Raw genomic sequence first — 109922 nt, 5'->3', positions numbered from 1 at the left:
CTTATGAGATTTCTTCCACCCTGTTAATACATTAAATAACCCCCATACCCTGTTGAATAAAGAAAATCATTGGTTCCATTTATTCATCTACTCAACTGTTAATAACCTCTTACAGCTCGCCCCTACTTTGTGCAATGTCCGCCTGAAAACATACCCAAATATAACAGCCTGTAGCTCAGGCACAGAACCAAGGATATGCATATTATTGGTACCATTTGAAAGAAAACACTCTGAAGTTAGTGTACATGTGAATTGAATATAACACAATATATCTGGTTTAGATAAAACAATGAAAAAAAACATACGTTTTTTATTTTTGTATCATCATCCTTAAAATGAACAAGATAAAACAAACATTCAGATAGGATGATGCGGACAATTTCAGTGAAAAATATAAGAGGGCAACAGTACTTGTGCAATGTTCCAAAATGAGTGTGCTTACATGACATTTATCATGAAGTGACCCAGGTGTCCCACACAAGTAGCACAAATGTATCCAAGTGGCCAAATTGGTGAAGGTATACATTTTGAAACAAATAACTATATACAAAATACCAAAATGGTATTCTAACACACCCCAAAAAATTATATTGATAAAAAAATATGAAAAAATATGTATATACATTTACAAAATAACATGGGTAACTATTTACACACTTTCAATATTTGGAAGACCCTCAGTCCTCTCAAATCAAATCAATTTATATAGCCCCAGCCTAAAATCACAAACAGCAAGCAAAGCAGGTGTAGAAGCACGGTGGCTAGGAAAAACTCCCTAGAAAGGCAATAACCTAGGAAGAAACCTAAATAGGAATCAGGCTATGAGGGGTGGCCAGTCCTCTTCTGGCTGTGCCGGGTGGAGATCACAGTAGTTGTAGAGGGTGCAACAGGACAGCACCTCAAGAGTAAAAATGAACAGTTTAGGGTTCCATAGCCGCAGGCAGAACAGTTGAAACTGGAACAGCGGCAAGGTCAGGTGGACTGGGGACAGCAAGGAGTCATCATGCCAGGTAGTCCTGACGCATGGTCCTCCGAGAGAGAGAGAGAAAGAGAGAATTAGAGAGAGCATACTTAAATTCACACAGGACACCGGATAAGACTCCCATTCGGAGTCAGTGTCACTGTGAAAAAAAATGTTCAGTTCGAATAGTTTCACATATGAGCCCTGGATCAACAGGTATAATAAATTATATATATATATATATATATATATATATATATATATATATATATATATAGAGAGAGAGAGAGTTGAAGGTTGAATATATTAGGTTGAATATATTATTATATTATTATTTCCTGCTAGATCTACTGTCTCTTATATTATGACATTTCAGCTAGATCTACTGTCTTTATTATATTACAACAGACCAGCTGTATCTACTGTCCCCATTTCACTTTGGCCATTGATGTGGTCCTGCCCTCTCCTCAACAGCCTCAAATAGGCTATTTCATGTGGGTTGGGGTGGGGTGGCAGACACACGCATCTCACATTTCATGACATTACATGTTTATATATTGCTTCTAAAATGTTTTTTAAAAAATCACTAATAATATTTTATATTATTAATTTCAAACAAGGGCATTAGCATGATAACTTACCAGTCCAAAATGATGTCCTCTCCCGTTCAAAAAAATATTCCTCCACAATCGCTAAATGAATCGTCCTACAACAATCTCTGTCTCACCTTCCCAATCAATTTATTCAAAAATTGTGTGTACATCTGTATATCTAGACTTAGATTTAGCTTTCCCTGACTTAGTCGCCATAATGATTGATATATAAACAGCTGAATCTGCGCGTTTACCAAACAATGCAGTGCGTAATATGTGTTTCTCCTTCCGGTATGGAACTTCAATAACGAATGACTCACTTTACGCTGGAGCTTACTACATGGGTTGGTCTTGCAACACATAAACATGGCGTATTGCCGTTTACCTCAGCTCATTGGCTATCTACCCAGCTAGATTTCAAGACGATCAGTGGTCATTGGGTTAAAAGACAGTCAATCAACAAAACAGCGGGCAAATCATTGTTGCACAATGATGTCATGACTTGTTGTCTTCAAATCGGTTTCTTTCAGTCAATACGTCCCGCGAAATGGCCCATCAGGTTTGATTGTGTTACAAACAAACCAGTTGATTGCAGTGAAACCAAACATGACTGGAAAAGTCACGTTCTGTGTGGGTTATTTACCTGGAATGTGTCGTCGAAAATGGAATGAGACGGAATTCACGACACATGCGGGTCACAAAATGTTTCGTGTTAGGCTATAAAAACAGATTTTATCAAACAAAAGATCATTCATTGTGTAACAATGAGCATTGGAATTGCAAACAGACGAAGATCGTCAAAGGTAAACAATTTATTTGAATGCAGTTTGTGATTATGTTACGCCTGTGCTGGTTAAATAAAAAATGTATTTTTATGGGGCTCTATGTTCAGATAATTGCATCGTATTCTTTCGCAGTAAATCCTTTTTTAAATCTGACAACGCAGTTGGATTAGCAAGATTCTAGGCTTTCAATACATGTCAGACACTTGTATTTTCATGAATGTCTAATATGACTATTTATGTAGCGATCGCCGTATGTTGTGGAATTTCAGCCCGCTAGCGGGTTCCGTGCGCAGAGAGGTTAACTTGCTAGATAGACTTATTATGGACCATGACATCTACAGGGGACTGATAGACAGTGCCAGCCCAGTGAATACATATATATCCCTCCAAAGCAGGATAATAGACATTTAATGAGTATTGAAGTAGAAAGTGAGAATCCAACAGACATTGGTAATAAGAATATAGATTAACCCTTTGAAGGTATACTAAAATGAAAACAATGCCTTCCAATATGGAGAAAGTTATCATGTTTGTTTTGTTTTAAACCTTGCAATGGGGGAAAAGCAGAATGTGGTTTGAGAGTAATCCGTGTGTATGAGTAGTAGTAGATTGAGAAGGTCTTGCTATTGGAAAGAAGGGAGTCCTGGTTGAAGGAAACAGATATGGAGACTAGTGAAATTAACCAAGTGAATAGTAATTGGCTTTCACATAGCATTCAAATAATGCAATATCTTAGTAATTGTAAGAAGATTAATGTTAAATTAGAGGCTCTTCAAAGCCTGGTCCACTGCTCTCGTGTTTGTCATCTGTTGTTTGGGTTAGATAAGCTTCCTGTGGAACAATAGATAAACGCCAGTACACACTGAACTCAATCAGTGGGGAAATTTGGGACAGAGGTATGAATAATTCAATAAGACTTAATGTATTACTCAATTCCATACTTTGGATAACACCAGGGATTTAATTAAGAAGGTAATGTCATCGAAAATAGTCTGTTTCCATTATATGGAACTGTGTCCAGAATTTAAGTAGATCCAAGTAAATGTTTTTAATACCGATTATTGAGCTGATAAGTCAGCACCGACTTTGAAGGTCCTAGTAGATTTGCTCAACAACAGGTTTTATATTTTGAAGTTTATGTCCCTCGGACAGTTCGTTCAGAATTGTATGTCAATGCAACAGGTCAAAATGACAATGATTACAAGAGGGTCTCTGGGATTGTTTACTTTAGAAGGTGCCTATTCAGCTTGACGGGACACTATCATCTGATGTGTCTGAAATATAATTCTATATACGACTGATGGAATGTCTGCTACCAAGTTTTTTTTCATGTTTATCAATGATTATGTATCTCTCCCTTTGAAAGGCTTTTTAAGCCAAGTGCCTTGGGAGAGCAGCTAAAGGTACCCAGATCCAGCTGTTAAGGGAGCTCCCAAATTAAGTAAGGCCTGGTCATTTTGTTTGTATATCATACACTGCGTTTGAGAGAACAATGGGAAAGTAATTATGCTTTGAAAGTTGATCAACTTGTAAACTTCTGAGAAAACCGTCTTTCAATTTTTTGGTACAACTTTTGGAGAGCCCTTTGTCTTCTGGTGGAATTATTGTCATCAAAAAGGAGCGACTTAGATTTCTTCAAAACAATCAAACTTTATTATTTAATTACTGCAGTAATGGAGCTGGTCGGTAATCACCCCTGGAGGTGATCACTGAGAACTCAGCGAGCGGATTTGAGCCACAGCACTTTATAGCAAGGTCCATCCTTCTGGATGTTCATGACAACCAACAGATGCATGGAATGGGTCACAAGGTTAAGATTTGTATGAAAGATACTTATAATTCACAGCGGACAGTATCTCATTGTGTAAAGACCAGAGTCTGGCCCTGGAGTCATCTCTACCTGGTACCATATAGAATAGAAACATTAAGTCATGCTCTGGAATGCGGTATCCCCAAAGACATTGTAAATCTCCTGTCAGTGTTCTCACAGAGGCCCACTTTCAGTTCACACAGACACAAGAGTTATAAGAACCCTCTATTCGATAATAAAAGTATTATAACAAACTTGCAATTTTGCTCTCAGTCCACACCCATTCAACATTGTTCACACCCTCTTAAGCCTTAGCCCCACCCATCTCTTTAATGGTTGATCCGAGCGTTCTGTACTAATTTGGCAGCTACGTCCAGACATCTGAGAGACAGAACAGCTCACTGAACATTACTCGCCCTAGCAGAGCTGGTTAGGCTGTTATGTTATCCAGAGCATTGCTGACTGCATCTGTGCTGTCTGATTGTCCGCACACTGGACGCTCTGGCCAATAAGAAGGGTTGATCCGAAAGCTCTGACCTCACAACGACAGTCAAGCACCCAAGCTAACTGGCTAACATTGGCTAGCTACTTCCAGACAAATGAGGGAACACCCCACTCTGACCATTTTACTCACCCTAGCAGAGCTGGTTCAGGCTGTGTTCATGTTATCCAGAGCGTTGGTGACTAACTGTGCTGCTGGCAACAAATTAATTATGCTTTGTAGCTGACATTTGCTGACACCGGACATATTCAACAGGTGTTGAACGTTTAAAAACTCAACAGTTATTCTGCGCTCTGGCACACTAAGATGAGTCTCGTTAAGAAATGTAGCTAAATAGCTAGCTAGGTAAAGAATGAATTCCAACGCATAGCCAGCTAGCTCGCTCACAGTACACTAACTTGAAATTAGAAACGCGTAATATCTGAATATGTAGCTAGCTATCTTACCCGTGGTCTGAAATCGGAGTAGATAGCCAGAGCGAATTTACCAGCTAGTACTTCTCAACAATTGCAGTGACATTCCATTGAAATGGATACTTGTGTAGCTTCTGTCCCTCTCCCCGCCCCTACCTGGGCTTGAGCCAGGGACCCTCTGCACACATCAACAACCACAAAGCATCGTTACCCATTGCGCCACAGCCCTCTGCAAGGTGAACAACTACTTCAAGGTCTCAGAGCGAGTGACGTCAGAGCGATTGAAACGCTATTAGAGCACACCCCGCTAACTAGCTAGCCATTTCATATCGGTTACACTTGCATAGTGGACTCTTTTGTTAAGACATATAGCTAGCTAGCTAAACAATGGACCATAATCCCAACTCATGATGTTACTACCCTGCAGGTAGCTAGCCAACCAGATTCAATGGCTATAACTAGTCAAATAAATGTCTGAGATATGAAGATTACGATGATACACATTACGTTAGCTTTCAACCCAGCCAGCTAACAGTACGCTTGAAATGAAACCACTTTGTCAAAATCCAAAACGTGTAATATCTGAAAATGTAGCTAGCTAGACTCTTACCCATATACATCATTGAACACGTCTCCTGTCGGATGCCATGCATGGTTGCCCTTAGTTTGAAGATGTAATCCAGACAGGTGTTTTCTCCATCTCCTTAGCTATCATACTCGAATTCCACTGATTTAAAAACTCGGTTCTCCAGAAAGTGGAGAGCATACACATAATGTTAGCTAGCTACCAGTACACTTTAACTTGACATTAGGTTTATGCAGTTTGACTACACAATACATAAAAAAAGCTGCATTCGACATACTGACCAGCTCCAATACACAGACGCGTGCTATATGGCAGATCAATCCAAACCTTTTTCTAGGCATGTCCAGCCCACTCATTGTCTTAGCCAATCATGGCTAGCGGGAAGGTTGCTGTCCTTTTCTCTGGCTAAACCAACTAGGCACATAATTTAACAATTTTATTCGTATTTACAGATGACATAGAAATTTGATATTAAGGCACATGAAAGTTCACATGTTTGAGAAGGCATTTCTGCCAAAAAGAAAACGCATTTCGATCAAAAAATTTTTTTGTTAACGTTCAAATGGCTCTCCTGTACTAGCTGGTAAGTCATGACTTGCAACATATGCCTAGATTTTTTCTGAATCGGGTCACATTTTGTTACTTCACAGCCTTATTTTAAAATGGATTACATAAAAAATAATCCTCAGCAATCTACACACAATACCCCATAATGACAAAGCGAAAACCGGCTTTTACTTTTTACGCTTTGCTTGTTTGATTGCCTTGTGGAGGGAATAGCTGCACAGTTTGTAATATGTAATGTTTCCAGTCGCCTTGCCATGATTAAAAGCGGTGGTTCGCACTTTCAGTTTTGTGCGAATGCTGCCATCAATCCACAGTTTGTGGTTAGGAAAGGTTTTAATAGTCACAGGTACGACATCGCTGATGCACTTGCTAATGAACTCGCTCACCGAGTCAGCATATACATCAATGTTATTGTGGGGCGGCAGCGTAGCCTAGTGGTTAGAGTGTTGGACTAGTAACCGGAAGGTTGCGAGTTCAAACCCCCGAACTGACAAGGTACAAATCTGTCGTTCTGCCCCTGAACAGGCAGTTAACCCACTGTTCCCAGGCCGTCATTGAAAATAAGAATGTGTTCTTAACTGACTTGCCTGGTTAAATAAAGGTCAAATTAAAAAAAATTAAAATTAAATTGTCTGAGGCTATCCGGAACATATCCCAGTCTACGTGATCGAATCAATCTTGAAGCGTGGAATCCGATTGGTCAGATCAGCATTGGATAGACCTGAGCACAAGCGTTTCCTGTTTTAGTTTCTGTCTATAGGCTGGGAGCAACAAAATTAAGTCATGGCATCACGGAAGTTAGAGTAGCAATGATTCAGAATGCTACCAGCTCGTGTCGCGCATTCGATATGCTGATAGAATTTAGGAAGTCTTGTTCTCAGGTTAGCTTTGTTAAAATCCCCAGCTACAATACATGCAGTCTCCGGCCTGTTGGCTCCGGCCTGTTGGTAACCAGTTTATAATAGCAATAAGGCTCCTCAGGGGTTTGTGATATATGGCCAATATACCACAGCTAAGGGCTGTGTCCAGGCACTCTGCGCACCTCCCCTGGCCTTATTGCTTAATAAGACGTCAAAAGGACGTTGTGTGCCCGTTGGGAGACAACCACTGATAAATATCCAACCAATTGTGCTCAGCCTCAGAGCTCGTGCACAACCTTAGCTGTTTGCATTTCGAAACACCCCTAAATAACCATATATGGTATATATTATCCCTTTAACCTGTGGGGAATATATAACGCCGTACCATAAAATACAACGGATCAACCCAAAAAAGCTATGAAAAAAAATACTTTTCCGAAACTAAAATAGGTGCTAGTGTCAGAGATTGAGTAAAACCAAAACATTTTTTTTGGCTCGCTCTGTTTTGGCTTGCCCAGTAAAAATAAACATAGCTACAAAGAGAGGACCATTAGGACAATTCAAATTGCTTTAGCAATGGAAAATATACTACAGATGAGTAGGCAACACTGACCAATAAGCCATTCATCCTCAATAGCTCCGGCCTGTATAGGTCAACATTGCTGTTCTGCATTCCACCAGGCCACCTTGAAACCACATTCAGCAGCATATTTTACGCATCACAAACTACAGTATCACCTGCACATATGGAGTGAAGCCTTTTCTGTTCACATAGTTGAAATCGTTTTGGGATGGTTATTTTATGGCAATGTGGTTGGTGCTGTCTTTTGCTCCGTTCGTATTTGGGAACCAATTGATGGCTTCATGGCAAAGGAAAAACCCCTCAAGTTCAACCTGTTGCGTGATGGTGTATGGAAATTGTGTTACTGTTCATTTTGCTGATGACTGCATCCACAAAATATTGTCTTATCAAGTGCTGTGAGATGCAGATCGGCAAGCTCCTGCTGAAAAGTGTCCATTGACAAAAACCTGAGAGTGGATAGCACTAAGACGTGCACTGTAATGGCATGCATTTGCCTTTTTAAACTAGGTCTTAAATCCTCACAAAAATACCATACGATTGGTTTTGGGAAATGTTATCTGATGAGCCAATCTGTACTTTCTGCATACAAAGTCCCACCTTTCTCTAAAATCTCACTCTCTGTATAATGCAGCACATGCCAAATCTTCCAACAGAGCAAGATCAGCCATCACTCATTAAATTTCCCATTATCTCAGGCTTTTATAGTATTTCAACAATGGTTTCACCTTCACACTTAGGCCTACCTCAAATTTAACAAATTACCTATACTTTATATGGATTGTTATCGTAAGAAATGCACCAATGTGGTCAATTGCATGAATTCACAATGGAGATAATGAAATTTAAAAATTATTACTCCAACAATTTCATATATTTTCAACATATACGGAGTATTCCCAATATTCCTCGGGGCATGGATTCTACAAGGTGTGGAAAGTGTTCCATGGGAATGCTGGCCTATTTTCACTCTAATGCTTCCCACAGTTGTGTCAAATTGGCTGAATGTCCTTTGGGTGGCGATAAATGAAACTGTTGAGCATGAAAATTCCAGCAGTGTTGCGGTTCCTGACACAAACCGGTGCGCCTGGCACCTACTACCATACCATGTTCCAAGGCATTTAAATCTTTTGTCTTGCCCATTCACCCTCTGAATGGCACACATACACAATCCATGACTCCTACCCTTTATCTACTGATTGAAGTGGATTTAACTGACATCAATAAAGGATCATAGTGTTCACCTGGATTAACCTAGTCAGTCTGTCATGCAAAGAGCAGGTGTTCTTGATGTTTTTTGTTCTGTGTATTTTCCCCATTCTACACTTCACAAGCAGTTCCCTTATTCCACCACTTGGCAGTGTACATACGCATTGTCATGGCTGTGCGTCAATTTATGCACACTCTCAAGCCAACGTTCATAGTGATAAATCTCACAATTAGTTTATGTACAGGTTTGTGCCTAAGCATGATTAATAAATGAGGCTCCAGGTGCGTTACTGCGCAACGGAACAAAGACAGTCAGGCTCGAGATGTAGCCTACAGCCTAAGTCAGAAGCATATACATATTAGCCCATAATTCATAAGGTCAATATTAGGCTTAATACTGCAGTGGATATATCCAGTCAATTTACACAACGAAAGAAAACAAGTTTATCAGATAACAAAATCATAGTTAGCCTACACTGTGCACTCCTGAGGCTGCCCTGAGTGCGTTCCCTACCAATCCCTGGGTACCAGTTCGAAAAGCAACCTTATTGTTTCAGTTTTTTAGGGACAAGAAATGGAGCCTACACCTAGGCTACAACAACAATGTAATGAATGTTATTGTTTTCAAGTGAGTACAAAACTCTCGTATAGGCTGTAAACTGCAGTGAATAACCTATGTCGTTTGAATAACTGCTCAAAAGCCTGGGGTTTTGAATGTATATTCATTTTGAAATAACTGCATCTAGCCTGCCTGATCGGGCAACCATTTACATCAGTTACAGGTTTTTTCTCTGCAATTAAGCGTACAAGGTCCAGGCACATTAGCAGGCCAGTAATATGGTGTGTTTTTTTAGGCTGTATCGGCTATGTCATGTCTACTCCCGCTCCCCCTCTCTGGCGCTCGACGTCGCTGGTTTACTAATCACTGGCTCTGACAACCATCATTATGCACACCTGTCACCATCGTTAAGCACACCTGCGCATCATTATGAGACTCACCTGGACTTCATCACTTTACTGATTAACTACTGTATATTTGTCACTCCATTAGGTTCATTCCCCAGGCAGTATTGATTGTTTCATGTCCAGACGCTACTCTTGTTTTTGTATCGGTCCCTGTTCATTGTATTATTAAACAGCAGGAAATCAGGACATCTCCCAGACGGTCAACGAACAGGGATACCTACTTCGTCAACACCACGACCAGCTGGAGCAACTCGGGACGGCTATGGAAGAGGTTCTTCAGTCTTCAACATCTCAAACATACCCAAGAGGTGTTGCCTTCAACTAGCGGAGGATACTCTGCCACCAGTCGACCCAGCACACCAGTCCATTCAGCAGTCCGCGCAGGTCAGCAATGCCTGTTTTGTCCCTCCAGGATAAATATGACGGAACCCCATCTAAATGCCATGGCTTCCTACTCCAGTGCTCCCTCTATTTTGCACACCAGATGGGAGTCCCCACCACCGAGAGGTACAGAGTTGCTACGGTTATTTCTCTGCTGACTGGGCGGGCGTTGGAGTTGACAGTGGAAGTCTGGGAGAGTAGGAGCTGGCTTCGTATGAGGGGTTCATGGCTCTGTTCAGAGGCATCTTTGATCATCCACTGGAGGGCAGAGGGGGGTGAGCGCCTACTCCAACTACAGCAGGATGACCAGACCACTGACCAGACCACTGCCGAGTACGCGCTCACCTTCCAGACAGTAGCAGCATCCTGCGGATGGAATGAGCCGGCGCTCCGTACACTATGGGCTGGGCGAGGAGGTCCAGACGGAACTGGCATGTCGAGGCGACAACCTCTGTATGGTCGCACACATTGCGGTGGCCATCCGTCTGGATAACCTACTTATGAAGCGTCGGTACCCTCATCGCTTCTTTCCCTCCCTCAGTGAACACTCTGTATCAGAGCCTGAACCCATGGAGGTAGGGGTCACACGCCTCCCCGCGGGGGAGCGAAGCAGATGGAAACAACTGGGTCTCTAATTGTGGTCAAGGAGGGCACCAGCTTCAGCATTGTCTGATACGTGCCAACTCGGGATCCACAAGAGCAGAGGAACGGTCATGTGACCTTACACCTCCTGGGGCAGGTGTGAGTATCCCATCTTCATCACTTTCTGCCGACCCCTTTTTAGTGTCGATCACACTAGCAGACTGTCCTTTGTGTACTGTTTCTACAGCGCTAGTGAATTCTGGTGTCGCGGGGAACTTTATAGACCAGACACTTGCCTCCTCTCTTAACATCACCTCATACCCGCTCTCCTCTCCGTTTCTGGTTCAAGCCCTTGATAATCGGCCACTAGGATCCGGGACCATCACACACATCACCACACCACTCCCCCACAACGTGCAGTCCATCCATCAGGAGAACATTCCCTTCATTAGTGCACCAGCTCACATGATCATCCTCAGCCTCCCATGGCTCCAACTCCCACCATCTCATGGTCGAGGATGAAAATCAGACTGGGCACCCGAATGCCGGAAGACCTGCTTTCCCGTCCCTTGTGGTTCCACGTCAGTTGAGAGTCCTGTGGTTGCTCCTCAGCCCAACATACCGGAGGTATACCTGGACCTGCGGGAGCTATTTTCCAAAACCCTGTCTCCCTCCTCATCGCCCCTGGGACTGTGCCATCGACCTGCTTGCAGGCTCTGCGCCCTGTGCAGATGCATCTACCCTCTGTTGGTGGCGAAACCAATGCCATGGGGGAGTACATCCATGAGGCGCTCCAACAAGGTTTCATCCGCAGGTCCACCTCGCCTGCGTCTGCAGGCTTCTTCTTCGTGGCGAAGGATGGAGGATTACACCTTGTGTATTGATTACAGAGGACTGAATGAGATGACCACCAAGTACCGATACCCTCTTACGTTGGTGCCGGCAGCTATCGAACAGCTCTGCGGGGCCCGATTCTTTACCAAATTGAACCTGCGGTGTACATACAATCTCATCCGCATCCGGGAGGGAGATGACTGGAAGACAGCTTTCAGCATAATGTCAGGTCACTACGAGTACTTGGTGATACCTTTCGGCTTAGCAAATGCTCCGTCAGTGTTCCAGGCATTCGCCAACGAGGTGTTCCGGGACATGCTCGGATGCCAGGTGGTCATGTATATCGATGACATCAGCTAGCTAGTCTACTCAGCTTCCTTGAAGTATTGCATCGCTCATGTCCGAGTAGTCCTGGAACGCCTTCTGGCCAACCAACTATACAGTGGCAAGAAAAGGTATGTGATCCCTTTGGAATTTCTGCATAAATGTTATGATATTCATCTAGGTCACAACAATAGACACAGTCTGCTTAAACTAATAACAAGCAATTATGTGTTCATGTATTTATTGAACACACTGTGTAAACATTCACAGTGTAGGGTGGGAAAAGTATGTGAACCCTTGGATTTAATAACAGGTTGACTCTCCTTTGGCAGCAATAACCTCAACCAAACATTTTCTGTAGTTGCAGATCAGACCTGCACAACAGTCAGGAGAAATTTTGGACCATTCCTCTTTACAAAACTGTTTCAGTTCAGAAATATTCTTGGGATGTCTGGTGTGAACTGCTCTCTTGAGGTCATGTTACAGCATCTCAATCGGGTTGAGGTCAGGACTCCTCCCGGGTCCCTCCAAAGGCGTATTTTCTTCTATTGAAGCCATTCTGTTGTTTTAGTTTTGGGTTGTTGTCCTGTTGCATCACCCAACTTGGGGCGGCAGGGTAGCCTAGTGGTTAGTGTTGGACTAGTAACCGGAAGGTTGCGAGTTCAAACCCCCGAGCTGACAAGGTACAAATCTGTCGTTCTGCCCCTGAACAGGCAGTTCAGGCAAGTCAGTTACTGTTCCTAGGCCGTCATTGAAAATAAGAATTTGTTCTTAACTGACTTGCCTGGTTAAATAAAGGTTAAATAAATAAATAAACTTCTGCTGAACAGCCTTACATTCTGCTGCAAAATGTCTTGATAAACATGGGAATTAATTTTTCTGTTGGTGATAGCAAGCTGTCCAGGCCCTGAGGCAGCAAAACAGCCCCAAACTGTGATGCTCCCTCCACCATACTTTACAGTTGGGATGAGGTTTTGAAGTTGGTGTTCTGTGCCTTTTTTTCTCCACCTACTGTTCCTTCCAAATAACTCAACTGTAATTCCATCTGTCCACAGAATATTTTGCCAGTAGCCCTGTGGAACATCCAGGTGCACTTCTGCAAACTTCAGACATTCAGCAATGGGTTTTATTGGACAGCAGTGGCTTCTTCCGTTGTGTCCTCCCATGAACACCATTCTTGTTTAGTGTTTTACATATCGTAGACTCATCAGAGATGTTAGCATGTTCCAGAGATTTCTGTAAGTCTTTAGCTGACACTAGGCTTCTTCTTAACCTCATTGAGCATTCTGCTCTGTGCTCTTGCAGTCATCTTTGCAGGACGGCCACTCCTGGTGAGAGTAGCAACAGTGCTGAACTTTCTCCATTTATAGACAATTTGTCTTACCGTGGACTGATACTTTTGTAACCCTTTCCAGCTTTATGCAAGTCAACAATTCTTAATCTTAGGTCCTCTGAGATCTCTTTCGTTCACATCACGCAATGCTTCTTCTGAATAGCAAACTCGCATGTTGTTGTTTTTTATAGGGCAAGGAAGCTCTAACCAACATCTCCAACTTCGTATCATTGATTGGACTCCAGGTTTGCTGACTCCAATTAGCTTTGAGAAGTTCACATACTTTTTCCAACCTACACTGTGAATGTTTAAATTATCTATTTAATATAGACAAGACAAATTCAATTTGTGTTTAGTTCAAGTACACCGTCTATTGTTGTGACTTAGATGAAGATTAGATCAAATTTGCTGACAAAGTTATGCAGAAATCAGGGTAATTCCAAAGGGTTAACATAACTTTCAGTACAGTGTAAAAAAGTATGGCAGAAGAATTGGAATTAGTTGTGTAACATAGATCATTAAGATGTCTTATCTGCACTATATAATATACTTTTTATTAGAATGTATCCCTTCGGACTCTGGTGTTGGCAGTTGCACTTCTTCCCTCAGCTGGGTCTCAGAGGGGGGAGGTCAGGCTTGTCTTTCACATGTCCCTGGTGCTATGCAGAATATCAGAAAGGGAAGAGGACAGGAGGGAACATTGTCTTATGGGAATGTCTTTACCTATTCTTTAAATGTGAAGGGATGACGTGATTAATGGGGAACCAATTACTTGTCTCCACAATGTCTGTGTGCCAGTCACTCCCTCCTTTGGCGTTTGGGGAGACAAGGTTTGAGACAACAGATGTGTGTGATAGTGTCTGGAACCATTGTATGTCATCAATGATGTTGCACTTATCCTGGGATAGTGTATGACCTAGATGCTCACTCCCTTCAGTGAGCATGTCCAGGTGTGTGGTCAAGAAGGGTTTTTACTTGAGATGGGAGTATCTGGAGATGACAATAGATTTATGCCAGTGGATGAGTTGGTATTGTTGTGCTATGAAGTAACAGGAACGAGATCGGAACCTTGTCTTAGGGGCCAAACTGAACGATAATTTATAGTGAATGCTATGGGGTACTCCTTTCTCATTTAAAAAGTCTCACCTTGTGACTTGTTCCAAACATCTGGTTTGTTATGTTGACTAGGGGGTGGATCTTTGCTATAAAATATCTCAGTAGCCTTTGTTGTCGCTCTCAACGAATCATCTGAGGGTGATTCTTTGACCAGCCATCGCTATTGCAAAGCTCTCACTAATAAAGATTCAGTAAGTATAACTCTGACTTGTGTGATAAGTTCGCTCCTCATTTGATAAAGAAATTAACCACCACATTGTCAAGGCAGAGAAGTGACAATTTCATCAGGAGGCTGTCTCCTTTCTAGGCTACCAGATCAGCCTGCAAGGAGTGATGATGGCCATTAATAAGGTAGATGCGGTCAGATCATGGCCAGTCCCAACTACCATTAAGGGCTTACAAAGGTTTTTGGGATTTGCCTCTCCTCTCTCATCAAGGGTGGTCCCTGTAGGTTGGGCTGGAGTCCAGCAGCTGACAAGGCCTTCCGCCTACTGAAGGGACGTTTCACCTTTGCCCCAATGCTCAAAACACCCAGATCCTACACTACCCTTTGTGGTGGAGGTGGATTCTTCAGAGGTGGGAGCTGTCCTGTCTCAACGACAAGGTAATCCACAATTTGTATCCTTGTGTGTTTTACTTTAAGAAACTGTCTCCTGCAGAGCAATTATTACATTGGCGATCGAGAGCTCCTGGCAGTGAAGTTGGCATTAGGAGTGGAGACACTGGCTGGAGGGTGCCAAGGACCCATTCGTCATCCTCACCGATCGGAACCTGGAGAATATATGGACAGGAAAGCGAGGTAGCTGAACCCGCGGCAAGCAAGTTTGGCCCTTTTTTCTTTGCTAGATTTGACTTCACGCTGACCTATCGCCCAGGTTGAAAGAACACCAAAGCCGATACCCTGTTCCATCTCTACGAGGAAGAACCTGGATGTGGAGGTCCTGGGCTGCCGTGGTTACACATGGTCTGTGGTTGTGAGGACGGTTGGACGTACTGCCAAATTCTCTTAAACGAGGTTGGAGGCGGCTTATGATAAACATTTACATTAAATTCTCTGGCAACAGCTCTGGTGGGCATTCCTGCAGTAAGCATGACAATTGCACGTTTTGGGTGCTCCCGCTTCTCCAGATCTGACGAAGTTGATGTGTTGGCCTTTGTTGGTGGAAGTTCTTTGTTTTGCTCCAATCCTTCTAGGATGTCAGCCAGTTCCCTCAAAACTTGACTACAGTGGCATTGTGTTGTGTGACAAAACTGCACATTTTAGAGTGGCCTTTTATTGTCCCCAGCACAAGGTGCACCTGTGTAATGATCATGCTGTTTAATCAGCTTATTGATATGCCACACTTGTCAGGTGGATGGATTATCTTGGCAAATTAGAAATGCTCATTAACAGGGGACAATGCTCACAACATATGAGAGAAATAAGCTTTTTGTGCATAGCGAACATTTCTGTGATCTTTTATTTCAGCTCATGAAACATGTGACCAACACTTTACATGTTGCATTTATATTTTTGCTCAGTATAAATAAGACCTAAGTCAGTGTGTCAAGTCAATGGCTGTGTCCGAAATCTTTGCCTACTACTCAAACTGCATACTAGTCGTACTATATACCATTTAGAACATTATGTTTAGTAAAAACTAATGCAGCAAGCAACAAAAATTAGCATACTAGGCTCATCTTTTTGGTACAGCGCGTCCCCTCAGCTGATTATCAGCTGTTGTCAAACACACATGGGTCTCAAGACAATTCTCTTCCTCAATAGTGTGCAGTAATTCTACTAGATGAAAAGACAAAATTAGTATGACACCCTAGCATTTAAAACATACGTTTTAGAAATTTCACACGTACTTTAGTTGTTTGCACAGAACTCAGACCAATGAAGACGCTCAAGTTTTTTTTATCCTCTCGATACAGTCACAAAAATAGTCCTGGCCTCTGAACCGTCCAGCTGTCTACTGGACACTATTCCTACTAAACTACTGAAAGAGCTACTTCCTGTGCTTGGCCAATATTAAACGTTTCCCTATCCTCCGGATGTGTAAAAATTGAAAAAGCCTTTGCTCAGCAACACACTACCTTCCTGAAGACAAATGTATACGGAAAGCTCCAGTCTGGTTATGTACGCCATCATAGTACTGAGACCGCACTCGTGAAGGTGGTAAATTACCTTTTAATGACGTCAGACCAAGGCTCTGCATCCGTCTTCCTGCTCCTAGACCTTAGTGCCACTTGACGCCATCGATTGCCACATTCTTTTGGAGATGGCAAACTCTAAACTGGTCTAGTTTTCTTGCATGGTTTAGATCTGTCGGAAAGATATCAGTTCATCTCTGTGGATGGTTTATCCTCTGACAAATCATTGTTAAGTTTGTGTTCCTCACAGTTTCGTTTTAGGACCACTATTGTTTTCAATATACACTATATGCTACCTCTTGGTTATGTCATTCGGAAACACAATGTAAACTTTTACTGCTATCTAGACGACACACAGCTGTACATTTCTATGGAACATGGTGAAGCCCCAAAATTGCCTATCCTGGAAGCCTATGTTTCAGACAAGGAAGTGGAAGGCGGCAAAGGTTTTTCTTTTAAACTCAGACAAAACAGAGATGCTAGCTCTTGGTCCCAAAAAAACAAAGATCACTGGTCTCAAATAAAACTGTAGGACCTCGGCGTTACTCTGAACCCTGAACTCTTTTGACGAACACATCAAAAATATTTAAAGAGCATTTTTCCCCCCATCTTTGTAACATTGCAAAAATCAGAAACTGTTTGTCAAAAAATTATACAGAAAAGCTTTTGACACTTCAAAAATTAAACTACTGCAATGCTCTACTCTTCGGGTTACCCAGATAAGACACTAAATAAAACTTAAACTAGTGCTAAATAGGGCTGCTAGAATCTTGACTGAAACCTACAAATTTGAACATATTACTCCAGTGCTGGCCTCTCTAAACTGGCTTCCTGTTAAGGGTAGGGCTGATTTCAAGGGTTTACTGCTAACCGACAAAGCATTACATGGCTCCTACCTACAGTAAATCTCCGATTTGGTTCTGCCGTACATACCTACACCTACGCTCATGATGCAGTCCTCTTTATTGTTCTTAGAATTTCTAAGCAAACAGATGGAGGCAGGGCTTTCTACTTTGGAGCTCAATTTTTATGGAATGGTCTGCTGATCCATGTCAGAGACGTAGACTGTCTCAACCTTTTAAGTCTTTACTGAAGACTCATCTCTTCAGTAGGTCCTATGGTTGAGTGTAGTCTGGCCCAGGGGTACGAAGGTGAACAGCAAGGCACTGCAGTGACGAACCACCCTTGCTCTCTCTGCCAGGCCCGCTCCCCTCTCTCCATTGGGATTCTCTGCCTCTGATCCTATTACGAAGGCTGAGTCACAGGCTCGCTCGTGCTCTCCCATGCCGTCTCTAGAAGGGGTGCATCAGATCGTGCCAGGCTTTTTACACAAAACTCGACTTGAATGGGTTGAGTCACTGGCGGGAACTTCTTGTCCGGTTTTGTGGCTCGTGCGGTGGGGGGAGATCTTCGTGGGCTATACTTGGCCATGTCTCAGTAGTAAGTTAGTGGTCTGTTGATATCCCTTTGGTGTGGTGGCTGTGCTTTGGCAAAGTGGGTGGGGTTATATCCTACCTGGTTTGCCCTGTCCGGAGGTAACTTCAGACTGGGCCACAGGAGGGCCCCCCCTCCTCCCAGTCTCCAGTAGACCTATTGCACTCTCTATAACCACTGACACTGGTGGTCATTTATGAACATCTGAACATCTTGAAGAAAAATCTTGGCTTAACGTTCATGTACTCTTATCTCCAACCAGCACAGCCAGAAGAGGACTGGCCACCCTTCAGAACCAGGTTTCTCTCTAGGTTTCATCCTTTCTAGGGAGGTTTTCCTAGGCACTGTGCTTCTACTACTGCATTGCTTGCTCTTACGGTTTTAGGCTGGTTTTCTGTATAAGCACTTTGACAACTACTGATGTAAAAAGGGCTCTATAAATACATTTGATTTGTTGATTGCTAATATACAACTTTTTTTTACATACCAAAAATGCCTACTATTTAGAACGCAAGCACGGGTATTCGGACACAGTGGCAGCCGACTTCAACTGGGTAAACACAGACACTCCATCCCTTTCCTTGCACCTCATTTGCCAGGATTGCATACTTTGCCATCTTGTGCTGGTATACCTCTTCGCACCTGTACTCGCAGCTTTTTCGCCTTCTCTGCCAATATCATGGTGTGGACCGAGAGTAGTGACAATGTCAGGGGGAAGCTTAGCAGTCTGTCCAGGTCAGCACGCATTTCCCACGTCCTGGCTTGTTCTAGGATGCCATCTTTCTTGGCTCTGCCTGCTCCCAGTTCTCCAAGCCTGACGAAGTTGATGTGGTGGCCTTTGTTGGTGGGAGTCATCTTTTTCCTCCTCTCCTTCGAGGATATCAGCCAGTTACCTCAACTTGGTCATGCCTCCATCTGTTTTTTAACCTTTAACTAGGCAAGTGAGTTTAATTTCTTCCATAGCCTGCATAGGAGTTTTGGGTACATTTTATAGACCTTGTATGGAAATCCATTTGGACCAAGTACCGATCTGGCCTTTTTCACCACGACTTCCCTCCATGTTGGAACTCGGGTTGGTCGATTCTCAGGCACGGTCCAAAAGGATAGTTCCTTCCCTGGTAGGAGTATGTTTCTTTGAGGTAGGTACCCTTCTATCTCCACCTTAATTGCCTGAAGACTGCCAGATCTCTCCCCTTCCAGTGTAAATTAAATTAAGTGGAAGTGGTTGGAGATAAACTTGGCCCTCTCCTTTGCGGTCTCCCGTCTCCTTGTTCTTGCCCTTTCCGCATTCAGGAGTGACTTCACGGTTACTCTGTGTCCTGTAGTTCCTTTCGCGCTTTTTCGTTGTGTGGCATCTGCCTCCCTAAAGCACTTTACGAGTGACTGCAGTTCTTTGCAAAGCCTTAAAACCTCCACTTTCTGTCTGTTGGGTTGCCCGTTGCTCTCTTGGCCTCTTCATTGTCAAATCTTTCACTGCACAAGCTTGGACAGGGAAGTGAGTGTCTTCTCCACATTTCCCAAAAGTGTTATTTCGAAGATGTTGTCCATGGTATCATCTAGCTGTTGCCAGACTGCTTTGTTGTTAATCTGTGGCCACTTGACATTCCTTGCTCTGGGTTCCACATCCTCTGGGGTCTCTGACTTTCTCCTCCTCCTCTGAAGGCGTGGCAGCCTCCAAGTTTTTCAGATGCGGAGAGGTCTTCAGCACTGTGGTGCGTTTCCTGACTGGAAACCTCCTGCGTCTCACCAGATACCAAGTCTGTGCACTGCTGCTTTGTTGGCTCAGGTCAGCACTTCGCCTTCGTTTGGTGGATTTGTAGTCCTTTTGTTCCTACAGTTTTATGCAGGGGCATCTTGTTACACTTCCTACAAGCCTTGTCGTTAGTGTTATCCGTCCACCTAAACCCCTCTCGGAAGGCCCTGGGGGTATGGTTCCTTTTGGCTTGCTTGGGGTTGCCGCCTCGCAGAGTTGCTAGCCCAACTCACCCCGCACTAGACTTTCCTATTACTCATCGGTCTCTCCAGCATCACCATTCTCTAAAACGGATTGAATGTTTTTTTTCTCTCAATCGACACACATCACCCCATAACGACAAGGGAAAAAATAGTTTTGAAATATTTGCATTTAAACTGATATCACATTTACTTAAGTATTCAGACCCTTTACGCAGTACTTTGTTGAATTCACCTTCGGCAACGATTACAGCCTAGAGTCTTGGGTATGACTCTACAAGCATGGCACACCTGTATTTGGGGAGCTTCTCCTATTCTTCTCTGCAGAGCCTCTCAAGCTCTGTCAAGTTGGATGGGGAGCGTCGCTGCACAGCTTTTTTCAGGTCTCTCCAGAGGTGATTGATTGGGTTCAAGTCCGGGCCACTCAAGGACATCCAGAGACTTGACCTGTTGGAAGGTGAACCTTCACCCCAGTCTGAGGTCCTGAGCAAGTTTTCATCAAGGATCTCTGTTCTTTGCGCCGTTCATCCATTCCTCGATTCTGACTAGCCTCCCAGTCCCTGCTGCTGAAAAACATCCCCACAGCAGGATGCTGCCACCACGATTCACCGTGGGGATGGTGCAAGATTTCCTCCAGAAAGTGACGCTTGGCATTCAGGCCAGTTCAATCTTGGTTTCGCAGACCAGAGAATTTTGTTTCTCATAGACAGAGTCCTTTAGGTGCCCTTTGGCAAACTCCAAGCGGGCTATCATGTGCCTTTTACTGAGTAGTGGCTTTTGTCTGGCCACTCTACCATAAGGGCATTATTGGTGGAGTGCAGCAGAGATGGGAGAACCTTCCAAAAGGACAACCATCTCCACAGAGGAACTCTGGAGCTCTGTCAGTGACCCTTGGGTTCTTGGTCACCTCTCTGTGCCTCGACACAATCCTGTCTCGGAGCTCTACGGACAATTCCTTTGACCTCATGGCTTGGTTTTTGCTCTGACATGCATTGTCAACTGTGGGACCTTGTATAGACAGGTGTGTGCCTATCCAAATAATTTCCAATCAATTGAATTTACCACAGCTGGACTTCAATCAAGTTGTAGAAACATCTTCAGGATGATCAATTGAAACAGGATGCACCTGAGCTCAATTGAGTCTCATAGCAAAGGGTGTGAATACTTATGTAATTTGTAATACATTTGCAAAAATGTCTAAACCTGTTTTTTTTTTTTAGGTTGAGCAAAAAAACAATTTAATACACGTTAGAATAAGGCTGTAATGTAACAAAATATGGAAAAAGGGAAGGGGTCTGAATACTTTCCAAATGCACTATATGTGTAGAATGTCTCACCCATGTGGAAGCTAAGTGAATATAAAACAACTTACCGCATTTTAGCAACTAGGTAATGTCAGGGCAATTTCTGCCATTGATTCTGCTTGTGAAATAACCACACCTCTGAGTGACACTGATGGAATAGAAAAGAGCGGGAGGCTCATCTGTTGACCTTCAGAGACACAGCCTTTGGAATGAAAAGAACTCAGTTGAGTAAAAAAAAAAAAAACATTTGTCCTCTATTAGCCCATCCATGCTCTTCAATTACTATTATTTTTGTAATTGCACATTTCCATACAGCATTTACCCCAGTGTTTCACCCAAAAAGATTTGTCTGTTTTCAGCTTTGCAGACCGGCATCTGTCTCACTGGCTCCGGTGGACCTGCTCTCACTTAGGGCCAAAGCCAGACCACTTGTTCTTTTCAGATAACAATAGCTAACTGTGAACTAAACACCTTCTCGATTATGCAGAAGTTGTTGATTCTGCTCTTCAAAAGTCCTCACCATCAGCCCTAGCTACGTAAATACAATTTCCCTCGTATAACATAAGGTTGTATATACTAGTGAGGACCTGAGCTCCGCCGTACCCCTTACACTGTAAAGAGCTTTGGTGTCTAGAAAAGTGCCATGTAAGTCTAATTATGAAAGTGTTTTGCCATATTCCATGCCTTTATACAAATGGAAACTGGTACAAAATACCAAAAAAGTGGACTGCAAGGCAACGTTAAGTGACTAAAATAAATGTCAATTTGTTTTGTCTACATGCCATTTTAAAAATACAGATATTGAAGTAAACCTATTTTGGGTTAAGAAAAGTAACCAGGAGTACGAGAACATAAGCTTGCAAGCGGACTTTGAATAAGACATCTGATTACCCTTTTCATTTTGTTGGTTTTATTATAGCTAATAAAAAAAAACGAATCATTGATGGAACACTAGATAAAAGAAATGCATGGCTCTAGTCTCCCCCGCAAGCCGGTTGGCATACGCACACCACCTCATCTGATTGGTCATTGCCCGCGAACCATAAAACGCACAATATCACACTAACTCTGACTTTGTGGCTAAAGTAACTAATGACGACCAATTTTGTATGGGCCTAATTTTTTACATTTTTTATTAAACATTGTTAAACACTCCAATATTACTGCTGATATATTATGGTATTTTTCTGAAATTACAATGCAAAAATATTACATAGCTCATTTTAAAACAATTGTTTCTCAACCGGTTTACAATAAATAGTCCAAATAAGAATAATTTACAGTATTATGTTACAAAAGCGCAGTGAATACTGGAATTGTTATAGATTAAAGTTACACAAAGAGAAAGGACTCCATGCCCCAATTTAAAAGACATCTGCTACAGAAGTCTTTAGACATAATCCACATTTGTAGCTTGAACATTTATTTTAGTGTGTTAAAAAATAAAAATGACATTTAGTATTTGAACATTGTGTCAATGTGATTACTCATATCAAAATGCTTAGCTGACATCTAGGCATTGGGTGTGTCCGAATTGGCAACCTATTCCCTACATAGCATACTCCTTTTGACCTGGGCCTTATAGGCTCTGGTCAAAAGCAGCGCACTATATAGGAAATAGGGTGCCATTTTGGACACAGATAGTCCTGGAAACAAGCTTCATAATTTCTGGCATTTGCTGCAATGTAGTCAGGTAGGAACTCGAGTGTAGTAATCTGATGCCAGACTGCATAGTTGATGATACAAACATTGGTTGATGCAATGCAACATCTCCAATTTAGTCATCCTGGAGCGTGACCATATTTGTGTCAAAAAACCCACATAATATGATTGATCCTTTAGTCAGCTGGGGACCTCAAACACACCCCTCGACTGACAACCAACCAGGCATCATAGGATAGAGTGCCGTGTGGTGTTAAACAAAAGCACACAAGGGTTGCAATTCAGTAGGGAGCAAAGTTACAAAACACTTTGCTACAGAAAACTGAAATGAGCTTTTAGGAAGTTTCAAAGCATTGGTTGAGAAGAAAACACAGGGTGAGTTAGAGTAGATGTTCAAGTGGAGTGTCAAACTTTTTTGCATTGATATGGAGGGAGGGACACGAATGCTTGGCCTGGGATACAAATTCATATCAGTTCCACTCATATGGCTTGTTCAGTTTCAACAGATTAAATTATTAAGTGGTGTTAGTTCACGTGGACGTATTAAACTGACAAGACGGAGAAGGACACGCTACCAGCAGTTCAGAAGTTCATCAGTAGTTATTTTCAAGTTTGTCTGACATTTACATTTTGCATTCAAATGTCTTCGGTTTGATATTTCTCAGAGGGAAGAGGGAGACAAGAGGACAAGGACAGACCCCGTCTTTTGTTCATATATGGCATTGTTTTTTTCTTTACATGAGGTTGTGTTTTGTAAACGGGATTCATATTTTTTTAAATATTTTTTTAAGGGTGGCTCGCTAGGCAGAACAGACAGAATGGTCCAAACAAACAAGCCAGATGGAACCCATCAGAATCGGTTGAAATCGATTCCAAACCAATCAGAACCAGTTAAAACCGGTCCACAGGCCTTCAGAACCCATTAGAAACCATCAAAGAGTTTAAACCTGTTCCAGTTGGACTGTGCCAAGGTAGATCTGAGTGCTTCTTCTGTTCAGGCCAATGGCCTTGGTTATTGCACTTTCTTTCACAAACTATATAGGTGAAGGAGTGTCTCTCCACCCCCAAAATCCTTGCACTTCTGAAGGAGTGGGAGGGGCAACTCTGTGACAGACAGATCCTAAACCCTGCCCCAGATTATTTCAAATTTATGAGGGTGTGAGGTGCGGCTCTGTGACAGCCAGCTCCTGTGCCAAATCGTTGAAGCGGGCGATGTAATCCACGCTGCTCTCACTCATCATGCAGGCCAGCTGGGTGTCTACCTGCAGGGATGAAGATAACCACATATTAGATAGTCACTGAATGGCTGAAGAACATGCTTCCAGAGTATTGACAAGGGAGTGACCAACATCAATGAATTTGTTATAAAAAAAAATACTACAATATAATGGATTCAAACTCTAAACAAGATGCCCAGTGACACAAGCCTACCAGACGAGATAAGTGACTTGCATTCTTTGAGGCAAGCAACAAACACTGAAGCATGCATGAGAGCACCCGCTGTTACGGACGACTGATCACACTCGCCGTAGCCGATGTGAGTAAGACCTTTAAACAGGTCAACATTCGCAAGGCCAGACTGCTTGCAAGGATGTGTACTCCGAGCATTCGCTGACCAACTGGCAAGTGTCTTCACTGACATTTTCAACCTGTGTTTCAAGCAGTCCCTGTGCTCAAGAACACCAAGGTAACCTGCCTAAATGACTACTGACCGTTAGCACTCATGTCAGTAGCCATGAAATGCTATGAAAGGCTGGTCATGGCTCACAACAGAGAACGCTGTTCATTGACTGCAGCTCAGCGTTCAACATCATAGTGCCCTCAAAGCTCATCAATAAGCTAAGAACCCTGGGACTAAACTAGAGGTCGGCCGATTAATCAGGACCGATTTCAAGTTTTCAGATCAATTGGAAATCGGTATTTTTGGACACCGTTTCTTTTTACACCTTTATTTAAATCTTTATTTAACTAGGCAAGTCAGTTAACACATTCTTATTTTCAATGACGGCCTAGTAACGGTGGGTTAACTGCCTCTTTCAGGTGCAGAACGACAGATTTTTACCTTGTCAGCTCGGGGATTCAATCTTGCAACCTTACAGTTAACTAGTCCAACGCACTAACCACCTGCCTCATTGCACTCCACGAGGAGCCTGCCTGTTATGCGAATGTAGTAAGCCAAGGTAAGTTTCTAGCTAGCATTAAACTTATGTTATAAAAAACAATCATAATCACTAGTTAACTACACATGGTTGATGATATTACTAGTTTATCTAGCATGTCCTACGTTGCATATAATCGATGCGGTGCGTATTCACAAAAAAGGACTGTCCTTGCTCCAATGTGTACCTAACCATAAACATCAATGCCTTTCTTAAAATCAATACACAGAAGTATATATTTTTTTACCTGCATATTTAGCTAAAAGAAATCCAGGTTAGGAGGCAATATTAACCAGGTGAAATTGTGTCACTTCTCTTGCGTTCATTGCACGTAGAGTCAGGGTATATGCAACAGTTTGGGCCGCCTAATTTACCAGAATTGTACGTAATTATGACATAACATTGAATGTTGTGCAAGGTAACAGAAATATTAGATAAAATACGGAACGGTTCCGTATTTAATTGAAAAAATAAACGTCTTGTTTTCGAGATGATAGTTTCCGGATTCGACCATATTAATGACCTAAGGCTCGTATTTCTGTGTGTTATTAACTAAGTCTATAATTTGATAGAGCAGTCCGACTGAGCGATGGTAGGCACCAGCAGGTTCGTAAGCATTCATTCAAACAGCACTTTCGTGCGTTTTGTCAGCAGCTCTTTGTTGTGCATCAAGCATTGCGCTGTTTATGACTTCAAGCCTATCAACTCTCAAGATGAGGCTGGTGTAACTGAAGTGAAATGGCTAGTTAGTTAGCGCACGCTAATAGCGTTTTAAACGTCACTCGCTCTGAGCCTTGGAGTGGTTGTTCCCCTTGCTCTGCATGGGTAACGCTGCTTCGAGGGTGGCAGTTGTCGTTGTGTTCCTGTTTTGAGCCCAGGGAGGAGCGAGGAGAGGGACGGAAGCTATACTGTTACACTGGCAATACTAAGTGCCTATAAGAACATCCAATAGTCAAAGGTTAATGAAATACAAAATGGTATAGAGAGAAATTGTCCTATAATAACTACAACCTAAAACTTCTTACCTGGGAATATTGAAGACTCACGTTAAAAGGAACCACCAGCTTTCATATGTTCATGTTCTGAGCAAGGAACTTAAACGTTAGCTTTCTTACAAGGCACATATTGCACTTTTACTTTCTTCTCCAACACTTTGTTTTTGCATTATTTATTTGAGGCTAAATTGATTTTATTTATGTATTATATTAAGTTAAAAAGTGTTCATTCAGTATTGTTGTAATTGTCATTATTACAAATAAAAAATAATTCAAAAAACATCTGATTAAATCAGTATCGCTTTTTTTTTGGGTCCTCCAATAATCGGTATCGGCACTGAAAAATCATAATCGGTCGACCTCTCCACTAAACATCTCCCTCTGGAACTGGATCCTGGACTTCCTGAAGGGCCGTGGTAAGGGTAGGCAACAACATCTGCCATGCCGATCCTTAACATGTGGGCCCCTCAGGGGTGGTGCTTAGTCCCCTCCTGCACTCCCTGTTCACCCATGACTGCGTGGCCAAGCACAACTCCAACACCATCATTAAGCTTGCCTGATCACCGACAATAATGAAACAGCCTATAGGGAGGTGGTCAGAGACCTGGTAGTGTGGCAAAAACCTCTCCCTCAACGTGATCAAAACAAAAGGAGATGATCATGGACTACAGGAAAAGGAGGCCGAGCATGCCCTCATTCTCATCAATGGGGCTGAAGTGGAGCAGGTTGAGAGCTTCTGTCCACATCACCAATAAAACTATCATGGTCCAAACTAGGGCTGGGCAGTATACTGTGTTTTTCTATATACCGTTATTGATGCACAGACCGGTTTGGGTTTTTACTTTAGCGTCTATAACGGTATTGGAATGTTTAGTTTGTTAAATGTGATACGGCGTGTGTAACGTCCATTTGTTTAGGTTTATGCCGCAACTTGAGTCATCCCTCTCCGCTCTCTTTCCATGCCGCTTTCCACACAAACCTAGTCCCAACCAGTCACTCAAAGAGCGCATTTGTTGTCGCTTGACCACGAGACACATTCGTTCAGGCTGCATGGTCAATGCAACACATGCAACAATGTTGTTTTCAATTTAATCTTAATATAAATCCACAAGTGTTCTATAATTCCAATATTAGTTTGTTTTAGCCACTAATGCTAATCGCTAGTTAGCTGGCTAGCTAACGAGCTAAGCTAATAAAAGTACTGAGTCAGAGCAAATGTAGCTGGCTAATACAGCCTGATACCAGTGTTGGTGGAGGCCTAAATCAGCATGTTGTTTGTGTAACAGTATCTTCTAAATCAATGAGGAATAGGCGAAGCATGAATATGTTGGCTACATGAATAAAGATTTAATGTAGCCGAAGATTATAGGGTCCACGGAACATCACTTCGGATCCTACCCTGTCACATAGAATAAACATTCTATTTCCATGATTCCAAAAGTTCACCCAAGCGTTTATCTAAAATTGCAAGATTTGGAAAAAATTAAGGCCTAGTTTTTTTGCCCATATATCATGGCAATGACCTCAATTGAGTGCAAGAAATGCAGAAATTGATGGAAATGCAGGAAATTTTTAGGTTGAATTGAACAGTATAAAACAATCAGAACGGAGAAAGCCCCACTGAAATAAGTGTGTGTGGTCACACTTTTATTAAATCAAAAACATACTGTCAAATTAGAAAAATACCATACACGATATATTTTGGCAATATAGCCCAGCCTTTGTCCAAACACAACAAGACAGTTGTGAAGAGGGCACGACAACACCTATTCCCCCTCAGGAGACTTGAAATATTAGAAATGGGTCCTCAGATCCTCAAAAAGTTATTCAGCTGCATCATTGAGAGCATCCTGACCGGTTGCATCCCCGGTAAGTGCTCGGCCTCTGACCGCAAGGTGCTACAAAGGGTAGTGCGTACGACCCAATACATCTCTGGGGCAAAGTTTCCTGCCATCTAGGATCTCTATACCAGGTGTCGTCAGAGGACGGCCATAAAAATTGCCAAAGACTCCAGCCACCCTAGTCAGACTGTTCTCTCTGCTCCTGCATGGCAAGCGGTACCGGAGCACCAAGTCTGGGTCCAAAAAGCTCCTTAACAGCTTCTACCCCCAAGCCATAAGACTACTGAACAGCTACTCAAATGGTTTCCTGGACTATTTGCATTGACCCCACTTATTTTTTTATGTTGCCACTACTCTATATTTATGATCTATTAACTAGTCACTTTATCCCTACCTACATGTACAGCACCAGTCAAAGGTTTGGACACGCCTACTCGCCTATTCCAGGGTTCTTCTTTATTTTTTACTCTTTTCTACATTGTAGAATAATAGTGAATACATCAAAACTATGACACATATGGAATCATGTAATAACTCAAGTGTTAACAAATCAAAACACATTTTATATTTGAGATTCTTCAAAAACAGCCACCCTTTGTGTGATGACAGCTTTGCACACACTTGGCTTTCTCTCAACCAGCTTTATGAGGTAGTTACCTGGAATGCATTTCAATTAACAGGTGTGCCTTGTTAAAAGTTATTTTGTGGAATTTCTTTACTTCTTAATGTGTTTGAGCCAATCAGTTGTGTTGTGACAGGGTAGGGGTGGTGTATAGAAGATAGCCTATTTGGTAAAAGACCAAGTCCATATTATGGCAAGAACAGCTCAAATATGCAAAGCGAATTGACAGTCCATTATTACTTTAAGACAAAGGTCAGTCAATGTGGAAAAATTCAGGAACTTTGAAAGTTTCTTCAAGTGCAGAAGCAAAAACCATCATGCGCTGAGGAAACTGGCTCTCATGAGGACCACTACATGAAAGGAGCAGCCAGAGTTACCTCTGCTGCAGAGGATAAGTTCATTAGAGATAACCCAGCCTCAGAAATTGCAGTCCAAATAAATGCTTCCGAGTTCAAGTAACAGACATCAACTGTTCAGAGGAGAATGCATGAATCAGGCCTTCATTGTCAAATTCCCAAAGAAACCACTACTGAACAACAGTCAATAAGAATTAGAGACTAGGCTACCACAGCATTCTGCAGCGATACACCATCCCAACTGGTTTGCGCTTAGTGGGACTATCATTTGTTTTTCAACAGGACACTGACGCAACACACCTCCAGGCTGTGTAAGGGCTATTTGACCAAGGAGAGTGATGAGTTCTGCATCAGATGACCTGGCCACCACAATCACCGGACCTCAACGCAACGGAGATTATTTGGGATGAGTTGGACCGCAGAGTGAAGGAAAAGCAGCCAACAAGTGCTCAGCATGTGGGAACTCCTTCAAGATGGTTGGAAAAGCATTCCAGGTGAAGCTGGTTGAAAGAATGCCAAGAGAGTTCAAAGCTGTCATCAAGGCAAAGGGTGGCTATTTGAAGAACCTGAAATATATTTTGATTTGTTTAATACTTTTTTAGTTTCTACATGATTCAATATGTGTTATATCAAGTTGATGTCTTCACTATTATTCTACAATGTAGAAAATAGTAAAAATAAAGAAAAACCCTGGAATGAGTAGGTGTGTCCTGAGTAGGTGTGTTTGACTAACCTGTACCCCCTCACGTTGACTTGGTACCCCTTGTATAAAGCCTCATTCTTGTTATTTTGTTGTTCTTTTATTTTTTTACTTTAGTTTAGTAAATATTTTTCTTAAAACTAGTGTTGGTTAAGGTCTTGTAAGTAAGCATTTCACGATAAGGACACCTGTTGTATTTGGCACGTGACAAATACATTTGATTTAAACAGTAAAGAAACAAAAAGGTTAAAATCGTGCAAGGGAGGGATGTAGTAATATGCTTCCTACTGGGGTGGTCTTACCTCCGCTACGTCTGGCAGGCCGCGGGACTGAAAGGAATCATGGGAGTTGCAGTCCAGAAATCTGGGTCCGAGGAGGGCTGTTCCACTGGAGGGGCCAGAGGGAGTCAGGGAGCTTCGTCTGCCCTTATCAGGGGACACCAGGCTCGCTGTTGGGGAGGGGGGGGGGGGGGGTGAGTTAAAATAGTTTGAAATTGAGACAACACAATTCAAGACAATCTCAGCTGAGCTAATGCTTCTGGGCTCAGAGTAATCCTGCTTCAATTGGCTTCATCATCAGGTTCAGTTCAATAGAAAATCATCATTGCCAGAGACTGGTGATAATGGCTGCGTGTGCGTATATACTGTACGTGTGTTTGGATTCATGCAGTTGAAGTCGAAAGTTTATACATACACCAGCCAAATATATTTAAACTCAGTTTTTCACAATTCCTGAAATTTAATCCTAGTAAAAATTGTCTGTCTTAGGTCAGTTGGGATCACCACTTCATTTTAAGAATGTGAAATGTCAGCATAATAGTAGAGAGAATGATTTATTTCATCACATTCCCAGTGGGTCAGAAGTTTACATAAACTCAATTAGTATTTCCTTTACAATCAAATGCCGACCGCATTATCTACCAAGATAATTCTCTCCGATTATTATCACAGTCCTGTACATCTCCCCCCCAAGCAGACACCTCGACGGCCCAGAAAGAACATTGGACTCTATGTAAACTGGAAACCACCTATCCTGAGGCTGCATTTATTGTAGCTGGGGATTTTAACAAGTTTAATCTGAAAACAAGACTCACTAAATTTTAATCAGCACACTGAATGCACGACCCGGACTGGGAAAATTCTGACCACGACTCCATTTTGTTGCTCCCAGCCTATAGACAGAAACTAAAACAGGAAACGCCCATGCTCAGGTCTGTTCAACGCTGGTCCGACCAATCTGATTCCACGTTTCGATCACGTGGACTGGGGTATGTTCGGGATAGCGTCGAACAACGATGTATACACTGATTCGGTGATTGCACTTGCTAGTAAACTCATCGGTGAGGTTGTACCAACAGCAACTATTAAAACCTTCCCCAACCGGATAGCAGCATTCGCACAAAATTGAAAGAGCGATCCACTGCTTTTAAATTAGGGCAAGATGACCGGAAACATGACCGAATACAAACAGTGTAGCTATTCCCTCTGCAAGGCAATCAAACAAGCTAAGCGTCAGTATAGAGACAAAGTAGTCGCAATTCAACAGCTCAGACACGAGAGGAATGTGGCAAGGTCTACAGTCAATCATGGACTACAAAACGAAAACCAGCCCCGTCGCAGAGCCCGATGTCTTGCTCCCAGACAAACTAAACAACTTCTTCGCTCACTTTGAGGACAATACAGTGTCACTGACATGGCCCATAACCAAAACCTGCGTACTCTCCTTCACCAGAGCAAACATGAGTAAAACATTTAAACGTGTTAACCCTCGCAGGGCAACCAGCCCAGACGGCATCCCTAGCCGTGTCCACAGAGCATGCACAGACCAGCTGGCTGGTGTATTTACGGACATATTCAATCAATCCATATCCCAGTCAGCTGGTCCCACATGCTTCAAGAGGGCCACCATTGTTCCTGTTCCCAAGAAAGCTAAGCTAACTGAGCTAAATGACTACCACCACGTAGCACTCACTTCCGTCACCATGAATTGCTTTGAAAAACTAGTCAAGGATCATATCACCTCCACCCTACCTGACACCCTAGACCCACTCCAATTTAGTTAACGCCCCAATAGGTCCAGACGACGTAAATCACACTGCCCGAACCTATCTGGACAAGAGGAATACCTATGTAAGAATGCTGTTCATCGACTACAGCTCAGCATTTAGTGCCCTCCAAACTTGTCATTATACTTGACACCCTGGGTCTCAACCCGCCCTGTGCAACTGGGTCCTGAACTTTGACGGGCCACACCCAGGTGGTGAGGGTAGGAAACAACATCTACACCCCGCTGATCCTCAACACTGGGGACCCCCAAAAGGGTGCGTTCTCAGCCCGCTCCTGTACTGCCTATTCACCCATGACTGCGTGGCCATGCACACCTCCAACTCAATCATCAAGTGTGCAGACGACACTACAGTGGTAGGCTTGATTACCAACAACAACGAGACGGCCTACAGGGAGGGGTGATGGCCCTCGGAGTGTGGCGTCAGGAAAACAACCTCACACTCAACATCAACAAAACAAAGGAGATGATCGTGGACTTCAGGAAACAGCAGAGGGAGCACCCCCCTATCCACATTGACAGGACAGTAGTGGAGAAGGTGGAAAGTTAAGTTCCTCGGCGTACACATCATGGACAAACTGAAATGGTCCAACCACACTAGGTCCTTTGCTGTTCTGAGATTGATTTGCACTTTTCGCACCAAAGTATATTAATCTTTATGAGACGGAACGTGTCTCCTTCCTGAGCGGTATGATGGCTGCGTGATCCCATGGTGTTTATACTTGCATATTGTTGTTTGTACAGATGAACAAGGTACCTTCAGGAGTCTGGAAATTGCTCCCAAAGATGAACCAGACTTGTGGAGGTCTACAATTTTTTTCTGAGGTCTTGACTGATCTCTTTTGATTTTCCCATGATGTCAAGCAGAGGCAATGAAGGTAGGCCTTGAAATACATCCACAGGTACACCTCCAATTGACTCAAATTATGTTAATTAGCCTATCAGAAGCTTCTAAAGCTATGACATAATTTTCTGTAATGTTCAAGCTGTTTTTTAGTATATATGTAAACTTCTAACCCACTGGAATTGTGATACAGTGAATTATAAGTGAAATTATCTGTCTGTAAACAATTGTTGGGAAAATTACTTATGTCATGCACCGAGCAGATGTCCTAACCGACTTGCCAAAACTATAGTTTGTTATCAAGAAATGTGTGGAGTGGTTGAAAAACTAGTTTTAATGCCTCCAACAGTATGTAAACTTCCGAATTCAACTGTACATTCATATAAATAAACACAACTGTACATATACATATACACATACATACAGTGGGGCAAAAATACATTAAATCAGCCACCAATTGTTTATGTTCTCCCACTGAAAAAGATGAGGCCTGTAATTTTCATCATAGGTACACTTCAACTATGACAGACAAAATGAGCATTTTTTTCTCTCCAGAAAATCATATTGTAGGATTTTTCATAAATTTATTTGCAAATGATGGTGGAAAATAAGTATTTGGTCAATAACTGAAGTTTCTCAATACTTTGTTATATACCCTTTGTTGGCAATGACAGAGGTCAAACGTTTTCTGTAAGTCTTCACAAGGTTTTCACACACTGTTGCTGGTATTTTGGCCCATTCCTCCATGCAGATCTCCTCTAGAGCAGTGATGTTTTGGGGCTGTTGCTGGGCAACACGGACTTTCAACTCCCTCCAAAGATTTTCTATGGGGTTGAGATCTGGAGACTGGCTAGGCCACTCCAGGACCTTGAAATGCTTCTTACGAAGCCACTCCTTCGTTGCCCGGGCAGGGTGTTTGGGATCATTGTCATGCTGAAAGACCCAGCCACGTTTCATCTTCAATGCCCTTGCTGATGGAAGGAGGTTTTCACTCAAAATCTCACGATACATGGCCCCATTCATTCTTTCCTTTACACGGATCAGTCGTCCTGGTCCCTTTGCAGAAAAACAGCCCCAAAGCATGATGTTTCCACCCCCCATGCTTCACAGTAGGAATGGTGTTCTTTGGATGCAACTCCGCATTCTTTGTCCTCCAAACACGACAAGTTGAGTTTTTACCAAAAAGTAATATTTTGGTTTCATCTAACCATATGACATTCTCCCAATCTTCTTCTGGATCATCCAAATGCTCTCTAGCAAACTTCAGACGGGCCTGGACATGTACTGGCTTAAGCAGAGGGACACGTCTGGCACTGCAGGATTTGAGTCCCTGGCGGCGTAGTGTGTTACTGATGGTAGGCTTTGTTACTTTGGTCCCAGCTCTCTGCAGGTCATTCGCTAGGTCCCCCCCGTGTGGTTCTGGGATTTTTGCTCACCGTTCTTGTGATCATTTTGACCCCACGGGGTGAGACCTTGCGTGGAGCCCCAGATCGAGGGAGATTATCAGTGGTCTTGTATGTCTTCAATTTCCTAATAATTGCTCCCACAGTTGATTTCTTCAAACCAAGCTGCTTACCTATCTATTGCAGATTCAGTCTTCCCAGCCTGGTGCAGGTCTACAATATTGTTTCTGGTGTCCTTTGAAAGCTCTTTGGTCTTGGCCATAGTAGAGTTTGGAGTGTGACTGTTTGAAGTTGTGGACAGGTGTCTTTTATACTGATAACATGTTCAAACAAGTGCCATTAACACAGGTAACGAGTGGAGGACAGAGGAGCCTCTGAAAGAAGAAGTTACAGGTCTGTGAGAGCCAGAAATCTTGCTTGTTTGTAGGTGACCAAATACTTATTTTCCACCATAATTTGCAAATAAATTCATTAAAAATCCTACAATGTGATTTTCTGGATTTTTTTCTCTCATTTTGTCTGTCATAGTTGAAGTGTACCTATGATGAAAATTACAGGCCTCTCATCTTTTTAAGTGGGAGAACTTGCACAATTGGTGGCTGACTAAATACTTTTTTGCCCCACTGTACATATAAAAGTATGCGTGTCCGTCTTACAAAGCAGGCAGCCAAATGAAGAGTCAGTGGAGTCGTTGGGGTACCACTGAGGGTCGTGGCTGGGGGAAGGGATCCAGCCTCTGGAGGGGCTGACTGAGGTACAGGGTAGGAGCTTAGAGCACTCACTACCATTCAGCTTGGCAGGAGAGAGGGATGCCTCATCACCTGAGATAGAGCGACAGCACGAGAGAGAGATGTAAACAGATCAGGCTACACTACAAAAACAGTACAATATCTTATTTTAGAAGCACACGCACCTCTAACAACGCCCCCTTCACTTACCGTAGTGTGCAGAGTTGATAGCCAGCTCAATGATTGAGTCACTGATGTGTGTTTGCGGCCCTCCAGGAGCCATCGCTTCCTCTGGGGGTCCCGGGAGAGAGATGTCCAGCAGAGAAGCCACGCTGGGCGGGGAGAGGAGCGAGTCACCTGCTACTCCTGGAGACGGAGGGGGGAGGCCGTTCTGCAGCGAAACCTGGTGGAGGGTTAGGGAAAGAATGATACAGGGTTAGAATTAATGTGTATATATATGAATATATGAAAATCTGTGCTCTTATTGGACAAGTTCCTGTAGCACCTCCCTTGTCCAAAACAGTGTCCGGCCTTTTGAATACGACCCATGTAGAGATAGGGTACATTGTCTTTTAGATCTCGCCATATGACCGTTTCTCTTTCCCTTCTTTCAGCGTTCCACTCACCTCAGAGGCCTGCTGGAGGAGCTGTGGCTGGGGAGGACCAGCATACACCACGCCAGGGTGAGAGGTTGAGATGGGCCTTCCGTCTGGACTGGGAGCCTCCAGCTCTCGACAGGGGCTGCCTGGGATGATGCCTGCTGACTTGGCTGCCAGGTCAATGGCACCTGGATGGAAAAACATAGAATCAATCATCACCCGTTAAATTGTCAAGAGTCTGAGTACGCTAATTTCCAGCATCAGTGGGCCTGGCCTAGGTGGGCCTTAAAATAGAAGATGTACTAAAAAGGTGAAAAACAAGAGAAAAATAAAACATGACCAGGGCCTAAACCGAACACCCACCAAATTAGAGTAGATTTTGGCATTGGCAGGTAAAGAGGTCTATTTCACCAGCCATGTTGGTGGGTGGACAGGGCTCCACAGTGCGAGAATTTCTCTCACATATGTTAATGAAATAACCAAGTATCACATTTATTGCAATATACTCTACATGACCAAAGCATGTGAACACCTGCTCGTCAAACATATCATTCCTAATTCATGGGCATTAATATGGAGTTGGTACCCCCTTTGCGACTATAAAAACCTCCACTCTTCTGGGAAGGCTTTCCACTAGATATTGGAACATTGCTGAGGGGACTTTCTTCCACAAGAGCATTTGTGAGGTTGTAGCGGTATTGTTAGAGACGTGTAAAGATAATGATTTTGTTCGGGCACCAGGCGGGTATTAATCCTCCTGAAAGAGTAGGATCGAGAAAGTACCACTACCAGACCCATACACATCAGCAGAAGAGACTGCCTAGAGTGTAGTCTGTTTGCAGATATCTTTACTCTTCACTGGCTAAGACACACAATAGAAAACCCACGTCACAGCACAGGGGTAACCCCACCAATAATACCTCATAAAATAATAATAATCATCATAATAATAATAAGAGCAATTATTAGAGAGCAATTGAACGGCAACTTCATAGAAACAATTTACAAGAAAGAACCCAGTCATCAACATTTGAGGATTTGCAATAATCTATATTAATTCCCAGTGGATGAGTGCAGAGGCTATGAATGTGGGTGTGTTCATTTACAAAACAAAGGCCTTAAAATGTCAAATCTTCTCGGCCACATATCATTAGTACCACACCACTTCAATACAGTTCAAATAACAACACACAGACTTGCAAGCAACCTCCCCTTTAACTAAAATGTCAACCCAAATACTTCTGGCATGGCAATAATAGTCCGACAATGAACATCAACGGGAAGCGCATGGGAAATATCGAAAGTCTGCTGCAGTGTAAAGCAATGGAACAATAGAGGTAAGAGAATGAGAGAGAGCAGGAGAGATCTTAACTGTTGACTTCAGGCTTGCAGTTGAACCGTCTGATGGTTTGTATGTCAAAGCTTAGCAACAATGTTGCTACTAATCTATGCGATCCATAACCAGTGCGGTCCCAAAGGATAACAACCACGACCTAGAGCGGTCACACCGATGATTGAGTTAACTTCTTATGGCTGGGGGGCAGTAATTGAGTAGCTTGGATGAATAAGGTGCCCAGAGTAAACTGCCTGCTACTCAAGCCCAGAAGCTAATATATGCATATTATTAGTAGATTTGGATAGAAAACACTCTGAAGTATCTAAAACAGTTTGAATGATGTCTGTGAGTAAAACAGAACTCATATGGCAGGCAAAAACCCGGAGAAAAAAATTCAACCAGGAATTGGGAAATCTGAGGTTTGTAGTTTTTCAACTCTTTGCCTATCCAAGATAGTGTACATTTTGTCCGATTGCACTTCCTAAGGCTTCCACTAGATGTCAACAGTATTTAGAACCTTGTTTCAGACTTCTACTGTGAAGGAGGAGAGAATAAGAGCTGATTGAGTAAGGGGTCTGCCAGAAGGGCATCAGCTCAGTCAGGCGTGCTCCCATCAGAGGTAGCTGCGTTCCATTGCATTTCTAAAGATTATAATTATATATTAGAGGTCGACCGATTAATCGGAATGGCCGATTAATTAGGGCCGATTTCAAGTTTTCATAACAATCGGAAATCGGTATTTTTGGGCGCTGATTTGCCGTTTTTTTTTTACACCTTAATTTCATCTTTATTTAACTATGCAAGTGAGTTAAGAACAAATTATTATTTTCAATGACTGCCTAGGAATAGTGGGTTAACTGCCTGTTCAGGGGCAGAACGACAGATTTGTACCTTGTCAGCTCGGGGTTTATAATACATCAATAAAATCAATTTAGCCTCAAGTAAACACCTTGTCAGCTCGGTTACTAGTCCAACGCTCTAACCACTAGGCTACCCTGCCGCCCCAATCATAATCACTAGTTAACTACACATGGTTGATGATATTACTAGATATTATCTAGCGTATCCTGCGTTGCATATATTATGACTGAGCATACAAGTATCTAAGTATCTGACTGAGCAGTGGTAGGCAGAAGCAGGCGCGTAAACATTCATTCAAACAGCACTTTCGTGCGTTTTGTCAGCAGCTCTTCGTTGTGCATCAAGCATTGCGCTGTTTATGACTTCAAACCTATCAACTCCCGAGATGAGGCTGGTGTGACCGAAGTGAAATGGCTGGCTAGTTAGCGTGCGCCAATAGCGTTTCAAACTTCACTCGCTCTGAGCCTTGGGGTGGTTGTTTCCCTTGCTCTGCATGGGTAACGCTGCTTCGGTGTGGTGGCTGTTGTCATTGTGTTGCTGGTTCGAGCCAAGGGAGGAGCGGGACAGAGTCTATACTGTTACACTGGCAATACTAAAGTGCCTATAAGAACATCCAATAGTCAAAGGTTAATAAAATACAAATGGTATAGAGGGAAATAGTCCTATAATAACTACAACAGAAAACTTCTTACCTGGGAATATTGAAGACTCATGTTAAAAGAAACCACCAGCTTTCATATGTTCTCATGTTCTGAGCAAGGAACTGAAACGTTAGCTTTCTTACATTGCACATATTGCACTTTTACGTTATTCTCCAACACTTTGCTTACTTGAGGCTAAATTGATTTTATTGATGTATTATATTAAGTTCAAATAAGTGTTAATTCAGTATTGTTTTAATTGTCATTATTACAAATAAATAATATATATAATTTTAATTGGCCGATTAATCGGTATTGGCTTTTTTGGTCCTCCAATAATCGGTATCGGCGTTGAAAAATCATAATCGGTTCGACCTCTAGTGTGTGTGTGTGTGTGTGTGTGTGTATGTGTATGTGCATACATACATACATACATATTTAAATATATATATATTTAAATATATATATATATATAGTGTAAATGCTGCAGTAGCTGGTTAAGGTATTTCTGCCGTTTTGTTACTTAGCTGGTAAATGAATCGCACAAAGTTAAAGAACTACGAATCCTGTATAGCACAGCTGCGCACAGGCATCAAGGTAGGTCTAAAGTCTACTCAAGTGAGACTTTGTCCTCGTGTGTCTTGGCTATTTAATAGTAATACATTTGTTTTAGAAACATCAAAGCATGCTTATCGGTTTTATTTTATAATTTCTGTGTAATTTTGGAAAGAAATCTGAGTAGCTGGTAGATAAAAAATAAAAAAACTACCTGCCACAGTGGCTGATGGACCAAAAACAAAAACAAAAAAAAGGCCCTGAACAGGTCGAGAAAAGCGGTACGTACTGGAGAGCTGACTGGACATCCCAGGGCCAGAGGTAATAGGCGGAGTTCTGGGGAGGAGGGGACGGGTGGAGGGAGAGAGACGGGGCTGGATTGGCCGGAAGGAGCCTGTTCCTGGGGGGAACAGTAAGAAGAAAAAAGTCAGTCAAGTCCAAACTATGGAGGTGAGTGTGGTTGAGTACTTCTAGCCCTGTTCAGATAGTTGGATAAAACATTTTTGGGCCTGAACAAAATATTACTGCTCCCTAGTGCTTTTTATTCCTGCAGCATAATTACTAAAAAAAATATGTTTCTCCGATACTTCAAACATTCCTACTTCCTTCCTGTGATTAGGTAAGTAAAAGCATGTTTTATAATTAATTTTATAATTTGTAAAACTAGGTGTATGGGTTATGTTGACAGGTGGCATACCTGTGGCAGATGAGTTGGAGAGGATGGAGAAGGAGCAGACGTGTTGAGGAGTGTCTCCAGTGGTGCGGGGGAGCAGAGTTCTCTGAGGAACAAAAACAACAATTTCACATTAAAACATTCTGTTCAGATTTCAAGCTGTCCTAAGAATAACTGTCAATTCAATAGGTGCACCAAACAATGGACTAAGATGAAAGACTTACCTGGACCACGAGGGGCTTTCGGAGTGGCCGGCTTCGGTTTTTTCTTTGTTTCGGCAGGAAAATGTCTGACTGCATCTGTAAGAGGCAGTGATGCAAATTGGTGAGGCCCCAAAAAGGTTAAAAAAACAACAACTAAACTGCAAGAAAAATGGGCCTTTTTCAGAATGAGGTTGTCGCAACACCAACATTTACTAACGATAGGATACCAAACCAAGTATCACGATACCGAGTAGAATCGTGACTGTCGAAATTGGCTGATTTGCACATATCCAAAAGGCCTACCTGTGATTAGGCAGGAGGAATGTAGGAAGGAATATAAAATGTATAATGATCTGCAGTTTCATTGTGGCAGTAAGGGTTACACTCAGGTTTGGCCTAAATGAAACCATCTTTAGCTTACAACTTTACACACATAGCCTACACTCTCACAATCACACCACCCACCTCCCAACAGTTAGGCACCAAAAATAATTTAAGGAACACCAGAAGAAAAACAGATATGATTCAGATTTAGCTTAGAATTACATTGATTAGGCATATGCATCCTACCTTTGAAGCATCTCTTTGAGTAGGCTTCCTGTACCATCCAAACATGTGCATAGCCAAGGTACCATGTTGATATCTAACTAGCCAGGTAACATTACTAAACAAGGTCATTTGATATCAAACCAAACACTTGCAGCCCACAAGTAGTTAAAAAAGGGCCCGCAACATGGTTTATAAAATGATGTAACGTGCACCAATTCGCTGTAGAAAAGGGTTTGGGCTAGAAACTTGTGGCATTAATTGTTGAATACATAAGCGTGAGGGTCAGTGTACTCAGATTTTCCTCTACAGGCAAAATAAAGAATCAGGTCCATAAATATTTGGACATTGACCAAGTTATTATTTTAGCTGTCTACCACAGCATATGAGTTGAAATTCAATTCTGAATATGAGCTGAAAGTGCAGACTTTGACGGTATTTACATCCAAATCGGGTGAATGGTGTAGGGAATTACAGCACTTTTTATATGTGGTCATCCCCTTTTTAAGGGACCAAAAGTAATTGGACAATTGGCTGCTCAGCTGTTCCATGGCCAGGTGTGTGTTATTCCCTCAGTTAATTTACAAGAAGCAGATAACAGGTCTAGAGTTGATTTCAAGTGTGGCATTTGCATTTAGAATCTGTTGCTGTTAATATTGAGATATGTCCAAAGAGCATGCATTGAGAAGTCCAAAGAGCATGCACTGCCAGTGAAACAAGCCATCATTAGGCAACAAAAAAACAAAACAAAAAAATCATTAGGTGTGGCGAAAACTATTTGGTACATTCTTTAAAAGAAAACACTGGTGAGCTCAGGAACACCAAAAGGCCAGGAAGGCCACAGAAAACAACGGGGGTGGATGACAGAATAATTATTTCCCTGGTGAAGAAAAACCACTTCACAGGTGGCCAGATCAAGAACACCCTCTAGATGGTAGGCGTATCTGTGTCAAAGTCAACAACCAAGACTTCACTAGAGTAAATAGAGGGTTTACCACAAGATGTAAACCATTGCTATGCCTCAAAAACAAGAAGACCAGATCAGAGTTTGCCAAGATAAAAAAAAAAAAAAAAACTGATCTTTGAAACATGGTGGAGGCAGTGTTATGGCGTGTGCATGTATGGTTGCCAATGGAACTGGCTACCTTGTATTTATTGATGATGTGACTGCTGGCAAAAGCAGCAGGATGAATTCTGAAGTGTTTAGGGCTATATTATCTGCTCAGATTCAGCCAAATGCATCAAAACTCATTGGACGCACTTCACAGTGCAGATGGAAAATGACCTGAAGCATACTACGAAAGCAACCCAATACCATTTTAAGGCAAGGAAGTGGAATGTTCTGCAATGGCTAAGTCAATCACCTGACCTGAATCCAATTGAGCATGCATTTCACTTGAAGGTAAAACACCTCAAGAACAAGCAGGAACTGAAGACAGCTGCAGTAAAGGCCTGGCAAAGCATCACCAGGGTAGAACCCCAGCATCTGGTGATGTCTATGGGTTCCAGACCTCAGGCAGTCATTGACTGCAAAGGAGTTACAACCAAGTATTAATACACACAATTTAAATGCATGATCATGTTATTTGTCCAATTACTTCTGAGCCCCTATAATTGGTGGGCTACGTAAAAAAAAGGGTTGTAATTCCGATACTTTTTTCTTTTTTACAAAACCATTAAATTAAAGATGAAAGTCTACACTTAAAGCACATCTTGATTGTTTCCTTTCAAATCCATTTTGGGGGTGCACAGAGCCAAAATGATGGAAATTGTGTCACTGTCCAAATACTTATGGACCTGACTGTACGTATGAACTTCACTTATGCAGCGAGCTGCTCCAATGATTGAACAAATGTAACATAAATCCCATCACTGTTTGCTAGCCCCAGCTCGTCATCACAGTAAATAACATTTGAAAACTGATGGAGGTGTGCCGAAAGAACGGATAGAGAGAAGCAGCTGAGTAAGCTAATGGCTGGTTAGGGGATGCAGTTGGCTGCTCACAGCTGTCACACGTGATATTGGAATAACAGTGGGAGAATCTGTTGCATCCTCTCCTCAATACCAATTGGATGAGATAGCCAGATGTCTCTCCTAGGGCTGGGCGGTATACAGTATTTTACTATATTCCGGTATTGATGCACGGATCGGTTTGTGTTTTTAACCTTCTATAACGGTATTTGGATGTTTAGTGTGTTAAATGTGATATGCTGTGTGTAACATCCATTTCATAGTTTACACCGCTTCTTACGTCATCCCTCTCCACATGCCGCGTTCCACACAGACCTAGCCCTGCCCCGTAACTTAAGGAGCGCATTTATTGTTGCATGACCATGAGGCTCTGTCAGGTTGGATGGGGAGCATCGCTGCATAGGTATTTTTAGGTCTCTCCAGAGATGTTCGATCAGACCAGGCACTGGCTGGGCCACTGAAGGACATTCAGAAACATGTCCCGAAGCCACTCCTATGTTGTCTTGGCTGTGTGCTTAGGTTCATTGTCCTGTTGGAAAGTGAACTTTCGCCCCAGTCTTGGGGACATTCAATGCAGCAGACATTTTTTAGTACCCTTCCCCACAATACTGTCTCGGTGCTCTACAGACAACTCCTTCAACCTCATGACTAGGTTTTTTCTCTGACATACACTGTCAACTATGGGAGCTTATATAGACAGGTGTGTGCCTTTCCAAATCATGTCCAATCAATTGAATTTACCACAGGTTGACTCCAATCAAGTTGTCGACACATCAAGGACGATCAATGGAAACAGGACGCACCTGAGCTCAAAAAGCAAACGGTCTGAATAAGGCATTTCTGTTTATTTTTATTTTTAATACATTTGCAAGAATTTCCAAAAGCCTGTTTTTGCTTTGTCATTATGGGGTATTGTGTGTAGATTGATGATTTTAAAAAGTAAATGTATTCCATTTTAGAATAAGGCTGTAACATAATTTGGTAAAAGTCAAGGGGTCTGAATACTTTCCGAATGCACTGTATATCAAAAAATCTACAAAAGTGACGAGTTTGCATCCCTGAAGAGGGAAAATAATAAGATTGGAAGGAATGAAGAGATCTGGATAGAGTCCAGCTAGTTTATTTTTCTGAGACAGACAAAATATGGAGAGAGTATGCAAAACGTCCTTACGTTGATTGAGTCGAGCTGTTGTCGGAAGGCGAGCTCGGCCTCCTTGTTGGGAGAGAACATGCGGGAGTGTCGGGAGCTGTTGGGGGGCAGTGTGGTGGGAACGGCAAACACCCCACCATCTGAGTCCCCCCCAGACACCAGCAGAGACCGCGGGAGGTTACGACCTGAGGGGTTCAAAGCCAAGGTTACAGTTAATTAGTATTGGTGTACATGAGATGTCATACAAAGACACAGGTAAAAGACAAACAATACTTCAAGAATTGGTCCTCTGACCTAAAACTTTGGAGTTACTGGAGAAGATTCGATAAGTGTAGGTTGTGTGTGTTAGAGATCGACCGATTAATCGGAATGGCCGATTAATTATGGCCGATTTCGAGTTTTCGTAACAATCGGAAATCGGTACTTCAGGACACCGATTTGGCAAAAAAAAATGTACACCTTTATTTAACTAGGCAAAACAGTTAAGAACACATTCTTATTTTCAATGACGACCTAGGAACGGTCAGGTTAACTGCCTCGTTCAGGGGCAGAACGAGATTTTCACCTTGTCAGCTCGGGGGATCCATTACTAGATATTACCTAGCTTATCCTGCGTTGCATATATTCTGACTGAGCATACAAGTATTTGACTGAGCGGTGGTAGGTAGAAGCAGGCACGTAAACATTCATTCAAACAGCACTTTCGTGCGTTTTGTCAGCAGCTCTTTGTTGTGCATCAAGCATTGCGCTGTTTATGACTTCAAGCCTATCAACTCCCGAGATGAGGCTGGTGTAACCGAAGTGAAATGGCTAGTTAGTTAGCGCACGCTAATAGCTTTTCAAACGTCACTCGCTCTGAGCCTTGGAGTGGTTGTTCCCCTTGCTCTGCATGGGTAACCCTGCTTCGAGGGTGGCAGTTGTCATTGTGTTCCTGTTTCGAGCCCAGGGAGGAGCGAGGAGAGGGATGGAAGCTATACTGTTACACTGCCAATACTAAAGTGCCTATAAGAACATCCAATAGTCAAAGGTTAATGAAACACAAATGGTATAGAGGGAAATAAGCCTATAATAACTACAACCTAAAACTTCTTACCTGGGAATATTGAAGACTCATGTTAAAAGAAACCACCAGCTTTCATATGTTCTCATGTTCTGAGCAAGGAACTGAAACGTTCTTACATAGCACATATTGCACTTTTACGTTATTCTCCAACACTTTGTTTTTGCATTATTTAAACCAAATTGAACACATTTCATTATTTATTGGAGGCTAAATTGATTATTGATGTATTATATTAAGTTAAAAGTGTTCATTCTGTATTGTTCTAATTGTCATTATTACAAATAAATAATCAAATCTAAAAATAAAAAATATTATATATATACAGTGGGGTAAAAAAGTATTTAGTCAGCCACCAATTGTGCATGTTCTCCCACTTAAAAAGATGAGGCCTGTAATTTGGTTCATAGGTACACTTCAACTATGACAGACAAAATTAGAGAAAAAAAATCCAGACAATTACATTGTAGGAATTTTAATGAATTTATTTGCAAATTATGGTGGAAAATAAGTATTTAGTCAACAACAAAGGTTTGTCAATACTTTGTTATATACCCTTTGTTGGCAATGACAGAGGTCAAACGTTTTCTGTAAGTCTTCACAAGGTTTTCACACACTGTTGCTGGTATTTTGGTCCATTCCTCCATGCAGATCTCCTCTAGAGCAGGGATGTTTTGGGGCTGTTGCTGGGCAACACGGACTTTCAACTCCCTCCAAAGATTTTCTATGGGGTTGAGATCTGGAGACTGGCTAGGCCACTCCAGGACCTTGAAATGCTTCTTACAAAGCCACTCCTTTGTTGCCCGGGCGGTGTGTTTGGAATCATTGTCATGCTGAAAGACCCAGCCACGTTTCATCTTCAATGCCCTTGCTGATGGAAGGAGGTTTTCACTCAAAATCTCACCATACATTCTTTCCTTTACACGGATCAGTCGTCCTGGTCCCTTTGCAGAAAAACAGCCCCAAAGCATGATGTTTCCAGCCCCATGCTTCACAGTAGGTATGGTGTTCTTTGTCCTCCAAACACGACGAGTTGAGTTTTTACCAAAAAGTAATATTTTGGTTTCATCTAACCATATGACATTCTCCCAACCTTCTTCTGGATCATCCAAATGCTCTCTAGCAAACTTCAGACGGGCCTGGACATGTACTGGCTTAAGCAGGGGTACACGTCTGGCACTGCAGGATTTGAGTCCCTGGTGGCGTAGTGTGTTACTGATGGTAGGCTTTGTTACTTTGGTCCCAGCTCTCTGCAGGTCATTCACCAGGTCCCCCCGTGTGGTTCTGGGATTTTTGCTCACCGTTCTTGTGATCATTTTGACCCCACGGGGTGAGATCTTGCGTGGAGCCCCAGATCGAGGGAGATTATCAGTGGTCTTGTATGTCTTCCATGTCCTAATAATTGCTCCCACAGTTGATTTCTTCAAACCAAGCTGCTTACCTATTGCAGATTCAGTCTTCCCAGCCTTGTGCAGGTCTACAATTTTGTTTCTGGTGTCCTTTGACAGCTCTTTGGTCTTGGCCATAGCGGAGTTTGGAGTGTGACTGTTTGAAGTTGTGGACAGGTGTCTTTTATACTGATAACAAGTTCAAACAGGTGCCATTAACACAGGTAACGAGTGGAGGACAGAGGAGCCTCTTAAAGAAGAAGAAGTTACAGGTCTGTGAGAGCCAGAAATCTTGCTTGTTTGTAGGTGACCAAATACTTATTTTCCACCATAATTTGCAAATAAATTCATAAAAAATCCTACAATGTGATTTTCTGGATTTTTTTTCTCATTTTGTCTGTCATAGTTGAAGTGTACCTATGATGAAAATTACAGGCCTCTCATCTTTTTAAGTGGTAGAACTTGCACAATTGGTGGCTGACTAAATACTTTTTTGCCCCCCTGTATGCATGTATGTATGTATAAAAATAATAATAAAATCGGCCGATTAATCGGTTTCGGCTTTTTTGGTCCTCCAATAATCGGTATCGGCATTGAAAAATCATAATCGGTCAACCTCTAGTGTGTGTGTGTGTGTGTATGCATTTGCATGTGATAAGAGTTTGGTAAGCTACCGGAGGACCCAGTGTTTGGTAACATCAGCTTTGTCGCTCGGACCCCCAGGGGCTGTGGTCGTCCACAGTTGGGGCTCCGTACCCCCACAGCAGGGGCCTTGCCTGGGGGGGTGAGGGACTGTTCCTCCTGGGATGGCTTTACCGGAGACGTGGCTGTGGAGCACAGCTCTGGGGCCTGAAGGAGAGGAAAGGAGAGGGGAGAGGGCATTAGAAGAAAACAAAATGACTTAAGGCTATTAAATCCCATAATCTGTTTACAAAGTCTCCTACAAAGTGTCTGCATTCCGATTCTCTACCCTTCTCCAGAAGTGTGCACTCGATCCCTCTACCTCATGCATTTAAATGTTTCGTGTAAGCATGGCTAGAGGGCGTTTGCACCATAATCCTCACACCAAAGACTTAGATGTCGATTATGGCAGCCCCCCACACCTCTCTGATTCAGAGGGGTTGGTTTAAATGCGAAAGACACATTTCAGTTGAATGCATTCAGTTGTACAACTGACTAGGTATCCCCCTTTTCCTTTCCAGTCGATTACTTTTAAATCCATGAGGGAGAGTGCAGGAGTGCATACTTCGGACGAAGTGTAGAGCATTCAAATGTGGCCAGTGGCTATGAAGAATTTGCATCACTAGGCGGTGTTGACTCACAGGTTTGGGATTGACCTCTGATGACACCAGCCGGAGCAGACAGCGCAGGACGCGATGGGTGGAGGGCGGGGGCAGGGGGCGTGGTGACTGTAGCTGTGGGCATGTCTGCCCTGGTCCCTGTAGCCCCTCGTCCCCCATCTCCGGGACTGCAACAGCAGCCGGCTGCCACTCGTACTCCAGCTGCAGTTTCCCAGGTTTCCCCAGCATCAGGTACAGCTCTGCCAGAGTCACGTTGCTGTCTGACCCCCGCGAGCTCCAGCCCTCATCACAGATCCGCTGGGCCGACCGACCACAGGACACCAGGGTTGGTGTGCTGCTTCCTCCTCCACTACCACCAACCCCACCAGACTCTTCCTTTCCTGGGGCTGCTGCGCTCCCCTGCCCCTGCCCCTGGTCTGGAGGGACGTCCTCCACCTGTCGCAGTGCCGGTGGAGGTGTGGTGGGAACCAGGGGGTCCAACAGGGGGAGGGAGTTCCTCTCTGGAGAGGCACCGTCACTGCCATTAACCCCTGTGGTCCGCTCTTCAAGCCTGTACGGAACAGTTGCAGAGCAAGAACTACCCCCCTGGTCCTGAGAAATGGAGTCCCCATCTCCTCCCTTGGCCCCCAAGGACTCCCCTACCCCTGGTCCTTCCCCCAGCCCCTTCTCCTGTTCCACCTGCCCCGCGGCTACACCACCCTCCTGTTTCTGAGTTATAGACAACAGCAGCAAAGACGAAGGAGGAGGAAGTGGAGGTATAGGAGATGTTATCTGGTTCAGATTCTTGTGCTCTGGCCCTGCTCCCCCTCCCAACGTTCCTCCTTCAGGTGTGGATATGGGGGTCTCACCCCCAACACGCCGAGCATCCCCACCACCACGTCCAGGTTTGGCCACGCCCCCCCGGGGGAGGAGGAGCGGGGCCCCCTGGATGCCCAGAATCTGGGCGGTGGGGATCAACTCCTTGGGGCCGGGCCGGGGCTTGCCACTCTCCTGCCAGTGGACAGTGCAGGAGGCCTTGGAGTGAACCACACGGGCTACGCTGGGCAGGGGGGTCAAGGTGCTGGTCTCAGCTGGGTATAGGAACAGGTCCTCCTTGTCTTCTCTACAGGGGAGAGCAGGGCTGCCGCTACCACTGTGCTGCTGGGTTCCCCCTAACGCCTCGCGCTCCTGCAGGCTCTTCAGCTGAACACAGTACAGTCAAGGAGGGTCAGCAGAGATGTCAAACAAAAACAAGAATTGAGCATCAACTTGGCTAAATATTATCTGTTTATCTCTTGAAGTTCTATGGATCAGCTCATTTGAGACTTTTTATTTTTTACCAGCAGGTTGTGTCTGGTGCTAATTTCATGTGATTCTATACTCGACCAGATACAAAATATAATCAGTTAGGTTGTGGTCTAAGTGCTATAAGACGGACATGACATAACTGTTGTGATGTGGAAGGATACGATCCGCTGGTCATGGACGGCCCACTTCTGTTTCAGGAACTCAATCAGGCTGGACACCTTCCTATGTAGCTCCACCACCATCCTACATCATCACACAGAAGAACAAACAATGTTAGAAAATACTACATTTCTCAGCAAAGACAACTCCTGTAGACAACACACACCTCAAACACTGACAGGGGCATGTTCAGCACGACACAACCTAGAAAAACCCAATATGATAATGACAATATGATTCATGTAATGGTCGCTATGTTTAGGGATCCAAACAATCCGGGTTGGGTGTCCCAAAAGCATAAAGATTTTTCTGCCCATCTTGATTTTTTATTAAATCTATTATTTATTCAACGAAACCCATTGAGACCAGGCACTCATTCTCAAGGGTGCCCTGATCACAGTAATACAACAATCAAATGCAATGTGAAAGGAAAAAGCAATCAATACAAATGTAAAATAAAAATATAGCACAACACAAAATTTGGGGGAAAAATTAGATTTAGCGCCATCACGGTAACCGTATTACAGCCACACCAGCGGTCACAGGTCATGACTGTTTAGTCATGGTAATTAGGCTTCTCCAAGCGCTGATGCTGCATTAGTATCCTACCAAACTTGCTAACTGCCTGGTATTCAGCACAGTTGTCCCTCTAATCACTCTGACATCAATGCAAAATCAAAACAAAAAATTTTGTACATCACTTAATGTTGAGTCTATGCTCATATTTCTATAGGCTATGCAATTAAGTGAGAAAACAGTTTTGATAGCCTCTATTAAAAAGAGGATACCATCAACTTTCTATAGGCTAGGCCTACTATATTTATTTAATTGTTCTAATAGTAAGCACATTGCTTCTCTTTACAACAGTATAGCCTACCTCATGGCATGAAAATGAACCACAGGAAAAGCATCCTTCATTCACTATTTAAGTGCATAGATGACATGTATTTTTCCCCCTGCCCCTGTTCCAAGACAGATGCATGATAATAGCAGATTCTAAATCAAAACAAATTTCACACATGTACTAAATTATATGTAAAGACAAGATTAAATTAAGAATAGTCCGATGGGTGTCAATATTATCACTTGTGAATGACACCCAGTGTGTGTGCAGTAAAGCAAGAAACAACACTCCTTAAAAAAAACGTTTTCAACTCATAGTCGCACAAATCATGTAGCCTAGCCCATTAGGCATATATTTTTTGATAAGGTTTGTGTCACAATTTAAGTTGACAAGTAACTTCAAATTAAGAATATTAATCTGCTTTACAACGGGTATTTAGCCTAACTGGCATACATACACACAGCACGTGAGTTTCAGGTTTGGGGAAGATCATTTTAAAAATAAAAATGCACCTTTATACATGTAATGCTTTTATTATAAAATCGCATTTGTGGTGATTTTTCAGAATGTCGTTTACCCGCTAATTGATTGCATTTTGGAACATTCACGCTTATAGCCTACTGCCATATGCACATTGCTGCACTATTAATGTGAAGAAATAGCCTAATAGTTTATCAACATTTTAAGCTAAATGTTCTGATCTGTTGTGTCAGCCTCATTGCTTTTTTGAAGCTAGTAGTTGTATTAATTTGGGATCTATCGCATCCCACAACTGTCCCAGATTGTTTGAAATATTTATTTAAATCGCATAGAATAGGTAAACTTTTGTACTATGGGGCATAGTATATTGACATAGGCTAGTGCTTTTGCTGTTCGTTGGGCCTACTCATCTTGTTGGCTGACGAAAAGTAAATGTGGACAGTTCTTCCAACATCTTCAACATGCGCCTCGGAATTCGATAAGGACACGCACAGTTGCGTCCCCAACGTGTCGGTCTTCACTTGTAGCCTGTGAGAACGACCCGATCAAGTGACTGGCATTGGCTAATTAGAATTTAGATATCCGAGAGGTGCGTTGGCACACGAAGCCGGGAGAAGGGAATTATTATTATTTTTCAGGCCAGGGGCACAACTGGCCAAAAAATGTATTTTTTTAGGGGGCATTACAGCCACAAAAAGGGGATGCCGGCGGGAAATTCGAGGCATTATCAAGTACTTGTCAAAATGTGAATGAGACGGATCAAGCGTATTTAGCCGGCGCAAAAAAACTAAGCAGAGTTCATGCCTTTCATTGCTATTTTTTCCCAAATTATTAGACGCGTCATGCAGCCTTAGAATGTATTAAAAATCTAAACATATAGCAAGACTTGTTTCTTTCTTAACAGTGCAACGCAATAGCTGCATGTACACACCCTCATATCGTTTGGAGAAAATATCCTTTTGATTTTATTTAGCTACGTTAAGCTGTACTCTTCATACTATAAAACAAAACAACGCCATGGATTTCATCAGTATGTTTCTTCAACGTTAAGTGTTGATCAATCCAAATGCCCAGACATTTATAGGCGGGAACCCGATCTATGGGCGAAACACTCAATGAATAAATATGTAGTCCATCTGAAAGAATTAGAGAACATGCATTTAGTCTAGCCCACATTATGTACAAGTTTTAAACCAACCAGTGCTTGTTGTAAGGCAACAAAGTCAGATTGCATCTCACCATCTACAGTTGGGGCAATAGCATGCATAACAGTATCGTCTGCATACAGATTAATACACGTTTCAACACAGTTTTATTTATATAAATATTTTAAGAGAACTGGTCCCAATACTGACCTTGCAGTACACCTTTCGTATACAGGAAGTTATCACGAAAGAAAAATTCAGAAATGATAGTCTTTATAGTTAGTTGACACTGACCTGAGGCGGGGATTATGGGCAAGACTCTGAACACGGGCCCAGGAGTGGTTGCTACGCGGCTGCAGCTCCACGGCAACCTTCAGAGGTAGACGCACAGGCTTCTGGTCTTCTTCATCACTCACTCCTAGAGAGAGTGAGTGAGAGGGAGGTGTAAAGGAAAGAGGGATAACATTTGTAAGATGATCAGCATCATTACAACCACCACTTACTCTCCCCTAATCATCCGCCCCCCTTCCCGAGTATTGCCATGGAAATCCATCCCCCCCTGCCCACATGCATGACTCAACGTCCCCATTCATACACTTCCGCCCTCTCCCTGCTGTGTGAGTGTCTGTCAATGTGTGTTTGTGCATGTGTTTACTCACCATCTGGGTCACATAGCCTCTTGAGCGCACGGCACATGGGAGCTTTGATGCGTAGGTTCCTGCCTTTAGAACGCACCGTGGTGGCCCTGGGAGAATAGAGCAGAAACATGAGATAAACACAAACTACAACAAAAATGACAATTACTAAATATCAACCTACATCAGAGGTCAATACCTAATCTACACTGAACAAAAACTCACCATGTAAAGTGTTGATAATCCATCCACCTGACAGGTGTGAAATATCAAGAAGCTGATTAAACAGCATGATCATTACACATGTGCACCTTGTGCTGGGGACAATAAAAGGCCTCTCTAAAATGTCCAGTTTAGTCACAACAAAATGTCACAGGTGTCTCAAGTTGAGGGAGTGCTGACTGCAGGAATGTCCACCAGAGCGGTTGCCAGAAATGTTCATGTTCATTTCTTTACCATAAGCTACCACAGTCATTAGCGAACTTAACAGTAAGGAAATCAGTTAATTTAAATAAATTAATTTCACAAGAGGCCTACAGACAGAAATACTCCTCAATTTCATCAGCTGTCCTGTTGGTAGGTCTCAGACGATCACGCAAGTGAAGAAGCAGGATGTGGAGGATCTGGGCTGTCCTGATTACATGTCGTCTGCAGTGGTGAGGCCGGTTGGACATACTGCCAAATTCAATAAAACGAAGTCAGAGGTAGCTTATGGTAGAGAAATTAACATTCAATTCTCTGCCAACAGCTCTGGTGGACATTCCTGCAAGCTCACTCAACTTCCGACATCTGTGGCATTGTGTTGTGTGACAAATCTGCACATCTTTAGTGGCCTTTTCTTGACCCCCGCACAAGGTGCACCTGTGTAATGATCATGTTTAATCAGCTACTTGATATGCCACACCTGTCAGGTGGATGGATTATCTTGGCAAAGGAGAAATGCTCACTAACAGGGAGGGAAACAACTTTACGCACAAAATTTGAGAGAAATACGTATTTTTTTGTATATGGAACATTTCTGGGAACTTTTATTTCAGCCCATGAAACCAACACATTACATTTTGTGTTTATATTTTTTTTCAGTATATCGCCACACCGGACAGTTTATTACCTACACCACCCTGTTCACGAAAATGGCTCGATGCTACAGACAGTGAGTCACGTGGCCGTGGTTTGCTATATAAAGCCGGCAGACAGACATCAAGTTACTGTTTGAACATTAGAATGGGCAAAGCGAGTGACATAAGCGACTGAGCGTGGTATGATCGTCTGTGCCAGGCACGCCGGATCCAGTATCTCAGAAACGGCAGCCCTCATGGGCTTTTCATGCAAGACTGTTTCCAGGGTTTCCCGAGAATAGTGGGACAAAAAACATTGACAGTGCCAGTCCCGATTCACGATTATTGTTGCGTCATGCTGATGGCACAGGAAGAATTGGGGGTAAGCAGCATGAGTCCATGGACCCATTCTTCCTGGTGTCAACAATACAGATTGGTGGCCTCAATGTACCGCCGTCCAATTTGCAGCAACTGCACGATGCCATCGCATCAAAATGGACCAACATCCATGTGGAACGTTTCCGACTTGTAAAACTAATGCCCTGAAGAATTCAAGCTGTTCTAAAGGCAAAGGGGGTACCGAAGAGGTACTAGATGGGTGTACATAAAAAACAGGTGTATATAATGGTTAATTTCAAATGTGTAAACTATTTATAAACAAATCAACCACTTTTAACCCTAAAGTCTTGGAGAAAAGTGGTATCTTTCTAAAAGCTGTGGTTACATTATCATTTTTGGTCTCAGTCTTACCCCTGTTGGATGAGCTCGTTAAGCTTGGCCACGTTCTTATCGTCCATCACTATGAACAACAACAGAGTTAGAAAAGCTAGTGCGTACCTCCTTGCTCTTGCTTTGTGAAGACAACACAAACATTAACATATCTAAAAATGTCCTCCAAAAGGAATTAGAAAAGCTAGCTATCTTTGGACACAAGATTAACACAGACATAGTAACATCACATCCTTCATGACCTTCGCCACACTTAACTGTCCCTCATGACCCCGGCCCTGTCCAGCGCAACAATTAAAATCAGCTCCATTGTGGCCAACCAGCCCCAGAAACAGAGCCAGACTGAGGCCAGTGTCAAAGACACCATCCAAGACAAGACGGATACACCCCCCCCCCCACACACACCCTGCTTGACTTACATCCTCCAACCTTCTTCCTGAGTTCAGCGTAGCAGATGAGACCATACAGCTCCTGAGAAGACTTCTTCAGCACACGGGAGTACACTGTGGGACAGGAGGAACTGGGCATGTATACAGGTCGCAGGCAAAGTTTCACACTGATTTTGAAGGTCAATGTTTTAGTCAACAAACCGAAACACGGGCATAAAAAAGAAAATAAGACTGTGTAAACAAGCAAGAGGTGAGTGGAGAGTTCTATTTGAAAAATAACAAGAGAAGAGATCGAAACAGAGAGACAAGCTAGCTTACCGTTGGCGAAGTCGATGTGCTTGGAGATCTTGTGCCAGGTGCGGTAGTAGAAGTGTCGGACTTGCTCTTTGTTCTTCACCATGCTGGCTGGCTTCCCCTTCTTCTTATGCTTCAAAGCTATGTTCGTCTGGATCGCCTCAAAGTCCTTCCCATGCTACATAGAGCGAGAAAGACCGACACTATTAGAGATATGGAAGTTGTGTTGGAGTAGGGGGCACTCTTCCCTCTGGTCTATGGGAGAACACAGGACATAGAGTGCAGTCTCGGTGGTCAATAAAAACCCCATGGCACTTTCTGTAAGAGCAGGGGTGTTAACCCTGGTGTCCTGGCTAAATTCCCAACCTGGCCCCTTTCAAATCATGGCCACCTAAATTTCCAATTGGCATACAACGACTCCTAACCTTTCCACCATTTTGTTCTGGCACAAAATGGTTGCAGTGCTACATGTGTGATGGAACAGGCGTTTCCCCCCTTATAATGATAAGCACTGAGCACCTACAGTAGGTGCTCAGTGCTTATAAAATGCAATCAATTATTATTAGTGGGGCTTGCAAAGAAAGAGTCCCCACTTTACATCTCCAACAAACTTCGACTTATAAGGCTTGCAACAGCAGCAACACTAGATATTGTAAGAATTATTTTGGACTTAGAGGTTTATTTTTTTTATACAAAGCTAATCCTCTTACACTGTTTACGCTAGAAACGCTGTTCAAACTTTAAAACGTGTAGACTAGTATTTTAAAAATAGCTCAAACTATTCCAGACTAAACTGCCATTTTTGTCCTCCATCCACATACAGGAATTGCTCAGCATTCTGAAGGTTCCATTGTGATAGTCACTCCAAACATCGCATTCTATTCACTGTAAACAATGTAACTCGACACAAAAACCAGCTACTTTGACCACTTTCCCAACAACTAAGACAAAAGGAATCCTCTCCTCTGCTATTCTAATCTTAAAATCAAAATAGAATTATCTGCTACCGATCAAACTTAACAGCTGTTTAAAGGGAAACCTCTGGATTTTGGCAATGAGGCACTTTATATTCTTCTCCAGAGTCAGATGAACTTGTGGATAGCATATCATATCATATCAAATTTTATTTGTCACATACACATGGTTAGCTAATGTTAATGCGAGTGTAGTGAAATGCTTGTGCTTCTAGTTCCGACAATGCAGTAATAACCAACAAGTAATCTAGCTAACAATTCCAAAACTACTACCTTATACACACAAGCGTAAAGGGGATATAGAATATGTACATAAAGATATATGAATGAGTGATGGTACAGAGCGGCATAGGCAAGATACAGTAGATGGTATTGAGTACAGTATATACATATGAGATGAGTGGCTAGTGATACATGCATTACATAAAGATGCAGTAGATGATACAGTACAGTATATACATATGAGATGAATAATGTAGGGTATGTAAACATATTAGGTAGCATTGTTTAAAGTGGCTAGTGATATATTTGACATCATTTCCCATATGTCTCTCTGCGTGCAGTTCGACTTTAGAGATTGCATTTTGCCTACATGTCATGGAACTTCTGAAAGTACAGACCCATCCTGCAAAGGCGCAACGAACACTGAAAGGAGGTTTCTATACATCTCCCACTCTTTGCCCTGCGTCCACTCCGGATGCAAACCCTCACAACTGGCCTTCAAACGAGTTACAACTCTGTCCACACGCATTGGTACAACACTCTTGGCTCTCCTCTACCAGTCACTGTTGCCACATCAAAGTGAATGCACAAACTGCATTTTGAATGCCTTCAGGGACCAGCACCTTCAGATTAGCACAGAAAAATCCCCATTAAAATCTGTAGGTTTAAGGAAGAGACAGCTTTTTTTTGCATTGGATGTCTCAAATCCTCCGCATCCGTTGATGTCGCACTTACGCATCTGCGGTGAAAGGTAAGAGCGGTGTTCGTCAGACCATGAGACATCCCAAATACCGGTCTTCTCACAAAATAGTCCGCCGCGTCCTAACGGTTATGACCCCGCTAAGGAAAGATGACTCTCAAACACGTAAATGTCAGTTATTTTGCTCTAGAAAGCCCACAGGCCTCACAAGAAAAGAATGAAGGTCCACCGGTACGAGTTGAATATTTAAAAAATGAATGGCAGTACAGTACCAGTCAAAAGTTAACACCTACTCATTCAAGGGTTTTTATTCATACCATTTTCTACAATGTAGAATAGTGAAAAAAATCTAAACTATGAAATAACACATTGAATCATGTATTATCCCCCAAAAATTGTACAAATCAAAATATAATTTTAAAGAATCTTCAAAGTAGCCACCCTCTCCCATGATTACAGCTTTGCATTCTCTCAACCAGCTTCATGAGGTAGTCACCTGGAATGCATTTCAAGCAACAGGTGTGCCTTGTTAAAAGTCGATTCTTAATGTGTTTGAGCCAATCAGTTGTGTTGTGACAAGGTAGGGGTGGTTTTCAGAAGACAGCCCTATTTCGTAAAAGACCAAGTCCATATTATGGCAAGAACAGCTCAAATAAGCAAAGAGAAATGACAGTGCATCATTGCTTTGAAAGTGTCTTCAAGTGCAGTCGCAAAAACCATCAAGTGCCATGAGGAAACTGTCTCTCATGAGGACCGCCACAGGAAAGGAAGACCCAGACTTCTCTGCTGCAGATAAGTTCAATAGAATTAACTGGACCTCAGATTGCAGCCCAAATAAATGCTTCACAGAGATCAAGTAACAGACATCAACATCAATTGTTCAGAGGAGACTGCGTGAATCAGGCCTTCATGGTCGTACTGCTGTAAAGAAACCACTATTTAATAACACCGATAAGAAGTGACTTGGGTCGAGACACACGAGCAATGGACATTAGCTTGGTGGAAATATGGAGTGCTGTATCAGATGACCTGGCCTCCACAATAAGGCTGGGGCTATATGGCAAATAAAATAAATATATAATTTCTCATTCAATAACGATAATTATCACGAAATGAATAAAATAATGTTTACAAGGGACACTTCTGCTTTAGAATAAGAATGCCTGACTAAACCAAAGGCTATGTTTATTTTAATTCACCTTTATTTAACCAGGTAGGCCAGTATATAACAAGTTTATTTACAACTGCAACCTGGACAAGATTAAGCATAGCAGTGCGACAAAAAAAAAAAGTTAAAAAGTACAGTCAATAACACAAAAGAAAAATAGAAAGACCTACGTACCATGTGTGCAAATGTAGAGGAGTCGGGAGTTAGGCAATAAATAGCCCATAGAAGCTCAAATCATTTCAATTTAGCATTAATACTGGAGTAATATGTGCGCAAATGATGATGTGCAAGTAGAGATACAGGGGTGCAAAAAGAGCAAGAGGGCAAGTAATAATATGGGGATGAGGTAGTCGAGTGTGCTATTTACAGATTGGCTGTGAACAGGTAGTGATCGGTAAGCTGCTCTGACAGCTGATACTTAAAGTTAGTGAGGGAGATTTAAGTCTCCTGCTTTAAAAGAATTTCGCAATTCGTTCCAGTCATTGGCAGCAGAGAACTGTAAGGAGAGGCGGCCAAAGGGAGTGTTGGCTTTGGGGATGACCAGTGCCATATACCTGCTGGAGCAAGTGCTACGTGTGGGTGTTGCTATGGTGACCAGTGAGCTGAGATAAGGGGCTTTACCTAGCAGACTTGTAGATGACCTGGAGCCAGTGGGTTTGGCGACAAATATGAAGTGAGGGCCAGCCAAAGAGAGCATTGAGGTCGCAGTGGTGGGTAGTATATGGGGCTTTCGTGATAAAACGGATGGCACTGTGATAGACTGCATCCAGTTCGCTAAGTAGTGTTGGAGGCTATTTTGTAAATGACATCGCCAAAGTAAAGGATCAGTAGGATAGTCAGTTTTACAAGGGTATGTTTAGCAGCATGAGTGAAGGATGCCTTGTTGTGAAATAGGAAGCCGATTCTAGATTTTATTTTGGATTGGAGATGCTTAATATGAGTCTGGAAGGAGAGTTTACAGTCTAGCCAGACACCTAGGTATTTGTAGTTGTCCACATATTCTAAGTCAGAACCGTCAGTCTGCCAATGAGAATGTGGTGATTGACAGAGTCGAAAGCCTTGGCCAGGTTGATGAAAACGGCTGCACAGTACTGTCGTTAAATCGATAGCAGTTATATTGTTTAGGACCTGGAGCGTGGCCGAGGTGCACCCATGACCAGCTCTAAATCCAGATTGCATAGTGGAGAAGGAACGGTGGGATTTGAAATGGTCGGTGATCTGTTAATTAACTTAGCTTTCGAAGATTTTAGAAAGACAGGGCAGGATGGATATACAGTTGATGTCGGAAGGTTACATACACTTAGGTTGGAGTGATTCAAATTCCTTTTTCAACCACTCCACAAATTTGTTGTTAACAAATTACAGTTTTGACAAGTCGGTTAGGACATCTACTTTGTGCATCAGACAATTATTTTTTCCAACAAATGTTTACAGACAGATTATTTCACTATCACAATTCCAGTGGGTCAGAAGTTTACATACACTAAGTTGACTGTGCCTTTAAACAGCTTGGGAAATTACAGAAAATGTCATGGCTTTAGAAACTTGATAGGCTAATTGACATCATTTGAGTCAATTGGACATGTCCATGTGGATGTATTTCAAGGCCTACCTTCAAACACAGTGCCTCTTTGCTTGACATCATGGGAAAATTAAAAGAAATCAGACAAGACCTCAGAAAATAAATTGTAGACAGCCACAAGTCTAGTTCATCCTTGGGAGCAATTTCCAAACGCCTGAAGGTACCACGTTCATCTGTACAAACAATAGTATGCATGTATAAACACTATGGGACCAAGTAGTCGTCATACCGCTCATGAAGGAAACACGTTCTGTCTCCTAGAGATGAACATACTTGGTGTGGAAAGTACAAATAAAACACAGAACAGCAAAGGACCTTGTGAAGATGCTGGAGAAAACAGATAAAAGTATTTAAAACCAAAGTAAAACGAGCCCTATATCGACATATCCTGAAAGGCCGCTCAGCAAGGAAGAAGCCGCGGCTCCAAAACAGCCATAAAAAAAAAGCCAGACTACGATTTGCAACTGTACATGAGGACAAAAATCGTACTTTTTGGAGGAATGTCCTCTGGTCTGATCAAACAAAAATAGAACTGTTTGCCCATAATGACCATTGTTATGTTTGGAGGAAAAAGGGGAGGCTTGCAAGCCAAATCCCACCATCCCAAACGTGAAGCACGGGGGTGGCAGCATCATGTTGTGGGGGGGGGGGGGGGGGGGGGGGGGGGGGTACTTTGCTGCAGGAAGGGCTGGTGCACTTCACAAAATAGATGGCATCATGTGGGAGGAAAATTATGTGGATATATTGAAGCAACATCTCAAGACATCAGTTAAAGCTTGGTCGCAAGTGGGTCTTCCAAATGGACAACGACCTCAAGCATACTTCCAAAGTTGTGGCAAAATGGCTTAAGGACAACAAAGTCAAGGTATTGGAGCCCTGACCTCAATCCTATAGAAGATCTGTGGGCAGAACTGAAAAAGCATGTGTGAGCAAGGCCTACAAACCTGACACAGTTACAACAGCTCTGTCAGGAGGAATGGGCCAAAATTCACCCAACTTATTGTGGGAAGCTTGAAGCATTTGACCCAAAGGCAATGCTACCAAATACTAATTGAGTGTACTTCTGACCCACTGGGAATGTGATGAAAGAAATTAAACCATTCTCTCTAGTATTATTCTGACATTTCACATTATTAAAATAAAGTGGTGATCCTAACTGACCTAAAAACAGGGATTTTTACTAGGCGTAAATGCCAGGAATTGTGAAAAACTGAGTTTAAATGTATTTGGCTCAGGTGTATATAAACTTGCAACTTCAACTGTAGGTCTATAACAGTTCGGGTCTAAGGTGTCTCCTCCTTTGAAGTGGGGGATGACAGCGGCAGCCTTCCAATCTTTAGGGATCTCAGACGATACGAAAGTGGTTGAACAGGGTAGTAATTTTACAGCTCTTTCAGAACATCAGCTGTTTGGATTTGGGTGAAGGAGGGGGGGGGGGGGTATTTGCAGATTTAAAAAAAGGTAATGACAGTGTTTCCTATCCTCAGTGCAGTGGGCAGCTGGGAGGAGGTGCTCTTTATTCTCCATGGCCTTTTCAGTGTCCCAAAACTTCTTGGAATTGGTGCTACAGGAAGCTAAATTCTGTTTGAAAAAGCTAGCCTTAGCTTTCTTAACTGACTGAGTATATTGGTTCCTGACTTCCCTAAAGAGTTGCATATCGCGGGGTCTATTTGATGCTAATGCAGAAGGCCACAGGATGTTTTTGTGCTGGTCAAGGGTAGTCATGTCTGGGGTGAACCAAGGGCTATATCTGTTCTTAATTCTACATTTTTTATTGGGTCATGCTCATTTAAGATGAAGAGGAAAGCTCTTTTGAAGAGCAACCAGGCATCCTCTACTGACGAGATGAGGTCAATATCCTTCCAGGATACCCGGGCCAGATCGGTTAGAAAGGCCTGCTCACTGAAGTGTTTTAGGGAGCGTTTGACAGTGATGAGGGGTGGTCGTTTGACCGCGGACCCATTACGCACCCAGGCAATGATCGCTGAGATCCTGGTTCAAGACAGTAGGGGTGTATTTAGAGGGCAAGGAGGTCAGGATGATATCTATGAGGGTGCCCGTGGTTACGGATATAGGGTTGCACCTGGTAGGTTCCTTGATCATTTGTGTGAGACTGAGGGCATCTAGCTTAGATTATAGTACGGCTGAGGTGTTAAGGATGTCCCAGTTTAGGTCACCTAACAGTACTTACTCTGAAGATAGATGGGGGGTGATCAATTCACATATGGTGTCCAGGGCACAGCTGGGGGCTGAATGGGGTCTATAGCAAGCAGCAACGGTGATAGTCTTGTTTCTGGAAAGGTGGATTTTTGTTGTTTGGATTGTTTGGGCACAGACCTGGATAGTATGACATTACTCTGCAGGCTCTCTCTACAAGTGATTGCAACTCTGCCCCCTTTGTCAGTTCTATCTTGTTGGAAAATGTTACAGTTCGAAATTTCAGGATTTTTGGTGGCCTTCCTAAGCCAGGATTCAGACACGGCTAGGACATCCGGGTTGGCGGAGTGTGCTAAAACAGTGAATAAAACGAACTTAGGGAGGAGGCTTCTGATATTAACATGCATGAAACCAATGCTTTTACGGTTACAGAAGTCAACCAATTAGAGCACCTGGGGACACACAGGGCCTGAGTTAACCTCTACATCAGAGGAACAGAGGAGGAGTAGTATAAGAGTACCGCTAAAGGTTCAAAGAACTGGTCGTCTAGTGTGTTCGGAACAGAGAGTAAAAGGGGGCAGGTATCTGGGCATGGAAGGATAGATTCAAGGTGTAATGTACAGACAAGGGTATGGTAGGGTGTGAGTACAGTGGAGGTAAGCCTAGGCATTGAGAGACGAGAGGTTGTGTCTCTAGAAGCACCATTTAAGCCAAGTGTGGCCACCGCATGTGTGGGAGGTGGAACAACAGGGCTAGCTAAGGCATATTGAGCAGGGCTGTAGGCTCTACAGTGAAATAAGACAAAGACTACTAACCAAAACCGCAATAGACGAGGCATATTGACATTAGGGAGAGGCATGTGTTGCCAAGTAATCATAGGGTGATTCAGACCACTAGCAGGCCGGGGCTAGCAGATGGGCCTCGGGGAAGTCGCAACGGGGGAGCCTGTTGAAACCCCCTTGGACAGTAATGTTGGCAGACCAGTCGTGATGGATCGGCGGTGCTCTTTGTCGGTAATTGAAGCCCAGGCATTATCTGATGGATTTCTTCAGCTAGCCAGGAGATGGGCCTAGCTCGAGGCAAACTCCAGGATAACTGGTGCTTGTGTTGGGACAGACACGTAAGGAGTAGCCACTCGGATAGCAGCTAGCTAACAGACGATCCAGAGTAAAGGTTCAGAGCTTGCGGTAGGAATCCGGAGATACTGTGGAGAAAAGCAGTCCGAAATTCTCTGGGTTGATATCGCGCTGTGCAGGAGTTGATCGGGCTGAAGCTGGAAAATTGACTGACTACTAGCTAGTTAGCTGGCTAGCTTCTGACGGGGGTTATGGTTCTTAAGTATAAAAAAAATTGCAGATCCATACCACATTGGGTGAGGCGGGTTGCAGGAGTGTATGTTCAGTCCGTAGATGTAAAAATGAGATGGTTTCTTTCTTTAAAAATATATACAATAGATACAAGGACAAGACAATCAAAACATCCCACTGCTACGCCATCTTGGAAGAGGTAGGCCATGACAGAAGTAGAACAGGAAATGTAAAAAAAAAAATAGTGCAAGTCTGTGTATTATAACTGTTAGACTAATGGCACATCACAGTTGAAGTTGGGGTAGTTGTCTTACAAGTTAGAAGCAAGAAAGACAAGTCTGTCTACGGTCTCTGGCTTTAAAGCTACCCTATGGCAGGTCACCATGTTGCCACCTGTGCTAAAAAAAACGCTCTGAGGGGGAGCTGGTCGCAGGAATGCACAGGTAGCGCATTGCCAGGTGGTTGACTTGGGGAAAGTTTTTTGGGTGGATCTTCCACCAGTCCAGTGTACTGGTTTCAAGGTCAGCATCAAGAGAAAGTAGCAGCAGAGTTCCTTTTCTACCAGCTGGATTTCAGTAAGACCTGTGGTGGTGGAGCATGACTTTTGAAAAAGACTGCCCAGTGACTTTCTCTTTTTAGCTGGCAGTTGCGGTGAAGGAGCAGCAACATCTCCCTGTGCTGGGCTTGGGATTTCATGTCCCTCATTGACCATCAGAGACAGCTCTTGCTTTTATGTGGCCCACCTTCTCTTAGAGGCAATGTGTTTAAAAACCGAGGGTCGACCAACGAGGCCATGTCCAGGAGGTCATCATATTTCTCATTCAGAGGCCATAACTATCGTTTTGATGATTTGGGTGAGCTCTGTTTCACCATCATCAGGTTTCATGACCTCTGTATTGAACAGGTGTAGTATTGGCTTCAGGTAAGAACCACTGACATGACTCACCGGACAGAGCATTTGCGAATTCTAGGAGTGGGGTCAATGCCTGGATGATGGACTCAAGAACATCTACAGTTGAAGTTGGAAGTTTACATACACCGAAGCCAAGTACATTTAAAGTCAGTTGCACAATTCCTGACATTTAATCCTCGTAAAAATCCCTGTCTTAGGTCAGTCAGCATCACCCCTTTATTTTTAGAATGTGAAATGTCAGAATAATATAATTACTTATTTCAGCTTTTATTTAGTTCATCACATTCAAAGTGGGTCAGAAGTTTACATACATTCAATTAGAATTTGGTAGTATTGCCTTTAAATTGTTTAACTTGGGTCAAATGTTTCAGGTAGCCTTCCACAAGCTTCCCACAATAAGCTGGATGAATTTAGGCAGAGCTGGTTTGTAGGCCTCCTTGCTCCCATACGCTTTTTCAGTTTTGCCCACAGATTTTCTATGGGTCAGGGCTTTGTGATGGCCACTCCAATACCTGGACTTTGTTGTCCTTAAGCCATTTTGCAACAACTTTGGAAGTATGTTTGGGGTCATTGTCCATTTGGAAGACCCATTTGCAACCAAGCTTTAACTTCCTGACTGATGTCTTGACATGTTGCTTCAATATATCCACACAATTTCCCTCCCTCATGATGCCACCAATTTTGTGAAGTGCACCAGTACCTCCTGCAGCAAAGCACCCCCACAACCTGATGCTGCCACCCCCGTGCTTCACAGTTGGGATGGTGTTCTTCTGCTTGCAAGCCTCCCCCTTTTTCCTCTAAACATAACAATGGTCATTATGGCCAAACATTTCTAGTTGTTTCATCAGACCAGAGGACATTTTTCCAAAGAGTTAAATCTTTGTCCCCATGTGCAGTTGCAAACCGTAGTCTGGCTTTTTAATGGTGGTTTTGGAGCAGTGGCTTCTTCCTTGAAGAGCGACCTTTCAGGTTACATCGATATAGGACCTGTTTTACTGTGGATATAGATACTTCTGTACCCGTTTCCTCCAGCATCTTCACAAGGTCCTTTGCTGTTCTGGGATTGATTTGCACTTTTCGCACCCAAGTACGTTCATCTCTAGGAAACAGAACACTAGGAAACAGTCTCCTTCCTGAGCGGTATGACGGCTGTGTGGTCCCATGGTGTTTATACTTGCGTGCGGTTGTTTGTACAGATTAACGTGGTACCTTCAGGCGTTTTGAAATTGCTCCCAAGGATGAACCAGACTTGTGGAGGTCCACAATTGTTTTTCTGAGGTCTTGGCTGATTTATTTTGATTTTCCCATGATGTCAAGCAAAGAGGCACTGTGTTTGAAGGTAGGCCTTGAAATATATCCACAGGTCCACCTCCGATTGACTCAAATGATGTCAATTAGCATATCAGAAGCTTCTAAAGCCATGACATCATATTCTGGAATTTTCCAAGGAGTTTAAAATGCACAGTCAACTCAGTGTACGTAAACTTCTGACCCATTGGAATTATGATACAGCGACGAGTTTTAATGACTCCAACCTAAGTGTATGTAAACTTCCGACTTCAACTGTATATCTGGGAGCTAAGCGCCAGTCTTCTTGTCACTGGACAAGACCTGTGAAATGTCTTTCTGCTGCTCCAGTACTCTTTGCACCATCTTTTGACGTGATCCCCACCTGGATGGCGACTGTCGCCAACTTATGCAGGGGTAGGTTGTGTTCTTTTTGAGCAACTGCCAGGTCTCTCTTCTTTTTCCATGAATAGGAAAAGGCACCTAAAATGTTAAATATAAATATTTTTAACTTAAATCAGTCGATGGATGAAGGAAGAAAAAGAAAAAAGAAATAAATAATGTTTAGTTTAATCTACCCAATTACATAAATAATCCCCAATTAACAAGGTTACTTACCAATGGCCAAGTGCAGACGATGTCCAAAACATTGCAGTCGGGTCCATTTGTGGATTTGAGCGTCCTTCACCACGTTCGCACCTCTATCTGTTGTAATGCAGACTGGTCTGAGTCCCCAGGAGGCGAGAGCTTCAATGAGCCCCTCTGCTATAGCTTTACCCGTGTGGTCGTCGGGAAAGTATGATGTTTGAAGGCATTTCTTTTGAAGACTCCACTCTTTGTCAATATAGTGGACAGTGAGGCTAATAAGGCTCTGCAACTAGACCACAGTAGTAGCAAAATACTTAAATCTGTCTTGAGCGGTTCCTCAATTGTTTCCCTGCACTCGGTGTAGAGTTTAGGCAGAGAAATGCTTGCTGTCAGGGAGCATGTACCTGGGGTTAATTAAATTGATAAACCTCTTGAAACCTTCCTTTTCGATTTTGCTAAATGGTAACATGTCCTTAGCAATACAATGCATAATAGCCTTTGTGATGTCTTTGGGTCTTTTCGATGTTTGCTCGTAGGGCATAAACGCTGTCAGTCAGTGTTGGCTGCTTCGGGCAAACACCCCTAGATTGGCTGGTGCTTGAGGGGCGTTTACCAAACCCAAACTTTGTTGCATGTTCTAAAGAGTGATTTTGCTTCAGATGGTGAAGGTTTGTCATATTACCAGACTTGGTAGCCACCTGTCTATGGCACAATTTGCACCGAACATTGCTCTGCTCTTTGTCAGACTTCAAAAAGCCAAACCACATCCAAATAACTGAAACAGTTTAACCCTTTTTAATCAATAATTTCTTCGTTGGAAGCTGCTCCTTCTCCATGATTATCACTGCCACGGTTTCCACTTACATCACTCATTTTTCGTGGTTAATAATAGCTACTCCATCACGAGGTGCAAAGTGGTTTTTAGTGGCGTATACCTCTACATTGTCACTTTTCCCTATGCTCCTGCTGCATCACAAAGGTGAAATGGACTGCTGTACCTAATTATTATATATTGACATTATCAAAAATGCATCTAAACATTATCAAATTGAGGGAAGTAATTACCTCGATAATTATTGATATATCGCCCACCCCTACTCCACAATCACCCGACCTCAGCCCAATTGAGATTATTTGGGATGAGTTGGACCGTAGGTTGCAGGAAAAGCAGCCAACAAGTGCTCAGCTTATGTGGGAACTCCCTCAAGACGGTTGGGAAAGGGTGGCTACTTTGAAGAAACACAAAATGTAAAATATATATTTGTATTTGTTTAACACATCATTCCATGTGTTATTTCATCATTTGTCTTCACTATTATTCTACAATATAAACATTTAAAAAATCAAAATAAAAGGAAAACTTGAATGAGTAGGTGTCCAAACTTGACTGGTACTGTATATATTGTGACTTAAGAGGTGTTAGGGCTAGGGTCCAATTTCCACCTGACTGACGTGCCCAAAGTAATCTTCCTGTTGCTCAGGCCCTGAAGCCAGCATGTGCATATAATTGGTACCATTGGAAAGAAAACTCTGAAGTTTGTAGAACATGTTAAAATAATTTAGGAGACTAACACACAATAGATATGGTAGGAGAAATCTAAAGAAAAACCAACCAGATTTTTTATTTTTGAGAGAGCACATCCTCTTTCCAATGGAACTTATAGGGAGAAAAATGTATCTAGCTCCTAGTACGCAATTACTATGGCTTCCACTGGGTGTCAAGTCTTTGTTAAAGGTTTCAGGATCGTTTCTTCCAAAACGAGTAAGAAATATGAATTTTACTACAGGGAAAAAGACTTGGAAATTTGTGTATGCGCGAGCGACGCAGAGGACACGCACTTGCTAATATCGTTTTCCAATTTAACACAATTTTCCGTATGAAATATTATAGTTTGATTACATTTCAGGGTATCTGAGGATTAAATAGAAATGTATTTTGACTTCTTGAAACAAAGTTTAGGGGTAGAATTTCAGATTCCTATCTTGGCATGTTGAACAAGTGGATTACTCAAATCGATGGTGCCAACTAAATGGACTTTTTGGGATATACAGAAGGATTTTATCTAACAAAAACAACACGTTTTAGCTGGGACCCGTTGGATGACAAATCAGCGGACGATTTTCAAAAAGTAAGTGAATATTTAAATTGCTATTTGTGATTTTATGAAGCCTGTGCCGGTGGAAAAATATTTTGATGTGGGGCACCGTCCTCAAACAATTGCATGGCATGCTTTCGCTGTAAAGCCTACTGTAAAATCGGACAGTGCAGTTAGATTAAAACTTCTTGTGACTCTCAAACCCGGATCCGAGAGCGTAATCATCGCCTGACACGAATTAACATAACGCAACGGACATAAATCGTCCTAGAAAATATTCCTATTCATGAACATCGCAAGTGACATATTGGAACACAGCTTATCCTTTTGTTAATTACCCAGTCATCTCAGATTTTCAAAATATGCTTTACAGCCAACGCTAGACAAGCATTTGTGTAAGTTTATCATAGCCTAGCATTATGCTAGCAGCAGGCAACCTTGTCACGGATATCAGAAAAGCACTAAAATTAAATAGTTTACCTTTGATGAACTTCGGGTGTTTTCACTCACGAGACTCCCAGGTAGATAGCCAAAGTTCATTTTTCCCCAAAATATTATTTTTGTAGGCGAAACAGCTCCGTTTGTTCTTCATTAAAGTAGAAAACCACACTACAGGCTGATCCAACTTTGATGTAATGTCCTTAAAACAAATCTAAATTAGGCTCAGTAGTGTGTGGCCTCCACGTGCCTGTATGACCTCCCTACAACACCTGGGCATGCTCCTGATGAGGTGGCGGATGGTCTCCTGAGGGATCTCCAGCAGAACGTTCTCCACGGCGTCTCCAGACTGTCACGGGCTCAGTGTGAACCTGCTTTCATCTGTGAAGAGCACAGGGCACCAGTGGCGAATTTGCCAATCTTGGTGTTCTCTGGCAAATGACAAACGTCCTGCAAGGTGTTGGGCTGTAAGCACAACCCCCACCTGTGGACGTCGGGCCCTCATACCACCCTCATGGAGTCTTTGAGCAGACACATGCACATGTGGCCTGCTGGAGGTCATTTTGCAGGGGTCTGGCAGTGCTCCTCCTTGCACAAAGGCGAAGGTAGCGGTCCTGCTGCTGGGTTGTTGCCCACCTATGGCCTCCTCCACGTCTCCTGATGTACTGGCCTGTCTCCTGGTAGCGCCTCCATGCTCTGAACACTACGCTGACAGACACAGCAAACCTTCTTGCCACAGCTCGCATTGATGTGCCATCCTGGATGAGCTGCACTACCTGAGCCACTTGTGGGTTGCAGACTCCGTCTCATGCTACCACTAGAGTGAAAGCACGGCCAGCATTCAAAAGTGACCAAAACATCAGCCAGGCAGCATAGGAACTGAGAAGTGGTCTGTGGTCACCACCTGCAGAACCACTCCTTTATTGGGGGTGTCTTGCTAATTGCCTATAATTTCCACCTGTTGTCTATTCCATTTGCACAACAGCATGTGAAATTTATTGTCAATCAGTGTTGCTTCCTAAGTGGACAGTTTGATTTCACAGAAGTGTGATTGACTTGGAGTTACATTGTGTTATTTAAGTGTTCTTTATTTTTTTGAGCAGTGTATATATACACACGCAAAAATATCAGTTTCCTGACCTTTCATGCATCTCTCAGAATATGTCAGATACTTCAGAGCAAACATCACTTAGATTGGGGACTGTTGTTCCATGTTGTGAATCTGTTATTCAATGCGTTTGAATGGGCAGCCAAATAAAATGTATCAAATTATTTTAATACTTAAAAGGTGTTTTAATTCAAAATCAAATAGCAAAAGGATCATTGGTATGACCTTAAAACAATTCCATATATGCTAGCAGAACCCCCACAGCTTAGACTAACGGGTTTTAACAAACGTCTATACTGTTCACAAATGCTCTCCATCCAACCTCACTGAGCTCGAGCTGTTTTGCAAGGAGGAATGGGAAAAAAATTCAGTCTCTCGATGTGCAAAACTGATAGAGACATACCCCAAGCGACTTACAGCTGTAATCGCAGCAAAAGGTGGCGCTACAAAGTATTAACTTAAGGGGGCTGAATAATTTTGCACGCCCAATTTTTCAGTTTTTGATTTGTTAAAAAAGTTAGAAATATCCAATAAATGTCGTTCCACTTCATGATTGTGTCCCACTTGTTGTTGATTCTTCACAAAGAAATACAGTTTTATATCTTTATGTTTGAAGCCTGAAATGTGGCAAAAGGTTGCAAAGTTCAAGGGGGCCGAATACTTTCGCATGGCCCTGTGTAGTCTACCATGCCCAGAAATCTGCTCCATTTATTCTCGGTCCCCAACACTCTAGGCGACCAGTTTTGATAGCCTTTAGCTGCACCCTCATTCTACTCCTCCTCTGTTCCGCGGGTGACGTGGAGGTAAACCCAGGCCCTGCATGTCCCCAGGCACCCTCATTTGTGAGGGATTTTGTGATCGAAAAAGCCTTGGTTTCATGCATGTCAACATCAGAAGCCTCCTCCCTGACTTTGTTTTACTCACTGCTTTAGCACACTCTGCTAACCCTGATGTCCTTGCCGTGTCTGAATCCTGGCTCAGGAAGGCCACCAAAAATTCTGAGATTTCCATACCCAACTATAACATTTTCCGTCAAGATATACCTGCCAAAGAGGGAGGAGTTGCAGTCTACTGCAGAGATAGCCTGCAAAGTAATGTCATACTTCCCAGGTCCATACCCAAACAGTTCGAACTACTAATTTTGAAAATTACTCTCCAGAAATAAGTCTCTCACTGTTGCCGCCTGCTACCAACCCCCCTCAGCTCCCAGCTGTGCCCTGGACACCATTTGTGAATTGATCGCCCCCCATCTAGCTTCAGAGTTTGTTCTGTTAGGTGACCTAAACTGGGATATGTTTAACACCCCGGCAGTCCTACAATCTAAGCTAGATGCCCTCAATCTCACACAAATCATTAAGGAACCCACCAGGTACAACCCTAAATCTGTAAACAAGGGCACCCTCATAGACGTCATCCTGACCAACTGGCCCTCCGCTGTCTCCAACCAGGATCTCAGCGATCACTGCCTCATTGCCTGAATCCGCTACGGTGCCGCAGTCAAACGACCACCCCTCATCACTGTCAAACGCTCCCTAAAACACTTCTGTGAGCAGGCCTTTCTAATCGACCTGGCCCGGGTATCCTGGAAGGACATTGACCTCATCCCGTCAGTTGAGGATGCCTGGTCATTCTTAAAAAGTAACTTCCTCACCATTTTAGATAAGCATGCTCCGTTCAAAAAATGCAGAACTAAGAACAGATATAGCCCTTGGTTCACTCCAGACCTAACTGCCCTCGACCAGCACAAAAACATCCTGTGGCGGACTGCAATAGCATCGAATAGTCCCCGCGATATGCAACTGTTCAGGGAAGTCAGGAACCAATACATGCAGTCAGTCAGGAAAGCTAAGGCCAGCTTCTTCAGGCAGAAGTTTGCATCCTGTAGCTCCAACTCCAAAAAGTTCTGGGACACTGAAGTCCATGGAGAACAAGAGCACCTCCTCCCAGCTGCCCACAGCACTGAGGCTAGGTAACACGGTCACCACTGATAAACCCATGATTACCGAAAACTTCAACAAGCATTTCTCAACGGCTGGCCATGCCTTCCGCCTGGCTACTCCAAAGTCGGCCAACAGCTCCGCCCCCCCCGCAGCTACTCGCCCCAGGTTCTCCTTTACCCAAATCCAGATAGCAGATGTTCTGAAAGAGCTGCAAAACCTGGACCCGTAAAAATCAGCTGGGCTTGACAATCTGGACCCTCTATTTCTGAAACTATCCGCCGCCATTATCGCAACCCCTATTACCAGCCTGTTCAACCTCTCATATCGTCTGACATCCCCAAGGATTGGAAAGCTGCCGCAGTCATCCCCCTCTTCAAAGGGGGAGACACCCTGGACCCAAACTGTTACAGACCTATATCCATCCTGCCCTGCCTATCTAAGGTCTTCGAAAGCCAAGTCAACAAACAGGTCACTGACCATCTCGAATCCCACCGTACCTTCTCCGCTGTGCAATCTGGTTTCCGAGCCGGTCACGGGTGCACCTCAGCCACGCTCAAGGTACTAAACGATATCATAACCGCCATCGATAAAAGACAGTACTGTGCAGCAGTCTTCATCGACCTTGCCAAGGCTTTCGACTCCGTCAATCACCATATTCTTATCGGCAGACTCAGTAGCCTCGGTTTTTCGGATGACTGCCTTGCCTGGTTCACCAACTACTTTGCAGACAGAGTTCAGTGTGTCAAATCGGAGGGCATGCTGTCCGGTCCTCTGGCAGTCTCTATGGGGGTGCCACAGGGTTCAACCCTCGGGCCGACTCTTTTCTCTGTATATATATCAATGTTGTTGCTCTTGCTGCGGGCGATTCCCTGATCCACCTCTACGCAGACGACACCATTTTATATACTTCCGGCCCGTCCTTGGACACTGTGCTATCTAACCTCCAAACGAGCTTCAATGCCATACAACACTCCTTCCGTGGCCTCCAACTGCTCTTAAACGCTAGTAAAACCAAATGCATGCTTTTCAACCGTTCGCTGCCTGCACCCGCACACCTGACCAGCATCACCACCCTGGATGGTTCCGACCTTGAATATGTGGACATCTATAAGTACCTAGGTGTCTGGCTAGACTGTAAACTCTCCTTCCAGACTCATATCAAACATCTCCAATCGAAAATCAAATCTAGGGTCGGCTTTCTATTCCGCAACAAAGCCTCCTTCACTCACGCCGCCAAATGTACCCTAGTAAAACTGACTATCCTACCGATCCTCGACTTCGGCGATGTCATCTACAAAATAGCTTCCAATACTCTACTCAGCAAACTGGATGCAGTTTATCACAGTGCCATCCGTTTTTGTCACTAAAGCACCTTATACCACCCACCACTGTGACTTGTATGCTCTAGTCGGCTGGCCCTCGCTACATATTTGTCGCCAGACCCACTGGCTCCAGGTCATCTAACCATTTTTACCTACCTCATCCCCATACTGTTTTTATTTATTTACTTTTCTGCTCTTTTGCACACCAATATCTCTACCTGTACATGACCATCTGATCATTTATCACTCCAGTGTTAATCTGCAAAATTGTAATTATTCGCCTACCTCATGCCTTTTGCACACAATGTATATAGACTTTTTTTCCTACTGTGTTATTGACTTGTTAATTGTTTACTCCATGTGTAACTCTGTGTTGTCTGTTCACACTGCTATGCTTTCTTGGCCAGGTCGCAGTTGCAAATGAGAACTTGTTCTCAACTAGCCTACCTGGTTAAATAAAGGTGAAATATATATCTTTTTTTAAACACACACCAAAGTAATAAGGTTGATATAAACTCAGCAAAACAAAAAAGATACGTCCTCGCACTGTCAACTAGGTTCATTTTCAGCAAACTTAGCGTGTAAATATTTTTATGAAAATAAGAAGATTCAACAACTGAGACAAACTGAACAAGTTCCACAGACATGTGACTAAGACAAATTGATTGTGTCCCTGAACAAAGGGGGGGTCAAAATCAAAAGTAACAGTCAGTATCTGGTGTGGCTACCACCTGCATTAAGTACTGCAATGCATCCCCTCCTCATGGACTGCGCCAGATTTCCCAGTTCCTGCTGTGAGATGTTACCCCACTCTTCCACCAAGGCGCCTGCAAGTAGCCCTCACCCTCCGATCCAACAGGTCCCAGACGTGATCCGGGCTCCCAGACGAGATCCGGGCTATTCACTGGCCATGGCAGGACACTGACATTCCTGTCTTGCAGGAAATCATGCACAGAATAAGCAGTATGGCTGGAGGCATTGTCATGCTGGAGGGTCATGTCAGGATGAGCCTGCAGGAAGGGTTCCACATGAGAGAGGAGGATGTCTTCCCTGTAACGCACAGCGTTGAGATTGACTGCAATGACAACAAGCTCAGTCCCATGATGCTGTGACACACTGCCCCAGGCCATGACAGACCCTCCACCTCTATCCAGCTCCAGAGTATAGGCCTCGGTGTAACGCCAATTCCTTCGACGATAAATGCGAATCCGACTATCACCCCTGGTGAGACAAAACCCCAACTCGTCAGTGAAGAGCACTTCTTGCCAGTCCTGTCTGGTCCAGCGACAATGGGTTTGTGCCCATAGGCGACGTTGTTGCCGGCGATGTTTGGTGAGGACCTGCCTTACAACAGGCCTACAAGCTCTCTGTCCAACCTCTCAGCCTATTGCAGACAGTCTGAGCACTGATGGAGGGATTGTGCATTCCTGGTGTAACTCGGGCAGTTGTTGTTGCCATCCTGTGCCTGTCCCGCAGGTGTGATGTTCGGATGTACCGATCCTGTGCAGGTGTTGTTACATGTGGTCTGCCACTGCGTGGACAATCAGCTGTCCGTCCTGTCTCCCTGTAGCGCTCTCTTAGGTGTCTCACAGTACGGACATTGCAATTTATTGCCCTGGCCACATCTGCAGTCCTCATGCCTCCTTGCAGCATGCCCAAGGCACGTTCATGCAGATGAGCAGGGACCCTGGGCATCTTTCTTTTGGTGTTTTTCAGAGTCAGTAGAAAGGCCTCTTTAGTGTCCTCAGATTTCATAACTGTGACCTTAAAAGCCTACCGTCTAAGCTGTTAGTGTCTTAACGACCGTTCCAAAGACGCATGTTCATTAATTGTTTATGGTTCAATGAACAAGCAAGGGAAAGGGCGTTTAAACCCTTTACAATGAAGATCTGCAAAGTTACTTGGATTTTTCGAATTATCCATTTAAGACAGGGTCCTGAAAAGTGACATTTATTTATATTTCGTACTACTCAAAGTTGCCTTACCTCGTAGAGCCCTTCGAAGAAGCTGTTCTTGTCCTCTGCACTCCAGGACTCCCACTGTCTCCGGGGTCTCTTTTGGCTGCCCACCGGCTCCTCCTTGACCCCGGGTCCTTGGCCTCTAGGGGCCGCCTTACCAGAGGGCCCCATAGAGCCTGACGTGGAGCCGGAGTGACCAGCTGACACTTGGTGAGAGGGACCATTCTCTGACCCTGTGTGAAAAGGGGAAAGAAGGTGAAGAAAAGTACAATTAACATAAATACAAATGCAACCAATCACATGCGCCGAATACAACAGATGTTGACCTTACCGTGAAATGCTGACTTACAAGCCCTTAACCAACAATGCCTTCAACAAAATACAATTGTGTTCGTTGTCTGTAGCTTATTCCTGCCCATATCATAACCCCATCATGGAGCACTCGGCAAACCGCTCACCCACATGACACCATCCACACTGTCTGCCATCTGCCAGGTAGTTGAAACAGGAATTTATCCATTTAGAGCACACTTCTCCAGCGTGCCAGTGGCAATCGAATGGGAGCATTTGCCCACTGAAGTCAGTAACGACGGCGAACTTCGGTCATGTCTAGACCCTGGTGAGAACGACGAGTATGCAAGACAAGCTTCCCTGAGATGGTTTGTGACAGTTTATGTGTGCTCAGTCCCCTCCTGTATTCTCTGTTCACTCATGACTGCATGGCCAGGTATGATTCCAACACCATCATTAAGTTTGCCGATGACACAACAGTGGTAGGCCTGATCACTGACAACGATGAGACAGCCTATAGCGAGGAGGCCAGAGACCTGGCCGTGTGGTGCAAGGACAACAACCTCTCCCTCAACGTGATCAAGAGAAAGGAGATGATTGTGGACTGCAGGAAAAGGAGGACTGAGCACGCCCCCATTCTCATCGACAGAGCTGTAGTGGAACATGTTGAGCGCTTCAAGTTCCTTTGTGTCCACATCAACAAACTATCATGGTCCAAAACACACCAAGAGTCATGAAGAGGAAACGACAAAGCCTACTACCCTCAGGAGACTGAAAAGATTTGGCATGGGTCCTCAGATCCTCAAAAGGTTATACAGCTGCACCATCGAGAGCATCACCGCCTGGTATGGCAACTGCTCGGCCTCCGACCGCAAGGCACTACAGAGGGTAGTGCGTACGGCCCAGTACGTCACTGGGGCCAAGCATCCTGCAATCTAGGACCTCTATACCAGGCAGTGTGCCATGTCAGAGGAAGGCCCTAAAAATTGCCAAAGACTCCAGCCACCCTAGTCATAGATTGTTCACTCTACTACCGCACGGCAAGCGGTACCCAAGTGCCAATTATAAGTTCTAAAGGCTTCTTAACAGCTTCTACCCCACAAACCATAAGACTACTGAACAGCTAACCAAAGGGCTACCCAGATCCCTCTTTTACACTGCTGCTCCTCTGTTTATTATCTATGCATAGTTACTAACACTACCAACATGTACATGTTACCTCAATTACCCTGTGCCCCAACACATTGACTCTGTACCGGTACCCCATGTATATAGCCTCGCTTGTTATTTTATTGCTGCTGTTTAATTATTTGTCACTTTAAAATGTTTTTATTTTATTTACTTAACCCTTAATAAAAAAAACATCTTAAAAATTCTTAAAGCATTGTTGGTTAAGGGCTAGTAAGCATTTCACTCAAAGACCTGTTGTATTCGGCGCATGTGACAAATAAAACGAGAGAGACCAATAACTTTTTTTTTTAACGTAAATATCCGTTTTAGCACAAATAGTCAGACTGAGGCCAGTGTGTCACATACAACATAATTGTCCTACAAAAACACACCACTGAGACCCTCCCCTCTTGTGGCTGAAGTGCTGGCAAAGTGAGGCAGCAGGAAAACAAGTCTGTTCCATTTGCCAGGCATGCAACGAGGAGTGGAGCGAAGTTCCAAAAACAACACTCAAGGCTGGCTTGGAGCAACACTGGCCTTCACCTCACAATGTGCAGGTCAGGGGGGACAGACAACCCAATCCTCAACAGAGTGAGCACTGCTTCTAAAAATAATATGTTGAGTCATAATTAGTACTGAGTTGAGTACTATTCCAATAACACAACATTAGCATTTAATAAAATATTAATTAATGCTGACAACTCATAAAGAGTTATCCTATATGAGCTCCCTCTCATAAGCAATAATATGGGATGGCCTCGCAACTTGAATGCAGTTAATGATGGTTTCCAGGCTCCTGCCTAGAAACAATTAATGTCTCCGTTTTGTTTAGATAGTGCCAGCATAAACGCAATATCCTGCATTCTAAACACTGACCATATTCAACCATCATCAATGGATTAGCAAAAGTAGCTAAGTCCACTACCAACGGGGAGAAGAGGGATGGGGTACTCCTGTAACACAGACAAACATGTGACCCCCAAGCACAAACACTTTCACGGCATACCTTTCGATTTTGCCCCGCTGTGACCATTGATAGTTGGGGCGATGGAATCCTTCCGGATTCGTTTGCTCGGCGGTCGAACGCTGGATCTCAAAAAATGATGCTGGTCGTGATTCGGTGGGGTGGGTGTTGTCGAGGACGGGGGCTGTCGGCTCGAGCAAGGTCCAGATGGGTTCGATACGGAGGTGGTAATAACCGGTGCTGAACTGGAGCAGCCCGTAGTTGAAGGATTAAGAATTTCCACTTCGTCTCTCTTTGTACTACGCTCCTCGCTCCCCTGATCTCCGCTCTCCTCCTCGTCACAACCTTCAAGCTTTCTGCCCGAATTATTCGGGCCATCGACACCGATGCCGTCTCTCAGCCCAACTGTCATCCTGGCAAAACACAATCAACACACATGATTGAAATTTAAAAGACATCACAACGTAAATCAACTTAAAAAAGACGACGTTCTCTTTCTCTCAACATGGCCGCCGCTGTTTGTTTCAAATCCCCTCTCACCGTCCCATCGAAACACGAAAATTGGGTCTGTGTTTTCATTTACATTTTGAAAGCCAAAATATAAATATACATTGCTCGTGTGTTTTTGTTAGTTATCTTAAACTTCTAACAGTTTACATGGTTTTATTTTTATCCGAAATTCAAATACGAGCGCCCCTGAGTTTAGCGCCCGCTGAAACGACAACGTAAAACCTTTCGATACATTCGACCTCTATTTAAAGTGCTTCTTTATCAGACAAGGTTACCCATTTTCATGCTCTTCGACAGCAGATGATGTCTTCTTTCTTTTCACCATCGAACCGACGGTTTTGGTATGCAACAGTATATAAAATTGGGCATATTCAAAGCACGAACAGGGTCTAAGCCGCGACTGTCTTCTCCTCGCTCAAGCTTCGACTGAATTGAACTCTCTGCGCAGCTCAACTGTTCACTATCGGAGTACCACAATATTACTCCATTTATTGCCTTAAACAAAGTGAATATTGTCGGTATAGGCTGAAATATTTGACCAAAAATGTAACTATATAACACACTTTAAACGCTAAATGTAATCTGAATAATAAGCTAGCTGGTTTTAGTTTTTATTACAGCCACAAAAGAGCAGAGAACGCTCGCAGTCTCAACTTTGCTTATCACTACGTCATCATCACCAGAATTGTTTTCATCATTAAGATGTTCGACGACATTATGTTAACTGCATCAAAAAGTTGTTTCTGATATTAACTCAGCTTCAGAAAGCAACAACGGATACCTTATACATCATATTAAATAAAGTACACTTGGAGAAACTAACCACAAGCATTCGAATCAATAGAATATTATGAGTGTTCAACTACAATAATGTCACACCATACACATATAGATCGAACACTGCATTTAACGTCTCTATAATTTGCAAGTAACATATTACTTCTAACATAATGACACGCACGGATACAGGTGTTTCATCCTTTTTATGATTCACCCATCTCCAAATATTTTGAGGGCAGGAACATTACTACTGTGCCTACACCTTTAAAACAAGTGGCACGTCTCACATATACAATAATAAGCACCCTTAAATATTTTAAATACATTCACATTAAGGGAAACAAGACACAAACAATAATGTCGTATTACTGTCAGATGTGTTCTCTAATCATGATTGTCCAACCTAATAGTGATCAAACTTATCAAACTAAAATTTTCCTGCAGAAGTATAGCAGTAGCTAATTGATTGATTGCTTTATTTTGTGGTTGCTATCCTCACCTCCTCAGATGATAAATCAGTAGACATAATCAGCTGTTATCTTTCCTCTTGTAACCCGTGTCATTTCGATACATTTTAGGAGGAGCGGGTTACACACTCCAAAAAGCAGCTGCACGGGTGCTAGCTACTAGCTAACATTAGATAGCTAAGTTTTTTTGGCCACGTTTGCTAGCGATGTGCGGCCAAAACCCAGCCAACTAACGTTACTTAATAGCAAACAAATAGTCTCAAGCACAAATTCACACGACATTATGCACAGTATTGAATTCAGTTTTTGTGAGATATAGAATTTAAGCAATTCATAAATTACCTTTTCTTGACTTTAGTGTTCACGTCTTCATAAGAAAACGTTGCAAGCTAAACTAACTCCGATTGACAGTCCCTCTCTTGCACAAGCACGCCCACTTCAACTCGAAAACAAACCTCCTGATTGGTCAGTTGAGGGAGAAAGACATATGATTAACATCCAAGAGCTCAAATTGTTGATGAGAAGCATGATGCAAATGAACCAATTGGATATCACAATCTACATACGTTGTTGAGTGAGCAGGGAGTTATTTTACATTCGCCCGGGTTAAACCGGGCCAAAACATGTGACGTGATCGGGCGAAAGCAGGGAGGAGTGCCCTTCTCAAATCGAACAGTAATCTGCGCCATTCGGTCATTTTGACAACAAGGTGCATCGTCAAAAAAATCCTAAAATAAACGTTTGCATTTTCTCGCTAGTTTTAATTGGGAAGACAGATTAAACGTTTTTATCAAAAGCAATCACTTTCGCATTGGAACACCCAGAATCCATGGTTGCCATTGGAGCTGTGAGGTCGCCAAGGCAGAAAGCTCTAAATATTGTACATATTTTAATCGTTTTTTGGCGGAATCTTTTTAAATAAACTCTTATTTTGCCAGCTATGTTTTGATTGATTGATCCACAACAGTGCAAGACTGTAAAGTCAGTTATTTTACCAACTGTCCTGGCTTCTGACTTGTTTCCCCCCTGCTCAACCGTTTATCTGGGCCTCAGTCAGAAGAGACGTGGACCCAGTGGGGACTTTCACCTGCCTCTGCTCTGTGGATGGCCGTGGAAGATCTTCCAGACAAAAATGTCAAATGGGCTCACTGAAATGTTTTGTTGTTTTACGAGCTACTTTGAGATTCTTGCTGTAATTCAAAGCGCTATACAAATTACCACACCTGCTTAATTGAGCCGACTTCGCTGTCGCCGGACAGAGCCCGGAACCTACTAGTTCAAGCCCGGGAGGCAGCCCGGTTCCAAATCGAATGCAATCAACTTTTTGCCTTTTTGTCAGTGCATAACACGCCTACACGGGCACCCGGGTGAGATTAATCGAACCCCTTCATCTGCAAAATTGGGTATAGAAATGGGCCATAAAAATATAATCTAGTCTAGATAGATAGATAGATAGATAGATAGATAGATGATTTGACATGCGCCACCAATTTACTATCAAGTCAAGGGGCTTTATTGGCATGGGAAACAGATGTTTACCTTGTCAAAGCAAGTGAAAGACATAAAATAAACAAAAGTTAAATGAAAACTGCATACATGGAACCGTTTCAACTTTTAATGTTGGTTTGTTTTCCAGTTATGGAAATGCCGCTCAAAGACCGGGCCATTCCAGGCGAGTAAAACCTCGTGCACCCAATTTGACAGACATGCGGAAAGCCAAATCACAATTGAAAGAGGGCGTTATAGCCTTAGTAATTTAACCAATTAAATAAGTCATACCTTTAGACTGATAATGTTTTTGACCATTGAGGCTCTTCCCATTGCTGGCTCATCCTATCGAGTGGGAGGGGGCTTTGCCCGGTTTCTGAAAGGCAACAAAACTTTTTTTAAATTGAGCTAGCTACGACATCTTTCTCCCCCACACGAAGACAGCCATCACAATGACTTCGACGAACATGTTTTCAGGACTCGATAATGGCGCAAAGCCAAGTTCAAGGTAACATGGAATTGCACCCATAGGTTTTATTTGCAGCAGGCAAAATTCAAGCAACTAGCTAATGTTAGCTATGATGTTTTTGAAAACTACCGTATGTTCATTGGCCGCGAGCCCGCAAGCAAATGTAGCTTGCTAGATGACACTGATGAGAGTAACGTTAACTAGTTATAAGACAAGTTAGTGATAAAATATTAAGTTTTGTCAGTACTTAACTTTTAGTCTGGTACAGGTAGTTAGCTTCTATGGGCTTTGGTCCCGATGTAGCAGGGCGAGGTTTTTTTGGGGCTGCGGAAATGGAAGCTCGTGGAATCTTTTTTTTTTTTTTTTCAGCGTAGCCAGCTAATTTATTTGACGCTCATTGTTCTGTTGCTTGCATTTTCAAAATGGGCACGATCACCCACACCCAGTTTACAACAACTTATTTCTAAACAGTTTGGGTAATTGGATATATTTCACCTTTTTTTTTATCTTTCAACTATGGTTGTTTAACCCCACTACGAACTTTTCAAGAACAGCCAGCTAACTGGCTAAATATGGCTTCTGTCACTCTGAGTTGTGTGATCAGCTACACCGCTAAATGTGACTTTTAAACAGTACTTAAGTCAGTAGGCCTATGTAGCCTGCAGTCATACTGTGGTACAATTCGTAGATAACTCGATTATTTGGTCTTTAGCCACAGCTAATGTGGCCTGTCTTAACCCTCCTTTTGTGTAAATCGGTCCAATTCGACCGGAACAAGTTTTCTCTCAGAAAAATGTAGTTAATTAAACCTGATTGACATAAGGTTCCATGACTTTGTCCACACAGGGCATCTGAACACACAAAATACACTTTGATGCTTATCATTACATTTTAGCTGTTTAATTTAACTTTTGTACACCTGTGGTGTTCCTGGTCAAAAATGAATGGGTGAGACTACAATTAGTGTATAAAATTGAGTTCAGGCACATGCCCATCAGATGGACACACTTCCTCTCCCAGACTCCCACATGCATGTGTGTTTGAGCACACACACCTCACTCTCTTTCATGGCAACCCCCACGTGAACCTTTCCCCAATATAATCTTTCCCCCACAGGAACCACACCAGTTGGGTTTTCTCACAAACAATTGGAACATTGTTAAAATATTATAACTTTTCTCGCAGCTCTGATATATAAAGCTTTATTGAGGCCTTGCTCACAATTCATTCTGGCAGCGCAATGACCAAACAATATACTGTATTTGAGGCGCTTGATCATATCTTTGATCTTGACACTGGCGAGGAGGAGAGAGTGGTTGTTAAACTTTGACACAAAGTAGTCTGTGATAAATAGCACTATGTTTCATCTGAGTATTTGTTATAGTCAAAACTATCCATACATTATGCTTTCTTTAAACTCAAATTAGTCATATGAGCTCAGGTCAATGAGGCCTAAAGGCCATACATGGCAAATAGAACTTCAACACCTGTAATGTTCACAAGAACTTAAGTTGATAAAGATTTAACACAACATTAGGTGATAATGTATGGATTTTTATGGATTTACGATCAGCTATAATGAGGTGGTCATTTTGGACCGGGGACACACAATTATTTAACATGAAACTAACACAACAGGAGGGTTAAATAAGAAGTTGTGCATGCAGCATATTCTATTCCTAGATTTTGCTATATGCACCTTTTTGTTATGGTACATTCTCCATTTAAAAAAATTAATAAAACACTGTTTTTATTAAACATTTGAAACATACAATGTACTTGCAGTGAAGCCGCTCAATAACTACATCATACCAGTCATCAAACAGATTCCCATTCAGAGCGACACACAGACACATCCAGGGTCAATGCCCTGCTCGAGGGCATGTTGACCAATCTCTCACCAGGCTAAAAAAACGTGAACCCGAACCCTATAAATAAAATACAGTTAATTCCCCCCCCCCCCCCCCCCCCCCCCCCCCAATGCACCAACAACCAAGGGAATGAACTAAAAAGGAAAAGACAAGAGAAAATATTTATTTTTATTTAAAACAAAGGACATTGAGGAAAACTGAAATCATAACCGCAATGCCAACTGTATACATTTGTGTGCATGTCTGGCGCTATTACATGTATGTGTGTGTTGCATGTGTTTATTTGAATGAGTGTGTATATTAGCGGTCGACCGATTACAGTTTTCATAACAATTGGATATCTGTATTTTTGGACACCGATTTGGCAGATTAAAAAAAATATATATATATATATATTTAGTTAGTTAGTTAGTTAGTTAGTTAAGAACACAATCTTATTTTCAATGACGGCCTAGGAACGGTGGGTTAACTGCCTCGTTCAGGGGCAGAAGGACAGATTTTCACCTTGTCAGCTCGGGGGATCCAATCTTGCAACCTTACAGTTAACTAGTCCAACGCAATAACGACCTGCCTCTCTCTCGTTGCACTCCACAAGGAGACTGCCTGTAAGCCATCCCTGCCTACAGACAGAAACTAAAACAAGAGGCTCCCACGCTGAGGTCTGTCCAACGCTGGTCCGACCAAGCTGACTCCACACTCCAAGACTGCTTCCATCACGTGGACTGGGAGATGTTTCGTATTGCGTCAGATAACATTGACGAATACGCTGATTCGGTGTGCGAGTTCATTAGAACGTGCGTTGAAGATGTCGTTCCCATAGCAACGATTAAAACATTCCCTAACCAGAAACTGTGGATTGATGGCAGCATTCGTGTGAAACTGAAAGCGCGAACCACTGCTTTTAATCAGGGCAAGGTGTCTGGTAACATGACCGAATACAAACAGTGCAGCTATTCCCTCCGCAAGGCTATCAAACAAGCTAAGCGCCAGTACAGAGACAAAGTAGAATCTCAATTCAACGGCTCAGACACAAGAGGCATGTGGCAGGGTCTACAGTCAATCACGGACTACAAGAAGAAATCCAGCCCAGTCACGGACCAGGATGTCTTGCTCCCAGGCAGACTAAATAACTTTTTTGCCCGCTTTGAGGACAATACAGTGCCACTGACACGGCCTGCAACGAAAACATGCGGACTCCTTCACTGCAGCCGAGGTGAGTAAGACATTTAAACGTGTTAACCCTCGCAAGGCTGCAGGCCCAGACGGCATCCCCAGCCGTGCCCTCAGAGCATGCGCAGACCAGCTGGCCGGTGTGTTTACGGACATATTCAATCAATCCCTATACCAGTCTGCTGTTCCCACATGCTTCAAGAGGGCCACCATTGTTCCTGTTCCCAAGAAAGCTAAGGTAACTGAGCTAAACGACTACCGCCCCGTAGCACTCACATCCGTCATCATGAAGTGCTTTGAGAGACTAGTCAAGGACCATATCACCTCCACCCTACCTGACACCCTAGACCCACTCCAATTTGCTTACCGCCCAAATAGGTCTACAGACGATGCAATCTCAACCACACTGCACACTGCCCTAACCCATCTGGACAAGAGGAATACCTATGTGAGAATGCTGTTCATCGACTACAGCTCGGCATTCAACACCATGGTACCCTCCAAGCTCGTCATTAAGCTCGAGACCCTGGGTCTCGACCCCGCCCTGTGCAACTGGGTACTGGACTTCCTGACGGGCCGCCCCCAGGTGGTGAGGGTAGGCAACAACATCTCCTCCCCGCTGATCCTCAACACTGGGGCCCCACAAGGGTGCGTTCTGAGCCCTCTCCTGTACTCCCTGTTCACCCACGACTGCGTGGCCACGCACGCCTCCAACTCAATCATCAAGTTTGCGGACGACACAACAGTGGTAGGCTTGATTACCAACAACGACGAGACGGCCTACAGGGAGGAGGTGAGGGCCCTCGGAGTGTGGTGTCAGGAAAATAACCTCACACTCCACGTCAACAAAACTAAGGAGATGATTGTGGACTTCAGGAAACAGCAGAGGGAACACCCCCCTATCCACATCGATGGAACAGTAGTGGAGAGGGTAGCAAGTTTTAAGTTCCTCGGCATACACATCACAGACAAACTCAATTGGTCCACTCACACAGACAGCATCGTGAAGAAGGCGCAGCAGCGCCTCTTCAACCTCAGGAGGCTGAAGAAATTCGGGTTGTCACCAAAAGCACACACAAACTTCTACAGATGCACAATCGAGAGCATCCTGGTGGGCTGTATCACCGCCTGGTATGGAAACTGCTCCGCCCACAACCATAAGGCTCTCCAGAGGGTAGTGAGGTCTGCACAACGCATCACCGGGGGCAAACTACCTGCCCTCCAGGACACCTACACCACCCGATGCTACAGGAAGGCCATAAAGATCATCAAGGACAACAACCACCCGAGCCACTGCCTGTTCACCCCGCTATCATCCAGAAGGCGAGGTCAGTACAGGTGCATCAAAGCTGGGACCGAGAGACTGAAAAACAGCTTCTATCTCAAGGCCATCAGACTGTTAAACAGCCACCACTAACATTGAGTGGCTGCTGCCAACACTCTGTCAATGACACTGACTCAACTCCAGCCACTTTAATAATGGGAATTGATGGGAAATGATGTAAATATATCACTAGCCACTTTAAACAATGCTACCTTATATAATGTTACTTACCCTACATTATTCATCTCATATGCCTACGTATATACTGTACTCTATATCATCGACTGCATCCTTATGTAATACATCTATCACTAGCCACTTTAACTATGCCACTTTGTTTACATACTCATCTCATATGTTATACTGTACTCAATATCATCTACTGTATCTTGCCTATGCTGCTCTGTACCATCACTCATTCATATATCCTTATGTACATATTCTTTATCCCCTTACACTTGTGTCTATAAGGTAGTAGTTTTGGAATTGTTAGCTAGATTACTTGTTGGTTATTACTGCATTGTCGGAACTAGAAGCACAAGCATTTCGCTACACTCGCATTAACATCTGCTAACCATGTGTATGTGACAAATAAAATTTGATTTGATTTGAAGGTAAGTTGCTAGCTAGTTAAACATATCTTATAAAAAACAATCAATCAATCATAATCACTAGCTAACTACACATGGTTGATGATATTATCTAGCGTGTCCTGCGTTGCATATATTCTGACTAAGCACACAAGTATCTGACTGAGCGGTGGTAGGCAGAAGCAGGCGGGTAAACATTCATTCAAACAGCACTTTTGGGCGTTTTGCCAGCAGCTCTTCGTTGTGCGTCAAGCATTGCGCTGTTTATGACTTCAAGCTTATCAAACTCCCGAGATGAGGCTGGTGTAACCGAAGTGAAATGGCTAGCTAGTTAGCGCGCGCTAATAGCGTTTCAAACGTCACTCACTCTGAGCCTTGGAATGGTTGTTCCCCTTGCTCTGTATGGGTAACGCTGCTTCGATGGTGGTCGTTGTGTTGCTGGTTCGAGCCCAGGGAGGAGAGAAAAGAGGGACGGAAGCTATACTCTTACACTGGCAATACTAAAGTGCCTATAAGAACATCCAATAGTCAAAGGTATATGAAATACAAATGGTATAGAGGGAAATAGTCCTATAATTCCTATAATAACTACAACCTAAAACTTCTCACCTGGGAATATTTGAAGACTCATGTTAAAAGGAACCACCAGCTTTCATATGTTCTGAGCAAGGAACTTAAACGGTAGCTTTTTTACATGGCACATATTGCACTTTTACTTTCTTCTCCAACACTTTGTTTTTGCATTATTTAAACCAAATTGAACATGTTTCATTATTTACTTGAGGCTAAATTGATTTTATTGATGTATTATATTAAGTTAAAATAAGTGTTCATTCAGTATTGTTGTAATTGTCATTTTTACAAATGCAGCAGGAAAAAAAATCATACGATTAATCGGTTTCGGCTTTTTTGGTCCTCCAATAATCGGTATCTGCATCAGCATTGAAAAATCATAATCGGTCGACCTCTAGTGGATATGCATGTGAACAAACACCTGCACGGCATCAGCCTCAGGCAAACTGGCATTAGTTCTAAAAACACTGCCACTTCGTGTAATTCAAATGTACTTTTTGTATGTTTTTTTTTTTTTTGTACTTTTATCTTTGACCATCATTCTATCTCTCACACAGCAACTTCACTCCCTCTTGTCTCCAATTCCATATATCAACCCGCAGCTTCCCTCAGCCCATTCTATCTATATCTGCTGGCCACCCACTTTGGGTTTCTACGCAACACATCTTTCAAATATGCTGTGATGTTTAACGTACAATCTATCTAATTGAATAGAATCCACAGATTGCGAGCTGAAGATAAATACTTTTACTAAGAGTATTAGTAATTGACTGACCCGGTCTCTCCAGATCTCCTAACAGTACTATTTCTAGGGTCAATTTTTGATCAATGCTATGCATTTTCAGCCATTCCTTAACCTGAGACCAGAAACCGACTACCCGAGGGCAATACAAAAATAAATGGTCTATTGATTCTGTATCCTCCCTCACCACAAAATCTGCAGAGCTTTGAGATTTTATGCCCCAAATATTCAACATTTTGTTGGTGGCAAGAATTCTCTATAATAATTTTAGCTGAAAAGCAAGAAGTCTTGAATCTTGTGTTTTTATATATCAACACATACCATGGAATCGGTACATCAACAATCTCTTCCCGACTATTTTGCAATCTGTTTGGCACAGTTGTCAACATCCTGGTCCTCAATTGAAACTTGAATACTTTCCTATTTATGCTATTTTTTTATTCCTCTGCCAGTTTTTTGATCCTTTATATTGGGCAGACAGACCTGTTCCCTACCTCCTCCCGCTGCCACCCACCTCCATTTTTGGGGCAATGCTGTAATCAATTGGTTGTACTCTTGGATTGAGCAGACCTTTCAGTACAATTCTGCTAACTCCATGAAGGACATAACTCTACTATTCCAATTTACAATATAATTTAAGAACAAAATACCCTTTTCAAACATCTTTCCCATAAATACAGGTATTTTATCAACCAGCACATTTGAGTTCAGCCATAATATTTGTTTTACCTTTTCAGGGGGGTGAAATTGTAGCCAGCTCTGCAATGCTTGTTTGAAAGAGAGATACTTTGAAAAAGTATTATTTTCAATGAATCGTAATTGACACATGGCCATGTGCAAAAAGGCATTTTTTTAAACAATGGATGAGCTTTTCGTAATCTACTTGAGAACCATTTAGGGTTCAAATAAATATTTTGAATGAGTGAAGCTTTTAGAGATGGGTTTAGTGATTTTATATTTAATCATCTCAACCCACCCTATTCATACTCATTATATAGATAGGCACGTTTTATTGTCTGGTTTAGCGTCCCAGATAAAGCGAAATATTTTTTGCTCATGATTTGAAAAACGTAATTATCAGAAGTAGGCAGTGCCATAAGTGAGTAAACTGAGATAGTGGGGCAAAAAAGTATTTAGTCAGCCACCAATTGTGCAAGTTCTCCCACTTAAAAAGATGAGAGGCCTGTAATTTTCATCATAGGTACACTTCAACTATGACAGACAAAATGAGAGAAAAAATCCAGAAAATCACATTGTATTGATTTTTAATGAATTTATTTGCAAATTATGGTGGAAAATAAGTATTTGGTCAATAACAAAAGTTTATCTCAATACTTTGTCATTGCCAACAAAGGGTATATATAACAGAGGTCAAACGTTTTCTGTAAGTCTTCACAAGATTTTCACACACTGTTGCTGGTATTTTGGCCCATTCCTCCATGCAGATCTCCTCTAGAGCAGTGATGTTTTGGGGCTGTTGCTGGGCAACATGGACTTTCAGCTCCCTCCAAAGATTTTCTATGGGGTTGAGATCTGGAGACTGGCTAGGCCACTCCAGGACCTTGAAATGCTTCTTACGAAGCCACTCCTTCGTTGCCCGGGTGTTGTGTTTGGGATCATTGTCATGCTGAAAGACCCAGCCACGTTTCATCTTCAATGCCCTTGCTGATGGAAGGAGGTTTTCACTCAAAATCTCACGATACATGGCCCCATTCATTCTTTCCTTTACATGGATCAGTCGTCCTGGTCCCTTTGCAGAAAAACAGCCCCAAAGCATGATGTTTCCACCCCCCATGCTTCACAGTAGGAATGGTGTTCTTTGGATGCAACTCAGCATTCTTTGTCCTCAACACGACGAGTTGAGTTTTTACCAAAATATTATTATATTTTGGTTTCATCTAACCATATGACATTCTCCCAATCTTCTTCTGGATCATCCAAATGCTCTCTAGCAAACTTCAGACGGGCCTGGACATGTACCGGCTTAAGCAGGGGGACACGTCTGGCACTACAGTCCCTGGCGGAGTAGTGTGTTACTGATGGTAGGCTTTGTTACTTTGGTCCCAGCTCTCTGCAGGTCATTCACTATGTCCCCCCCGTGTGGTTCTGGGATTTTTGCTCACTGTTCTTGTTATCATTTTGACCCCACGGGGTGAGATCTTGCGTTGAGCCCCAGATCGAGGGAGATTAATAGTGGTCTTGTATGTCTTCCATTTCCTAATAATTGCTCCCACAGTTGCTTTCTTCAAACCAAGCTGCTTACCTATTGCAGATTCAGTCTTCCCAGCCTGGTGCAGGTCTACAATTTTGTTTCTAGTGTCCTTTGACAGCTCTTTGGTCTTGGCCATAGTAGAGTTTGGAGTGTGGCTGTTTGAAGTTGTGGACAGGTGTCTTTTATACTGATAACAAGTTCAAACAGGTGCCATTAATACAGGTAACGAGTGGAGGACAGAGGAGCCTCTTAAAGAAGTTACAGGTCTGTGAGAGCCAGAAATCATGCTTGTTTGTAGGTGACCAAATACTTATTTTCCACCATAATGTGATTTTCTGGATTTTTTTTCTCATTTTGTCTGTCATAGTTGTGTACCTATGATGAAAATTACAGGCCTCATCTTTTTAAGTGGGAGAACTTGCACAATTGGTGGCTGACTAAATGCTATTTTGCCCCACTGTATGACTAAGGAGAGTTAATCAGGGGAATTTTCCATAAATAGACAGGTATTCATATTCTCCATGGTTGCAGGATCTTGTCTATAAGTTTTCTTTTGAAATTCATTGTGGAGACCTTATTTATCTTTTGTGATATGAATACCGAGAATGTCTACTTCACCCTCAGCCCATTTTTATTGATAATATTGTACACACAAAATTAGGTTTTAGTCCAGAGAGTACAGAAAAGTCATCTAGATCTTTAATGAGACATTACAGGGATCTAGCTTGTGGATTTAATATAAAACTTCAGTCATCGGCATACATGGACACCTTTGTTTTTAAGCCTTGGCTTTGTAATCCCCAATGTTGTTATTGGATCTGATTTTAATAGCTAGCATTTCAATGGCCATAACGGATAGATATGTTGACAGCGGACACCGTTGTTTAACTCCTCTTTGACAATTCAAAACTCTGAGAAGTAGCCATTATTTACTATTTTACACCTTGGGTTGCTATACATTATTTTTACCCATTTTATAAGAGAATTACCAAAATTGAAAAAATCCAGGCATTTCTAAATCAAATCTGGTCTTACTTTATTAAATGCCTTTTCAAAATCTGCGCTAAATACCATTCCTGGCTTCTTATGATGTTCTATTATTTCTAGTAGTTGTAGTATTTTTGCATCACAACATTGAAGTGCAAGGGGCCTCAAGTTTTTTAGGTAGACTAGGTCTTTATATTTGCCATCTGGGTCTTGTTTTAATAATAAAGAAATCAGACCTTCCTGCTGAGTACCTGACAGACTACCATTTCTACAGGAGTAGTTAAAACAATCTAACAACGGAGCTTTTAGTATATCAAAAAATACTTGATGTACCTCTATGCCATCAAGCCCTGGGGTTTTTCCAGACTGAAAGGATTTAATAGACTCAAAGTTCTTCCTCTGTAATTTGGCCTTTGCATCGTTCTGTATATTTGTTAATTTTCCATTTTTTTATATTATTTGGAAATAATTCCTTACCATAATCTTAATTGTGGGAGAGGATGAGACGGAAAAGAGAACATCTGTCTAAAATAATTAGCTTCCTCTTTTAAAATATAATTCAGAGAATCATAGGCGACTGTCTTCAGTAACTAGTTTCTACAAATTATTTTTGTTAGCTTTCCTGTATTGGAGATTAGGGTAGAATTTAGCATTTTTCTCCATATTCCATCCAGTTTGCATTATTTTTGCAATAGATTACATTAGATAGTTCTTGAATAAGTTTCTCAAGTTCTTTTTGTTTTTCCTCTAACTTATTTTCTATCTCTGTAGTATTGTTTTTATTGCTATCTACCTGTGCTATTAGTTCATGGATTTCCCTTGTTAGTCTTGTCTCTTTAGCCAGAAACTGTTTTGTTATTGATGAATATTGAATTGAATGACCCCTGAAGGAAAATTTAAAGGTATCCCAAACAATAAGGGGATTTTCTGAACCTATATTATACTGGAAAAATTCAGTTATAAATTATTTTGTCTTCCACAGAATCCAAACGGGCTGCGTGCATGCGTGACCGTGCATAAAATTTAAAAAAATCCACCTACACCAAACGCGATCACGACACGCAGGTTAAAATATCAAAACAAACTCTGAACCAATTACATTAATTTGGGGACAGGTCAAAAAGCATTAAACATGTATGGCAATTTAGCTAGTTAGCTTGCACTTGCTAGCTATTTTGTCCTATTTAGCTAGCTTGTTGTTGCTAGCTAATTTGTCCTGGGATATAAACATTGATTTGTTATTTTACCTGAAATTCTATTTTAGCCCTTGGCAATGCAGACGCTCGTTAGTGCGCACGAGCAGTGTGTGTGCAATAATTGAATAACATGGATTTCTACAGTTATTTTGCAGCGCACGCGACGTGTCCGGTCTGGTCAGCATGTTAGTTAAAAATAAGTTGTCCTCCGGTAAACTTTGATTAAATTTCCAATATCCCCGTCCACGTGGGAAATCTATAAGAGTTATGTGAATGCCAAATAGATGATGATCCGATCGCATTCTGTCTCCTATTAAAACTTTTTATCCTTTGATGCAAGAGAGATGAAGTAGTCAAGACGATTAGCTTGATTAAGTCTCCTCCGTATATCTCACTAGGTCTGGGTTTTTTAGTCTCCCAAATATCTACTATTTCTAATGTGTCCATAATATTTGTGATTTCCTTAAGGGCACGGTGATGATAGTTTGTAGAGTGATTACCTTTACGGTCCATTGAGGTACTTAACACCGTGTTAGTCTCCTACCATAATGATTAGATCATTTGTTGCCTGTAAATTCATAAATTGCTATAAATGTTTTCGAAGAAGTGTGGATCATCCTGATTTGGACCATATAGATTAATGCGCTAAATGTCTTTTTCGTCCACTTTCATATTCAAAAGGATCTACCTTCCTTGCAAATCAATCCTGACTATTTGCACATTCAGATCGAAATTTTTATTAATTAATATAATCACACCCTTTGAGTTCCTTTGTCCATGACAGAAAATTATTTCACCACCTCATTCCTTTTTCCACGCAACTTCATCTAAGGATGGAGAGTGAGTTTCCTGTAAACAGTATGTTATATTCATTTTCTTTTAGCCATGTAAAGACCGATCTTATTTTTTATAATCTGCTAAACCGTTACAATTATAACTGGCTATCTATTTCACCCGTTACCATAACTAGATACTATTCTCAGTCTAAATTTACCATAATTAGTGCTTGTAAAATTACTGCCATCAGAGGTATTATGAATGTCAAATCTAGAGCTTTCAAATGTCTGATATTTAGAATTCAAGAAATAGGTTCTAGTAATATTTGTTTTATTCCCTTGCCTGTTTACCTGTGAGCCAATGCCACAGATGTTAGAAAATTGAGACCAGATATTGTCTGTAGCAAATCTAAGTAGGTTGTGTATGATATTGGATGTGAAATTGTGAGTGTGTACGATCTGCAATGTGTGATAAAAAAATAATCCAAATACATAATAACTTTGCCAATTTGTATGGTTATGTGTCTGTGTGTAACATGTAGTGCGTATAGCCTTAATATTCGTGATGATAATTGTAATCCATATCGTATCACCATCATAGTTGCCTATTGATTACTTATAACATAATTGGTAAAACATCCCAGCATTCCCATAGCAATTGACATTTCACATGATCATGAAAGAGACCTTGCATTACTCTAGAGATGGCTTCACTACAGTACAAATGTATTCCGTACAATGTTATTTTTCCCCAATGCCCCTATTCTGATATCTTCCCCTTGCTTGTTGAAAACACAAACTTGTATACAAATACATAAGAAAGATAGACAAACAATAAACACATTAAATTATAAAACAGTTCTTGACAATAGGGAGAGAGAGTGAGATCAGGTGTGTGTATGCCTAAGTCCGTATGTGTAAGCAAGCATGTAATTGAGTACGTGTGTGTTCATATCCACTTCATAATGTTCCGATTTTTTTTTTGCAGTTCCCATACCTTCTTTTTTTTCGTAACCTGTAGTCCCTGTAGAATTTAGTACAGCCACGGTGTTATGGAGCGGTCTCGGAATAGCTGTCCATCTATAAAGAGTTTGTCCACAATGACAAAGGCACGCCTACCATCCTTCCTTTGTTGTCTTTGCACTAGATAGTCTCTTACAACGTTCGTTTATCTTCCTTGGAAATTGGACATTGAGAATGAATTTAGTCCCTTTGAGCTCCATTCCTCTGCTTTTGATCAGCTCCTTCTGTTGGTAGTGTTCAAATTTTGTGATCGGTCGGGGACACACTCCAAGTCTGTGTGCTCGGTGGAAAACCACCATGTTTCCAGGCGGATTGCATGAATTCTCTGATCGCGCCCTCTGGATTATTGAATGCGTTTTAAGGAATCCCAGGGAAAAAAAGATTTTTCACGCATGCTACAACTTTGTATATCTAGTAGCGACTCCTTCATCACCCTGTTTTCCCTGAGTAGACAGTCCATGTTAGAATTGTGAATTTTTACCTTGGATGTGAGTGTCTTGTCTTCTCTTTGGAGCATGAGAATTTCACTCTGGCTGAAGTCCATACTCCCCCCTCAGCCCTGCTACCTCCTCATACAACTTTTTCAGTGTTGCATGGATTCCAGCCAGAGCACTAGCCTCTACCTCAATGGTAAGTAAATCATCCGTGTCTGTAGATTCATCTTTCTTCTTTTTTTTATTGTTGGGTTTAAAGTTATTTTGAAGTGGTTGGATCTTTCCATGATGGACTATGTTGTTCCTCCATAGCGTAAAACTGTTGGTACTTGTCAATTTCCCTCAGGATCTCATTCGTATCCAGATTGGCTCTTTACTGCAACCAGTTGTTTTACGAAAAGATAATGAGTCTTTCCCACGATTATGACAGGTGTCTGTAGTACAGCCAGCTTGCACTTGCGGAATCCACACACAAAAATGAACACAAACTTGCAGTCCCAGCCGTAAAGACTAACCGTGTCGTGGAATCCTTAGCAACAAAACTTTAGTTCGGAATAAAATCGATTTTAATGTATTTGGCCTATCCACAGGGGTTTCTTGCGAAGACTCGTGAGACCATAGGCCTACTGATAAAGCACATGAGGGGGTACTCTGGGCAGAGCAAAATCCATTTGGTGGTGCAGTAACCAAAAAAGGTTGGAAACCACTACTCTGTGAACCAACATGATTCTGATGTTTTCTTTTCAGAGTCTTGCGTCCCCCCGGAGGTGGCTCCAGCGACCTGTTCGGTGGCTACGAGGAAGAAGCAGCTGCGTCGAGACGGCCCCACAAGATGGCCTCCAACCTTTTCGCCCCGCCAGAGCCCCAGGGTGTCATCAGACGAACCAACCCCCCAGGTGAGAAATCAAATGCCCCTTACTGTGCATACAAATTCCCTTTTCACACTACTGGGCTGAATTGATCCAAGCTGCTTTGCACTGGCCTGGTTATGGTTCCAAACCATGGGTGGCAGTCTGTTCTTTTAGTCATTAATACAAAAGAATGTTTACGCATCCACCATAGATGCTGGAACCATGATAGAAAGGACTGTGAAAGGAAAATATCTGAGCCAGGAAAGTACAGTTCATGTCAGCACAATAGTGGAAAGGGAAGATTATTCCTACAAGTCGAGAGGGCTCCCTGGTCCTGGAGCTGTCAGAGCCTTTTCAGGTCTATGTGGTGTGAAAACTGCCACTACGGTGCTACGTTAGCCTTTTTTAGGTTCAGAAAAGGAGACATTGAGTGTGAACTTATTCACAATCTCTTCCCCAAAACGTGTGTGTTGAAAAGGGCAACAGGTAATTTCTTATGTGGTCACTTCAGTGTCACAAGACTCAACCAGCCAAATAAAATTGAAATATGTCACATACACATGTTTGCCAGATGTTATTGCGGGTGTAGCGAAATGCTTGTGTTTCTAGTTCCAGCAGTGCAGTAATATCTAACCATTCACAACAATGCACACAACCTAAAAGAATGGAATAAAGGAATATATAAATATTAGGATGAGCAATGTCAGTGGCATAGACCAAAATACAGAAGAATATAATACAGTATAATACATATATACATGACTAAAGCAAAAATATGTAAATATTATTAAAGTGACTAGTTTACCATCATTAACCTCTCTAGGGTATCTGGCCAACATCCAGTGATATTTCAGAGTGGCAAATACAGAAATGATCATTATAAAACTTCAGAAAACAAAACATATTTTACGTAGGTTTAAAGATTAACTTCTTGTTAATCCAACCATGGTGCCAGATTTCGGCAAAAGCATACCTAGCCCAGAATATACCTAGCCCAGAACATAGCCCAGTTGAGAAATTATTACAACCGTAACCAGCCAAGCAGAAGCGTTACAAAACTCAGAAATGGAGAGAAATTGAATTCCTTACCTTTGATGATCTTCATATGGTGGCACTCAGAAGACATTCATTTACTCAATAAATGTTCCTTTTTTTCAATGAAGTCTCTTTATATCCCAAAACCTCAGTTTTGGTTGCGTTTTCTTCAGTAATCCACGGGCTCAAACGCTGACAAAAGATCCAAATTGTATCTGTAAAGTTCATAGAAAAATGTCAAACGATGTTTATATTCAACCCTCAGGTTGTTTTTAGCCTAAATTATCTATAATATTTCAACCGGACAATAACGCCTTCAATATAAAAGGTAAACAAGAAATGCACTCTCTCGGGATTGCGCATGAAAAAGCTCTGACACGGTAGGGTCCACTCATTCAGACTGGTCTTACTCTCTCATTTATAAGAATACAAGCCTGAAACAATTTCTAAAGACTTGACATCTAGTGGAAGGCATAAGAACTGCAAATTGAGTCCTAAGTCAATGGATACTGTAATGGCATTGAATGGAAAACCACAAAACCAACAACAAAAGAATACTTCCTGAATGGATTTTTCTCAGGTTTTTGCCTGCCAAATAAATTCTGATATACTCAGACACTATTTTAACAGTTTTGGATACTTTTGTGTTTTCTATCCAAATCTACCAGTTATATGCATATCATATCTTCTGGACCCGAGTAGCAGGCGGGTTAATTTGGGCATGCTTTTCTTGCCAAAATTCTGAATGCTGCCCCCTACCCGAGAGATTAAAGTAGTCAGTGATTTTAAGTCTATGGGGCAGCAGCCTCTAATTTGCAGGGTTACGTAACCGGGTGGAAGCCGCCTAGTGATGGTTATTTAAGTCTGATGGCCTTGAGATGGAAGTTGTTTTTCAGTCTCTCGATCCCAGCTTTGATGCATGCTGCCCCCTACTGACCTCGCCTCCTGGATGATAGCGGTGTGAACAGGCAGTGGCTCGGGTGGTGGTTGTCCTTGATGTTCTTTTTGGCCTTCCTGTGACATCGGGTGGTATAGGTGTCCTGGAGGGCAGGTAGTTCACCCACGGTGATGTGTTGGGCAGACTGCGCCACCCTCTGGAGAGCCCTGCGGTTGTGGACGGTGCAGTTGCCAAACCAGGCTGTGATACAGCCCCACAGAAGGCTCTCAATTGTGCACCTGGAAAAAATGTGAGGGTTTTAGGTGCCAAGCTGGTTCTTCAGCCTCCTGAGGTTGAAGAGGCAATGTTGCGCCTTTTTCACCACACTGTCTGTGTGGGTGGACCATTTCAAATTGTCAGTGATGTGTACGCCGAGGATCTATTCTAGCCTAGTATCGATCAGTGTTAGGCCATTGTCATTCCATGCAGTGAAATAACTGAATGCGTAAGAGCCACAGCCCAGCCTATTCGTTGTTGAGTCCAGTGTAGGATTACACCCTGGCCAGGGTTTCCGTTAGCCGGTAAATGCTGTCTTTTGGCAAAAAATAAACAAGTGAAAAGCCAATAAATGAAATGGTTGCCAGCCAAATTGTCCGAATTTTCAAAAAGAATCCATTGCAAAACAATATTGATTATCCCCGTTTATAGTGTTCACACCGAGACGGAATTATTTCTCCAAAACAGAGTTTATATGGCCTCAAGATCACACCTTCTTGAGGACAAAGTAGCGAGGCTGATGCTCATTGCAAGCTGCTCCAAGGAGTTGGACAGTTTTGACTTCCCAACAGCAGCGGCTAACTTTGAGCAGGCCAAGGTCCGCCGCAAATGCAAGTAAATTAGATAAATACAAATTATTTCAGGCCCGGTCTTAGCAGTTCTGCTGCCGCTCTAGGCAAGATCAACATACTCTACATATGCTGTCGTATAGTATAAAGATTTGGAATGGATTGATAGACTAGAGTAATGATGTGTATCATGCACAGTTGGTGTATTTAAATCGAGCTTATTCCGTAGCGCTTGGAAGCGAAACATCGTTACAGGCTAATTTCTATTCTGTTAAGATTAATTACAATCTAAATGTGATTTTGAGTATAGTGGGTGGACACCCTAATGCGGTACACACTGGATGCATATGGATATCCGGTAAATTAAAATCTCTGCTGCAAAAATGTTCCTGATGGAACCCGCGACCGAGATTTTCATTAGTTAAAAGAAGTTTGGACCACATGTCATCTAATGACATCACATGACTGGATCAATATGTCTAAATTGAGGCCAAGGTTCAGATGGTTAAATTTAAAATGTTATCATGAGTTTCTATTGTTTCTCTGCACATCGAGCTGGTTGGCTTCCAGCTTTCAGCCCTTCTGCCTCTGTGGTAGAATGTTCTAGAAATAATTATGACCGCACACACCCAGATATTCAAATGTTACTGTGAAATGTATTGCCTCATGTCAGTCCAGGCTGTGCAAAAAGCTGTTCACAATAACCATAGCTGTAGCATAGTGAAAGTAGGACTGAGCTTTAGGTGTGTGTATGTTGAGGTTTGTGGCCTGGTTCAATTTGTTTGGAGGGGGTATAGTCGTCATGTTGCAAGTAATGGGTCAGATAAGAGGTTTGAGTATTAAATTCAATTGAAATGTTAATCGCAAAAAAAGTGGTTGGAGTGTAGAGATTTGACTTGTTCTTCCTTTTCCTCAATGCCTTCAATAATCTTCACTTTTTAATGTAAGATGTAGACAGAGCCATTTCACCAGGTAAAAAAATAATAATAATCATATTTGACTCGCTGTCCTTAATGCAGGAGGTAAAAGCAGTGGGATATTTGGTTCTCCAGATGCCCCAGCCGAGCAACGGAGACCCGTACCCTCAGGCGGCAACACCAGCAACATATTCGGGGGGTTAGAGAGCGCCCCTCACTCGGTCAAAGCCCATTCCAACAAGCCAAAGGTAATCCAGACCACCCTTATCCCCCTTGTCTCTCCCATTCCAAATTACTAATGGTTATGTATTGCTAATTTACACGATGTGTAGGCTATATTGACATGTTATCCCTATTATTCCCAGGACAATATTTCTGTTGGTGAAAGTCCCATGCCCATACCCGAGCCCCCAGGTGAGTTTGACACTGATAATGTGTTAAGGCTAACACTTTACAGCCCGCTGTCAACCGGACAGTTACTAGAAATTACTTGTTGACCGAGCTAATAATAATGACCAAATAGTTGCATAGTAATTAATTACACCGGTTTTTTAAAGATGCATTGACACCAAGTCTAATGTACCAGGTAAATCTCTCTTGGTTTCATCTTTTTATCTCTTTCCGTTTTGCTCTCAGCTCCTCTGCCAAAGGCGAGCCTGGCCAAGGAGGAGAAGGAAGAGAACGTTGCCTCCCCTCCCCCCACACCCACCAAAGTAGCAGTGGAACCGGCACCTGCTCTCTTGGCCAAGAAGCCAGAGCCAGAGGCCTCCCTTAGTGAGCTCTCACTGAAGGACCACGAGCCCCACCTCGGCCCCCGCCCCCGCTCCCACAACAAGGTCCTTAACCCCCCAGGAGGGAAGTCTAGCGTGGTCTTCTACTGAACCAGCTCCTCCATCCCATCTATTCATGTATGCATCCCAAAATGCACTCTATTCCCTATATAAGTAACCCTTGTCCGAGCCAGAACGGATCTCTTGTTTCTGTTGCGTGAGGCTGCTTGATGTACAAGTACATCCCCTGGACAGGACGCTAGTTTATGGGCCCTGGTCAAAATTTGTGGACTGTATAGGAACAGGGTGCCATTTGGGGCACAACCTATGCCCACTATTATTCTCTGTTCTCTTAATTTTCCCTATTCACTCTGTCCTTCCCTCCCTGTTCATTTTATTTTCCGTGGCTATCAAGCTGGAAGAAAATTCTCAATCATTTTTACAGGCTAAATTCCTGTCCAATCATTCAAAATTGTTAAATTTCTGTTTCATTGCAAGGGTTCTATTTCTTGCTGTAAATGTTTTTTTATTACATGGTTTTGAATGTTGTGTTGATTACAAAGGCAGGGTGAGTTCTTTTAGTCACTTATACCAAAAACATTTATAATGAAATTGTAAATTCCATTTAGAATTCAGTATATTTGTGTCGGCATTGAGACCCACTGTTGCCCATGCACACGGTTGTCATAGTAAGCCCTTAAGTGATCACAATCACTCTTTACTGTCACTTTGACAATAACACATATCCCTATATTATGTTCATTCTGTCCTCCATTTGATCCCACTCCTTTTCTCTCTCTCCTCTAATAATCAAACCTATCTTGAGTCTCTGTCTGGAGCCAGAAACAAACTCTTGTTCAGGGAGAAAAAAGCAAAAAATCTACTAACTAGCGAGTGCAAAGCAAAGAGCCACAGGCAGTACCCATTATGTATTGCCCACCCCCAAAGTTCTTGTTGTTCGGAATAAATTCCATTATGATTTTATATATCGCCCATGCAAATGGCCGAATGTATTGTATGTTGTGGTTGTTTCCTGCTCTGTTACCATTGCTTGCTGTTATCAGAGGATGGTGTCCACTCGGAGGCCTCTATGTTTTAAATTAAAACGGCTGCTGTACACAAGTGAACTCTGGAATAGTACATGACCGGCAAAATACGGGTGGGGACTTGGAGACGTTAAGTCACCCCTAGCCAACCACACACCGCACCACGTTCCAGGCTGCCTTACGTAGCAGTTGCACACCAAATCTTACCACACCTGGATAAGCCTTTTAATGTCAGTAACCAGTATGACTAGGTTCTCATCAACTTATACACCTTTTAATTAGCATTTTGGTTCAGCATATATTTGGAGGGTGTTAGCTTTTGGCCTAGCCCGGATAACCGATTCAACCGATTTTTCATGCGAATAATTCAAAATCTGCATAAAAACAATATTTGCATGTTCCCACGATGTTTCTATCAAATTGACTTGTTGTGGATAAAAGACTGTGCATGATGTCGTACTGCACATGCATATTTATTTTGCTATTAAATTCCCATGTACTGAATAAAAAAAGTTAAATGGGACCTACTTTACTTGCATAAAAAGGTTGGATGGAAACTTGGTTAGTAACGGCATCAACTGACTAGATGGCGCGGTATTAAATTGATTTGTGTTGTGTGGCCGGTTTGTAGGCAGTCTGGAACACAAAAGGTCTCCTGGTGCCATCTTAACCCCTGAGTGTTGGAGTGTTGGCAGGCAAAGTTCACAGCAGAGGAAAAGCAAAAAGAACCTGTGTATTGCAATAAAACTTATTTTCTGACTGATGTCTTTTTGTCTATTTTGCTGTTTCCAGGGCTTAGGTATTGGCTGTGTCAATATATTGATTTAAATCATGGAATCGTGAATCATCACAATTTGCAATTTCAGCATAGTGTTGGTGCACAATAGCAAAGGTTTTGCAGTGAAAAACTAGTTCATGGATAAGTTCAGGTGGTCCCTTTCTGTTTTGGCCCATTTTTCTTTCTGGTGTTTTGTGAATACAACCCAGACGAATACGTTGGGAGGGTTCATCCTCTGTTAGCTTTTTGAAATAGGATCTCGACCGCACCCCTTATTGTAGGCGGTCTCAACACTGAATGCAAGAAACGTCATGATTTGAAATTCCATTCACTTATTCTTCACAGTTGATATGTTCAATCAACCTTTAACAACTATAAAATTAAAGTGCTTTATCAATTTACATGTGATCATTTTTATTTGCTGTGTTTATGGCTGCTATATGCTAATTTCCCCCTTTGGTGGTTGCTAAAGTCTAATTTACCCTTGTGTGTAGTGTCAGGGCATGCTTTAATATTCTAAACACAAACTAGGCATTTATCACTTATATAATCACATGCATTTTTGCACCACACTTAGTGATCCATTTTGTGTGGCTCTGCTCATGGCCATTGACTTCTGTTGTAAGACGGTTCCTCTCACATGACACAAATGGCGCTAAGCCGGCCACCCTCGTGAATAGAGGTAGTCTAATACATCTGCCTGGCCTTAGGAATTTGGGCTGCTTTCTAGATCAATTGAGAGAGTTTACATCTTATTTCCCTTTTACTGTCAGTACCATTGTACATGTTTGGCATGACAAGGTGTTGCATGATGGCACAAACAGACAGGTATCCAGGCTAGCCACAAGGAGGATAGTTCCAACGGGCCAACAGAGGGTGCTTCTTTCCTTAACTACACTGCTTTTATAAACTTGGACTTAACAAATGTGGCTGCACAAGTGGAGGAGGAAGGTGAGGACCGTCCTCAGTGAATTTAATACAAATAGTGAAACATTAAGTTATACTTTCTTCAAATAAAACTATACTAAATATATTCACATGGCACCAAATTATTAAAACACACTTTTGCTATGGTTTACAATAGCACTGCAAGGGTAGTTCCATGGTGTAGCTGGATGACAGCTAGCTTCTGTCCGCTGGGTACATTGACTTCAATACAAAACCTAGGAAGCTCTTGGTTCTCACCCTCTTCCAAAGAAGGTTGGAGGACATCCTCCAACCGATCAGAGCTCTTGCAGTATGAACTGACATGTTGTGGACCCAATCCAAATATAATAGAATGAATCTAGTACTGAAAGCATAATCTACAGCTAGTTAGCACTGCAGTGCATAACATGTGGTGAGTAGTTGACTCTGAGAAAGACAGGAGTTGAACGGTGTAATTTCTTCCAAATTAAGAAGAGGGAGAGCTAGCTATAGAAAAAATACTTTCACTTAGCTAGCTAGTTTAGCATACTCAAACACCTGGCTATGGCTATCCAATACTGGAACTCTGGAATTTTACTAGTCGTGTGTGAGTTTTTACTCTGTTTATTCACTCTAGACCCAAACTGTTAGACCGATATCCATCCTGCCCTACCTTTCTAAAGTTTTCGAAAGCCAAGTTAACAGATCACCAACCATTTCGAATCCCACTGTACCTTCTCCGCTATGTAATCTGGTTTCCGAGCTGGTTATGGGTGCACCTCAGCCACGTTCAAGGTATTAAACGATATAACTGGCATCGATAAAAGACAGTACTGTGCAGCCGTCTTCATCGACCTGGCCAAGGCTTTCGACTATGTCAACCACCACATTCTTATTGGCAGACTCAACAGCCTTGGTTTCTCTAATGACTGCCTTGCCTGGTTCACCAACTACTTCTCCAATAGAGTTCAGTGAGTGTAATCGGAGGGCCTGTTATCTGGACCTCTGGCAGTCTATGGGGGTGCCACAGGGTTCAATTCTTGGGCCGACTCTTCTCTGTATACAGTGCTTTGCGAAAGTATTCGGCCCCCTTGAACTTTGCGACCTTTTGCCACATTTCAGGCTTCAAACATAAAGATATAAAACTGTATTTTTTTGTGAAGAATCAATAACAAGTAGGACACAATCATGAAGTGGAACGACATTTATTGGATATTTCAAACTTTTTTAACAAATCAAAAACAGAAAAATTGGGCGTGCAAAATTATTCAGCCCCCTTAAGTTAATACTTTGTAGTGCCACCTTTTGCTGCGATTACAGCTGTAAGTCGCTTGGGGTATGTCTCTATCAGTTTTGCACATCGAGAGACTGACATTTTTTTCCCATTCCTCCTTGCAAAACAGCTCGAGCTCAGTGAGGTTGGATGGAGAGCATTTGTGAACAGCAGTTTTCAGTTCTTTCCACAGATTCTCGATTGGATTCAAGTCTGGACTTTGACTTGGCCATTCTAACACCTGGATATGTTTGTTTTTGAACCATTCCATTGTAGATTTTGCTTTATGTTTTGGATCATTGTCTTGTTGGAAGACAAATCTCCGTCCCAGTCTCAGGTCTTCTGCAGACTCCATCAGGTTTTCTTCCAGAATGGTCCTGTATTTGGCTCCATCCATCTTCCTATCAATTTTAACCATCTTCCCTGTCCCTGCTGAAGAAAAGCAGGCCCAAACCATGATGCTGCCACCACCATCTTTGACAGTGGGGATGGTGTGTTCAGGGTGATGAGCTGTGTTGCTTTTACGCCAAACATAACGTTTTGCATTGTTGCCAAAAAGTTCAATTTTGGTTTCATCTGACCAGAGCACCTTCTTCCACATGTTTGGTGTGTCTCCCAGGTGGCTTGTGGCAAACTTTAAACAACACTTTTTATGGATATCTTTAAGAAATGGCTTTCTTCTTGCCACTCTTCCATAAAGGCCAGATTTGTGCAATATACGACTGATTGTTTGCAGTGGTCTGATACTCCTTCCATTTCAATATTATCGCTTACACAGTGCTCCTTGGGATGTTTAAAGCTTGGGAAATCTTTTTGTATCCAAATCCGGCTTTAAACTTCTTCACAACAGTATCTCGGACCTGCCTGGTGTGTTCCTTGTTCTTCATGATGCTCTCTGCGCTTTTAACGGACCTCTGAGACTATCACAGTGCAGGTGCATATATACGGAGACTTGATTACACACAGGTGGATTGTATTTATCATCATTAGTCATTTAGGTCAACATTGGATCATTCAGAGATACTCACTGAACTTCTGGAGAGAGTTTGCTGCACTGAAAGTAAAGGGGCTGAATAATTTTGCACGCCCAATTTTTCAGTTTTTGATTTGTTAAAAAAGTTTGAAATATCCAATAAATGTCGTTCCACTTCATGATTGTGTCCCACTTGTTGTTGATTCTTCACAAAAAAATACAGTTTTATATCTTTATGTTTGAAGCCTGAAATGTGGCAAAAGGTCGCAAAGTTCAAGGGGGCCGAATACTTTCGCAAGGCACTGTATATCAATCATGTCGCTCTTGCTGCTGGTGATTCTCTGATCCACCTCTATGCAGACGACACCATTCTGTAAACTTCTGGCCCTTCTTTGGACACTGTTAACTAACCTCCAGATGAGCTTCTAAGCCATACAAAACTCCTTCCGTGGCCTCCAACTGCTCTTAAATGCATTAAAACTAAATGCATGCTCTTCAACCGGTCGCTGCCCACGCCCGCCTGCCCAGCATCACTACTCTGGGCGGTTCGGAATTCGAATATGTGGACAACTACAAATACCTAGGTGTCTGGTTAGACTGTAAACTCTCCTTCCAGACTCACATTAAGCATCTCCAATCCAAAATTAATCTAGAATCAGCTTCCTATTTCGCAACACAGCCTTCTTCACTCATGCTGCTAAACAAACCCTTGTAAAACTGACTATCCTACTGATCCTTGACTTCGGCAATGTAATTTACAAAAAATAGCCCCCAACACTCTACTCAGACTGCATCCAATTTTCTATCACAGTGCCATACATTTTGTCACCAAAGCCTCAGATACTAACCACAACTGGGACCTGTATGCTCTCGTTGGCTGGCCCTCACTTCATATTCGTCACCAAACCCACTGGCTCCAGGGCATCTATAAGTTATTGCTAGGTAAGGCCCCGCCTTATCTCAGCTCACTCAGTCACCATCGCAACACACACCCGTAGCACGCACTCCAGCAGGTACAGTTGAAGTCGGAAGTTTACATACACTTAGGTTGGAGTCATTAAAACTTGTTTTCCAACCACCACAAATTTCTTGTTCAAAAGCTATAGTTTCTACTTTGTGACAGAAGTAATTTTTTCAACTGTTTACAGACAGATTATTTCACTATCACAATTCCAGTGGGTCAGAAGTTTACATACATTAAGTTGACTGTTCCTTTAAACAGCTCGGAAAATTCCAGAAAATGATGTCATGGCTTTAGAAGCTCCTGATAAGCTAATTGTCATCATTTGAGTCAGTTGGAGGTGTACATGTGGCTGTATTTCAAGGCATACCTTCAAACTCAGTGCCTCTTTGCTTGACATCATGGAAAAATCAAAAGAAATCAGCCAAGACCTCAGAAATAAAAATTGTAGACCTCCACAAGTCTGGTTCATTCTTGGGAGCCATTTCCAAACGCCTGAAGGTACCACGATCTGTACAAACAATAGCACGCAAGTATAAACACCATGGGACCACGCAGCCGTCATACCGCCCAGGAAAGAGACGTGTTCTGTCTCCTAGAGATGAACGTACTTTGGTGTGAAAAGTGCAAATCAATCCCAGAACAACAGCAAAGGACCTTGTGAAAATTCTGGAGGAAACCAGTACAAAAGTATCTATCCACAGTAAAATGAGCCCTATATCGACAAAACCTGAAAGGCCGCTCAGCAAGGAAAAAGCCACTGTTCCAAAACCGCCATAAAAAAGCCAGACTACGGTTTCCAACTGCACATGGGGACAAAGATTGTACTTTTTGGTGAAATGTCCTCTGGTCTGATGAAACAAAAATAGAACTGTTTGGCCATAATGACCATCGTTTTGATTGGAGGAGAAAGGGGGAGGCTTGCAAGCCAAAGAACACCATCCCAAACGAGATGCACGGGGTGGCAGCATCATGTTGTGGGGGTGCTTTGCTGCAGGAGGGACTGGTGCACTTCACAAAATAGATGGCATCATGAGAAAGAAAATGATGTGGATATCTTGAAGCAACATCTCAATACATCAGTCAGGAAGTTAAAGCTTGGTCGCAAATGGGTCTTCCAAATGGACAACGATCCCAAGCATACTTCCAAAGTTGTGGCAACATGGCTTAAGGACAACAAAGTCAAGGTATTGGAGTGGCCATCACAAAGTACTAACCTCAATCCTATAGAAAATGTGTGGGCAGAACTGAAAAAGCGTGTGCGAGCAAGGTCTACAAACTTGACTACGTTACTCCAGCAATGTCAGGAGGAATATGCCAAAATTCACCCAACTTATTGTGGGAAGCTTGTGGAAGGCTACCCATAACATTTGACCCAAGTTAAACAATTTAAAGGCAATGCTACCAAATAGAAATTGAGTGTATGTAAACTTCTGACCCACTGGGAATGTGATTAAATAAATAAAAGATTAAATAAATCATTCTCTCTACTATTATTCTGACACTTCACATTCTTAAAATAAAGTGGTGATGCTGACTGTCCTAAGACAGGAACTGTGGAAAAACTGAGTTTAAATGTATTTGGCTAAGGTGTATGTAAACTTCCGACTTCAACTGTATATTTCACTGGTCATCCCCAAAGCCATTTTCTCCTTTGGCCGCCTTTCCTTCCAGTTCTTTGCTACCAATGACTGGAACGAATTTCAAAAATCTCTAAAGCAGGAGACTTAAATCTCCCTCACTAACTTTAAGCATCAGCTGTCAGAGCAGCTTACCGATCACTGCACCTGTACACAGCCCATCTGAAAAAGCCCACCCAACTACCTCATCCCCATATTGTTATTTACTTTTGCTCTTTGCACCCCAGTATCTCTACTTGCACATCTATCACTCCAGTGTTAATGCTACATTTTAATTATTTCGCCACTATGGCCTATTTATTGCCTTACCTCACTAATCTTACTACATTTGCATACACTGTGTATAGATTTTTTCTATTCTGTTATTGACTGTACGTTTGTGTAACTCTGTTGTTTTTGTCGCACTGCTTTGCTTTATCTTGGCCAGGTCGCAGTTGTAAATGGGAATTTGTTCTCAACTGGCCTACCTGGTTAAATAAAGGTGAATTTTTATTTTGTTTATTTAGAACCTAATAGTTGGCGCTGTGAGCAGAGTTCACCACGAGTTAGTCAAACTAGAGAGTCCGAATCAGTGTCACTAGCCGGCACCAAAAACAAGGTAGGCACAGTTCCTGCACCTATTGCCACTCATTCCGACATCTTGGGGAGATGAGAATTGTAGGCTGAACAATTAATAGGTTAGATTAGGGGTTGGAGTGTCTGTAGTATTGGCGCATCCATGTACTAGTAATATAGGTTATAGAGAAGTCCATGTAGAGGGACAAAGGTAGGAAGTTCGGTGGAAAATAGGAGATATCTGAGAATATCTGCTTAAAGATTAAACATTGTCAGTGAGTGGAAATGTGTATGGTGATAAAAGGTTGCCAATAAATTCTGGAGGAGAGCCACATTCATGGTTAGAAAAGCAAGGAGATATTCGAAAATTGTTTGAATATGATTTGTGTGTTAGCAGTAGCAATAAAGGAGAGGTTGGTTTATGCCCTGTTGTGGCGGGGAGCCGTGACAGATTATGTGGAAATAGGAAGTGAATAATTTTGGTAATGTGTGTTGTCAACTACAGTGATATTTGAGGTTTAACACTGGAATAAGACATTAGGTCACCCGTATTCTCAAATAATATATTTTGGCACACACTTTAATTTAGGTTCTAATACAAGGTATCAGGTCCTGTGACCAAATTATTAGGCACCTACACCATAACTACTCTCAGGGAAGTGGGTATCACTACCTGAAAATGTTTTAAAATTAGCATGTATTAGAGACGTGGGTGACGAGATCTAAACACCCATGACACCGTCCGGGGAGGCATTGGAAAAATAACTATTGAAATGACAACCAACTGCTACGATTCTCCTTTTTAAGTTGGGGCTAGAAGTTGGAAAGTTTAATAAAGCCATGGATGCGCTAAACCAAGAACACAAGCAATATAACAATTCGGCTCGAATATGGATCTTTTTTTTGCAAACTGGATCAAATTGGTTAGCATTTTCCTGCTGACGGAAAATTCCAATCAAATAAAGAACTCGGATGTTGTATGGCTCAATGACATCAATGCGAAATCGCAAGCTCAATATACAAGTGTTTTGATGTCAGCGTTTATCAACAAAAGAGTATAACCGATAAAGCTCAAATGAAAGGCAGGGTCATCTTGTCCAGGCAACTGACAAGTATGAGGCAACTAATAAAACATTTGAAATAGCAGATGGACGGGCTCATGAATTAGATGAAAAGAACCAAGACCTCACGAGTGCTCTGGAAAATAATCTAAATAAAGTCCAACAATTTACTGCTGTCCTCCAGCAGAATCAGAACACTTTTTTGGGGGGGGGTACATAATCTTGCCTCTTCCCCACTGTTCACCCCGGGATATAAAGTATCCCAGGCTAAACAGGTCATGTCTCCGCTATGTCCTTCTCATATATCACCAGTCCAGACAGTAGTCCCAGACTGGATCAAGGAAACCATAGATAGGTGTTCCCGGTTTGTACTCATGCAGTTGCGATGATTTATTATCCCTGGCAGAGACTTCCAAGAGGGATGGAACCCCATTCTGCCAGATGGCCAATCAGTAACAAGATTCCAAATTCAACACCACCACCAGCTGCTGAGTATTGGTGAAATGCGTAGCATAATGAAGGAATCGCCTGACTGGGTCAGGAGTTTATCCGTTTCTTGAGGAAACAGGGCAGAATTTTGGGATTCCACGTCGGTGACTTATAATATTGTCGAGAGCAATGTTGGCACAATTAGTAGGAAACTATCGTGCTCCCACCTGGTCATCCTCTCATGAGGCATGTGACCCAGCTACTTCTCAGGAACAAATAGACATATTTGTGACAGCTATTGGAAATAGCACTCCACAGAGGCGGAGATAGTTCAAGCCGCATTGAGAGTGGAATCTAATTCTGTTCACTTTGCAGTGCATGTAGTCGCTGCGCAACATACCCCAAGTACCGGCAATGGATTCAAGAGTAAGAAAAATAAAATCAATTGGAGAGGTAAATATGACAAATACATTCGCCAGCAAAAACCCACCGAACCTTGTCACCAATGCGGTGCATTTGGCCATTGGGTGAGAGACTGCACGGGGGTGCCTGAGCCCCTCTGTATTGTATCGTTCCAGGGTAAGTGCGGGTGTGCAGGCATTTTCTTCACTGACTAGTGAGCAACAGCAAGCACTCATGAAAGCGGCTGAAGTTGGTAGTAACGCATAGGCGGATTTTGCCTCTGTGCGGTTGTCAAATTGTCAAAATGTATGATAGGGAAAGGTGTTACATTCAGCAAGGTAAAGGGCAGAATTGAAAGTGATGCAGCTACTACCCATACCTGGATATTGTTACATGGCGACGGGTGATGAACCAATTTTGGGTTTGGAAGAATCTATGCGAAATACCAGGGGAATGGATTCTATAAGGTAACAAGGAGAATTGGCACGGCGAAACACTCTTCGCAAGTTCAGAAAATTGTATTTGTCTGATTCTGAAATAGATTTATAAAATTGATGAAAGGGAGGAGGGGTCACCAGAAATTAGAGTGGAGTTAATATTGTGAGTATTTGTTAGTAGAGTTTTTAAGAAGAAATTCTGTTGAGTGACACCATTGGGGCTACCGAACTTAAAATGACCTTTAAAATTTTGGTTCATGAACATGAAGGGCATTGTAGTGCAGTGGTTACGGAAAATCATGGGGAAAAGAGAGACCTGTCATATACGGAAGTAAATCTTTAGACTCGGTGGCGAGATAAATGTGGCCGTGTCTAAGGGTAGTACATGCTAAATAAAGGGTACATAAACGTTGGGGTGGATTAAAACAAACAATTAAGGATTGGAGGGAGGACAGTGGACTTATCATTATCATATTTTGTTTGTAATTCAAACTTTTGTGTTGCTGATTTAAGATGTAGCATAGTGAATACTAACGAAATGTACGCTTTCCCTTCCAGGAGAGGATGGGGTGACCTTGTCTCTCTCTTTGAAATGTTTCATTGGGAGAGCAGTTAGTGAAATTCTGCAGTTTTACAAAGTATAAAGGTATCTGGATCCAGCTGTAAAGGGAGCTCCCAGATAAGTAAGGCCTGGCTTGTGTGTTTTTGCCCTACGTTTCACTACACACACCAGGACACACACAACCCAACGGTTATGAATATTTATTAGTGGTGTTAATACCGTGTTTGATTTATTGTGTGGGGTCTTTCTAATTTTGTTGTGAACTGGGTACGTACGCAGAATGATGGAAATGTTTAAAATGTTTATTTAATGGTTTCTGAAGTACAGGGAAAGAAAAGGGAAAGAACATGTAATGGTATTGAATGACCTTTGTCCTGACTTTCTGGTGAGTACTGATCAACCTCACTAGAAATGATAGAGACATTAGGTGAGATGTAAGTATAATATGAATTATGGACACCTGTCTCTAGTCTATTTTAACATTACCTTATGGGTAACAATTATTTCCTAATGGCGTTATCAAGAGTTGTAATTCTAATTTGATTTGTTATTCTTAGTTTATTTTTGATTTAACAGGCAGTGTTTTTTTCATGCATGAATCACGATATGAGTAGTGTTCAAAGGGGAAATGACAAGTTTCCTGGGGCCCTGGCCCTTTGGTAAATATGCAAATTGCTTTTGTTCACATCTGCCTATAAAAGGAAAAGATATGTTGATAATGGTTGACAGTTACTCCAAATGGATTGAGATTTTCCGCACCTCCAGTGATGTGTGTTGTTATGTGTATTGCTGCTGTTGGTTATCAAGGTTATCAACACGACTCGGATTGTGAAAAGCAGAAATGTCAGGTTGAAAATGATTGTGGATACGGCAACAGTTATTAGGGATAACAGTAGATGT

The 109922-nt window shown here is 42.5% G+C and overlaps 2 protein-coding genes across 5 annotated transcripts; one reads left to right on the top strand and one right to left on the bottom strand.

The window, feature by feature from the left end:
* Window positions 1–22119: 22119 nt before the first annotated feature.
* On the bottom strand, window positions 22120–80138 carry cramp1 (cramped chromatin regulator homolog 1). 4 transcript variants are annotated; one of them, XM_020486090.2, is made up of 22 exons: window positions 80059–80138; window positions 79629–79713; window positions 78192–78307; window positions 76135–76505; window positions 73695–73900; window positions 53932–54085; window positions 53644–53727; window positions 53246–53294; window positions 51462–51547; window positions 51097–51220; window positions 48336–48417; window positions 46909–48069; window positions 46261–46435; window positions 43160–43323; window positions 39493–39567; window positions 39293–39374; window positions 38885–38995; window positions 35230–35390; window positions 34814–35006; window positions 34532–34696; window positions 29867–30012; window positions 22120–24153 (listed from the first exon to the last, which is right to left on the bottom strand). In XM_020486090.2, exons 4-22 carry the CDS (start codon window positions 76502–76504, stop codon window positions 24040–24042), a joined length of 3702 nt encoding a protein of 1233 aa, XP_020341679.2. In that variant the 5' UTR covers window position 76505; window positions 78192–78307; window positions 79629–79713; window positions 80059–80138; the 3' UTR covers window positions 22120–24039. The 4 variants fall into 4 exon arrangements, with proteins under 4 accessions (XP_020341679.2, XP_031682898.1, XP_031682899.1 ...); XM_031827038.1 differs by lacking the exon at window positions 78192–78307; XM_031827039.1 differs by lacking the exons at window positions 78192–78307; window positions 79629–79713 and having other exon boundaries at window positions 80059–80121.
* On the top strand, window positions 79638–99809 carry jpt2 (Jupiter microtubule associated homolog 2). The gene is made up of 5 exons (XM_020486092.2): window positions 79638–79845; window positions 93452–93600; window positions 97332–97477; window positions 97595–97643; window positions 97866–99809. Exons 1-5 carry the CDS (start codon window positions 79790–79792, stop codon window positions 98108–98110), a joined length of 645 nt encoding a protein of 214 aa, XP_020341681.1. The 5' UTR covers window positions 79638–79789; the 3' UTR covers window positions 98111–99809.
* Window positions 99810–109922: the final 10113 nt, after the last annotated feature.

The sequence above is a fragment of the Oncorhynchus kisutch genome, linkage group LG6, assembly GCF_002021735.2.
Source record: "Oncorhynchus kisutch isolate 150728-3 linkage group LG6, Okis_V2, whole genome shotgun sequence".
Classification (NCBI taxonomy): domain Eukaryota; kingdom Metazoa; phylum Chordata; class Actinopteri; order Salmoniformes; family Salmonidae; genus Oncorhynchus; species Oncorhynchus kisutch.
The sequence above is the reverse complement of the archived record's forward strand: the minus strand, read 5'-3'. Positions and strand labels throughout refer to the sequence as shown.

Coding starts and splice junctions, on each gene's coding strand:
- jpt2 (XM_020486092.2), top strand. CDS start 79,790: ATGACTTCGACGAACATGTTTTCAGGACTCGATAATGGCGCAAAGCCA. Junction 79,846..93,451: donor GGCGCAAAGCCAAGTTCAAG/GTAACATGGAAT, acceptor TTTTCTTTTCAG/AGTCTTGCGTCCCCCCGGAG. Junction 97,478..97,594: donor CCCATTCCAACAAGCCAAAG/GTAATCCAGACC, acceptor TATTATTCCCAG/GACAATATTTCTGTTGGTGA.
- cramp1 (XM_020486089.2), bottom strand. CDS start 76,927: ATGGTGAAAAGAAAGAAGACATCATCTGCTGTCGAAGAGCATGAAAAT. Junction 73,901..76,134: donor CAGCGGGGCAAAATCGAAAG/GTATGCCGTGAA, acceptor CTTTTCACACAG/GGTCAGAGAATGGTCCCTCT. Junction 39,375..39,492: donor GAAAGCCCCTCGTGGTCCAG/GTAAGTCTTTCA, acceptor TTTGTTCCTCAG/AGAACTCTGCTCCCCCGCAC.